Source organism: Hyperolius riggenbachi, chromosome 9 (genome assembly GCF_040937935.1).
Source record: "Hyperolius riggenbachi isolate aHypRig1 chromosome 9, aHypRig1.pri, whole genome shotgun sequence".
In the NCBI taxonomy this organism is placed as follows: domain Eukaryota; kingdom Metazoa; phylum Chordata; class Amphibia; order Anura; family Hyperoliidae; genus Hyperolius; species Hyperolius riggenbachi.
Window position 1 is genome coordinate 230111956 of NC_090654.1, and position 144179 is coordinate 230256134.

A 144179-nucleotide genomic window follows, 5' to 3' on the forward strand; every position below is an offset into this window, starting at 1 on the left:
TCTTTTTCCCGTGTTTTGGCTTACATTGCAGTTAACACTGCCTGCATCATGGCCACAACTATTTTTCACCGGGACTACCTCACTCTGAATCCTCCGGCTCCCCCCACCAAATTGCCTAATCTTTTGTTTGGAAAAAAAAAACACGTTAGGATGCTGTTGGTCAGGGGGCGGCTGGTGATAGTGGGCCTAGGGTGGTAAAAAGTACAAATCCGGCCCTGCATGCAATGGAAACTGTTCCATTGCTGTGCAATAATTACAGTTTGGCCATGGAGCGATGCGACTATGTAGCCGCATCCCACCGCGTACAATGGCAACGGGCCCTTAGTAGATGCAGCACACTGTTGGCGAAGGGAGTGTGATTGAGGATAAATGCATTCGGGGACAAGCATGTGCAGTAATCATATTTGGGGGGGGGGGGGGGGTGGAGGGGCAGGGGGGCCCAACAAAAACTTTGCTATGGGGCCTTATGATTTCTAGCTACGCCCCTGGTCCCAGCCTGTCCCCACCAGCAGCCTCTCTGCACTGCCAGTATTATTGCTGCACCCAGCTGTGGAGGATGGGGGTGCCGTACATACCACTGAGAAAGATGCCAAACCCTGTCCATGAATATATAATTGTCACATTATGGCATTCAAAAGAGCAGTTTTTGCATCATTTACCAGCCCATAATCTACTCCTGGAAATCTATTTACATAACATCCATTCTAACTCGTGTCATTTCTCCTACCAGCCGCTAGGGGAGCTCCGGACTGTAGCTGGCATTACTGACTGGACAGCCGCTCTTGTTCCTGTATGTTTGACGGTGGCTGTGGCAGCTGAGACGGCTCCTGGCGAAAGGCCGCACTTGACTTCTGTCTCTGCCGCTACATCTGCAGGACGTAGGAGTGTCAGGATGACGGCATGGCAGGTAATGTGGTGGGCCGCTCGTGTACCGCTGAGGATGGCTCCTGCAGTGACACGTGACCACGGCCCTTCTTCTATGCTTGTGCTAATAGGAAAATATATCCCTAGTCCCAGTCTGTATCTACCAGCAGCCTCTGCGCTTACTGTATTCTTGCTGGACACAGCTGTGGAGGATAGAGGTGAGGCAGTACATGCAGGTGGCAAATGTGATAGGGCTCTACAGTGCCATTTCTCTTACCAGCCGCTAGGGGGAGCTCCGGGTTGTAGCTGGTATTACTGAGCCGCTCTGTTCCACTTCTTGTTCCTGGATGGTTTGCCGGTGGGTGCGTTGCCGAGATGGCTCCTGGCTGTCGGGAGACGGAGTGAAATGCGCACGTCTGTCTCCGCAGCAGGAAGGTGGGTGCCAGCCAGGCTGACGCACGTGTGCAGGTGGGCGCTCGTGTACCGTTGAGGATGGATCGTGCAATCAGCATAACCACGGCCTTATTGCTATTACTAATATGAGTATGAAGCCCTAGTTCCTGCCCGTCACCACCAGTAGTCTCACTGCACTTATCGTATTATTGCTGAAGGAACATCTACGTGGAGATGAGGAATTACATGCAACTTGGACATTTTAAGGAGCTTGTGCTGTGTATGGCTGTGTTTGCTGCTGTGCTGTACTGTGCAGTGTGGCCTGATGTGCTGTGTATGCTGCGGTACTCTGTATGGCTGTGTATGCTGAGTAATTAATAAATATATATATATATATATATATATATATATATATATATATATATATATATAATATTCATTCATATATTCCTTTCCACATGTAGCTGAGTTCAATGCCTTACTACTGCTCTTTGCTTGTGCTTGGCATGGAGATTGTACAAGAGCTCCCTCCCCCACACACGAAACTGTATTTTGACGGGTAGCTCCACTGCGTGTCAAATGGGACATGCATGGTGTTACTAAACGCTCAGCCATTCGGCTGCATGTAATCGCAGTTAAAGGGCGCTTTGTGGTCGGGAGGCTGAAATGACCGCCAAGAGAAATAGTTCAGTCACCTATAGAAATTAGGTTGAAGGGTCAGTTCACACGGTCTTCTACCTGAGTCTCATTTAGCTGATGCGGAATGCTTTTCTGCAACTGAGCAGAACGACGGGAGCACAGGTGTATGTTGTCACCTCTAGAGCACCCCAGGGGGACATGGAAGTGCTGAATTTAGCCGATCATGCAGCAGCCAAGACAATATTACAGGATCTATTGCGGCGTTTTTTTTTCTTTGTTTTCTATTTCCTTTTGGGTAGGGAGAGCTTAAAGGATACGTCCAGGCACAAAACAAATCAAAAATCCACTTACCTGGAGCTTCCTCCAGCCCCTGGCAGCCGCCCTGTGCTCTTGCCACAGCTCTTGTGGCTCCCGGTCTCCTCCGCTGCAGATGCCGACCTCGCCAGGTTGGCTTTCCGGGTTGGCTCCTTGTGCGCTCCACCGCATGGGTCACGTGGTAGCACTGACGTCATCAGGACTGGACTGCGCAGGCGCAGTAGTTCTGCCTGGACGTATCCTTTTAAGGCCATGTTCACAGTGGCTATTGCATTCCGTGTGACAGCAGGAACACAACAGATCTGGGCAATGGCGCTGTATGTTATGCTCACAGTGTATCCGGTACAGTGACTCATACAGCCATCCTCTTCAGTGCAGTACCTACTAGCACACATTCTTCACAATAGCTGCCATGATGTCATCCTGGCACTAATCCTCCCTTCAGACGTATATAAGCACTGCAAAATCGCTTTTGCAAAGTGATTTTGCAGTGCTTTGTGGGACCGACAACGATTGAAAATAAAAACGTTATTATACTCCACTAGGTGTCTTCTGTCCGTAGCCCCGCCCCCTAAATGAAGAGGTCACAGGTGCTTCTCTGAATGGTCCTAGAGAAACTCCTATAACCATTAGGGGGCGGGGCAATGGACAGAAGTCAGATACCTGGTAAGTATAATAAAGTTTTATTTAAAAAAACACGTGACTTGCTAATCAGAAGCGCTGTACTTTTTACTGTACCTCGCTTCTAAGCATCTGGGAATCATGATCCCAATCGCACTAGGAATCGCTGCGCACAGCGCTGCAGCAATTCTTGGCGGGTTCCAGGCCTAAAGCCAGGACCTCTCCATAGAGAATTATTGCACACAAGATGCTGCTCAGCTGGGAGTGCTTGCCTGTAAAGAGAAGGCTTGTCACACTGTCACCTACAATGATGAAATGTATGTTTGTCTGCACAAGCTGTAGCCTCTGCCACTCGCAGGGAACTGCCTTTCTATATTGCAGTGACGATTCCCAGGGACATCAGTGTGAAGATGACACTGGAGCAGTTCCAGAAGCAGAAGGCTGCTATACAGGACTTCCTGTACTCATTCCTTTCTCCAGGCCAATCACAAGGTGACTATACTACATGCATCGAGTACCTGATAGACTGAGTACATCTGCCTGATCTCTCTGTTATAGTAACACTGCCTATAAAAATACCGACTGCAGAGCCAGTGCTTGTCTAGAGACAAGACTGGGCAGTTGCCCTAGAGCTGGATGACGGCCCCACTCATGCATGCTAATAGCGCTACCTCCTGTGTCCTGTCTACATCCCCGAACACCGGCACCTGTTCTCTGTGACCCGGCGGCATGTCAGGTGAGTAGTTACATGCCTGTGGGATGGAAAGACACAGGAGGCATTGTGCTGGCCAGACAGGCTACGCTACACACCAAGTACCCTGCAGCAACCCGGCCTAAGGGGAGACTAGAGGGCTGTCAATTGGCTCTGTGGCTCCATACTATCTTTGGGGGGACGACAATGACACAAAGGGCTTACCTAATGCTACATTTGAAGGGGGGGATGATTGTGGGTCAGGGTGGCTCCATGGTAATTTATGCCCAGGGACCTCCAGCTCTGATTGACTGACTTAGTTGTAATACCAATGCTGATAAAAAGAGTGGCACTCGCTGTACACAGGGAAAAGGGTGCCCAAGCCTCAGGGGATCCTCACACCATCAGATCCAATCCATGCAAGAAAGAGTGTTGGAGGCTGGCACTTCCAAAAATAGAAAAGCTCTTTATTGAAGCATTAAAAACAGTGGTAATACAGCGACAGCCCGCTGTTTCAGGTCTTAGCCTTTCTTCAAGCCGTTTCAACCACAAGTGAGATCACACATACATGCAACATATATAGTGTCATCCCACCCACATATCCAATCAATTCAAATCTCCCACAGCCAATCATATTACCTGAGCTCTCCGGCGGACCTGAGTGGAGACTACATAGCCAACATGCAAAATATCCTAAAGAAAAACTGCCTCGGAGTGTGTCAGCGCGCAACGCCGACAGGAAACCACTTCCGCATTCCTATTCGCTACTGCCGGATCAGGTGACTAAAGAGCGGCACGCATCACCACGTTCACGCTGCCCGGAGTCTACCCGTGGCTCTGCGCATACTCAGTGCGTGTAGAGCAATGCGACATAGTCAGTTCGCCGCCCACAAGGGCGTACCTTAATGACGTCGCATGTCAACAATACAGCCGCTCACAATAGCGGCAGGGTAAAGTATCCATAGCAGCGCGTCCCTGGCAACGCATGCACACAATAGAGCAATAAATTAAACAACACTTACCCAATCCGCAGCAGCGAAAATAAGTTAGCCATTTCTCCACCCAAAATTCTCCCAGCTGAGGCAATATGAAAGCTCTGTAATAAAGAGCAACATTGAAACATCAGAACAGGCAGCATATCAAGGCAAATTAAATACAAAACCCCAAATCATATTCTCTATTGAGCCCACCCTCCCCCAACACACCTAATTTCTTGATCCACCCCGCCTTTCTTCTGAGTAATTCCTTAAGTCTACTATGCCTTCCCCTCCATGTAACGGGTACCCCATCAATAATTTGTACCTTTAGTTGAGAGACATTATGGTGCATGCTAGTAAAATGAGCTGAAACCGCCTGTTTCATATCACCATTCCTAATAGCACTTTTATGGGAACAGCACTTTTATGGGAACTAGATAGGATTATCTCCACCCCTGACTCTTTACAGAAACGACAAGAGGCTATGGAATATAAATTTAGACAGAGAGGCTACCCACAACAAATTATACAGCAAGGACCACGTCCTAAAAGAAAATCCAACAAACAGTTCCGACTCCCTTTTGTTTCCACTTTTAATACCAGCAGTAATGATGTTGGGAAAAGTATCAGACGTCATTGGCACCTTTTGAGTAATGGATTTCCCAATATCCCTGAGTTTAGATATCCCCCCTTTTTTCTTATAAAAAGGCCCCCACGATTAGGGACAAGGTGTTCTATCATATATCAGATTCTGGTGAGTCTGGTAGGAGGATGGGGACATTTCCCTGCTTGAGTTGCCACCTTTGTGGACACATCACAAAAGGACCAGAATTCACACATCCCTCTAAAGGTATTAAGTTTAAGATTAAAGATTTATATACTTGTGAGTCAAGCTATGTGGTGTACTATTTGAAGTGCCCATGTGGCTTGGGTTACATAGGTATGACTACTCAAAAGATCAGAGATAGGATCTGTTCCCATAAAAGTGCTATTAGGAATGGTGATCTGAAACAGGTGGTTTCAGCTCATTTTACTAGCATGCACCATAATGTCTCTCAACTAAAGGTACAAATTATTGATGGGGTACCCGTTACATGGAGGGGAAGGCATAGTAGACTTAAGGAATTACTCAGAAGAGAGGCGGGGTGGATCAAGAAATTGGGTGTGTTGGGGGAGGGTGGGCTCAATAGAGAATATGATTTGGGGTTTTGTATTTAATTTGCCTTGATATGCTGCCTGTTCTGATGTTTCAATGTTCCTCTTTATTACAGAGCTTTCATATTGCCTCAGCTGGGAGAATTTTGGGTGGAGAAATGGCTAACTTATTTTCGCTGCTGCGGATTGGGTAAGTGTTGTTTAATTTATTGCGTGCATGCGTTGCCAGGGACGCGCTGCTATGGATACTTTACCCTGCCGCTATTGTGAGCGGCTGTATTGTTGACATGCGACGTCATTAAGGTACGCCCTTGTGGGCGGCGAACTGACTATGTCGCATTGCTCTACACGCACTGAGTATGCGCAGAGTCACGGGTAGACTCCGGGCAGCGTGAACGTGGTGATGCGTGCCGCTCTTTAGTCACCTGATCCGGCAGTAGCGAATAGGAATGCGGAAGTGGTTTTCTGTCGGCGTTGTGCGCTGACACACTCCGAGGCAGTTTTTCTTTAGGATATTTTGCATGTTGGCTATGTAGTCTCCACTCAGGTCCGCCGGAGAGCTCAGGTAATATGATTGGCTGTGGGAGATTTGAATTGATTGGATATGTGGGTGGGATGACACTATACATGTTGCATGTATGTGTGATCTCACTTGTGGTTGAAACGGCTTGAAGAAAGGCTAAGACCTGAAACAGCGGGCTGTCGCTGTATTACCACTGTTTTTAATGCTTCAATAAAGAGCTTTTCTATTTTTGGAAGTGCCAGCCTCCAACACTCTTTCTTAGTTGTAATACCAGTTAGGTAGAAGGTTTGGAAGTGGCATACCTTGCCGTTTGAAGTTGGGTGCATATCCCAGTACAATGAGCAAAAATCCAAGACTAGTTAGCACACCATTGGTAAATTGCAGAAGTTATGTTGACGCATGCATTGAGGAATAAATACTTCTGCAATTTACCAATGGTGTACTAAACACTTTTAAACTTTTGCTAGTTGTAATAACAAGTCTTCTGTTAGATTTAGAGTCCTTTCACACTGAATCCATTCCGTCGCACCAGACATATTTCTACGGTATGCACATAATAGGTGTGGTGGAGCCCGTCAGTCATGTGCACATTTGCAGTGAAGCATACTTTCATTGTATTATATGATCGCATCACACTTTTCTGCAACTTGCATAGTGTGAAAGGATCCCAATTCCCCTGGAGCAAGTACACATAATGGGAAACGTCGGGATACCTCATCAGCAGACTTGTTCCAGTTGAGGCTGGGAACAACACTAGGCGTTGCTTGAAAGGTTGCATTTTGCTGCATATGCATTTGTGCTTTTCATGTGTATTTGCGTTTCGCACAAGCAGTTTTCTGGTGTAACGCATATAAATCACAAATGCATTTAGGATGTTGTTTTTTTTCTCAGCGTTTTATGCAAATGTGTAGTAAGTGGAAATACATCAAACTTGTTTTTGTTTGTCCGTCTCTGTCCTTCTTGTGCCCTCCTCTATGCCCCTTTGTGTCTCCCTTGTGTCCTCCTCTATGCCCCTTTGTGTCTCCCTTGTGTCCTCCTCTATGCCCCTTTGTGTCTCTGTGTACTCCCATTTGTCCCCTGTGTCGTCCTCTGCATTGGCACAGTACAGGGAGTCCCAGACATTGCGGCGGGTTGGAGGTTCACATTGGCAGGCGTTCACAAGTCAGGAACTCCCTGCATTTAGACTATAAGGTGCAGTGATTTTTTCCCCCATTTTTGGGGGGAGAAAAGTGAGTCTTATAGTCCAAAAAAATACAGTAATTCCAATTGTAGCCAATTACAGGAGAGGCAGCAGGGGGCATATGTGAAGTAAGAGAAAAGAGATAGCCCTGGAGCACACACCACTATTAATTGTAGCATCAGGGAGTCAACCAGCATACACCCAGTTCCACAGGGGATGTACAGTCAATTGCAAAGAATACAAAAGCTGGGCCTATGTGACAGGGGCCTGTGTGCTGAAACATTGTGCTGTTTGTGGCTATGTTAGCACTAATAAATTGAGCTAGAATTGCAAAATCCACTTGGAGATCCAGCTTTTGTATTCTTTGCAAGCGACATATGTGAAGTAATCAACTGAAAATGATCACAAGTCACTGTTTTACTTGTATCCTTTATGACGATGTGGCCATTCCCTCTTCCCCTTTCTAGATACACAAGAAGAGAGCGAACAGTCAGATGACAGTGAAGCTCTGTGTCTGTCCATTCAGATGACCAGTGAAGGTCGGCGTCTGTCTATCTGGGATGTGCATCCACGACTTTCCTCTCTAGTTACAGTCATGTCTAGGAGAACTCATGGAGAAAGCATGTAATTTGATCAAGTTGATAGATTTGCAGGGCTCTGATCACATCCTGCTTTTAGCACATGATCACAACAAGCAAATCAGATACTATATCACCTGACCAAACTGATTACATGCTTCTCCATGAGCTCTCCTAGAAATGCCCATCACTACTCCGGTCTTTAAAATCTCTTATAATATGAAATGATTCAATAAACTAGATGCTAACAAGCTGCAGATCTGTGTGTTGTGGTATCTTAAAGCGGACTGGAACTCAGAACTTCTTTTCTGCTCTAAAAGATAAGCAACAGCATAATAACTTTTAAAGTTAATTCATTTCTGTGTTAGTTTACAGAACTCCTGCAATAACTCTGAAGTGTGTCTACTTCCTGCTTTTATAGAAGTGAAAAGGTGAGAGATCAAATTACACTTGTGATAACTTACAGATGAGGGGGAATAAGATGGGCTCTTCTCTCTAAAAACACAAATGGTGCATTTCTCTGTTTTCCATGTGTCCTGTGCAAGCGTTCAGGCCCTTTTTAAATGCAGGGGAAAAAGATAAAGATAAAAAAAATAAGCCCAGTCCAGATAAAAACATATATAGATCCCAGAGACGCAAAACTTCAGCCCCCCCCCCCCCCCCCCCCCTTCAAAGTACAATGGACAGGCCCCATTCTGCTTGTTTATTAGAAATGGTCGTTCAACATCTCTCAGCAGTAAAATCATACACGGCTCAGAATCTAGATCAAAATAAAACGAAGTAAAATTATTAAAAACACAATTCTATTTTTAAACCTATAAATTGTCCAGTAAAAAGTGCTTTAAGAAATAGAAGTATCAACACTGTTCATTCTCTGTCCTCAAATTCAAAATTAAGACCCTTTAGAATTAAAATAAGACACCAAACTTCTTTTCCCAGAAAATGTTAACACTTTTGTGGCTGAAGAGTCCACCAGATGGGGAGCACTTATATACTGTACAAGAGGCGGGTGTTCTCATGCACTTTTGATAAGACCAATCGGACGGTTAAGTTCTTGATGCGGGCAATTTCCTCAACAGTGTGCAGAGCCAGCCCTAGGTGGGCAAATTTACACACGCTTTTTGGTACCTGCAAGACGGGGGGGGGGGGAGGAAATAAAAACCTAAATCAAAAAATGGGTATTACTTGATTTATAAAGAATATAAGCAACAGAACCATTGATCACTTCCATATTGTTGATACATAGAGTAGAGCATACACCACTCACACCTGCACAGACAACCAGATGCTCCGCCCCTCAGTGTGAAAACACCCATAATGCCTAGCAGGTAATTCCTTCTGCTGGGCTGATGATACCTTAACCTCTCTGGCGGTAAGCCCGAGCTAGTTCTCCATGCTGTCCTCCGAGGTTCTGAATCACTCTGCAGTAAGATCACTGACAGTGATCTCACCAGAGTTACAGCTCTACCCGGAGGACGGAGGAAAAATTGCAGCACTGGAGCCCAGGGAGGTAAGCGAGTGCTGGGGCTGCTGCAGGCATTCTGGCAGCATACTTTTTCTTCCTAATTTTAGGGTAAAAACATGCTGAAAAGACCCTAAAATCCACAAATTATACCGCCAGGGAGGTTAAAATGTTTTGCTGTTTGGAACAGCCCAGATGAAGGTATTAAATGGCAGACAGACAGCACTGAGCCACACAGCAGCAGCCCCACCTGTTCAGACAATCAAAGGACAACTGAAGCAACAGGAATATGGAGTCTGCCATATTTATTTCCTTGTGAGCAATACCAGTTTCCTGGCTATCCTGCTTGATCCTCTGCCTCTAACACTTTTAACCATAGACCCTAAACAAGCATGCAGCAGATCAGGTGTCTGATGTCTTGTCTTGCGATGTCTTCTCTTGTGATGTCTTTCCTTGTGATGTCTTGTCTTGCATTGTCTTGTCTTGTGATGTCTTCTCGTGTCTTGCGATTTCTTTTCTTGCAATGTCTTGTCTTGTGGTGTCTTGTCTTTCGATATTTTGCAATGTCTTGTCTTGCGATGTCTTTTCATGCAATGTCTTGTCTTGCAATGTCTTCTTATGTCTTGCAATGTCTATTCAGTGTTCTCCCCAGGCTCTTTTAGCCGGGTGCTTCACCCGGCTAGATTTGGTGACCACCCGGCTGTCATCGGCTCATCCCTTCACCTCCTCCTATGCTGTAAGCAGAGTTGCCCTGCATTTTCATCTCGCCCCACCCGGCTACTTTTTCATGCCACCCGGCTACTATTTCATGCCACCCGGCTGGAAAAAAATTCTGGGGAGAACACTGCTATTCTTGCAATGTCTTGTCTCTTGATGTCTTGTCTTGCGATGTCTTTACTTGCAATGTCTTGTCTTGCGATTTCTTTTCTTGTGAGGTCTTGTCTCTCGATGTCTTGACTTGCAATGTCTTGTCTTGCGATGTCTTGGCTTTTGATGTCTTGCCTTACGATGTCTTTTCTTGCGATGTCTTTTCTCTCAATGTCTTGTCTTGCGATGTTATGTCTTGCGATGTCTTTTCTTGCGATGCTTCTCATGTCTTGCAGTGTCTTTTCTTGCAATGTCTTGTCTTGCAATGTCTTCTCATGTCTTGCGACGTCTTTTCTTGCGATGTCTTGTCTCTCGATTTCTTGTCTCTCGATTTCTTGTCTCTCAATGTCTTGTCTTGCGATGGCTTGTCTTGCGATGTCTTCTCTTGCGATGTCTTGTCTCTCGATGTCTTCTCTTGTGATGCCTTGTCTGGTGATGTCTTTTCTTGCAATATCTTGTCTTGCGATGTCTTCTTATGTCTTGCGACATCTTTTCTTGCGATGTCTTGTCTCTCGATGTCTTGACTTGTGATGTATTTTCTTGCAATGTCTTGTGACGTCTTTTGTTGCGATGTCTTGTCTCTCAATGTCTTGTCTTGCAATGTCTTTACTTGCAATGTCTTGTTTTGCGATGTCTTCTCATGTCTGGCAATGTCATTTCTTGCGATGTCTTCCCTCTAGATGTCTTGTCTCTAGATGTCTTGACTTGCAATGTCTTGTCTTGCGATGTCTTGTCTTGCGATGTCTTCCCTTTTGATGTTTTGCCTTGCAATGTCTTTTCTTGCAATGTCTTGCCTCTCGATGTCTTGCCTCTCGATGTCTTGCCTCTCGATGTCTTGCCTCTCGATGTCTTGCCTCTCGATGTCTTGCCTCTCGATGTCTTGTCTCTTGATGTCTTGCCTCTCGTGCTCTTGTCTTGCGATGTTTTGTCTTGCGTCTCGATGTCTTGCCTCTCGATGTCTTGTCTTACCTCTCTATGTCTTGCCTCTCGATGTCTTGTCTTGTCTTGTCTTGCGATGTCTTGCCTCTCGATGTCTTGCCTCTCGAAGTCTTGCCTCTCGATGTCTTGTCTTGCGATTTCTTGCCTCTCGATGTCTTGTCTTGCGATGTGTTGCCTCTCGAAGTCTTGCCTCTCAATGTCTTGTCTCACGATGTCTTGTCTCTCAAATCTTACCTCTCGATGTATTGTCTCGCGATGTCTTGCCTCTCGAAGACTTGTCTCGCGTTGTCTTGCCTTGCGAAGTCTTGCCTCTCTATGTCTTGTCTCGCGATGTGTTGCCTCTCGATGTGTTGCCTCTCGATGTGTTGCCTCTCGATGTCTTGCCTCACGATGTCTTGCCTCTCGATGTCTTGTCTTGCGATGTCTTGTCTTGCCTCTTGATGTCTTGCCTCTCGATGTCTTGTCTTGCGATGTCTTGTCTTGCGATGTCTTGCCTCTTGATATCTTGCCTCTCAATGTTTTGCCTCCCGATGTCTTGTCTCGCGATGTCTTGCCTTGCGATGTGTTGCCTTTCGAAGTCTGGCCTGTCGATGTCTTGTCTCACGATGTCTTGTCTTTTGAAGTCTTGCCTCTCGATGTCTTGCCACTCGGTCTTGCCTCTCTATGTCTTGTCTTGCCTCTCGACGTCTTGCCTCTCGGTGTCCTGTCTCTTGATGACTTAATTCTCAATGTCTTGCCTCTCGAAGTCTTGCCTCTCGAAGTCTTGCCTCTCGAAGTCTTGCCTCTCGATGTCTTGCCTCTCGAAGTCTTGCCTCTCGAAGTCTTGCCTCTCGAAGTCTTGCCTCTCGAAGTCTTGCCTCTCGAAGTCTTGCCTCTCGAAGTCTTGCCTCTCGATGTCTTGCCTCTCGATGTCTTGCCTCTCGATGTCTTGCCTCTCGATGTCTTGCCTCTCGATGTCTTGCCTCTCGATGTCTTGCCTCTCGATGTCTTGCCTCTCGATGTCTTGCCTCTCGATGTCTTGCCTCTCGATGTCTTGCCTCTCGATGTCTTGTCTTGCCTCGCTTGCCTCTCGATGTCTCGCCTCTCGATGTCTTGCCTCTCGATGTCTTGTCTTGCGCTGTCTTGCCTCTCGATGTCTTGTTTCTCGATGTCTTGTCTTGCGATGTCTTGCCTCTCGAAGTCTTGCCTCTCGATGTCTTGTCTCACGATGTCTTCTCTCACGATGTCTTGCCTCTCGATGTCTTGTCTCATGATGTCTTGCCTCTCGAAGTCTTGCCTCTCGAAGTCTTGTCTTGCCTCGCGATGTCTTCTCTTGCGATGTCTTGCCTCTCGCTGTCTTACCTGTCGATGTCTTGCCTGTCGATGTCTTGTCTCTCGACGTCTGGTCTTGCCTCTCGATGTCTTGTCTTGCCTCTCGATGTCTTGTTTCTCGATGTCTTGCCTCTCGAAGTCTTGCCTCTCGAAGTCTTGCCTCTCGATGTCTTGTCTCACGATGTCTTCTCTCACGATGTCTTGCCTCTCGATGTCTTGTCTCATGATGTCTTGCCTCTCGAAGTCTTGCCTCTCGCTGTCTTTGTCTGTCGATGTCTTGCCTCTCGAAGTCTTGCCTCTCGATGTCTTGACTTGCCTCTCGATGTCTTATCTTGCGATGTCTTGCCTCTCGATGTCTTGCCTCTCGAAGTCTTGCCTCTTGATGTCTTGTCTCTCGATGTCTTGTCTTGCCTCGCCTCTCGATGTCTTGCCTCTCGATGTCTTGCCTCTCGATGTCTTGCCTCTCGATATCTCGCCTCTCGATGTCTTGCCTCTCGATGTCTTGCCTCTCGAAGTCTTGCCTCTCGAAGTCTTGTCTTGCCTCGCGATGTCTTCTCTTGCGATGTCTTGCCTCTCGCTGTCTTACCTGTCGATGTCTTGCCTGTCGATGTCTTGTCTCTCGACGTCTGGTCTTGCCTCTCGATGTCTTGTCTTGCGCTGTCTTGCCTCTCGATGTCTTGTTTCTCGATGTCTTGTCTTGCGATGTCTTGCCTCTCGAAGTCTTGCCTCTCGATGTCTTGTCTCACGATGTCTTCTCTCACGATGTCTTGCCTCTCGATGTCTTGTCTCATGATGTCTTGCCTCTCGAAGTCTTGCCTCTCGCTGTCTTTGTCTGTCGATGTCTTGCCTCTCGAAGTCTTGCCTCTCGATGTCTTGACTTGCCTCTCGATGTCTTATCTTGCGATGTCTTGCCTCTCGATGTCTTGCCTCTCGAAGTCTTGCCTCTTGATGTCTTGTCTCTCGATGTCTTGTCTTGCCTCGCCTCTCGATGTCTTGCCTCTCGATGTCTTGCTTCTCGATATCTCGCCTCTCGATGTCTTGCCTCTCGATGTCTTGCCTCTCGATGTCTTGCCTCTCGAAGTCTTGCCTCTCGAAGTCTTGTCTTGCCTCGCGATGTCTTCTCTTGCGATGTCTTGCCTCTCGCTGTCTTACCTGTCAATGTCTTGCCTGTCGATGTCTTGTCTCTCGACGTCTTGTCTTGCCTCTCGACGTCTTGCCTCTCGGTGTCCTGTCTCACGGTGTCTTGTCTCTCGATGTCTTGTCTAGCGATGTTTTGCCTCTCGATGTCTTGTCTTGCGATGTCTTACCTCTCTATGTCTTGCTTCGCGATGTCTTACCTCTCTATGTCTTGCTTCGCGATGTCTTACCTCTCTATGTCTTGCTTTGCGATGTCTTGCCCCGCGATGTCTTGCCTCTTGATGTCCTGCCTCTCAATGTCTTGTCTTGCGACGTCTTGCCTCTCGATGTCTTGTCTTGCGATGTCTTGTCTCACGATGTCTTGGCTCTCGATGTCTTGGCTCGCAATGTCTTGCCTCTTGAAGTCTTTCCTCTTGAAGTCTTTCCTCTCGAAGTCTTGCCTCTCGAAGTCTTGACTCTCGATGTCTTGACTCATGATGTCTTGTCTTGCCTCGCTTGCCTCTCGAAGTCTTGCCTCTCGATATCTCGCCTCTTGATGTCTTTTCTTGCGCTGTCTTGACTCTCGATGTCTTGCCTCTCGATGTCTTGACTCTCGATGTCTTGTCTTGCCTCGCTTGCCTCTCGATGTCTTGCCTCTCGATGTCTTGCCTCGCGATGTCTTGCCTGTCGATGTCTTGTCTTGCGATGTCTTGCCTCTCAATGTTTTGCCTCTCGATGTCTTGCCTATCGATGTATTGCCTCTCGATGTCTTGCCTCGCGATGTCTTGTCTGTTGATGTCTTGTCTGTCGATGTCTTGCCTCTCGATGTCTTGCCTCTCGATGTCTTGTTTGTCGATGTCTTGCCTCTCGAAATCTTGCCTCTCGATGTCTTGACTCTTGATGTCTTGACCCTCGATGTCTTGTCTTGCGCTGTCTTGCCTCTCGATGTCTTGTTTCTCGATGTCTTGTCTTGCGATGTCTTGCCTCTCGAAGTCTTGCCTCTCGATGTCTTGTCTCACGATGTCTTGTCTCACGATGTCTTGTCTCACGATGTCTTGCCTCTTGATGTCTTGTCTCACGATGTCTTGCCTCTCGCTGTCTTGCCTCTCGATGTCTTGCCTCTCGATGTCTTGTCTTGCCTCTCGAAGTCTTGCCTCTCGAAGTCTTGCCTCTCGAAGTCTTGCCTCTCTATGTCTTGTCTCACGATGTCTTGCCTCTCGATGTCTTGCCTCTCGATGTCTTGCCTCTCGATGTCTTGCCTCTCGATGTCTTGCCTCTCGATGTCTTGCCTCTCGATGTCTTGCCTCATGATGTCTTGCCTCATGATGTCTTGCCTCTCGAAGTCTTGCCTCTCGCTGTCTTGTCTGTCGATGTCTTGCCTCTTGAAGTCTTGCCTCTCGATGTCTTGTCTTGCGATGTCTTGACTCTCGATGTCTTGTCTTGCCTCGCTTGCCTCTCGAAGTCTTGTCTCTCGATATCTCGCCTCTTGATGTCTTGCCTCTCGATGTCTTGCCTCTCGAAGTCTTGCCTCTCGAATTCTTGCCTCTCGAAGTCTTGCCTCTCGAAGTCTTGCCTCTCGAAGTCTTGCCTGTCGATGTCTTGCCTGTCGATGTCTTGCCTGTCGATGTCTTGCCTGTCGATGTCTTGCCTGTCGATGTCTTGCCTGTCGATGTCTTGCCTGTCGATGTCTTGCCTGTCGATGTCTTGCCTGTCGATGTCTTGCCTGTCGATGTCTTGCCTGTCGATGTCTTGTCTTGCCTCTCGAAGTCTTGCCTCTCGAAGTCTTGCCTGTCGATGTCTTGCCTGTCGATGTCTTGCCTGTCGATGTCTTGCCTGTCGATGTCTTGCCTGTCGATGTCTTGCCTGTCGATGTCTTGTCTCTCGATGTCTGGTCTTGCCTCTCGATGTCTTGTCTTGCCTCTCGATGTCTTGTCTTGTCTCTCGATGTCTTGCCTCTCGATGTCTTGCCTCTTGATGTCCTGCCTCTCAATGTCTTGTCTTGCGACGTCTTGCCTCTCGATGTCTTGTCTTGCCTCTCGATGTCTTGTCTCACGATGTCTTGGCTCTCGAAGTCTTTCCTCTCGAAGTCTTTCCTCTCGAAGTCTTTCCTCTCGAAGTCTTTCCTCTCGAAGTCTTTCCTCTCGAAGTCTTGCCTCTCGAAGTCTTGCCTCTCGAAGTCTTGCCTCTCGAAGTCTTGCCTCTCGAAGTCTTGCCTCTCGAAGTCTTGCCTCTTGAAGTCTTGACTCTTGATGTCTTGACTCTCGATGTCTTGTCTTGCCTTGCTTGCCTCTCGATTACTCGCCTCTTGATGTCTTTTTTTGCGCTGTCTTGCCTCTCGATGTCTTGCCTCTCGAAGTCTTGCCTCTCGAATTCTTGCCTCTCGAATTCTTGCCTCTCGAATTCTTGCCTCTCGAAGTCTTGCCTGTTGATGTCTTGCCTCTCGATGTCTTGTCTTGCCTCTTGATGTCTTGCCTCTCGATGTCTTGTCTTGCCTCTTGTTGTCTTGTCTTGCGATGTCTTGCCTCTCGATGTCTTGTCTCTTGGTGTGTTGCCTCTCGAAGTCTTGCCTCTCGAAATCTTGCCTCTCGAAATCTTGCCTCTCGAAGTCTTGCCTCTCGAAGTCTTGCCTCTCGAAGTCTTGCCTCTCGAAGTCTTGCCTCTCGAAGTCTTGCCTCTCGAAGTCTTGCCTCTCGAAGTCTTGCCTCTCGAAGTCTTGCCTCTCGAAGTCTTGCCTCTCGAAGTCTTGCCTCTCGAAGTCTTGCCTCGCGATGTCTTGCCTCGCGATGTCTTGCCTCGCGATGTCTTGCCTCGCGATGTCTTGCCTCGCGATGTCTTGCCTCGCGATGTCTTCTCTTGCGATGTCTTGCCTGTGGATGTCTTGCCCCTCGATGTCTTGTCTTGCCTCTCGACATCTTGTCTCTCGATGTCTTGCGATGTCTTGCCTCTCAAAGTCTTGCCTCTCGCTGTCTTGCCTGTCGATGTCTTGCCTGTCGATGTCTTGCCTGTCGATGTCTTGTCTCTCGATGTCTTGTCTCTCGACGTCTGGTCTTGCCTCTCGATGTCTTGTCTTGCTTCTCGATGTCTTGCCCCTCGATGTCTTGTCTAGCGATGTTTTGCCTCTCGATGTCTTGTCTTGCGATGTCTTGCCTCTCGATGTCTTGTCTTGCGAAGTCTTGCCTCTCGAAGTCTTGACTCTCGATGTCTTGACTCTTGATGTCTTGTCTTGCCTCGCTTGCCTTTCGAAGTCTTGCCTCTCGATATCTCGCCTCTTGATGTCTTTTCTTGCGCTGTCTTGACTCTCGATGTCTTGCCTCTCGATGTCTTGCCTCTCGATGTCTTGCCTCTTGATGTCTTGACTCTCGATGTCTTGCCTGTTGATGTCTTGCCTCTCGAAGTCTTGCCTCTCGAAGTCTTGCCTGTTGATGTCTTGCCTCTCGATGTCTTGCCTCTCGATGTCTTGCATCGCGATGTCTTGCCTCTCGATGTCTTGCCTCTCGATGTCTTGCCTCGCGATGTCTTGCCTGTCGATGTCTTGTCTTGCGATGTCTTGCCTCTCGATGTCTTGCCTCTCGAAGTTTTGCCTCTCGATGTCTTGTCTCTCGATGTCTTGTCTCACGATGTCTTGTCTCACGATGTCTTGTCTCACGATGTCTTGTCTCACGATGTCTTGTCTCACGATGTCTTGTCTCTCGATGTCTTGCCTCTCGATGTCTTGCCTCATGATGTCTTGCCTCTCGAAGTCTTGCCTCTCGCTGTCTTGTCTGTCGATGTCTTGCCTCTCGAAGTCTTGCCTCTCGATGTCTTGTCTTGCCTCTCGATGTCTTGTCTTGCGATGTCTTATCTTGCGATGTCTTGCCTCTCGAAGTCTTGCCTCTCGAAGTCTTGCCTCTCGAAGTCTTGCCTCTCGAAGTCTTGCCTCTCGAAGTCTTGCCTCTCGAAGTCTTGCCTCTCGAAGTCTTGCCTCTCGAAGTCTTGCCTCTCGAAGTCTTGCCTCTCGAAGTCTTGCCTCTCGAAGTCTTGCCTCTCGAAGTCTTGCCTCTCGAAGTCTTGCCTCTCGAAGTCTTGCCTCTCGAAGTCTTGCCTCTCGAAGTCTTGCCTCTCGAAGTCTTGCCTCTCGAAGTCTTGCCTCTCGATGTCTTGCCTCTCGATGTCTTGTCTTGCCTCGCAATGTCTTGCCTTGCCTCTCGAAGTCTTGCCTCTCGAAGTCTTGCCTCTCGAAGTCTTGCCTCTCGATGTCTTGACTCTCGATGTCTTGCCTCTCGAAGTCTTGCCTCTCGAATTTTTGCCTCTCGAATTCTTGCCTCTCGAAGTCTTGCCTGTTGATGTCTTGCCTGTCGATGTCTTGTCTCTCGATGTCTTGTCTCTCGACGTCTGGTCTTGCCTCTCGATGTCTTGTCTTGCCTCTCTACGTCTTGCCTCTCGATGTCTTGTCTTGTCTCTCGATGTCTTGCCTAGCGATGTCTTGCCTCTCGATGTCTTGTCTTGCGATGTCTTGCCTCTCTGTCTTGTTTCGCGATGTCTTGCCTCTCGATGTCTTGCCTCTTGATGTCCTGCCTCTCAATGTCTTGTCTTGCGACGTCTTGCCTCTCGATGTCTTGTCTTGCCTCTCGATGTCTTGTCTCACGATGTCTTGGCTCTCGATGTCTTGCCTCTCGAAGTCTTGCCTCTCGAAGTCTTGCCTCTCGAAGTCTTGCCTCTCGAAGTCTTTCCTCTCGAAGTCTTTCCTCTCGAAGTCTTTCCTCTCGAAGTCTTGCCTCTCGAAGTCTTGCCTCTTGAAGTCTTGACTCTCGATGTCTTGTCTTGCCTCGCTTGCCTCTCAAAGTCTTGCCTCTCGATATCTTGCCTCTCGATGTCTTGTTTGTCGATGTCTTGCCTCTCGAAGTCTTGCCTCTCGAAGTCTTGCCTCTCGAAGTCTTGCCTCTCGAAGTCTTGCCTCTCGAAGTCTTGCCTCTCGAAGTCTTGCCTCTCGAAGTCTTGCCTCTCGAAGTCTTGCCTCTCGAAGTCTTGCCTCTCGAAGTCTTGCCTCTCGAAGTCTTGCCTCTCGAAGTCTTGCCTCTCGATGTCTTGCCTCTCGATGTCTTGTCTTGCCTCGCGATGTCTTGCCTCTCGCTGTCTTGCCTGTGGATGTCTTGTCTTTCGATGTCTTGGCTCTCGATGTCTGGTCTTGCCCCTCGATGTCTTGTCTTGCCTCTCGACATCTTGTCTCTCGATGTCTTGCTTCTCGATGTCTGGCCTCTCGATGTCTTGCCTCTCGATGTCTTGTCTTGCGACGTCTTGCCTCTCGATGTCTTGCCTTGCGATGTCTTGCCTTGCGATGTCTTGCCTCTCGATGTCTTGTCTCTCGATGTCTTGTCTCACGATGTCTTGCCTCTCGATGTCTTGTCTCACGATGTCTTGCCTCTCGCTGTCTTGTCTCCTTGCTGTCTTGTCTCTCGATGTCTTGTTTTGCCTCGCGATGTCTTGTCTGTGGATGTCTTGCCTCTTGATTTCTTGTCTTGCCTCTCGATGTCTTGTCTCTCGATGTCTTGCGATGTCTTGCCTCTCGATGTCTTGTCTTGCCTCTCGATGTCTTGTCTGTCGATGTCTTGTCTTGCCTCACGATGTCTTGCATCGCGATGTCTTGCATCGCGATGTCTTGCCTCGCGATGTCTTGCCTCGCGATGTCTTGCCTCGCGATGTCTTGTCTCTCGATGTCTTGCCTCTCGATGTCTTGCCTCTCGATATCTTGCCTCTCGATGTCTTGTCTGTCGATGTCTTGCCTCTCGAAGTCTTGCCTCTCGAAGTCTTGCCTCTCGATGTCTTCTGTTGCCTCTCGATGTCTTGCCTCTCGATGTCTTGTCTTGCCTCTTGATGTCTTGCCTCTCGATGTCTTGTCTTGCGACGTCTTGCCTCTCGATGTCTTGTCTTGCGATGTCTTGCCTCTCGATGTCTTGTCTCTCGATGTCTTGTCTCACGATGTCTTGCCTCTCGAAGTCTTGCCTCTCGCTGTCTTGTCTCCTTGCTGTCTTGCCTGTCGATGTCTTGCCTCTCGATGTCTTGTCTGTCGATGTCTTGTCTTGCCTCGCGATGTCTTGTCTGTCGATGTCTTGCCTCTCGATGTCTTGTCTTGCCTCTCGATGTCTTGTCTTGCCTCTCGATGTCTTGTCTTGCCTCTCGATGTCTTGTCTTGCCTCTCGATGTCTTGTCTTGCCTCTCGATGTCTTGCCTCTCGATGTCTTGCGATGTCTTGCCTCTCGATGTCTTGTCTGTCCTTGTCTTGCCTCACGATGTCTTGCCTCTCGATGTCTTGCCTCTCGATGTCTTGCCTCTCGATGTCTTGTCTGTCGATGTATTGTCTGTCGATGTCTTGCCACTCGATAACTTGCCTCTCAATGTCCTGCCTCTCAATGTCTTGCCTCTCGATGTCTTGCCTCTCGATGACTTGCCTCTCGATGTCTTCTCTGGCCTCTCAATGTCTTGCCTCTCAATGTCTTGTCTTGCCTCTTAATGTCTTGCCTCTCGATGTCTTGCCTCTCGATGTCTTGTCTTGCGATGTCTTGCCTCTCGATATCTTGCCTCGCGATGTCTTGCCTCGCGATGTCTTGCCTCGCGATGTCTTGCCTCGCGATGTCTTGCTTTTCGATGTCTTGCCTCTCGATGTCTTGTCTTGCCTCTCGATGTCTTGTCTTGCCTCTCGATGTCTTGTCTTGCCTCTCGATGTCTTCCCTTGCCTCTCGACGTCTTGCCTCTCGGTGTCTTGTCTCTCGATGTCTTGCCTCGCGATGTCTCATCTCTCGATGTCTTGACTCTTGATGTCTTGTCTTGCCTCGCGACGTCTTGCCTCGCGACGTCTTGTCTTGCCTCTCGACGTCTTGTCCTGTGATGTCTTGTCTCTCGATGTCTTGTCTTGCAATGTCTTGTCTTGCAATGTCTTTTCTTGCAATGTCTTTTCTTGCAATTTCTTGTCTTGCGATGTCTTCTTATGTCTCACGACATCTTTTCTTGTGATGTCTTGTCTCTCGATGATTTTTTTGTCTTGCGATATTTTGTCTTGTGATGTCTTTTCTTGCAATGTCTTGTCTCTCGATGTCTTGTCTTGCGATATTTTGTCTTGCGATGTCTTTTCTTGCAATGTCTTTTTTTGCGATGTCTTGTCTCGCGGTGTCTTGTCTTGCGATGTTGTGTCTTGCGATGTTGTGTCTTGCGATGTTATGTCTTGCGATGTTATGTCTTGCGATGTCTTGATGTCACAAGTTAGCGGAAATTGATTTTATTGGTTTTTTTTCACAAAGTTTCATTTTCCACTAACTTGTGACAAAAAATAAATCTTCTATGAACTCATCATACACCTAACAGAATACCTTGGGGTGTCGTGTTTCTAAAATGGGGTCACTTGTGGGGTTCCTATACTGCCCTGGCATTTTAGGGGCCCAAAACCGTGAGGCGTAGTCTGGAAACCAAATGTCTGAAAATAACTGTTCAGGGGTATAAGCATCTGCAAATTTTGATGTTAGGTGGTCTATGAGGGGCCGAATTTTTTGGAACCGGTCATAAGCAGGGTGGCCTCCTAGATGACAGGTTGTATTGGCACTGAAGTGCAGGAAGCGCAGGATGCTCTCAAATTGTGACCTGGACATGGCAGCAGAGAACATGGGCATGTGATGTATTGGGTGCGTAGACCAATAAGACCGCAATACATTCTTTTTCACTAGCCCCATGTTAAGGAGAAGGCCCCAAAAAATGTTACGTTCGGAAACTTGAAGTGGTTTCCACCAAAAAGGCTGGGCATGGTAGCTTCTCGGATTGGCGGTTGCGTATTGTGTGGCATAACGATTGGTCTCAGCCACAATTAAGTTGTAGAGACCAGCAGTGATCAGGAAAGAAAAATTCGGGCACTGCGGTGGGGCGGGTGAGGGTTTGGCCGAGTGATCAGAAGCCCGTAGGGTGCAGATTAGGACCTGATCTGATGGATAGGAGTGCTAGGGGGTGACAGGTGGTGACAGGAGGTGATTGATGAGTGTCTCAGGGAGTGATTAGAGGGGAGAATAGATGCAATCAATGCACTGGGGAGGTGATCAGAAGGGAGTCTGAGGGGGATCTGAGGGTTTGGCCGAGTGATCAGGAGCCAACACGGGGCAAATTAGGGCCTGATCTGATGGATAGGAGTGCTAGGGGGTGACAGGAGGTGATTGATGGGTGTCTCAGGGGGTGAATAGAGGGGAGAATAGATGCAATCAATGCACTGGGGAGGTGATTGGAAGGGGGTCTGAGGGTTTGGCCGAGTGATCAGGTGCCCACACGGGGCAAATTAGGGCCTGATCTGATGGGTAGGTGTGCTAGGGGGTGACAGGAGGTGATTGATGGGTGTCTCAGGGTGTGATTAGAGGGGGAATAGATGCAAGCAATGCACTGGGGAGGTGATCGGGGGGGGGGGGGTCTGAGGGTGTTGGCGGGTGATTGGGCGTCTGCAAGGGGCAGATGAGGGTCTGATCTGATGGGTAGCAGTGACAGGGGGTGATTGATGGGTGATCAGAGGGTGATTAGAGGGGAGAAAAGATGTAAATAATGCACTTAAGAGGTGATCAGGAGGGGGTCTGAGGCGATCTGAGGGTGTGGGTGGGTGTTCGGGTGCCCGCAGGGGGCAGATTAGGGTCTAATCTGATGGGAAGCAGTGACAGGGGGTGACGGGGTGATTGATAGGTGATCAGGGTGTGATTAGAGGGGAGAATAGATGCAAGCAATGCACTGGCGAGGGGGGGGGGTGGGGTCTGAGGGCGATCTGAGGGTGTGGGCGGGTAATTGGGTGCCCGCAAGGGGCAGATTAGGGTCTGATCTGATGGGAAGCAGTGACAGGGGGTGATTGATGGGTGATTAGAGGGGAGAAAAGGGAGAAAAGATGTAAATAATGCACTTAAGAGGTGATCTGAGGGTGGGTCTGCGGGCGATCTGAGGGTGTGGGTGGTTGATCAGGTGCCCACAAGGGTCAGGTTAGGATCTGATCTGATGGGTGGCAGTGACAGGTGGTGATAGGGGGTGATTGATGGGTGATTGATGGTGATTGACAGGTGATTACAGGGGATGATAGATGTATACAGTACACCGGGGAGGGGGGGGTCTGGGGAGGATCTAAGGGTGTGGGGCTGGAGGTGATCAGGAGTCCCCAGGGGGCAGTTTAGGACCAGATCTAAAATATAGCGTTGACATATAGTGACAGGGGGTGATTGATGGGTGATTAGGGGGGTGATTGGGTGCAAACTGTGGTCTGTGGGGGTGATCAGAGGGGGTCTGAGGGGTGCTGTGGGCGATCAGGGGGCAGGAAAAGTGTGCTGTTGTGCTTACTAGGGGGGCTGCCTCCTGCTCTGGTGGTCCCTCGATCACTGTGACCACCAGGGCAGGAGGCAGCCTGTATAATACACTTTGTATACATTACATAGCATATGATACGCTTACTATGAGGCAGATCAGGGGTTAACAAACCCGCCGGCGCTGCTAATTGGCCGGCGGGTTGACGTCGTGGGTGGGCGGAGCCTAATGCCGGCGGATGCGCGCGATCCCCGGCAATTCAGTCCCCCAGGTACCGTCGCCCATGGGCGTTACTCGGTACTTGGTGTGCCACTTTGCCGACGCCCATAGGTAGTGGGCGGTCGACAAGTGGTTAACATGATGACATTTCCTATTGCTAGATCTACCTCGCCAAATATTCAAACTTGTTTTTATTAATATGAAATGTTAAAGGACAAGCCTGCCATATTTTTTTTTTTTTTTTTTACACTATACCAGTTGCATCCTGCTGATCTTTCATTGCATCAGTAGTGTCTGAATCTCACACCTGAAACAAACGTAGTCACACTTAAAGGACTTCCGAGGCGACAGTTAAAATCTATGGTTAGTCACCTTTGGCTTCTTCCAGACCCTAGGAGCCGTTTCAGTCCCTCGCCACAGCCCCGTCCTCTTCGATGTCCCACTTGGCGCTCGTAATGATTGAGACCCATCAGTGGGGTCGGCTATTCATCCACGTCATCTGACGCATACTGTGCATGCGCACAACTACTGCCCAGTACGTGCCAGATGATGTGGGCACGAATGCCTGCGCAGAAGAGCTGACCCCGCCGGTGGGTTGCGATCATTATGGACGGCCAGCAGGACACCGAGGAGGACTGGGGCAGCGGCGTGGGACTGAAACGGATGCTAAGGGCTGGAAGAAGCCCCAGGTGAGTAACCATAGATTTTCACTGTCACCTCGGCAGTCTTTTAAAGTGATCCTGAAGCATATTTAAAATAATAAAAAAAAAATCAGATACTTTACTAAGGAGTGGGATGGCTCTGGGCTCTATAGGGTCTTCCTGTACTTCTGTACCTCCCATGGTCCCCTTGTTTCTGTGCTGTCTTCCCTGTTAGCTGACTCCAACCAATGGGTTGGAGACTGCTCTCCTCCACCATGGGAGGCTTTGGAAGTCTTCAGGAGCCCAAGTGTATAGGTAAGGTATAGTTGCCCCCCAGTATAGGTAGCCAGTTTAGTTTCCCTAGTTTAGTTAGTATAGTTGCCCTAGTATAGGTAGTATAGTTGCCCTCAGTGCCTGCTCCCCCTACGGCCGCTGCTTGTGTTACCTTATGAGCTGGCGGTCGCTTCCTCTTTTATATTCCCAGGTCGGCCCCTCTCCGCTATGCTCCATCTTCTTTTACAGCAGCACGTCCTGCGGCTGCTGTGAAGAGGAAGACAGCAGGACAGTGGTTCCCATGGTAACGGCGATTTACATTGTCGCTCCAGGAAGCCGCTATCCTGCTTCCTTCCTCCTCACAGCAACCGCGGGACGCGCTGCTGTGAAAGAAGATGGAGGAGAGGGGCTGACCAGAGATTATAAAAGAGGAAAGGGCCGCCAGCTCATAAGGCAACACAAACGGTGGGGGGAGGGGTGCGAGAGGCCAGACCCGCGAACCAGCAGAAAACAGCCCACGGACCAGCAGTAGGCCACCGGACCAGGAGTTGGTGACCCCTGCTCTATAGGGAACATCTTATCTGCATGCTTGTTCAGGCTCTGTGGCTAAAGGCGGCCATACATCTGCCGATTTTATTATATGGGATGAAAATCTGTGCCGCACCAAGCATGCCCGATTGCTGATTTGGCAGATTTTGGGCTAATATCAGTCGAATGTATTGATAAGACATGCTGGGAAATCTCAGGCCGACATGGCTGATCATGTGCATGGTGGTAATGGCATGTCATATCGGGACGATCACGACAGAACACCTGGCCGCAGTCCCTATATGAGTGGTCTACCTATATGGGTGGTCATCTCTGACTACCTATACTGAGTGGGCTGCTTCTGGCTACCTATACAGGGAGTCCTCTTTACTTACCTTTACTTACCTACTTCTTCCTGTAGTCTTTTAGGTCCCTTACCATCCTCCCTGTTCAGCACCACTATGTTATTGTCACTCCATGCACTGTCGCAGCCGTGGTCGCCTCCTCAATCATGCTCATGTACCCAGGAGCATGTTCCTCCTGCACAGTTTAGAAAACTTGCAACTTAGGGCCTGTTTCCACTGTGAAGTGATGCGAGTGCGGCTACCTCGCCGCATCTCATCGCTTCCACTTGCAGCCGCATCTCATCGCTTCCACTTGCAGTCGCTCGCATGCATCCTCCCGCCGTCTCCTCTAGTCACTTCCTTCTACCGCTACGGTAGAAGGAAGTGACTAGAGGAGACAGGCGGGAGGATGCATGCGAGCGTGGGAGAATCAGCAGCATGTTGCAGATTCTCGGATCGCTCCGCATAACCAACATGCAATCGGCCGGATTTGTGGGAAGGCAGCCAAGGCCGGTTCCTAGGGCGGAAAAGTTCAAAGGGCGCATTGCAAACTGTCTGCGTACCGGATCCACGCACATCGCCAATTGCCGAAACAAAGTGATCCACCTGCCTGTGGTGACTGCAGTGTCGCGGTCAGCAGCAAAAGACCTATCTCCGGCTTCTCCACCCCAGTTCCTGCCTGACAGCCCGCCGGTGGATTATGGGGACAGAGTGTGCAGCGCGATTTGGCTGGTGCTGCTGCTCACACTTGGGTGACTCGGGGGCGCAGCTGCTGGAGGCTCATGGTACAGTCTACAGAGCAGCTCCAGGAATTCCAGGATGGAGGAGGACAAGAACGGGGGCGGATAGACAGGAGGCAACTGCACGGCAGAGGAGATTGTCAGACCAGGAAAGGCTCCCCCGGGACTGTCAGCTCCATGCATAGAAACAGGTTGCGTGAGTGACAGCTGGGGGAGGGGGCAATGGGTGGATTGCAAGGCTCGGCATGCATTGAGAGAGCACCTAAAACTCTAAATGTGCCAGCATAACATTCACCTAAAGCACTGCAAGTCAGGTACAAGCTATGTTGACACTTGTTGTGCATTACAAACTGGCTATTCTGGCACTTGTAGTTCCTCACACGTGAGCACATACAGGCTATACTTGCACTTGTAGTTCATCACATACAGGCTATATTGGCACTTGTTGTTTATCACATACAGGCTATACTTGCACTTGTAGTTCATCACATACAGGCTATATTGGCACTTGTTGTTTATCACATACAGGCTATACTGGCTCTTGTAGTGCAACTTGCATTTTAAGTGCAAGTATAGTCTGTTTGTGATGCACTACAAGTGCCAGTATAGCCTGTGTGTGATGCACAACAAGTGCCAGTATAGCCTGTGTGTGATGCACTACAAGTACCAGTATAACCTGTGTGTGATGCACTACAAGTGCCAGCATAGCCTGTGTGTGGCACTACAAGTACCAGTATAACCTGTGTGTGATGCACTGCAAGTGCCAGCATAGCCTGTGTTTGAGGCACTACAAATGCCAGCTTAGCCTGTACCTGCGGTGATTAATTACTGGATCTGATCTACTTTAGGTATGGTGAGCAGACGTCCGGGACATGTCCTGGATTTAGGCAATGTCCTCTGGGAAGTTTCCCACCACCCAAATCCAGAAGCTGTATGGCGGCTCCTATTGTCCCCCAAAGTGTGTAGGCAGGTGACCGGGTGCTACAACTAACACATACAGGACTGCGCTCCAACTGTCAGGCCAAACCACTTCCTCCCTCTTGGTAATGTCAGGGAGGAACAAGCGACAAAGTCACATGATGACGTGCACACCTGCACTCTGTCCTACAGTTCTTTGGTACCACAACTCCCCTCCTGTAGGCAGTCACATGGCTGTGTGACATCAAATATAGGAAGCCATCCACTGCTAGGCAGGTGCGATGGCGGCAGATTTGACTCCAAATCACAACAGGTTCCTGATATATTTCTCTGGCCACTTTGCTAGTACTGAGTTTGACACCTGTTTGCCTTCAGAACTTCCTTTTTCTTCATGGCATTTCTCTGAAATTTTGATTCACATTAATTGACATGATAGCATCACACAGTTTTTGCGGAGTTATGATTTGTATGTACATCCATCATGCAAATTTCCCATTCCACCATATCATGGGGGAAACGCTGCTTTCTTATGTGTTGGGGTAACGTTGTCTAACTATCTTTAGGGCTCGTTCAAACTAGAGGTGTTTTTTGGATTTTTTTAAGCACTGGTGATTTGTACAAATCGCCCTAAAAGCGCTTACACCATACTTTCCAATGAGATAGTTCTCATTGGGGCGTTCCATTTGCTTTTCGCTGACTAAAGCGCTGCATGGACCATTTTCAGGGTGATTTGCCCTGAATGGAAGGTACAGGAAAAACGCAAAATGCTCACAAAATCGCTTTGTGCAGCGATTGTGTTCACGTTTTTAAGAATAATTACTTTGTATTTATTCTATTCCGGATCAAAGAGTTCACTTCCTGACTTGCGTCAGGGAGTAAATTAAAGAAACGCTCTGGAAAACTGCTTACAAAAACGCTTAGAAAAAAACCCAGCATACAGAAATTGCCAGGAATAAAAAAAAAAATGCGTCCAAAAGCGCCCAATGCTAACGGACACCCTATCGGAACGCAATGGGAACGAGGGCTCAGGGTCTCTTTTTCCCGTGTTTTGGCTTACATTGCAGTTAACACTGCCTGCATCATGGCCACAACTATTTTTCACCGGGACTACCTCACTCTGAATCCTCCCGCTCCCCCCACCAAATTGCCTAATCTTTTGTTTGGAAAAAAAAAAACACGTTAGGATGCTGTTGGTCAGGGGGCGGCTGGTGATAGTGGGCCTAGGGTGGTAAAAAGTACAAATCCGGCCCTGCATGCAATGGAAACTGTTCCATTGCTGTGCAATAATTACAGTTTGGCCATGGAGCGATGCGACTATGTAGCCGCATCCCACCGCGTACAATGGCAACGGGCCCTTAGTAGATGCAGCACACTGTTGGCGAAGGGAGTGTGATTGAGGATAAATGCATTCGGGGACAAGCATGTGCAGTAATCATATTTTTTTTTTGGGGGGGAGGGGCAGGGGGCCCCAACAAAAACTTTGCTATGGGGCCTTATGATTTCTAGCTACGCCCCTGGTCCCAGCCTGTCCCCACCAGCAGCCTCTCTGCACTGCCAGTATTATTGCTGCACCCAGCTGTGGAGGATAGGGGTGCCGTACATACCACTGAGAAAGATGCCAAACCCTGTCCATGAATATATAATTGTCACATTATGGCATTCAAAAGAGCAGTTTTTGCATCATTTACCAGCCCATAATCTACTCCTGGAAATCTATTTACATAACATCCATTCTAACTCGTGTCATTTCTCCTACCAGCCGCTAGGGGAGCTCCGGACTGTAGCTGGCATTACTGACTGGACAGCCGCTCTTGTTCCTGTATGTTTGACGGTGGCTGTGGCAGCTGAGACGGCTCCTGGCGAAAGGCCGCACTTGACTTCTGTCTCTGCCGCTACATCTGCAGGACGTAGGAGTGTCAGGATGACGGCATGGCAGGTAATGTGGTGGGCCGCTCGTGTACCGCTGAGGATGGCTCCTGCAGTGACACGTGACCACGGCCCTTCTTCTATGCTTGTGCTAATAGGAAAATATATCCCTAGTCCCAGTCTGTATCTACCAGCAGCCTCTGCGCTTACTGTATTCTTGCTGGACACAGCTGTGGAGGATAGAGGTGAGGCAGTACATGCAGGTGGCAAATGTGACAGGGCTCTACAGTGCCATTTCTCTTACCAGCCGCTAGGGGGAGCTCCGGGTTGTAGCTGGTGTTACTGAGCTGCTCTGTTCCACTTCTTGTTCCTGGATGGTTTGCCGGTGGGTGGCGTTGCCGAGATGGCTCCTGGCTGTCGGGAGACGGAGTGAAATGCGCACGTCTGTCTCCGCAGCAGGAAGGTGGGTGCCAGCCAGGCTGACGCACGTGTGCAGGTGGGCGCTCGTGTACCGTTGAGGATGGATCGTGCAATCAGCATAACCACGGCCTTATTGCTATTACTAATATGAGTATGAAGCCCTAGTTCCTGCCCGTCACCACCAGTAGTCTCACTGCACTTATTGTATTATTGCTGAAGGAACATCTACGTGGAGATGAGGAATTACATGCAACTTGGACATTTTAAGGAGCTTGTGCTGTGTATGGCTGTGTTTGCTGCTGTGCTGTACTGTGCAGTGTGGCCTGATGTGCTGTGTATGCTGCGGTACTCTGTATGGCTGTGTATGCTGAGTAATTAATAAATATATATATATATATATATATATATATATATATAATATTCATTCATATATTCATTTCCACATGTAGCTGAGTTCAATGCCTTACTACTGCTCTTTGCTTGTGCTTGGCATGGAGATTGTACAAGAGCTCCCTCCCCCACACACGAAACTGTATTTTGACGGGTAGCTCCACTGCGTGTCAAATGGGACATGCATGGTGTTACTAAACGCTCAGCTATTCGGCTGCATGTAATCGCAGTTAAAAAGCGCTTTGTGGTCGGGAGGCTGAAATGACCGCCAAGAGAAATAGTTCAGTCACCTATAGAAATTAGGTTGAAGGGTCAGTTCACACGGTCTTCTACCTGAGTCTCATTTAGCTGATGCGGAATGCTTTTCTGCAACTGAGCAGAACGACGGGAGCACAGGTGTATGTTGTCACCTCTAGAGCACCCCAGGGGGACATGGAAGTGCTGAATGTAGCCGATCATGCAGCAGCCAAGACAATATTACAGGATCTATTGCGGCGTTTACACAAATGATGCATAAAGTCAAAATCATAATTTAAAAAAAACAAACCGCTTCCTTGCACTTGAATGGGCAGCGTGGGAACACCAAAAGCTGCATTTAGAAACACTTAATACATTTTTCAATCACTTTATACATTTATTGCATCACTTTTATTCAGGGCTGTGGAGTCGGAGTCGTGGAGTCGGGCAATTTTGGGTGCCTGGAGTCGGAGTCGGGAAAAAATGCACCGACTCTGACTCCTAATTAATTTGTAACTGTAATTAAAATAGAAAATATGATAAAATGTTCTATTTCTCAGATAATAGTCATTAAAAATAATGTATATATACAGTAAAAGCTGTGCTTAGTCCACAAAAATGAAATAAACCAATCAAAATTAGTTACTTGTGCTGCTTCAATAAAGCAGTCCCTGTATTTTTAAGGTCAGATATACATATCTGATTGTGACTGTATATATGATGTGTACACAGGAATCTCTTATATATACTAAATAACATCTATGCTGTAAGAATAAAGCCTGATGTGTAGCTGTGTCACTAATAGAGATGGTCAATGAGATGGAAATAATTCTGGTGGTGGAGGAGGACAACGAGGGACTGATTATCCTGAAGGCGGCTGGAGGAAGCCCCAGGTATGTATAAAACTTTAATTTCATCTGTCTCAGGTTTACTTTGTTACACAGTAGTACTATACTCTGCATATGCACTCCCCACAGAGCTGCAGGGAATCCACTGAGAATGCTGTGCACATTGAACACAGAGGTGTTGTCTGTCACCCAGAATTTCCTCATTTCCCTGCAGAGTACCTGCACATCATTCTTACATGTACCCACACTTACATTGCCTAGGGCCTGATAGATGTTCTTTGTTCCGGTTTGTACCTTTTACAAGTACTCTTACCAAGGACTAGTTTTAGTCTAAAGGGAATAAATATAGTAGTCTACATATCCTTCTCACTTCAGTTGTCTTGTAAAATTCCTAAGCGTTGGCAGTTAAGAGACAAATTTCATGTTACATACTTTTAATCAACAAAATTGTAATATGCAAATTAGAGGAGTCGGAGTCGGTGGAATCCTAAACTGAGGAGTCTGAGTCGGAGTCGGTGGATTTTTGGACCGACTCCACAACCCTGCTTTTATTGTTAAGCACACTTCAGGTGCTCCATTTTTTTTTTTTTTTTTAAATATACTTTTTTTTTCTTTGTTTTCTATTTCCCTTTGGGTAGGGAGAGCTTAAAGGATACGTCCAGGCACAAAACAAATCAAAAATCCACTTACCTGGAGCTTTCTCCAGCCCCTGGCAGCCGCCCTGTGCTCTTGCCACAGCTCTTGTGGCTCCCGGTCTCCTCCGCTGCAGATGCCGACCTCGCCAGGTTGGCTTTCCGGGTTGGCTCCTTGTGCGCTCCACCGCATGGGTCACGTGGTAGCACTGACGTCATCAGGACTGGACTGCGCAGGCGCAGTAGTTCTGCCTGGACGTATCCTTTTAAGGCCATGTTCACAGTGGCTATTGCATTCCGTGTGACAGCAGGAACACAACAGATCTGGGCAATGGCGCTGTATGTTATGCTCACAGTGTATCCGGTACAGTGACTCATACAGCCATCCTCTTCAGTGCAGTACCTACTAGCACACATTCTTCACAATAGCTGCCATGATGTCATCCTGGCACTAATCCTCCCTTCAGACGTATCGGCCCGCCCAGACTGCGGCCTTTTGCTCTGCATCTCCAATAAACAGGAGCCGTCTCAGCTGCCACACCCACCAGCAAAACATCCAGCAACAAGAAGTGAACAAGTGCATCCGGTACAGTGAAAAGTATGCTTCACTCTTACTGTTAATGCACGTGTTAAGTGGTAACACACTACCAAGCAGAAACTCTCCTGCTGCACTGTGAACTTTACATAGGTGGTGAATGGAAAGCGGCTGTTAGGCCTTTGCACTCTACATGCGACTCTTTTTTTTTTTTTTTTTTGTATACGTTCCGATTTTTGATTCTGATTAAAAAACGTAGCAGCATTTTTAATCAAAATCAAAAATCGGATCGCATAAAAAATCGGAATCGCATGTGGTGTGTAAGAGACCTTGAACTGCAAGGCACCACTTTGAGCGTGGTCTAAAGGCAAGGCAACAGTCACTTACCTGTGCCTGTTGAGGGCAGGGAGCTATCATGGTGATTGAGCTTTATAACCTTATTCATCTAAGAAGTGATCATGCACTAACCGAGTGAAGGTAGGGAAAACAAAATTAGACACTGTATCCGTGAGGACAGTCCCTATATATGTACAACAACGGTATAAGTCGCTCTAATATAAAAGACTATTTAGTCAGACCAGAGTGCCCTTTTAGGCAACTCTAAATGTGGAGAGATACATGTCTGTATGCGTTATGAATTTAGTGGAGGTCTTTGCTTATCCCCCACTCTGACACTTAGTCTGAGTGGTGTAGCTATTCCACTAGAGATTGCTCTCACACAAGAAAGATAGAGAACAGTTGTATTACCAGTGCGCAGTCAGTGTCTCAATGTACACTATACATGCATGGTATGGGTACACATGCAACTGTTCGCTAATAGTAGCTGAGGTAAATAAGAGGTGCTATATTACAAAGTGCTTGCATATGGAGTTTCTTGACATGTTTCACCTAACGGCTTTATCAAAGAAGTGCTATACATATATACAAATGCAAAGAAATACACCCCCCACCACCAAAAAGTCCCCCAGCAACAAAGCCCCAGTCAGAGCTGCAGCACCCTGTCTGGTGCACACCTAAATACTGTGAGGATCAATGCTCCGCCCACAGGGCGGGTATCTTACATATATGCTGTATACAGATTTCGTGGCGTTCCTGTATCGAGCAATGGTGGACTGGGTAGTGGCGAGAGTACGCCTCCTATTAGGAGGCGTGCGTCACATCCGGCCCCGCCATCACGGCCGTTGCCAAGGACGCCGTCGCGCGTAGCAGTCTCATGTCTCCGCCCTTAGGCTGCGCGCGGCGAGTGTGCTCACCATGGCGACCAGGGACGCATACCATCCGCCATATGGATGGCTGCCAGAGAAGCGTCCGCCCGTGCAATGTGAGCGCGCGTCTGCCCCAATGTTACAGTGTGTCCTCCCCTGTGCGCCGCGACAAAACAGGGCAGAGGCTGCAGATGCACTTGGCAACATGGATGCATACGAATGTATGGTGAGGGAGCAATAAAGTTATGCCTGACATTAGACATATCATACTGTCCAAATCAAATAGATAAGGTGATACCTTGTTCCTATATGTGATTAATTGGTTAGTCTCCTAGGGCATATAACCCTGCCCCCCTATTTGTATTTGATAGGGGAATCTGATCCCAGATAGTTGCATCAATCATTTGTATTGTGATTTATTATTTTATTGTATCCTATCTCCAGATGATTGTACTAAAATCAATAATATACAAGTGTGCCATGTATCACGCCCTGATTGATGTGTGTCCTAAACAAATCAAATGGTACATTCTTTTGTTTATAAACAGAGATGTGAAGGCGTTCGGACGTGGCTGATGACAGAGATTAACCACTTCAGTCAGTATTATGGACACGTATCTGGCCAGGAGGCCCAACTATTCACATGAGCACATTAGTCTTTTGCTCATTATTATAGTTATCTAAAGGTCTATCATATGTGCCCACATCAAGATTCAACGCTTTTGAATAGGTGAAAGACATTAATTTGTTTGCACGCAAATTAGCCCTTATTAAACTATTTGAGTCGAAGGACGCCAAAGATAGAAAAAGCATGAAGGGTGAGAAGGAAGCCTTGGAAGATCTACTTAGAGAGAATGACATAGGCACAGTAGAAATGGCACCACCCAGTTGCCAAAAGAAAAAAAGTTTGTTCTGTCCCTCCCTGACACAATACTCACAGATTAGCACCTTTGTAGAAATGGTCACACGGGCACTGAGACAACTTGAGGTTGACACATATCACCAACCGATCCATGACAACCTTGACCATACAGAGAGACAGGCCCTTGAAGCTCTTAGAAAAAAAACGACCAAATAGTGATTAACCAGCTGAGCGGTCTGGACGAGCTCAGCTCATCCAACACCGCCAGCGGCTGCCGCTCAGGCCCTGCTGGGCCGATTTTGATGAAATAAAAAGCAGCACACGCAGCCGGCACTTTGCCAGCCGCGTGTGCTGCCTGATCGCCGCCGCTCTGCGGCGATTCGCCGCGAGCAGCGGCGAAAGAGGGCCCCCCTAGCCGCCTGAGCCCTGCGCAGCCGGAACAAAAAGTTCCGGCCAGCGCTAAGGGCTGGATCGGAGGCGGCTGACGTCGATGACGTCACTCCGCTCGTCGCTATGGCGACGATATAAGCAAAACAAGGAAGGCCGCTCATTGCGGCCTTCCTTGTTTATTCTGGGCGCCGGAGGCGATCGGAAGATCGCCTCCGGAGCGCCCTCTAGTGGGCTTTCTGAAATAGTTTTTTTTTTATTTAAAAAAAACCCTCCCGCAGCCACCCTGGCGATTTAATCAGAACGCCAGGGTGGTTAAACCTGCTGATAAAGGGGGAAATATAGTGGTAATGGACGTTTCACTATATGAAAATATGTGTATGGAATTGTTGGGGGACCAACAACAATATAAACGTTTACCTAATAATCCCCTCATGGACCATCAGAAAGAACTACAGGGGCTACTCAAAAGCAGATTTGAGAATGGAGGACTAGACTCAGATGACTATGAACGTCTCAAGAAGTCCACAGAACACCCAGTAATAGCAGTATTTTATGCCCTCCCAAAAATTCACAAGGAAAGATCCCCACCACCGGGGAGACCTATTGTATCAGGGAGACAAAGCCTGACTGACGCGAGTAGTCAATATGTAGACACATTTCTCCGACCATTTGTTGAGACTTTACCCTCATATTTGAAAGACACTAAAGATGTCCTGACGAAACTGCAAGATTTAGTGGTAAAACCAGATACTCTACTAGCCAGTATCGATGTAGAGGCTCTATATAGTAATATCCAACATGACCTAGGCATCAAAGCCGTACAACACTTTTTGTCAACGAGAGGTATTCACATGAAAGAACATAACCTCACCATCATGAGTTTACTTTCATTCATCCTTACCCACAACATCTTCTGGTTTGGGGGTCGGACCTACCACCAGCTCAGGGGCAGTGCAATGGGGACGGCTTGTGCCCCCTCCTATGCTAATCTGTTCCTGGGCTGGTGGGAGGACACTGTGGTCTTTGTTGAAGACCTCGAATTCTACACAGCACACATAGCTTATTGGGGAAGGTTCATGAATGACATTGTGATACTGTGGGAGGGACCCCGTGAACTGTTCATAGATTTTGTGTCCATACTGAATAACAATCAAATTGGTATGAGATTCACTTATGAAGTGAGTGACACACATATTAATTTCTTGGATCTCACTATAAGAAAGGACAGTGAGGGCAGGATTGGAACATGTATATTTCGTAAACCCACTGCAACAAATTCACTGTTGAAATGGGACAGTTCCCACCCCAGGTCATTAAGGACAAGCATCCCGATAGGCCAGTTTCTCCGGGCCCGCAGAAACTGCTCGAGTGATGAGACATTTGAACAAGAGTGTGCGGTGCTGACCAATAGATTCAGACAGAGGATTCCCAGATAACGTGATAGAGAAGGCATATAGACGGGCAAAGGGTACACCCAGACAACAAACTTTGGAGAACACCTCCAAGACAACAACCAATGATAGGGACACCAATATGACACAACGGACACCACCTCGATTGGTTGGTACATTCACGGAACACTCCCATAGTGTATTCGAAATAGTAAAACACTACTGGCCTATACTTATCAAAGATAAGGACCTCTCCAGGATCTTACCCTCACATCCCTCCGTTACATATAGGAGAGCCTCTAATTTAAAGAGACACTGAAGCGAGACTAAATCTCGCTTCAGGTCTTATATATATAGCAGGGGCACGTGTGCCCCTGCTAAAACGCCGCTATCCTGCGGCTTAACGGGGGTCCCTTCACCCCCAACCCACCCCCCTGCAAATGTTGGTCGCTGGAGATATCCTTCCTGGAGGCAGGGCTAACGGCTGCAGCCCTGCCTTGCGCATCGCCGCCTCTCCCCCGCCCCTCTCAGTGAAGGAAGACTGAGAGGGGCGGGGGAGAGGCGGAGATACGCGTCTGACAGACGCGCATGGGGCAGGGCTGCGGCGGTTAGCCCTGCCCCAACCAGGAAGCGCTCCCCCGCTGCACGGAGGGGGTTTGGGGGGACAGGGACCCCCGTTAAGCTGCGCTATAGCGGCGTTTTAGCAGGGGCATGCATGCCCCTGCTAGCTATGAGGTCTGAAGCGAGATCTATTCTCGCTTCAGACTCTCTTTAACCTCCTTAGCGGTAACCCCGTGCTGGACACGGGGTAAGCCGCCGGAGGGTGCCGCTCAGGCCCTGCTGGGCCGATTTTCATAATTTTTTTTTTGCTGGACGCAGCTAGCACTTTGCTAGCTGCGCCAGCACTCTGATCGCCGCCGGCCCCCGCCCGATCGCCGCTATTTGCTGCGGCGCGCGCCCCCCCCCCCCCCCAGACCCCAGCGCTGCCTGGCCAATCAGTGCCAGGCAGCGCCGAGGGGTGGCCCGGGACTCCCAATGACGTCCCGACGTCAGTGACGACGGTGACGTCATCCCGCCCCGTCGCCAGGGCGACGGGGGAAGCCCTCCAGGAAATCCCGTTCTATGAACGGGATTTCCTGATCGGAGATCGCCGAAGGCGATCGAAGCGGGCGGGGGGATGCCGCTCAGCAGTGGCTATCATGTAGCGAGCCCTCGGCTCGCTACATGATTAAAAAAAAAAATTTTTTTTAAAAAACTGCTGCGCTCCCTCCTGGCGGTATTTTTCATACCGCCAAGGAGGTTAAGAGACATCCTAGTTCATAGTGCGTTCTCCAAAACACCTGTGCATACTACTACATGGCTACCAACCAAACCCAATGGTTCGTTCCACTGTGGGAGATGCAAAGCATGGAAATACATGCCGACAACAAAGAATTTTATAGCCCCACATAATGGAAGATCATTTGAGATCCGGTCATTCATAACATGTGACACAAAGGCGGTAGTATACGCTGCCAGTTGTAAATGTGATTTACTGTACGTGGGCAAGACAACGAGAGCACTCAAAGAAAGAGTGCTTGAGCACATAGGTGATATTAAACATAAAAACGATACAGCCATAGCGAGGCACATGAACCTTGTGCACCCCCAATCAAGATTTGATATCCGTTTTTGGGGGGTTCAACACTGGAGAAAAAGTCTGAGAGGAGGGAACTTGGATAGGAAATTGACACAAATTGAGTCACAGTGGATATATCGATTAAACTCAATAGCACCAAATGGGCTAAATGAGGACTTCAATTTGGCATGTTTTTTATAAAGCCGTGTGCAACCTTGTGTAACTGTCTATAAAAATGAGCAAAAGACTAATGTGCTCATGTGAATAGTTGGGCCTCCTGGCCAGATACGTGTCCATAATACTGACTGAAGTGGTTAATCTCTGTCATCAGCCACGTCCGAACGCCTTCACATCTCTGTTTATAAACATAAAGAATGTACCATTTGATTTGTTTAGGACACACATCAATCAGGGCGTGATACATGGCACACTTGTATATTATTGATTTTAGTACAATCATCTGGAGATAGGATACAATAAAATAATAAATCACAATACAAATGATTGATGCAACTATCTGGGATCAGATTCCCCTATCAAATACAAATAGGGGGGCAGGGTTATATGCCCTAGGAGACTAACCAATTAATCACATATAGGAACAAGGTATCACCTTATCTATTTGATTTGGACAGTATGATATGTCTAATGTCAGGCATAACTTTATTGCTCCCTCACCATACATTCGTATGCATCCATGTTGCCAAGTGCATCTGCAGCCTCTGCCCTGTTTTGTCGCGGCGCACAGGGGAGGACGCACTGTAACATTGGGGCAGACGCGCGCTCACATTGCACGGGCGGACGCTTCTCTGGCAGCCATCTATATGGTGGATGGTATGCGTCCCTGGTCGCCATGGTGAGCACACTCGCCGCGCACAGCCTAAGGGCGGAGACATGAGACTGCTACGCGCGACGGCGTCCTTGGCAACGGCCGTGATGGCGGGGCCGGATGTGACGCACGCCTCCTAATAGGAGGCGTACTCTCGCCACTACCCAGTCCACCATTAGACGCCGGAGCGCTCGACACAGGGCCTGCCACTGGGAGCCATCATATGTGCAGCTCGATACAGGAACGCCACGAAATCTGTATACAGCATATATGTAAGATACCCGCCCTGTGGGCGGAGCATTGATCCTCACAGTATTTAGGTGTGCACCAGACAGGGTGCTGCAGCTCTGACTGGGGCTTTGTTTCTGGGGGACTTTTTGGTGGTGGGGGGTGTATTTCTTTGCATTTGTATATATGTATAGCACTTCTTTGATAAAGCCGTTAGGTGAAACATGTCAAGAAACTCCATATGCAAGCACTTTGTAATATAGCACCTCTTATTTACCTCAGCTACTATTAGCGAACAGTTGCATGTGTACCCATACCATGCATGTATAGTGTACATTGAGACACTGACTGCGCACTGGTAATACAACTGTTCTCTATCTTTCTTGTGTGAGAGCAATCTCTAGTGGAATAGCTACACCACTCAGACTAAGTGTCAGAGTGGGGGATAAGCAAAGACCTCCACTAAATTCATAACGCATACAGACATGTATCTCTCCACATTTAGAGTTGCCTAAAAGGGCACTCTGGTCTGACTAAATAGTCTTTTATATTAGAGCGACTTATACCGTTGTTGTACATATATAGGGACTGTCCTCACGGATACAGTGTCTAATTTTCATAGACTGGAAAAATTACTCCTTTGTGCAGGAGAAAAGTAATAAGATAAATTGTTACTGTTTTTCGCTATTTCAAATTACAGACTTGGATGACTATGACTTTTAAGCTACAGATAAGGGGGTTGATTCATTATTCTTTATCGCGCTGTTCAGAGCGAGCTAATTGTTACACTTGCACACTACGCATGCAGCTAACAGCGTACCGTGTGCTCTTCAAGTACACCTGACCTGGTTCTCTCCCTCCGATATTTTTGGTGACCCAGAACTCATTGGGGTGTGTAAGGGACTACAATGGTCCTAAAAGCCCCCTTACTAAGATGTTAAGAAAAACAAAAGTTTGCTTTCCTAAAACAGAAAGAATTTGCGATAATTCAGGTTGGAGTGAGCTCGAGATGTCTCCCAGGCACCACTGCTGATTATATGCAAATTAACCATTGTACCCTTAGAAGCTAAACACACCTCCAGAACCGCTGGAATGCAATGATGTGTCAGCTTGTTAATATGTACAGAGCCATAATAATCCAACATGCATACAGACTGTTTCGGATTGTTTGATCCTCATCAGTGCATGGCATGGATTAATTTGGCTCTATGGAGTAGGGCTTGTAAATCCGAGAGGCACAGACTAACCAGCAAGCTCATGGTGACCCAGAACTCATTGGGGTGTGTAAGGGACTACAATGGTCCTAAAAGCCCCCTTACTAAGATGTTAAGAAAAACAAAAGTTTGCTTTCCTAAAACAGAAAAAAATTATCGCAAATTCTTTCTGTTTTAGGAAAGCAAACTTTTGTTTTTCTTAACATCTTAGTAAGGGGGCTTTTAGGACCATTGTAGTCCCTTACACACCCCAATGAGTTCTGGGTCACCATGAGCTTGCTGGTTAGTCTGTGCCTCTCGGATTTACAAGCCCTACTCCATAGAGCCAAATTAATCCATGCCATGCACTGATGAGGATCAAACAATCCGAAACAGTCTGTATGCATGTTGGATTATTATGGCTCTGTACATATTAACAAGCTGACACATCATTGCATTCCAGCGGTTCTGGAGGTGTGTTTAGCTTCTAAGGGTACAATGGTTAATTTGCATATATTCAGCAGTGGTGCCTGGGAGACATCTCGAGCTCACTCCAACCTGAATTATCGCAAATTCTTTGTTTTATGAAAGCAAACTTTTGTTTTTCCGATATTTTTAATATAGTTTTATTACTGGTGCTGTGCGGCTAGCACCATCCTCCCCCTCCTGTGTCCCCTGTAGTCCCCGTTCTGCATAGGTTGTAATCTTGGACTGAGGCAGAACGTCGATTATGTGGGGGGAGGTAGTTGCAGTTCTTCCTCCCCCTCTGCTCGTCCATAATTCATCCCCCTCCAGTCACCACTATATGTCCCCTTATGATTTACTGCACACAGCGTGCAGGGGAGCTGTGTGCGATCTTGTGGTATTTGAGTTAGCACATGACCATGCACAGCGCAGCTCCCCTGCTGTGTGCAGTACATCACAAGGGGAACTATAGTGGCGAGTGGAGGGGGCAGGACTAAGGACGGCAGAGGGGAGTAAGAGCTGTCACTTCCTCCCCCCACATACAATTCTGGTAGCTGGAGGGGGAGGATGGTGCGGTGTGCTGGTCACACAGCACCAGTACCAAAACATTAAAAGTATCGCGCAGCAGGTCAGGGGTACTTTAAATAGGACCTCCATGCAAAAATTAAAAATCAGTCAGCGCTGCTGTAATGAAAAGTTATATTTACCTCCGGAGTCTCGTCCCACGAAGCCGCCCTGAAGTCCCTGCATCACTCCACTTCTGCCACTTGGCCTCTTTCTCCTGTGAGAAAAAATGCCAAGCTATTTACTGCAGTACATAGCTCGGCGGTTTTTCTCGGACGAGAGAGGGAGGCAGGGCCAAGAGGCGGAAGCATAGTGATGTGTGGACTTCAAGGCGGCTGACTGATTTTTATTTTCTGCATGGAGGTCCTCTTTAAGGTTGCCCTCAAAGTTGCATTTGACTTCTATAATAAGTAAAAATGTACTTTAACATGATGACATTTCCTATTGCTAGATCTACCTTGCCAAATATTCAAACTTTTTTTTTATTATTATGAAATGTTAAAGGACAAGGCTGCCATATTTTTCTTTTTAAACTATACCAGTTGCATCCTGCTGATCTTTCATTGCATCAGTAGTGTCTGAATCTCACACCTGAAACAAACGTAGTCACACTTAAAGGACTTCCGAGGCGACAGTTAAAATCTATGGTTAGTCACCTTTGGCTTCTTCCAGCCCCTAGGAGCCGTTTCAGTCCCTCGCCACAGCCCTGTCCTCTTCGACGTCCCGCTTGGCGCCCGTGATGATCGAGACCCATCAGTGGGGTCGGCTATTCATCCACGTCATCTGACGCGTACTGTGCATGCGCACAACTACTGCACAGTACGTGCCAGATGATGTGGGCACGAATGCCTGAGCAGAAGAGCTGACCCCGCCGGGTAGGTCACGATCATTATGGCTGGCCAGCAGGACATCGAGGAGGTCTGGGACAGCGGCGAGGGACTGCAACGGATGCTAGGGGCTGGAACAAGCCCCAGGTGATTAACCATTGATTTTCAATGTCATCTCGGCAGTCTTTTAAAGTGATCCTGAAGCATATTTAAAATAATAATAATAAAAATCAGATACTTTGCTAAGGAGAGGGAAGGCTCTGGGCTCTATAGGGTCTTCCTGTACCTCAGTACCTCCCATGGTCCCCTTGTTTCTGTGCCGTCTCCCCTGTTAGCTGTCTCCAACCAATGGGTTGGAGACTGCTCTCCTCTGCCATGGGAGGCTTCGGAAGCCTTCAGGTGTGCAAGTGCCCCCTGTATAGGGTATCTAGGTATGGTTGCCCCCCAGTATAGGTAGCCAGTTTAGTTGCCCCAGTTTAGCTAGTATAGTTGCCCCAGTATAGGTAATATAGTTACCCTTAGTGCCTGCTCCCCCCATGGCCACCACTTGTGTTACCTTATGAGCTGGCGGTCGTTCCTCTTTTATATTCCTAGGTCGGCCCCTCTCCTCTGCTCCTTTATCTTCTTTAAAAGCAGCACGTCCTGTGGCTGCTGTGAAGAGGAAGACAGCAGGTCAGTGGTTCCCATGGTAACGGCGATTTACATTGCCGCTACAGGAAGCCGCTGTCCTGCTTCCCTCCTCCTTACAGCAAGCGCGGGACGCGCTGCTGTGAAAGAAGATGGAGGAGAGGGGCTGACCGGGAAATATAAAAGAGGAAAAGGCCTCCAGCTCATAAGGCAACATAAACGGTGGGGGGAGGGGTGCGAGAGGCCAGACCGGCGAACCAGCAGAAAACAGCCCACGGACCGACAGTGGGCTCCCGGACCTGGAGTTGGGGACGCCTGCTCTATAGGACCCAGAGCCTTCCCTCTTCTTAGGTAAGTCTCTGTTTCTTTTTCTTTAAATATGGTTCAGGTTTTCTTTAAGGCTTCTTGCACGCAGGGACGTTACAGGCGCACGTTAGTGCAGCCTGTAACGCTCCCCCAACGCACAGCAATGTAACACAAGTGGGCTGTTCACACTGCCCACGTTGCGTTACATTGTAACGCAGCAAAGTGCTGCATGCTGTGTGTTCTACGCGGCTAAGCCGCGTTAGACTGTTTGCGCATGCTCAGTCATGTTGGGGAGGAGGGGAGAGCGGCCGGGCACATGGCTAATTAATATTCACTGCACTCAGTGACGTGCAGTGTTTACTTCCTGGAGCGGCCGCTTTGTGCGGCGATTGGCCGGGCTGGACCACGTGATGCCGCATGCGTCCAAGAGTACGCATCATGGCATCACGGACGCCAGAGTGAGCTGCACAACGTGGCTCACTCTGACGTCCACATCAGAGAGCACCAGGCGTTGTGTTAGGGGCACGTTATGTGCCCTATAACGTCCCCTAAACGCAACGTCCTGGTGTGTGACTAGCCTAAGTCTTACAACTTATCTGCACGCTTGTTCAGGCTCTATGGCTAAAGGCGGCCATACATCTGCTGATTTTTATTATACGGGATGAAAATCTGTGCCGATTGATGATTTAGCAGATTTTGGGCCAATATCAGTCGAATGTATTGTAGGCCACCGGACCAGGAGTTGGTGACCCCTGCTCTATAGGGAACATCTTATCTGCATGCTTGTTCAGGCTCTGTGGCTAAAGGCGGCCATACATCTGCCGATTTTATTATATGGGATGAAAATCTGTGCCGCACCAAGCATGCCCGATTGCTGATTTGGCAGATTTTGGGCTAATATCAGTCGAATGTATTGATAAGACATGCTGGGAAATCTCAGGCTGACATGGCTGATCATGTGCTTGGTGGTAATAGCATGTCATATCGGGACGACGACGACAGAACCCCTGGTCGCTGTCCCTCCAAATGTAAATGTGTCTCCCGTGCATTAAAATACTTTACCCGTCCACTGTCACTGCTAGATTCCCGGTATATAGCATTTGGAGCCACATGCGGCATGTGCTACACGCCGATTCCCAAAAGATGTCACACTGAATTCGATCGGGGATCGGCCTGCAGTGTATGGAGAGTGTATCAGAGAGAGATCTGTCTCTAAAGGTGCGTACACACATGCGACTATAGTCGTTTGTAACGATCGTTCCCCGATCTTTACCAACGACGATCGTTACAAAAAACGAACCAACGACTATTAAGGCAAACGACGAACGAGGCAAATCGCTACAAAACAAAGTTCTGTCTTGGCGGATTTTTACCACCGACGATCGTTAGCAAAAGTGGTACATCGTTGGAAACGATCGTTCGTACCAGGCTGGACATGCGTACTTCACTTTTTCTCCAAGGAACTTTACAATTTTATGCGCAGGCGCATTAGGTGCTTTTACGTGGTATAACGTTCGTTCTAACGATGTGATCGTTACACACTTTATAGAACTAACTTTACTTCGGTCGTTCTTTCGTCAATTAAAAGTTCGTTCGTCGTCCTCAACGAACGATCGTTGTCGCATGTGTGTACGTAGCATTAGTCGATCTATCAATACATCGCAGACCATCAGCAGGACAGCCATGCAATATGCATTGTTTAAAAGACAGCAAGCAATGGGCAGCGCTCACAGGCTGCAAGTGAAGTGAAAGCTCCAGAGATATGCCCAGCCCCTTGGGGCTAAATACACACCTTGAATACAAATCCGATGCAAATTATGTGCTAACACTAATCTAAATTCTAAAATTTGAATGCAAGCTGACACCCCAGGAGGCAGCTAGCCTGAAGTATACTTACATTTTGTACAGCAGAAGGAAATGGCAGCGCTTCCAAACAGACGCTGCACCTGAATTGACTACCTGCACAAGTATGCAGAGCTTGAATAACGGGCAGATTACACACCTTGCATTTAAAACAGGTACAGTGAAGCCCCCTGCGTTAGCTTCAGCATAAGTTGTGCACAAATTATCCCTAATAGACTCTCCTACGGCGGTGACGTGCCCCCACAGGAGAGAAACTAACCACTAATCTAGCAGTGAAACATGTCAAAAAGTGAAGCATGTTCAAACAGTGAAAATTGTCCAAAAAAAAAAAAGCTCTGCATACTTGTGCAGGTAGTCAATTAGGGTGCAGCGTCTGTTTGGAAGCGATGCCATTTCCTTCTGCTGTACAACATGCATTGTTTAAAAGGAAATTAATATCCCTCTCATTTCAGATGTCTTTTAAGGTGCAACAATAGCTTAACCCTCTGGGCCATACAATTATATCGCCCAGGAGGGGGCGCAGCACTATTTTTTAAAATTTTTTATTTTTTAAATCCATGTAGCGAGCCCTGGGCTCGCTACATGATAGCCGCAGCGCAGCGGCATTCCCCCACCCACTCCGATCGCCTTCGGCGATCAGAGTAAGCAGGAAATCCCGTTCAGAACGGGATTTCCTGCTGGGCTTCCCCGGTCGCCATGGCGACGGGGCGGGATGACGTCACGGACGTCATGGACGTCGTGACGTCAGAAAGAGTTCCGATCCACCCCTCAGCGCTGCCTGCAAATCGGCCCACCAGGGCCTGAGAACTCCTCCTGCGCGACATACCCCGAGCTCTGCTCAGGATTATCGCCCAGGAGGTTAACCAGGCCACAGAATGGGACCACCAGGTGGTGAAGCATGTTGCATGGTTTCAGCAGGTGTGTAAGAATACAGCGCAGGTGCTTCCAGTGGGTGGGTAAGTATAAATCGCAGGTGCTTACATTTGGTTAGATCAATCTACAGCATGTAGTTAGTGTGTGAATTAGTTTGCAGCATGTGTATTTACAGCACAGGGATATGTGTACAATACATGTGGTTACAGTGTGCTGGTAAATGTACAGTGCAAACGTTTACCATGGCTGTGGAGTCGGAGTCATTTTTGGGTACATGTAGTCGTGAAAAAATGCACCGACTCCTAATAAATGTAAAATATAAAGAAAAAGGACGAAAATCTGTTCGCAGATGTTCTTATAATCGTTGGTAAATTGTCAGTGATTAAACAAGTTCTGTAAAATGGACCACGTGCTTTAAAGATCCAGAGGACAACAAGGTACTTGCCTTTTTTAATGTAAACCTGTAAAGAAAAAGTCTCTAGGGGGTACTTACCTTGGGAGGGGGAAGCCTCTGGATTCTAAACAGGCTTCCCCCGTCCTGCTCAGCATCCCCAATCCAGCGTTGGCACCCCACAATGGCCTCAATTCTGGTAGCTATGTGAGGTAAATATTTTTTTTTGTAGGTAAAATACCTCCTTTTTTGTTTTTCTTTGCAATTCTAAAATATTTTTCTCAATTTCTGAACATGAGGTAAAACATGAGGTAAACGCAGCGGTAAGCATGCAGTAAATAAATAGTAGTCTTGTCTTCCATAAGTTCCAGATTTTTTTTTTTTTTTTTTTTTTTTTAGGGGGAAGGTGTATTTGATTATGTAGCAACCTATGAAAAGTATATTTATAGGCATCCCCTATAAAAAAAATCCAGTAAATATTTTGGAGTTTTATTTCTAGTATTCTTTTCTATTACACAGCCTGAATAGGAACAACACTAAGGCCCAGTGCACACCGAGCGGTTTTTGAGCGATCCGCCGGCCGCATCCGCCTATAAAAACGCTTGTCTAATGTATTGCAATGGGATGGTGCACACCGGCGGTTTGCGGTTTTTGCCAAGCGCGTTTGCGGATTTCGGAAGCGTTTCGTCCTCAATGTAAAGTATAGGAAAAACGCAAACCGCTCTGAAAAACGCTACTTCAGAGCGGTTTGCCAGGCATTTTTGTTACAGTAGCTGTTCAGTAACAGCTTTTACTGTAACAATATGTGTAATCTGCTACACAAAAACGCACCCAAAACCGCTAGGTATGTTTAGAAAACCTCTCTAAACATACCTAGAATCGCTCTGAAATCAGCTCCCAAAACCGCTAGCGTATTGCGGATCTGCTAGCGGTTTTGGTGTGCACTGGGCCTTAAACAGCAATAGGAACCCCACTAAAAACTGCAAAATGCATACAAATTGACTTTACCTCCAGGTACAGGCAGGTCTTAAACTGATTGGTAACTCATGTGCTGAAATGCCCCCTAATTTCCATGAGAATAGCTATTTTCTGTAACATTAATGCAGATTAACTCACGAATTACCTCATAATATACCGCAGTAGGTAAAACATGACTAAAACCTACCAGAATTGCTAAATGTCATTACCTCATGAGGTAAATTACCTCACATGAGGTAATTTGTTTGATAACCCTACCCGAATTTAGGCCAAACTGTCAAGACCTATAACAAGCCTGTGACACGACTTGCACAAGCGCATTGGCGTCTTTTCCCGCCGGAGCCCGACTGGTCTGCTCTACGATGCAGGTGCAGACATCTGGCGTCTGTAGAGCAGACCTGATCAGGCTCGGTCGTTTCTGCTGGAGGTCGAACGGAACTCCTCAAGTGCGCGTGAGCAAGGCGCGTCACAGGCTTGTTATTGGTTTTGAGCTCGTGCGTCGGCGGATTTTCGTGGGGTGCCAGCACTTGGATGGGGGGGGGGGGGGGGTGCTGCGGACAAGGGAAGCCTCTTTAGGATACTGAGGTATCCTCCTTGCATTTTTTTCACTACAGGTTTACTTTAAAGTTAATAACTATGGCAGCCTTCATATCTGACTCACTACAGAATCATTGTAAAGGGGCCCATACACTTACACGATTTACTGCCGATATACAGCAGATTCGATCACTGTGATCGAAACTGCTGTGAAATCGTTGCACAAACGCTGACAGAACGATCGATTTCTGTCCGAAATCGATCATTCCCATCGATCTGTCCACGCGGAAGATTTCGCTCGATCGTCGGCTGGTCGGGAGTGCGTCGATAGCGGCGTTCGAATGTCTGACGACCCACGCTAGCGGCAATATATAATGTATAAATACATTACCTGTTCTGCCGGCGCTTGTCCTCGCCGTCCCTTCTCCGCTTTGGGCTCCGGCTAGCTTAACTTCCTGTCGGGGGAAGTTTAAATAGTAGAGCGCCCTCTACTGTTTAAACTTCCCCGACAGGAAGTAAAGTGAAGCTGGAGCCCAGAGCGGAGAAGAGACAGCGGAGACCGGGGGACTCGTGCCCGCCGGACCAGGTAATGTATGCATGGGGGGGGGGGGGCAGCGGCAGCTCCACAGATTGTGAATCGGTTTCCTAGTGAAATCTATTCAAAATCTGTTTGCAGTGTGGGCAGCCAATAGATCCCTCTTTGATCAGATTTGATCACAGAGGGATCTATCTGCTGGTCGATCTGGTGGCAATCGACCAGTGTATGGCAGCCTTAAGAAACTTTTCCTTTGGTAAGATTGGACAGGATTGCACAATCAGTTATGTGGTGTATGGCCAGCTTAAAAGATTACCAGCCTGGCAACTGGAAAAATGTACATAAAAGGGATTAAAGACGTCAGTCTCCATACTCTTCCTATTTAGGTGCCCTTTAAGACAACTGTAACGAGAGGGGTATGGAGGCTGCCATATTTATTTCCTTTTAAATAATACCAGTTGCCTGGTTATTCTGCTGATCCTTTGCCTCTAATACGTTAAGCTATAGACTCTGAACAAGCGTGCAGCAGGTGTTTATGATATTATTGTCAGATCTAACAAGATTAAAGCGGACCCAAACCAAACATTTTTTTAATTCAAAATATTTCGTTGCACCACTCTGACACATACAAATATAAATAAACACTCCTTCAAGCCTATGAGCATTTCAGTGCATGCTTTTCACCCTCCTCTTTTCATAACTAGAGTTATACAGGTGGCAGCCATTAGCAATTCCTCCTTTGCTGGACACCATCTACTCCACCAGTTTGCCGGATTTGCCGGCAATATGAAAGGAAGGGAGGGGTTTCTCCAATAAATGTAAAATATTTGATATTTGTCATCACGCAGCTGAAAAAAGGCTGCTATTTATTATAATTTAGAAAATAGATTTTATTTCTGAAATCTTGTATTTTTAGTTTGGGTCCACTTTAAGTACATGCTTGTTTCTCATGTTATTCAAACACTACTACAGCCAAATAGATCAACAGGTCTGCCAGGCAACTGGTATTGTTTAAAATGAAATAAATATGGCGTCCTCCATATTCTTTTCACTTCAGTTGTCCTTTAAAAACCTAGGAACAGCGTCTCTAACTTAGGGTGACAAAACTGTACAGGAGTAGTGCAGTACCGTGTAACACCATGGGCTGTCAGTATAGCCTAAATATAAAATAAAATCAACGGGTAAAAAGCAGAGTAGCATACGAACAACTTGAGAAGGTGTATGGCTCATGATTTATGACGTGAAGTGGATAACCTGATAGAAATTCATTTTAGACTTCCCTTTTTTTTATTGCTCTTTAATATATTTTATTAGAGCATTTTGCTTAACCTCCTTAGCGGTAACCCCGTGTGTGACACGGGGTAAGCCGCCGGAGGGTGCCGCTCAAGCCCTGCTGGGCCGATTTTCATGATTTTTTTTTTTTTGCTGGACGCAGCTAGCACTTTGCTAGCTGCGCCAGCACCCCGATCGCCGCCGCCGCGCGCCCTATCGCCGCTATCCGGTGTGCTGCCTGGCACTGATTGGCCAGGCAGCGACAAGGGGTGGATCGGGTCTCGGCCGCTGCCTGGCACTGATTGGCCAGGCAGCGACAAGGGGTGGATCGGGTCTCCCAATGACGTCCCGACGTCGCTGACGTCATCCCGCCCCGTCGCCATGGCGACGGGGGAAGCCCTCCAGGAAATCCCGTTCTTTGAACGGGATTTCCTGATCGCCTATCGCCGGAGGCGATCGGCGGGGCTGGGGGGATGCCGCTGAGCAGCGGCTATCATGTAGCGAGCCCTGGGCGATCGGGTATTTCCGCCTATTCAGACCCAACGGCGATCGGGTATTTCCGCCTATTTCGTAGCCGAGAGCCGCCCACAGCGCCTGCGCAGGAGCCGAGACGGTACATATTTACATCGCCGCTGTTCGGAGGGCTGCAGCGAGACCCCCGAGGGACGGAGGACGGCGTGGGAAGCCTCATTAGGACCCAGAGGCTTCCCCCTCCCGAGGTGAGTACCCCCCAGGGGAACTTTTTGATGTTACAGGTTTTCTTTTCAGATTTTACAAAATGCATTACATGTACATATTATTTCATATACAGTGTGGGTGGACATACAGTCTTTATTAATGGTATGGATGTAAGGATTGTGTTCAGCTCCTCAGGGTATGCAACACGACTGTGGGCTCTCAGTCACGTTCCTGATATGACTCTGTTTGCCTCATAGAATATGAATGGACACCTTAAAGTCTGTAAAATTGGTCACATTTTGGAAAATGCTGCAATAACCACATTTATGTATTTCTATATTTAAAGCACACCTGAGCCGGCTTAAACGCCTCAAGGCCACTGCTGCTGACGAGGATCCTCTGACAATTCATGGCAATGCTCCTCGTGAACGAGTGCACCCACACTGTGCGAGTATGCAGGTAAGCGTAGTACATGGAGCAGCGTACATATAAAATTGTCACAACTCTGGGTGGCACATTTAATTTGTGCACAGGCCGGCAGCTGAATGACCGTTTTTTGTTTTTTTTTAATTTGTGCTCCGGCAATCATTGGCTCCCAAATTATTTATTTACTGAGCACGACTATAGCCATAATTCTCATTACGGCCTATGGTGGCACCCAAACAATGGGCACATCGCTGCGCCAAAATGAATGGAGCATGCCCTCTCCCAATAGCCTCACTTCTAATATGTGTATAAAATCTTTCATGCAAAATGTTGTCACAAACCTCAGTGTGGCTCTCGAGCGTTCTATGTGACTTGGGAGTGGTACAGAGGTTTGTGACAACTCAGCACACATGGCTGCAGTGAAGGTGATGCCAAACCCAATCCAGTGCCTGGGCAGGCAAAATGCTCCTCTGCGCTACTTTCCATGTGGGGAGGGGGAGTCTGGGGTGTTATGACAGCTGCACTGTTGAGGTGGAGAGGCAGGGCAGTCATATTACTAGTCATAGAGAGCGCTCCGATGGTGCATTACCACAAATATATGTTTTAAGCACACAACAATATATGCACTTACAATATATAAAATAATACTGCGCCTTGCATAGCCCGTCAGTTGGTCGCCTCAGTACATTCCAGCCTGGCCAGGGCTGGAGGTGTGGATGGAATCACACAGGAGCGTCCTTCTGCGGGGAGCGGTGCGCAGTGACTGCTGTCTGACGTCACTACCGGTTTCGGCGTAAGTCCACGCCTTCCTCAGGTGACGTTACGCTCAGACAGACCTCTATACATAGTTTCCCTCATGTGGCAACTGTTACCACGGGGCGGGACTAAAATTGAATAAACTTTATTGTAACAAGTTAAAAAGCTGACAACCTCCGCTATAATACGATCTATTGTCAGTTTCCGTATGGATACGGTTTTTGTCATTTAAAAGGCAGACAACCTCCGCAATTATGCGGAATACTGCCCGATGTCGTACGAATACGGCTAAAAAGGCTAACCACCTTCGCAATTTTTGCCATATAAAAAGAAAGGGGCTGGCAACCTCCGCAATTATGCTGAATACTGCCAGATGCCGCACAGATGCGGCCAATTTAAAAGGATGACAACCTCCGCAACTGCACAAAATACTGACAGATGCCGCATAGAAAAGGCTCTGCCATTTGGGAGGCTGACAACCTCCGCAAACACACGGGATACTGCTAAATAAAAGAGCTGACCACCTCCGATGTTATGCGGACTGTTATCAGATTCCGTATAGGTATTAATAAAAAATAGAGAATAAAAATTAAAAATGAAAATAAGAATTGCTAGCATCAACAGAAATTAATAAAATTAAAGCTATTATTCTTATATATCTTGTTGGCCCAATCTCTAACCTCTATGTTTATTCAGCCGGTTTATTACCTTTTACATGGCTATATACGCCTCGAGGTCCAGCTTCACCAAATCTAAGAATGAGACCTTACTGCAGTCAATCATTTGTGTGCAGGAAAACTTGAGGGCTAAAATCAGTCCAGCCACATATGGATGAACTGGAGAGATACACTAGACTTGATCTAGACTGATTCTCACACTAAGAGTTAGTTGGGACCATAAATCTAAAAAGGGTCATTGTACATATAAAAAAACACGTTCAGAACCTTTTTGTCCAACTAGTTGTGCCATTGCCATACTAATACATAACGCTCATTTGGCACTGGGAATAGTATTCTTTGGATCTGACTAATTACCATTTAAAAAAGAGATTAAGGCTACATGGTGGTTAGATGAATAATTGAGCTATATAAACATTCTAAAATTTCTAAAAAAAGTGTGCCTAGACTGTCTGATATTTGGTCTAAAATGTTCTATCAATTTTGTACCCCTAAATGAAGGCCTTCAATAAATAGTGGATCAGACCTTACTGCAGCCAAAACTCTATTATTCCCAATAAAGAACGTGTCTTAGAGGATCATTTGTTCGATGGCCTTTGGGATGTCAGATATCATCAAATACGAAATAAGTATGCCCATTTCTTCTCTCAGCGTGTTCATAATATCATCTGTACCCATAGTTCATAAGCCAACCTCTATCTTCACTTTTTTCATAACGATCCCAAATTGGTCAATAAAATGGACTTTTTACGGCCAAACTGCTTTGGGGGGGGAGGGGGGTTTGTTTCTAAGTTATAAAGCTTAGGACCTCCAAGTCTTCATTTAGACCTCTGGGAGTTAATGTGTTAAGACGGTAGATCCAATAAACTTCCCTTTCACACAATCTTTTGTATCTTAGACCTGTGGGAAGTGAATCTACTATGTGTTCTAAACCAGTGATGGTTAAAGTTTCAGGGTCACTTTGATGACATTGTTGAAAGTGACGTGGTACACTATGTTTGTCAGATTTGGCCAAGATGTTACATTTGTGCTCCCCCAGCCTGGTTCTTAGTTCAGGGGTAGTCCTACCTACATATCGTTTGTTGCAACCGCATTGTAACATGTATATGATAAATTTTGTTGCACAATTGGTAAATTGCTTCAAAGGTATCGGAGGCCCATCTTGATTTGGGATGCTTTTGAGTCTGTGTTGCATGAATTGGCAACAACCACATCTATTTGATCCGCATCTAAAGTTTCCTGTTATGTTACTTCTCAACCAGGTGGTGGGTTCTTGTCTGTCTACTTTGCTTGGTGCGATTACGTCTGACCATCCGTTTAAATCTAATCTTGTACTATACACCAGGTACATTGATGATGTCTTGTTGATCTGGGAAGGGACAGAAGAGAGATTCCGGGACTTTGTGACTTATTGTAACAACAATAATTTTGGGCTGGAGTTCACTCATGTGATTCATAAAACAGAATTAGTATTTTTAGATCTTGAACTCTTTGTGGATAGAGAGCAGAGGATACAAACTAGGACACATTTTAAGCCCACGGCGGGCAATTCGTATCTTCATGCAGATAGCTGCCACCATCCAGGATGGAAAAATAACATCCCGAGGAGTCAATTCTGCAGATTGAGAAGGAATTGCTCCCAAGATTCGGACTATCAAAAACAATCAAATATCCTGAGAACAAAATTTAAAGAAAAAGGTTATAGAGACGATCATATTGAAAAAGCAATACTGGAATACCAAAATAAAAAAGATGAAGCACCTGATCCTAACAGTATAAGTAAGGACAATGACTGTATAGGAAATATAAATAGAAACAAAAATAAAGATAATGATACTAATAAAGCCACAAACCACAAGAGTGGCCCTACTTTTATTACAAAATATACCCAAAAGTCAAGAGAGATCCAAAGTATCATCAAAAGGAATTGGCCCATTCTTTTACAGGACCCTATAATGAAAAATCTGTTACCAGAGAAGCCTAATATTATCCACAAGAAGGGAAAATCGTTAAAAAATGTAATCGCACCAAGCAAAGTAGACAGACAAGAACCCACCACCTGGTTGAGAAGTAACATAACAGGAAACTTTAGATGCGGATCAAATAGATGTGGTTGTTGCCAATTCATGCAACACAGACTCAAAAGCATCCCAAATCAAGATGGGCCTCCGATACCTTTGAAGCAATTTACCAATTGTGCAACAAAATTTATCATATACATGTTACAATGCGGTTGCAACAAACGATATGTAGGTAGGACTACCCCTGAACTAAGAACCAGGCTGGGGGAGCACAAATGTAACATCTTGGCCAAATCTGACAAACATAGTGTACCACGTCACTTTCAACAATGTCATCAAAGTGACCCTGAAACTTTAACCATCACTGGTTTAGAACACATAGTAGATTCTCTTCCCACAGGTCTAAGATACAAAAGATTGTGTGAAAGGGAAGTTTATTGGATCTACCGTCTTAACACATTAACTCCCAGAGGTCTAAATGAAGACTTGGAGGTCCTAAGCTTTATAACTTAGAAACAAACCCCCCTCCCCCCCCCCTCCTCATTTCCTTCCCCCAATTCCAATCCCTTGCCGGCATCTATCCAACCCCCCCCCCCCCCTTTCTTTTTTCCCCTCAGTACCTCATTACATTTGAGGTAATATCAGTATTAATAACAAGTGTCAGCAAGTAAGGCCTTACTGGTAATGACAATTTTATTATCCCTCTTTAGTCGTTGCCGTTGACAAAAGGGTCAGTAGTCACACCTGACAGGTATATATGGAGCCTGAGTAATGAGCAGGCCTGAAGCAGTTTGGCCGTAAAAAGTCCATTTTATTGACCAATTTGGGATCGTTATGAAAAAAGTGAAGATAGAGGTTGGCTTATGAACTATGGGTACAGATGATATTATGAACACGCTGAGAGAAGAAATGGGCATACTTATTTCGTATTTGATGATATCTGACATCCCAAAGGCCATCGAACCAATGATCCTCTAAGACACGTTCTTTATTGGGAATAATAGAGTTTTGGCTGCAGTAAGGTCTGATCCACTATTTATTGAAGGCCTTCATTTAGGGGTACAAAATTGATAGAACATTTTAGACCAAATATCAGACAGTCTAGGCACACTTTTTTAGAAATTTTAGAATGTTTATATAGCTCAATTATTCATCTAACCACCATGTAGCCTTAATCTCTTTTTTAAATGGTAATTAGTTAGATCCAAAGAATACTATTCCCAGTGCCAAATGAGCGTTATGTATTAGTATGGCAATGGCACAACTAGTTGGACAAAAAGGTTCTGAACGTGTTTTTTTATATGTACAATGACCCTTTTTAGATTTATGGTCCCAACTAACTCTTAGGGCTCGTTTCCACTAGGGCGAATCCGCATGCGGGCACTGCATGCGGATTCGCATAGCTAATGTTAGTGGATGGGGCTGTTTCCACCTTTGCGGCGTGCGGGAGCGATTTGGCAGCGGGCCAAATCTGCACGGCGGGACCCACAGTTTTCGTCTGCGTCGGGAATCCGTGCGAATCGCCGCTAATGTATTTAATAGTAAAAACGCATGCGTTTGGTACATGCGTTTTTACCCGCGATTTCGCGTGCGATTTCGCACCCTTCCCAATGTAATTTAGTCCTGGCAGTGTCATGGTTAATTTCGCATGGCACCCTGCCATGCGAAATCGCACGCGAAATCGCGGGTAAAACGCATGCGGAAACGCACCCGCATGCGTTTTTACAAGCGTCGGAATGCCGGCGAAATCGCGTCGCACTAGTGGAAACGGGCCCTTAGTGTGAGAATCAGTCTAGATCAAGTCTAGTGTATCTCTCCAGTTCATCCATATGTGGCTGGACTGATTTTAGCCCTCAAGTTTTCCTGCACACAAATGATTGACTGCAGTAAGGTCTCATTCTTAGATTTGGTGAAGCTGGACCTCGAGGCGTATATAGCCATGTAAAAGGTAATAAACCTGCTGAATAAACATAGAGGTTAGAGATTGGGCCAACAAGATATATAAGAATAATAGCTTTAATTTTATTAATTTCTGTTGATGCTAGCAATTCTTATTTTCATTTTTAATTTTTATTCTCTATTTTTTATTAATACCTATACGGAATCTGATAACAGTCTGCATAACATCGGAGGTGGTCAGCTCTTTTATTTAGCAGTATCCCGTGTGTTTGCGGAGGTTGTCAGCCTCCCAAATGGCAGAGCCGTTTCTATGCGGCATCTGTCAGTATTTTGTGCAGTTGCGGAGGTTGTCATCCTTTTAAATTGGCCGCATCTGTGCGGCATCTGGCAGTATTCAGCATAATTGCGGAGGTTGCCAGCCCCTTTCTTTTTATATGGCAAAAATTGCGAAGGTGGTTAGCCTTTTTAGCCGTATTCGTACGACATCGGGCAGTATTCCGCATAATTGCGGAGGTTGTCTGCCTTTTAAATGACAAAAAACGTATCCATACGGAAACTGACAATAGCCCGTATTATAGCGGAGGTTGTCAGCTTTTTAACTTGTTACAATAAAGTTTATTCAATTTTAGTCCCGCCCCGTGGTAACAGTTGCCACATGAGGGAAACTATGTATAGAGGTCTGTCTGAGCGTAACGTCACCTGAGGAAGGCGTGGACTTACGCCGAAACCGGTAGTGATGTCAGACAGCAGTCACTGCGCACCGCTCCCCGCAGAAGGACGCTCCTGTGTGATTCCATCCACACCTCCAGCCCTGGCCAGTCTGGAATGTACTGAGGCGACCAACTGACGGGCTATGCAAGGCGCAGTATTATTTTATATATTGTAAGTGCATATATTGTTGTGTGCTTAAAACATATATTTGTGGTAATGCACCATCGGAGCGCTCTGTCTCCCCTTACCCTTCTGTTTTTACCAGTGACTGGCCCCATCCAGCACAAGAGAGCTGCACCGAGGGTACATTTAAAGGGCCAATACTGTACTGTTGAGCGCAAGTGTAAAAAAACTTTTGCTTGTGATATTACTGGTCATGCATGTTAAAGGATCAATGGCCCATAAGCAATTACTTTTCTCTCTTAGATCATTTTCATATTGTCTTTAAAACAACCTTTAGACATTTTGGAATTGTAAAAGTATCTAAAAGTCGCTGAAAAAGTACTATCAAAATTATTTTCTGTATTTTCTTGCTTGCTGGTGGTTTAAAAAGCATTATATGACAAGGTGCGAAAATATCACCTAGGAGAAAACTCGGGAGAAAAAGTAGATTGCATAAGGCCTAATATCACAAAAAAAATTAAAATACCTGTGTACACATACCTATAAGAAGTACATTTCTCATAGAGAAAAATGCACCATAAATTACTTTTTCGTCCAACCCTCCAGGACAGTGACATTGAGATTTGGGCTCCGCCCCCCAGAAACAGGAAACACCCAGCGTGAGCTCTATAAATCTGTTCCCAGGTATCCACACCTCAGTTGTGTGTTTCCTTCCCTGGGAACATGAGCTCTGTAAAGGGAGCTAGCTGGTCAGCAGCCTGGGAGTGCTGAGGCTGGTAATAGTTCCCTGAGGGAGCCTGCTTCACTACCCTGGAGGGTTGGAATATTGTTGCAGCAGAAAGCTCCTTACCTGCTTAAACAGGTTTTTCCCCTCTAGCAGCCACCTGAGCGGCTGTGCGTGCTAGAGGGAGGACAACGCGGAGCAGCCCTGACGGAGGTCCTGGACGCAGCGGTGGGGGAATATCGGCTCTGCACGGAGGAAGGATGGCTTTGCCCCCAGTCTAGCGGTACTTCCGCCGACGAGTGACTTCACTTCCGCATTTTGCGCGGCTGCAAAACAGCGTTGTGTGCGTTCCTTGTGGCACTTAGCGTTTGGCCTTTGCCGAGGATGGACGCACGAAAACTTCAGGATCAGGTAAGCCGGCGGAGATCTTGTGGGGAGCCGCGTTTGATCACGGTCTGACTGGTCGCCGCACTGGTCTGAGGTTTGATTATGCTGCTCAGATGTATTTAGTCAGCATATGAATGACAGTGGCTAGATCAAGGATATTTGCTGAAGCTGTCTTTTTGTGGTGGCACATTGTTGTTTAAAACCAGTTAAACATGGATAACTGCACTGATCTTAAGTTTAATTAATAGATCAGAAAAAGCATGTTAGACTACTTGGTGATTTGATTACTTAAATGGAGCAAGATGTTTGTTACCAGTTTAAGTATTGTAAAAGTCCTGATAGTTCAGAAAAGCATTTGTTCACATGTGACTGATTGGTTTGGTGCAGCTCAATGCATAAGTAATTGTTGCATAGCTACCTGAATGAATGTTAACTACGTGGTGCATTCATTGTGGGGAGTGAGCTGGTTACTGGGTCAGCTGCATATAATGTTGGATGTTTTCCTTCTAAGTTTGCAGGAGGGATTTATTGGTGCAGTATCACCAAATATATTAATTTAAAAAAAAAAAAAAAAAAAAATTTTTTTTCCTCTCTCTCTCCCCTGCAATACTTTTTAGCAGCTGTATGCATCTACATTCTGTCTAGATGAGCTACACTTGAGTTGATATGCATCCTAAATTATCTGTCTGATTGCTGTACTAAAGCAGGCCATACACTGGCTCGATTCACGGCCGTTTCGACAGCAGATCCGATCCTGGGATCGGATCTGCTGCCAATCGCTTGCGCTAAACGCACCCGCCGATCCGATTCCCTCCCGAAATCGGATCGGACCGTCGATCGCGCCGTGCGGGAAATTACCCTCGATCGCCCGGCGGTAGGAGCGCGTCGCTTGCGGCGTACGATTCGGGCCCGATCCGAGCATGTATACATTACCTGAAGCTGGCTCCGGGGTCCTCTTCTCCTCGCTGCACCGCATTTCCGCATGTCCCAGTGTACGCTTATACTTCCTGTGTCACTCCGGTGACCAGGAAGTTGAAATAGAGGGCGCTCTATTTGAACTTCCTGGTCACGGAGTAACACAGGAAGCGCCGGGATGGAGCAAGAACAGCGGTGCGGTGCAGTGCGGAGAAGATGCCCGGGAGCCAGCCTCAGGTAATGTATACGGGGGGGGGGGGGACAGGCGGCAGGAGCAGCTGAACAGATTGTGATCGGTTTCAGGCTGAAATCGATTCACAATCTGTTTGCAGTAAAGGCAGCCATACGATCCCTATCTGATCAGATTCGATCAGATAGGGATCTGTCAGCTGGTCGATCTAATGGCACATCGACCAGTGTATGGCCACCTTTAAGCTTATTTTACAGATAATGATATTCCTTTTTTTGGTAAACAGCTCACTATATACACAGAGTATATATGAATAAACATCACATCTGTTCAGGAGAGGATTTATGTGATTAATTACAGGCTTTAATGAATTATAGTAATTAATCTCATGGTATTATTCTCTTCATATGTTTTTCAGGAGACTTCGGACTTATCCGATAGCTCTAACAGGTCCAGGAGTTGCCTTGTCTGTAAGGTTGTTTTGCCAACTAGCTGGACAAAAGCATCTTGCCAAGGATGTATTACAAAGTTAATTAATGAAGAGAATACTGCCTCCTGCAAAGAGTTTGACTACCATGAGGCATGAAATGGTAGAGACATTTAGAGCATTCAGGGAAAATCTGCCTACAGGGTCAGCTCCTGTGGTACCTCCTGTGGCAGTTATTCCCAAGGAGAATCCTAAGCCAAGAAAAGCTCTTGTAAAAACTACAAGACGTTTAATTTCTTCAGATGAAGAAGAAGAGGAAATACAGGATGTTCTTCCTGGAGGACAGGTTAACAGGGATTTATCACAGGATGATATGTCAGATCAAAGTGATACGGATGAGAAACTTGTGTTTTCAAGATTCAGATTTCCGGTGGAAGAGACTGATGAATTAGTGCGGGCTATTCACACTACCTTGAATATTAATCAGACCACTCCCGCTCCTGTGTCCATACATGATAAATTATATTCTGGTATGGATCCCACACCACATTTAAATTTTCCTGTACATCCCTCAACAAAAAACCTAATTAATACGCAATGGAAATACCCAGAGAAAAAACTTTTTATTTCCAGAGGGTTTAGAAAGCGATTCCCCTTTTCAGAAGAAGATGCAAAACTATGGGAAGGTTGTCCCAAGTTAGACGCAGCGTTCAGTCTAATGAATAGGGAGAATGAACTTGCTTTTGAGGATTTGGGTTTCCTTAAAGACCCAGCAGACAAGAAAATTGATTTGTCACTTAAAAAAGCTTATACAGCAGCAGTAACTAACTTTAAGCCTGCTGCAGCCACCACCTGTGTCTCTAGGACCACTTTATTATGGATAGAGAGGGTGGAAGAATTAGTCAAAACTGATGCTCCTAAAAAGGACATTTTAGAAGCTCTGAGTGTTGTTAAGAAATCTAATAATTATGTTACTGATGCTTCAACAGAGTCACTAAGAGTTACAGCAAAGACAACAGCACTAGTTAATAATGCCCGCAGAAATCTGTGGCTCAAGACATGGGACGGTAGGCAATCGTCCAAGGCATGTAATCTACCCTTTACGGGGGATCTGTTATTTGGCCCTCAGCTCCAAGAAGTCTTGGAGAAGACGGCAAGCAGGAAATTATCATTTCCGAAGAAAAAGAAATTCAAGCCGAATAGGCCCTTTTTTCGCCGCAATAACCAGGCGAGAGATAAAGGGGTCCAAAAAAGGACTTGGCCAATTAATAAGGAAGGGCCTAGGAGGACTCCGCTGCATAAGCCAGCGGAGCCCCAAAGCAAGCACCAGTGACGCCAGGCTGAAAGTAGGGGGCAGGTTATCTCGCTTTTATCCAGAGTGGAGAAAGATAACCTCGAATCAATTCATTTTAGACCTAATAAAAGACGGGTACAAGATAAGATTCATAAAAAAGCCCCCGGTGAGATTTGTAAAGACTTTAATGCCGAAAGACAGAGAAGCCAGGATGGCATTACAGGAATTACTATGAGACATGATGGACAGAAATGTCATAAAAGAGGTACCACCTCAGGAAAGAAACCGAGGGTTCTATTCTCGAATTTTTCTGATCAAAAAGCCAACCGGAAAATTCAGAATGATTCTGAACTTAAAACCACTAAACCCCTTTATTGTATACGAAAAGTTCAGAATGGAAACTGTGTATACGATGAGGAACTTACTGAATGCAGACGTGTTTATGGTGAACATAGATCTGACAGACGCTTATTGGCACATCCCAATCAGAAGGGAGTCTCAAAAGTACCTAAGATTCAGTGTACAAGGAGACGGTGGAGTGCTGCATTATCAATTCTCGTGCCTTCCTTTCGGAATATCTTCAGCACCAAGAGTGTTTACGAAAGTAATGGCAGAGGTGGTAGGAAATCTTCATCTCCAGAACATTATAATAATCCCTTATCTGGACGACCTATTAGTTCTAGCAGACAATGCGGTACTGCTTCAAAGAGATCTGAAGAGGGTGTTAGGTCAGTTAGAAACCCTGGGTTGGTTAGTAAATTACCAAAAGTCACATCTGGATCCATCCCAGGTGATCAAATTTTTGGGGTTCATAATAAATTCACCCCTTCAAAGACTGTTCTTGCCAAAGGACAAGGTGACAAAAGTGCAGTCGACAATAGTCAGCCTTCTAGAGGCAGACGCCATCTCAGTACGGCAGTGCATGAGTATAGTGGGTCTTCTAACCTCAACAGCACCAGCAGTAGATTGGGCAATGGCTCACGTAAGAGTTCTCCAGAACTGGCTACTGGAAAACTGGAACAGAAATCAGGGCGATTTAGAAAGCGTGTTATCAATACCAACCTGGGTAAAGTAATCACTGCCGTGGTGGATGGATATAAAAAATCTTCAGTTAGGAAGACTATGGCGGTCTCCTCCAACAAAGATTATAACAACAGACGCAAGTTTGATGGGTTGGGGAGCCCATGTGGACGGACTATACCTGCAAGGGTCATGGACAGACCCAGTAAGGGGAGAGTCATCCAACTTCAGAGAAATGAAGGCAGTTCATATGGCCCTATTACAAGCATCAGAGTGTCTAAAGGGGCATCATCTTCAGGTTCGTTCAGACAACATAACAGTAGTAGCCTATCTGAACAAACAAGGAGGGACAAGGTCCAGAAAACTCCTAGAAGTGTCACTGAAGATCTTAGATTGGGCAGAGCTGAATCTGCTATCGTTAACAGCAGTCCATCTGAAAGGGACATTAAATCGAATGGCCGACCTTCTAAGCAGACAAAGACTGTCAAATTCCGAGCTGAGGCTCAACCCGGAAGTATTCAGAATGATAACGGCCAGATGGGGGTGGCCCGAAATAGACCTTTTTGCCAATCAGACGAACTCTCAGTGCAGAAGGTTTTTCTCTCTAGATCCGAAAGGAGCATGTGCAATAGATGCGTTGGCCCAAGATTGGATCTTCAGCAAAGCATATGCCTTTCCACCAATCCCCTTGATTCCTCTTGTATTACAGAAGTTGAAACTGTCCAGAATGACTCTGATATTAATAGCACCAGATTGGCCAAAACGATCATGGTACCCGTTGTTACTAAAAATGCTGAAAAAAGATCCTTTACTCCTCCCTCAGGAGGAATTACTTTTAGATCAAGAGGAACACAGATGGGTACATGTTCCAAATCTGCATCTAAAAGCGTGGTTTCTGAAAGGGATGTTCTGAAGTCCAAGGGCCTGTCAGACAGAGTGATCAAGACGGTTCTGAATAGCAGAAAGAAAGTAACCAGATCGATCTATTCTAAGTATTGGAAGACTTTTTTAGACTGGAAAAAGAGAAATAAAGTTAAAGACAATAAATTACCGACAATTCTTGAGTTCCTGCAAGATGGTATTGAGAGGGGTTTGGCCTTAAGTACAATTAAGGTACAAGTAGCAGCAATTTCTGTTTTCGTTGATAAGAAATTAGCCTTAGATCCCCTGGTGATCAGATTTATGAAATCAGTAGAAAGATTAAGGCCAATAGTTAAGAAATCATGTCCTAGGTGGGACCTATCTTTAGTTCTCAATGTACTTATGGAAGAGCCATTCGAACCTCTAGAAGAAATTTCGTTAAGGAATCTTACAATTAAAACCATATTCTTAGTAGCGATTACCTCTGCAAAAAGAGTAAGCGAATTAGAGGCACTAAGCAGTGATGAACAATTCTGTTCTATATTTGAAGACCGAGTGATATTGAAGACGGTAACTGATTTTTTTACCAAAAGTATCATCAGTGTCTAATAGGGGGCAAGAGATAATATTGCCTACCTTCTGCAATAAAGCAGTTCATCCAAAAGAGAAGCAGTGGCACAAGCTGGATGTAAGGAGGTGCTTACTAATATACTTAAAAAGAGTGAAGCAACTCAGGAAAACAGACAGGTTATTTGTTAATTTCACTGGAAATAAAGTGGGAGAAAAAATGACCAAAGCTTCGATAGCAAGATGGCTCAAGGTTTGTATTGAGGAAGCTTACAAATTGAGGCAGTTGGAGTCACCTAAAGAGATCACAGCACACTCTACTAGAGCTATGGCAACCTCCTGGGCCTATAGAGCTGGGGCATCGGCATCGGAGATCTGCCGGGCAGCAACATGGAGGAGTGTCAACACGTTCGTCAGACATTACCGTCTAGATCTGATGACAGCAGGAGAACAGTCCTTCGGGAGGAAAGTTCTACAGGCTGTGGTCCCGCCCTAAGGTGGGTGATTCCTTGTTTATCATCTCAATGTCACTGTCCTGGAGGGTTGGACGAAAAAAACAGGATTACGACCTGGTAATTCTATACTAGCTATACTGGGGCACTATACTAAGGGCACTATACTAGCTATACTGGGGCGCTACCTACCCATACTGGGCGCTATACTACCCATACTGGGGCACTATACTACCCATACTGGGGCACTATACTACCCATACTGGGGCACTATACTGCCCATACTGGGGCACTATACTACCCATACTGGGGCACTATACTACCCATACTGGGGCACTATACTACCCATACTGGGGCACTATACTACCCATACTAGGGCACTATACTACCCGTACTGGGGCACTACCTACCCATACTGGGGCACTATACTAGCTATACTGGGGCACTATACTAGCTATACTGGGGCACTACACTAGCTATACTGGGGCACTATACTAGCTATACTGGGCACTTTACTAGCTATACTGGGGCACTACTTACCCATACTGGGCACTATACTAGCTATACTGGCCACTATACTAGCTATACTGCGGCGCTACCTACCCATACTAGCTATACCGGGCACTATACTAGCTATACCGGGCACTATACTAGCTATACCGGGCACTATACTAGCTATACCGGGCACTATACTATACTAGCTATACCGGGCACTATACTAGCTATTCCGGCCACTATACTAGCTATACTGGGGCGCTACCTACCCATACTGGGCACTATACTGGCCACTATACTGGGGCGCTATACTGGGGTAACTAAACTCCGTATACTGGGGCAACTATGCTAGCTATGCCGCCACACCCCAGCCCTCAAACCCCCCTCCCCCCCCTTAACCCGCTGCGCACGACACTGTCCAATAGGACACCACCCCCAAATGCATACGCGTATTTTAAATTTTACACATTTTTGTGATTGTGGTGCTTTAAGGTGGGAGATTTGCTGACTAACCTTCTTTGCCTTATTGTTTTAATGCAGAATAAGGGTTCAGATTTCTCTGCTTTAACCTCCTTGCCGGTTATCCTGAGCTCAGCTCGGGGTAACCTGCGCAGGATGATTTTTCAGGCCCCGCTGGGCCAATTTGCATAATTTTTTTCCCTACACGCAGCTAGCACTTTGCTAGCTGCGTGCAGTACGCGATCGCCGACGCTACCCGCCGTGAGCCCTGGGCTCGCTACATGATTTGAAAACAAAAAAAAAAGTGCTGCGCTGCCTCCTTGCCGGCGGGAATTAGACCGGCAAGGAGGTTAATACACACCTGAGATCCTCCCAAATGAGACAAGCAGAGCTAGAAAATTACGGGCATTAATATGAAGATTTTAGTCCTGTGTTCTTGAGGGCTCGATTCCTATCCTGTTGCCAATCTCTGTTTGGGTACCTGTTGCTGATCTCTTCTTCTCTGACTACCTTTTCTGTTGCAGATCCTCAGCTTGTCTGACCTGCTCAGTTGTAAGATCCTCTGCAAGTGGTCAGCATGCTGGCACAAAATTCTTTATTCATTAAATATAATAAAATGCTGTTATGTTTCAAGATAAGCAACAAGTTCAGGTTAACAGATGAAAAAGAAAAAACACCTTGACTGGAATTTCAAGACTGGACATATGTATGACATCATCATATCACAATGAAGACAAAGCAGTCATTCAACAATCGCCTTTTATTGAACATGTACTATCAGAGTATAATAAAACTGGGCAGAAAAATAAGCATTGCTTTGTGAATGTCTTCAATATCATCTTATTATTATTATTATTACAACAACAACATACTTAAAGGGAACCTTAACTGAATGGGGGGTAAAGAGTTTCACTTACCTGGGGCTATTACCAGCCCCCTGCAGCAGTCCTGTGCCATCGGAGCCGCTCTGGAATCCTCCGGTCCCCCGCTGTCATTTAGTTTCGTTTTTGACGACTCACCAGTCGGCCGCCCGCCATGCGTATTATTGGATGCATTCCCTACTGCAACTAGCGCTGTTGCGGTGAGGAATGCGGCAACGCGTATCTTTGTAAGCGTTGCGGTCCGCAACAGCGCTAATTGCAGTAGGGAATGCGTCCAATAATACGCATGGCGGGCGGCCGACTTGTGAGTCGTCAAAAACGAAACTAAATGACAGCGGGGGACCGGAGGATTCCAGAGCGGCTCCGAGGGCACAGGACTGCTGCAGGGGGCTGGTAATAGCCCCAGGTAAGTGAAACTCTTTGCCCCCCGCCGTTCAGTTAAGGTTCCCTTTAATGTGAACCTTAACTGTGTTAAAGATAACCTTAAGTAAAAAAAAAAAAAAAAAGAGATGAACTCACCTGGGGCTTCCCTCAGCCCCCTGCAGCCGATCGGTGCCCTCGCAGCTCCGCTCCGATGCCTCTGGACCTGCCGGCGATGACTTCCGGTTTCGCCGTCACCGGCCGACAGGCATGGGAACGCAAGTGATTGTTCGCGTTCCCAGCCTGTATATCGCCCCCTATGCTGCTATTGCGGCTCCTTAGCAGCATAGCAGCATAGGGGGCGATATACAGGCTGGGAACGCGAACAATCACTCGCTTTCCCATGCCTGTCGGCCGGTGACGGCGAAACCGGAAGTCGTCGCCGGCGGGTCCAGAGGCATCGGAGCGGAGCTGCGAGGGCATTGATCGGCTGCAGGGGGCTGAGGGAAGCCCCAGGTGAGTTCATCTCATTTTTTTTTTTTTTTTATGGCTTTAGGTTCACTTTAAAGAAACAATAGTTTCACTTACTTGGGGCTTCCCCAAGCCCTCTGAAGCCGTCCTGTGCTCTCGCAGCTCCTCGACTATCCTTTTATTTTCAGCCCCTGGCCACACGCTTCCTTGTAAGCGTTACAAAGTACTGGTCACTTTAGGATTGTACCTTATAGCCAATAATGTAAGAAAAGCTAGAGTTTTTCACTTAAAAAGGTACTCTCCACTCAGATGTGAAGATCCCATTTTAAATGGAACCAGAAGTTAAGGTGCGTACACACATCTGATTTTTCCAAACGACCGGTCGTTCAGACCGATCGTTTGGACTTCAAATCGGGCGTGTGTACAAATGGTCGTTGAGCTGATAACGCTGGTTTTGACTGATCCGCTTGGCGGATCAGTCAAATACAGTCTTATCAGCTGAACAATCGTTTGTACACACGCCCGATTTGAGGTCCAAACGACTGGTCGTTCAGATGTCCAAACGAGTGGTGGTTTGGAAACATTAGATGTGTGTATGTACCTTTAGAGATATAGGGAGGCTGCCTCCAATACTTTCAGCCATAGACAAGCAATGCAGATTGGATGTTTCTGACAAAATATCTCACAAGATTAGCTGCATGTTTGTTTCAGGTGGATGATTCAGATACTGCTGACCAGAAAGACCAGCAGGGCTGCCAGACAACTGGTATTGTTTAAAAGGAAATAAATATGGCAGCCTCCATATGTCTCTCACCTCAGTCAGGATCCGTTTAAAAGGGACTGTTACGTGAAATAAATCTTGCCAGTTTAGCTTACCTGGGGCCTCTTTAGTTCCTGCTCAAGCAGAAAACGCTTCTGTGCGATGGACGAGGCGCGAGGCCTAGGCATGTAGCTTACTGAGGGGCAGAGCAGCTGAATGGAGCAGCATGGAATGATGGCAAGGGACCAGTAGGACTTCAGTGGGATCAAAGAAGCCCCAAGTAAGCAACTGGCCACATTGCTTTCACTTAACCTCTTCAGGACCACAGTGCTAAAGACCCAGGCTGTTTTTGTTTAATTGTCCACTGCAGCTTTAAGGCCAAGCTGCAGGGCTGCACAAGTGATTTCTCCCCCCTCCTTTTTCCCCCACCAACAGAGCTCTCTGTTGGTGGGGTCTGATTCCCCCCCCCCCCCCCCCCGTGTTTAATTTCTTTTTTATATAAATATTTGTTCTTTATTTATTTTTTTTATTACTTTACTAATTTCTTTTCTTTTATTTTTTTTAAACCCTCCCTCCCCCCAGCCGGCCAGTCCTAGCGATCGGCTGTCATAGGCTTCTGCCTATGAGAGCCAATCGCTCTCAGCGTGTCACACGGCTGTCCCCAGTACAGGGCTGCTGATGATCGCAGCACTGTAGTAACAAAAGACAGCGGTTTTACAGTCTAACAGTCTCCCGTGCGGCAATCGCCGCTTGGAGACTGAAGCCCCCCCCCCGAGCAGGAGATGCACGCGCAGCCTGCGTGCGATCTGCAAACTGCAGTCCCAGGATTTGACGCCAATTGGCATTAGGCGGTCCTGGGCTGCCGTCCGCCTCGACCACGCCCATTGGAGACGGGTGGTCGAATAGTAGTTAAAGGACAACTGAAGTGAGAGGTAAACAGAGGCTGCTATTTTTATTTCTTTTTGAGCAATACCAGTTGCCCTGCTGATCCTCTGCCTCTAATACAGCGATGGCTAACCTTGGCACTCCAGCTGTGGTGGAACTACAAGTCCCATGAGTCTTTGCAATACTCTGACAGCTCTAAGCATAACTCGGGGAGGGAGAGGCATGATGAGATTTGTAGTTTTGTCACAGCTGGAATGCCAAGGTTAGCCATTGCTGCTAATACAATTAACTATAGACTCTGAACAAGCATGCAGCAATTTCAGGTGTTTCTGACATTGTCAGATCTGACAAGATTAGCTGCATGCTAGTTTCTGTTGTAATTCAGATACTATTGCATCCAAATAGATCAGCAGGACTGCCAGGCAACTAGTACTGTGTAAAAGGAAATATGGCAGCCTTCATATTCTCACTTCAGTTGTCCTTTAAAATGTCCAAATTACATGCGCATGCGCGGTACTTGAAAGACTAAACAGCACATGCGCAGGACCCTTACGGTGACTGGCGTGATGACACGCTGAGTGCCTGGCCGGGACGCGCATGCACAACTTCATCCGAAGTCGGTATGTTTACGGAGGCAGAAGCGGGACCACGGAGGGGTCACAGAGGACACTAAGGGACCTTGCAGACTGCGAGGGGGGGGGGGGGGGGCTGAAAGAAGTCCCCGGTAAGTCCAGATCTCTTTTTTTTTTTTTTTTTTTTTTTATCCCCTTTGCTCAGGGTCCTTTTAAGTTAATTAAATATGCCTGTTAGAGAACAGGCACTAGGCGACCCCAGGATGCACGACTGCATTGCCCGCCAGCCCCCTGGCCCCGTCCTCTTCCTGTCCCAACGGCTACACGTGCGCAGTAGTCAAAACACAGGGACAGGAGGATGATGCAGGGACACATGGGGTTTGATTATATAGGATAATATTAAACTGTCACAGTAGCAGTTTAAAATCCACACTTTTAAAGGGAACCTGAAGTGAGTAAAATTATTTAAAATAAACCCATGACGTAGCTGCAAATGAATATTACCTCACCGTCAGTTCCTCTCACTGGCTCACCATTTTCTTCTTACAGTGATCCCTTTTAGTTTTGACAATATTTTGTCAGAACTGAAATATACCAGTTGTTGTCAGTTATATATCAGCAGCTGTCAGTTACAATTGAATGTGCAAGGTAATGTCCATGGTTCCCTATGCCTCAAGTGAGTGATATTACAGTCTACTAGGGACGGTTGCTGCAACAGCTGTTGCCGGGGATTGAACAAGTTAATCGCCTGGAGACAGCTCTGATTAGCAACAGTTGCTTGCGCGCGCCTCATACACATGGAGGGCCTGTTGCCGCAACATGCGCGCGCCATGTGTTTCCAGCAACAGTTGTAGCCCGTGTGTATGGGCCTTAACAGTGTGCTGACCAGGAAGCTGTTATGGGGTAATGGCCGTTTTTAAAATGGAGGACAGAGAATTCCATTGATCACAGTAGACAAACGGGACGGAGGAGAGAAAAAAGAGATTGAGAAGTAGACTACACAGGAGGTAAGTATGACCTGTTTATGGTTATTTTTACTTTTTATTTTCAGTTCAGGTTCTCTTTAAGATGTGAAACAAATCAGAAGTAATGCTTGTTCAGGGTCTATGGCTAAAAGTATTAGAGGCAGAAGATCAACAGGGAAGCCAGGCAACCAGTATTTCTCAAAAGGAAGTAAATATGGCAGCCTCTAGATCTTTCACTACAGTTGTCTTTTAAAGGCAGCTTGAAAGAATAAATGGAGACTATAATCAGAGAAAAAGCATGTGTGCATCAACCAAGTGAACCTGACAAGGCAGAAGATCAACAGGGGAGCCAGGCAACTAGTATTTCTTAAAAGGAAGTAAATATGGCAGCCTCTAGATCTTTTGCTACAGTTGTCCCTTAAAGGCAGCTTGAAAGAGTAAATGGACACCCTGGAGCCGACAGAACCCTTTAACTGATACGGCCCAATCAGTGGCATAACTACAATTCACGGGGCCCCCCAGCAAAACATGATGCCCCCCCCCCGATGTTGACACCCCTTCCCTTGCACCACCTTGGTGATCTTTACAACCTGGGGGTCCATCCTACAATGGTCTTAAAACAAGTGTGGCCATTGATCCTTACACCCATGACAAGTGTAGCCACAAAAACACCTGATCTGAAGGATATTCAGGAAGGGAAGGTTAGTAGTTGGGGGGGGGGGGGGGGGGGGCACATCTCTGGCCTCCCTGAAGTTGCAGGGACTGCTCCCCTATAGTTACTTGGGCAGCCCAATGCTTAAAGTAAACCTGAGAGGTAACAAACACAAGAATTTATACTTATCTGGGGCTTCCTCCAGCCCCCTGTAGGCTGTGGGCTCTCTCTGTGTCGGTCAAGACTCGCCCGTTCCGCCACGGTAGTCAGGGACTGCTGTGCCTGTGTGGCCCCAGCAACGTGCCTACTTGGTTACGCTCCAATCGGCCAGGAACTTTCTGTGCCTGGGCAGTTAGTTAAGACTTATATCTGCGCAGGCACAGAACATTCTCGGTCACAGGAGCGTGACTAAGGAGGTGCATGCCAAGGGCTACACATGGACAGTAATTCATGCTGAATCGCTCTGAAACATGCTACATACAACAAGATTATAATTGCTGCGGGATCTTTCTTTCTCATAGAGAGTCACTGCACTAGCGCTTTACCAATCGCTGGTGATCAGCAAGCGCATCACAATCTCCCCCAGTGTGAACCAGACCATACAGGTAGATGGACTTTCTGGGCAGCATGTACTCCAAAGTACAGATGATGAAATAAAAAGCTGAAGGTAAACCTAAGACAATGATGGCACAAGGATTTATACTTACCTGGGGCTTCCTCCAGCCACCTGTAGTCCGCTCGCTCCATCCATGTCTGACCGGTCACTGTCGGAGTATGCGATCCAGACAGGTTGTGGGCCACGTGCATTCCCACACAACCCCCAATCGTGCTCCTGTGGGTGGGAGTGTCCTGCACAAGCACAGTTAGTCTTAATGAACTGCGTACACACACAGAACGCTTCCGACTACGGGAGCACAATAGGGGTGAAGCGGCTAGAACTACACATGCACAGTAGTCCCTGACTAACTCAGTCAGGGACATTACAGGGGCTGACACTGGTGTAACATAGGTGACTGGGAGATGGCAGGGGACCAGACTACAGCCATCTGGAGGAAGCCCCAGACAAGTATAAATTCCTCTGCTTTTATTGTCTCATATACACTTTAATTTGGAACTAGCTGCAAAAATAAAATAAATAAATAATAAAGTTTTATAGCATTTAGCATTAACCAAGCAGCTTGGGGTGACCCAAAACCACAAGGAAAGTATAGTGGACTAAAAGACCCGAAAAACCCTCCTACTAAAAAGCAATGTTTAGTGTGCTTTGTCTTCTTGAAACAGAAGGAATTTACAATAATTTAGAAGTAAACGTCTGTGGTTACCCATAATGCACCGTTACTGAGTATGCAAATTATCTATGTCCCTGAAGCCAGGCTTGCATCCAGAACCACTGGTGTGTAGCAAGGCAATAGCTTTACATTTTACAGAGCCACACCAACCCCCCTTGCAGACAGCCTGTTTCAGACTGGTGATGAACAAAAGTTGGTGTGGTGGTTCTGTAAAATTTAAAGCTATTGCTTTGCTAGATACCAGCTGTTCTGGATGCAAGCCTGGCTTCAGGGGCATAAAGAGATCATTTGCATATTCAGTTATGGTGCATTGTGGGTAACCATAGATGTTCCCCTAAAGCTGAATTATTGCAAATTCCTTCTGTTTCAAGAAGGCAAACTACACTAAGAATTTAGCATTTTCATTGACGATGGAAGTCCACTTTGTATTCTACCCTGGTTACAGAGACAGCTACTACTGTTCTCATCAGGTTTGACAGCAGACACGCCCCTTTTTAGGTAAGAAAGTGGCAGCTGCCTACAAATGCAGAATAGGCTGGAACAAACCAAAGGACCGCGCAGAGGGGTCGGGGCTACAAAACTTCTTTCAGGGATGCCACACCCCGTCCACAGGATTGTTATTGTAGCAGTCCCCGCCCCCACAACGCTTGTGCTGCGGAGCGATCACACCCCGAGCAGCAGTCAGTCAGTCAGTGTTCCGGCCGGGGGTCCGGGGACTGGAGCTGCTCCGAGTAGCGGTATGATGATGACTGGGACGGCTGTCTGTGGCAGGACATGAGGCTGCTCTGTGGAAATGGCCAACGTCAGGGTAGCGCTGCGGGTCCGACCGCTTAGCAAAAGGTAATAGTATGGTGTGAAAGCGTCTGTTCTGTATTGCTGCTATGGTGTTGCGCTGTGAGGAGATCGCGGCGCGCGTAATGCGTTTTCTGGAGTTTTCGTCGCAGACTTGTGCCACGCGTGTGCCTCGAATCTGTAGGTTGATGGTTCATGTATTGCAGATGTACCAGCAAAGAATAGCCTATCTGGCAGAGTGGGCGCACGTCTCTTGGTTGTCACTTGTCAGGAGAATGAAGAGGATTGTGGCAAACTGTGCAAGGAACATTAGACCAACTTGAGCAAAAGTGGAGTAGTTGTCATAGTAATTCTGAGCAATTGCTCCGTCCACTTCTGCAACATTTTTGCATCAGTTTTCCTTATGCTGGTTTTGATACATCTCCACCATTTTTTTGGAGAGAAACTTTTGACTTTGCTTAAATGTTTTGTACTTCAAGAACCAGAATTGGTAGGGAGATCATTTTAGCGCACGCTGTGCTGTGCAGGACCTGAGCGCTATAGCTATAATGGTATAGGTACATGACCAAGTATGCGTTGTCCTGCTGTAATTCAGGTGCTGGCAATAGCTGGACCCTAAATTATGCTAGAAGGGGTAGGGCTGTGGAGTTGCAGTCAGAGCAATTTTGGTACCTAGAGTTGGAGTCGGTAGTTTCATAAACTGAGGAGTCGGAAGATTTTTGTACAAAATCCACAGCCCTGGTAAGTATTGGACAAAGGAATCGGAGTCGAGGAGTAAGAGTGATTTGGGGCACCTGGAGTTGGAGGGTTTATAAACTGAGGAGTTGGAGTCACATGATTTTTGTACTGACTCCACAGCACTGACCAGGGAGGAGTATAGGTAATCAGTAGGGGGAATATGTATGTTATATTCCCCTACTTTGCCACACGCAGGGAGACCCATCTCTCGTCGACTTCTCCCCAGGCACGGCTGGGAGTGCAGAAATAAACTGACACTTACCTGGGGCTTCTATCAGCTTCTATCCCCTGTAGCTGTCATGTCCTCCGGCACCGGTCAATTATTCGTCTAACAAGACGAATAGTGCGCACTCCCGCGTCTCAGGGAGCTTAGTGTGCAGGCGCAGTACAAGGTTGCGTCTGCGCAGTAAGCTCCCGGTGATGGGAGCGGGCACGCGCGCAATGTGCTAGACGCGTAATTAGACCGGGAAGAGTGATTGGAGGACGTCGCGGGACATGACCGCTACAGGGGGCTGATAGAAGCCCCAGTTAAGTGTCAGTTTGTGTTTTATTTCAGCACTCCACAGAACCCCTTTAAAGGAGTCAGAATTGAGAAGTCTGAGCCATTTTAGGTACCTGGAGTCCGAGTCAGTGGTTTAATAAACGGAGGAGTCAAAGTTGGAGTCGGATGATTTTTGTTCGGACTCCACAGCCCTGCTTAGCTAATCCAATTCTAAGTGCAAGTTCAGCACCATCTAAGGCGCTAGTCTAGTTTAGAGGACCTAGCAGGAAACCTCATAGGGAACAGTTGTCCAATCACAGCACCCTCTACAACACAAAGCATTTTGGCTGAATAGTGTGGGTGTAGTTTATTACTGTATAACCTATCTGAAACCTAGCCGTTCAAGAGGGTTCTGTCCACCCTATCACATTACCATAATTTCCCTATGGAGTTTCCTGCTGGGTCACCTAAACAAGACCAATGCCTCCTCTAATTCCAGGTCTTGTAGAACAAAATACACACCATCTAATTTTAAAATCAGATCGATGGGTTGAATTGATAATTTGACAGGTCTCATCTGCTCCCGATTGAGAACGGGGCTGATTTTGTGCAGTACTGATCTGAAAATCGATCCCACTCTCTATCAGGAGCAGGTCAGACGTGTTGGTAATTAATGTTTCGACCCTTCAATCTGGTGGGAAATTGCATGGTGTGTACCAGACATTAGGTCAAATTTAACATCCTGTTAAGTCTGTAACGATTGTAGAAGATTTGTAAACTCTTCCCTTGATTCAGTTTCTTCATTATCTTGCTATATTGAATGTGTACTATATGTGCAGCATTTATTTTATGTATTTCTTTGCGTAATAAATAATTGCATGATAAGTGAAGCAGAGAAAGTGTTGTTTTTTTCATATCTGGCATTTGCATGAGATCATACACTAGATCTGCTGGTATCGCAAACTCTTATTGTAGCTTTGTGTGCTTGAAAGTTGCTAAGCGCCTGTGCTACAGCGTACAGTTACAGTAACCTATATAATCCTGCTTAACAATGCATTACAAGAAAGGAGGTTGTGTTTGCAACAAAAGAAGCATGGGATGTCCTGTGTCTGGTTATATTTATTTAGCACAGTTGTTTGGCTTAATCAGTAAACACCATATACTGTATACAATGGCTAAGTAACTATATTTTTATATGTTAAGCTGCTGCTCTGCTATTTTCCTGTAAAAGATAATAGATCTGGCACATGTCATATTGTAGAATGAGACATACATTTCCTGTTGTATTCCCAGTTCCCCTTGTCTAGGTTTTAAATTGCTGTGTGAGTGTGTAGAAACCACAGCAGAGCACTGGGTGCCTGGAACTACTTGGGAAATGCAAGGAGGGGAGCCTGGCCTCCATTATAGAGCAAACTAGCATATTTTGTTTACTTTGTAGTTTAGTATACTCTGAATCCCAGCTCTGGACTATTTATTTAGCTGATTCAAGAACAACAACAAAATATTGCCTAAATTATCCTACTAAATCCTATTGAAATTCTTTATTTATGAGAAGTGGCATTTTACTCAGAAGCATATTACAAGTACCATAATTTTTCATCTCTGTTGTCTGCCTATTGCTGGTAATATCTGCATGTCACTGAAGTGTGTCAATACTGGTAATATCTGCATGTCACTTGTGTCTGCCAATCGCTGGTAATATCTGCATGTCAATGATGTCAGCTAGTCGTCTGTGATATCTGCATGTCACGGTTGTCTGACAATCGCTGGTAATATGTGCATGTCATTGATGTCTCCCAATCGTAAGGACCGCACACCTGCAGATAGTTGATGCTGGTGCAGGATCCTAATGGCAGGTAATCCAAACAATCGAAAAGAGGGGTTCACACTCTCTTGATAAGGAACATTAGGATTTTATTCTTCCAGCACAGAAATCATGACAACATGTACCGTCATAGGCTGTGACAGTAGATGTTTTCATGATTAGTGTGCTGGAACAATAAGCTCTTAACAATGTTCCTTATCAAGACTTAAGGTTCATACACACCTACCAACTTTCTGCCCAACTAGTCTGTTAAGCCCCATTCACACGTTCACAGCTGTCTTTTATGCAGCACAATTGTCAAACAGCTTTTGTTGTGAAACAAGATGAAAACTAAAAAAAAGTATTTTTCTACTGTTCTAAAAGCTGATAAGACTGATAAGAAGTCAATCCAACAATTGGATTGACTTCTTATCAGTCCTATCAGCTGTTTGAACAATAGCAAAATACTTTTTTAGTTGTTTCAACTTGTTTCACAACAAACGTTGTATGGGGCTTAACAGACAAGTTTAGTAGATACCGTAGTTGGACAGATAGTTGGTAGGTGTGTCTGAACCTTGAGTGCGGATCCCTCTTTTCGATTTTACTGATGTTGGCCAGTCGCCGGTAATATCTGCATGCCACTGATGTCTGCCAATCGTCTGTAATGCTGGGGATACACGGTACGTTTCTGTACTGTGTATCGACCAGCTGATCCGGTCAGCTGATAATATTTAGCTGGCCCGATCATGCCGCTCGACCCGCACCCGCTCGATTCCCACCGGCGGACAATGGCAGGGAATCGAGCGGTGATAAGGAAGCGCCGGCGCGGACGAGCCGCTGGCTCGATCCGGCGCAATAAACGAGCCGTGTATGCCCGGCATAATATATGTATGTCTCTGATCTCTGCCAATTGCTGGTAGTATCTGCATGTCACTGATGTTGCCAAACTTGGTAATATCTGAGGTCACTGGTGTCTGCCAATTGCTGGTAATATCTGCATGTCACTGATATCTGCCTATCGTTTGGTGTAATATCTTCACGGCACTGATGTCTGCCAATTGCTGGTTTTTTCCAGGGCTGTGGAGTCGGAGTCAGAGAAATTTTGGGTACTTGGAGTCAGTCGTGAAAAAAATGCACCAACTGATAAAATGTTCTATTTCTCAGATAATCATCATCATAAATAACGCTTATATATACAGTGATAGCAGTGCTCAGTCCACAAACATGAAATGAACCATTAAAATACAAGATCCTTGTGGTGCTGCAATAAAGCAGTCACTGTATTTTTTTAAATCAGATATACATATCTGATTTTGACTGTACATCTGATGTGTACACAGGGATCTTTTAAATAAGTAACAACTCTTCTGTAAGAATAGATGGTGAATGAGATGCAAATTTTGCGTTTATGCACATTTTGTATGTAAATTTATGCACTCCCTTTGCTCATGAAATCATTTATTTTGATATATGGTTGAATTTAGGGTTGGTGGCTGCAAATTAAGTTTTATACATTAGTACTATACTTTACATATGCACTCACCGATAGTGGGTTGACAAGCAGGGCAGTTTCTAGGCTAAATTGCACCCAGGGCGAGGGTGTAAAAATCGCCACCCCCCACGTGGAAACATAGACGCAGTATAGGTTAGCCAGGTCTAGTTGCTCCCAGTATAGGTAGCCAGCTATAGGTGGCCCATATAGTTGCCTCCAGTATAGGTTAGATAGGTATGTGCTTGCAATATAGGTTAGATAGATAGGTACCCGCAGTATAGGTTGGATAGATAGGTGCTCTTGGTATAGGTTAGGTAGGTAGGTGCCCGCAGTTTCAACTCTCCTTCCGCCATCCCCACACGCATGCAGCCTTTTTCTTCCTGTTCGCGGCGCCCGTTGCATTGGTAAGAGTGCCCCCTGTGATGACATGCGGTTACATCATCACAGGGGGCGCTGTTACCAACACGATTGACACTTGGACAGGAAGAAGATAGAGGCTGCGTGCATGCAAGGACTGAGGAAGGCGTGTTTAAACTCCACTATGCCCTTTCCCCAAGCCGTTGCGACCGTCCTCCCTGACGCTTAATCCGGCGCCCCGGGCGGTCACACCATTTGCGTGCCCGTAGAAACGGGTCAGTTGACAAGTAGTAGGTAATGAATGACAGACAAGTAGGGTGTACAAAGCTCCAGTGGGTGCCAAGTTACAAAGGGTATTTGGTGTCAAGTTGCAGGTGGTGCTGAATAGTATAGGTGCCGTGTGTGTGTAGACTAGTACTGGGTATAATAAGGTTGCTAACTGGTACTGGATGCTAATTAATACTAGCTGCCATATGGTTGCTGGGTGAAAGACATTAGGTGGCACTGGTTGCAGTGTGGATACTAAGTGGTCTTGGGTACCATGTAAGTGTCAGGTGCACCCTAGTGGCTGCAGCTCTGGCGCTTTGAGTCTGCCAGGAGAAAAGTGCAATATAAATGTTCTGTGTCTTGTGTGCTAGTGGGTATTTTGTGGGTGGGTGGGTGCTAAGTGGTGCTACTGGATGCCATGTGGGTGCAGGGCATAAATGGGTACTGGGTGCCATGGTGGTGTGGGCCATGGGTAAGTAATGGGTGCAGGCTCTTGCATTTCTCTGGTGCTAGTGGATCGGTAATCCCCGGTGCTCATGGCAGAAGAGGCAGGGATACATTGAATGATGCCCTTGGCCTGCACTCAGCTGAGACAATCAGACACTCCAGATTGATCAGAGACTGGTCAGGGGACGTTGTACATGTTCTAGATTCCTGGCAGAGGCACCTCTTAACAGCCGCCTCAACTGTTAACAGTGTAGTGTTTGTAAAAGGCTTTAGGCTGGGTGTACACATAAAACAACGGGAAAGGGTGCGTTTTATGCACTGTTCATTTTTTTTTTTTTGTGGGTGCATTTTTAGTGGTTTTTTTCCGCATATGTTTTTTTCTAGCGTTTTTACACAATTGCAGTTCGCATATACAAAACACATGTGTTTGTTTTTTTTTTTATGCTTTTTCAATGCGTTTTTACATTGCGGTTTATGCAAATCACTTGGAAGACAACATGAAGCGGAAATACTTCACAAATCAATTTTTAATTGTTTTGAAAAAAAATGCATATGAAACGCAATACATTGTGTTCCCATTGACTTTCACTATGTGCGTTTTTGATGCATTTTTTTGCATAATATGCAACAAAACCAGCGTCCCTTTAGTGGCAAAAATGCAGCGTTTTCTGCAATGCTAGCATTTCTGCTAAGTGTGCACCTAGACTCAGTGTTTTAATACCTTGTTAACATACAGTAGTATAGTACAGGGCGCAAACTGTTTTGGAAGCTAATGTGTAATCTTCCCGTGTTTTGGACTCTGCATATCTATGCAGCTGGTCAACTCTGGTGCAGCCTGTATTTGGAAGCTCTGCCAATATCTCCTGTTATACTCAGTATTCTCCCCAGAAATTTTTTCCAGCCGGGTGGCATGAAAAAGTGGTCGGGTGGGAAACAGCGGAAGTGCTTCTCTGTGCAACTCTGCTTACAACATAGGAAGATGATGAGGAGGCGAGCCGATGACAGCCGGGTGCTCACCAAAAATTAGCCGGGTGCAGCACCCGGCTAAAATAGCCTGGGGAGAACACTGATACTGTAGTATTGACCGCTTTCAGTTTATAATTCTGGTGAACAGTCTGTGAGAATGGAGAATCACATCATTAATTCTTCTTCTCCTGTGTTTTTTTTTTTTTTTTTTTTTTTCTTCTGCAACTTCTTCAGGAAAATGTCTAAAGACTCATACACACCTCCGGTAACTGTTGCTGTTAAGCAGTTGTTAGGTCGACCGCTCTGAAAATGAGAGCTGTACAGACACCCTATTCAGGTATAGCCAAGCATATGCTGGCTTATTGGGGAGGTGGGTGATAAATAAGCAAGTGGTTTCTGGCCTGGTAGACTAAAGAGAAAAATGTGCTCCTTTGTTGTTGACCATTTAGCAATCTGGCAACAACTTCAGAGGTCAGCTGTACACACGCTAGATCAGGCTTTCTCAACCAGGGTTCCTAGGAACCCCAGGGTTCCTTGAGCACTCTGCAGGGGTTCCTTGGCATTTTACCCCATCGTGGGGGAAGTATAATAGAGCACACTATAATAGGTGGTACTCTAACAAGAAGCACTAAATTGGGGCTCAGGACACAGTGTAATGAGTGACAGTGTAATAGGGCATAGTGAAATAAACAGCTACACATACAGGATATTCTCAAAAAATTAGCATATTGTGATAAAGTTCATTATTTTCTGTAATGTACTGATAAACATTAGACTTTCATATATTTTAGATTCATTACACACAACTGAAGTAGTTCAAGCCTTTTATTGTTTTTAATATTGATGATTTTGGCATACAGCTCATAAAAAACCCAAATTTCCGATCTCAAAAAATTAGCATATTCATCCTACCAAATTAGCACATTCATCCGACCAATAAAAGAAAAGTGTTTTTAAAACAAAAAAAGTCAACCTTCAAATAATTATATGTAAGGAAAAGGTGGTATGTGCGCTCTTCTTCTCAAGACTCTAGCAGATACAATACAAGGTACATATACTTAAGTGTCAAACACTAGTTACTTCACACTGGCTAAATGGATCGCTGTACAAATGGGTGAGTATTGGCACCCTAAACAAGTTGTCGATTATAAGTATAGCGCTCTGTACATCAGCCAGACATAGGTCATAATACAATCCAAAACTCCTAATACATCAATACAGTCCACTTTCAAGTCCATCAATAAAGATCTCCATCCCAATAGTGCATATCACGCTCACCAGAAACGTTGGCTGATTGATTATGATCAGCATAAACAGCATGTAGTAGATAGCAGCTGATGATCCTCTCAGTGCTTTTCCGTGTATAGCTCAGGGAGAAAACGCTGACATAGCGTGATACTGTTTACATCAGACGGACAGACAGATATCCCTCCACCAACACTGCTGGTCACCAGTGCTAAGTTAACAGACACCACACACCCAGTGTGTACAACTAGTAGGTTAAAGGCTCACCAGATCTAGTGGCTGACCGTATGACAGATCAGCTTACAGCGCTTCTAATACACCTTCCTTGTTCCAGCACAGTCTTTCTCCTTAAAAACTCAAAACGGAATCGCAATAGTGTATTACCATTTATTAAAACAACTTAAAAGCAAGTAGTGCACTCACATTTCACCATAAAAATATGCGCATATCATAAACCTCATACGGACGTCCTCCTCATTGTCACGCTCGCGTCTCCACACAGCAATCCAAGCGTGGCCTAATCTACAACTTCAAATAATTATGTTCAGTTATGCACTCAATACTTGGTCGGGAATCCTTTTGCAGAAATGACTGCTTCAATGCGGCGTGGCATGGAGGCAATCAGCCTGTGGCACTGCTCAGGTGTTATGGAGGCCCAGGATGCTTCGATAGCGGCCTTAAGCTCATCCAGAGTGTTGGGTCTTGCGTCTCTCAACTTTCTCTTCACAATATCCCACAGATTCTCTATGGGGTTCAGGTCAGGAGAGTTGGCAGGCCAATTGAGCACAGTAATACCATGGTCAGTAAACCATTTACCAGTGGTTTGGGCACTGTGAGCAGGTGCCAGGTCGTGCTGAAAAATGAAATCTTCATCTCCATAAAGCTTTTCAGCAGATGGAAGCATGAACCCACTTTTGAACCAGAAACAGCAGCAGAAACGCCTGACCTGGGCTACAGAGAAGCAGCACTGGACTGTTGCTTAGTGGTCCAAAGTACTTTTTTCGGATGAAAACAACTTTTACATGTCATTTGGAAATCAAGGTGACAGAGTCTGGAGGAAGACTGGGGAGAGGGAATGCCAAAATGCCTGAAGTCCAGTGTGAAGTACCCACAGTCAGTGATGGTCTGGGGTGCCATGTCAGCTGCTGATGTTGGTCCACTGTGTTTTATCAAGGGCAGGGTCAATTCAGCTAGCTACCAGGAGATTTTGGAGTACTTCATGCTTCCATCTGCTGAAAAGCTTTATGGAGATGATTTCATTTTTCAGCACAACCTGGCACATGCTCACAGTGCCAAAACCACTGGTAAATGGTTTACTGACCATGGTATTACTGTGCTCAATTGGCCTGCCAACTCTCCTGACCTGAACCCCATAGAGAACCTGTGGCATATTGTGAAGAGAAAGTTGAGACGCAAGACCCAACACTCGGGATGAGCTTAAGGCCGCTATCGAAGCATCCTGGGCCTCCATAACACCTGAGCAGTGCCACATGCTGATTGCCTCCATGTCACGCCGCATTGAAGCAGTCATTTCTGCAAAAGGATTCCCTACCAAGTATTGAGTGCATAACTGAACATAATTATTTGAAGGTTGACTTTTTTTGTTTTAAAAACACTTTTCTTTTATTGGTCGGATGAAATATGCTAATTTTTTGAGATAGGAATTTTGGGTTTTCATGAGCTGTATGCCAAAATTATTAATATTAAAACAATAAAAGGCTTGAACTACTTCAGTTGTGTGTATTTGAATCTAAAATATATGAAAGTCTGTTTATCAGTACATTACAGAAAATAATGAACTTTATCACAATATGCTAATTTTTTGAGAAGATCCTGTACTTTTAAAGACCATACCTCCTGCAAAATAAATACAGGGGTTCCTCGAGATCAAAAAATTGTTTGCAGGGGTTCCTTGCGATCCAAAAATTATTTGCAGGGTTCCTCCAGGGTAGAAAGGTTGAGAAAGGCTGCGCTAGATCCTCAGCTAAGATATCTCAAAACAATTGTTTCATCATAGGATTGTCCAGTGTGTACAAGGCTTAAAGCAAAATTATAAACTTGCCTTAGTAGAGGAAAGAGTCTGGATGTTCAGGGCTTCCCGGGCCCTCCTGCTCAGGACCCTCTTCCTCTTTGTGGCTGTGCTCCCATACATGTACCAGCATGGCCATACTACACAGGTGGGAGTACAGTCCGCACATGTGCAGCAGCAAGAAACCCCTTGTGCACAGAGGAAAAAAGTGGTGCACGAGCAGCTTCGTGTTACCGTGCAGGCATGGAATTTACTAGTACAGACAGTGCAGTTGTGCTTGTACACGCATAGGAGCACAGCCACAAGAACTAATATGTTCAGAGGGGCCCTGGAGCTGGACCAAGATGGGCAGCAGGATGAGCTGGGAAGCCTCTGAATAATCCCCTCTACTAAGGTGAGTATCTAATCTTCTCTCCCTGCTTCAGGCACACTTTAAGAGATAACAGAGAAATAAAGGTATAAAGTTGCCCATACATTATTCGACTTGACAGCCGATCGACCTTCCGGTTCGTTAATTATGAGTGCCGCCAAAAACCTACCCGATCAACGATGCGACCTTGTGGGCCGAAATTTGTAGCATATATATTGATCCAACATGCTGGGAAATCTCAGGCCCATGCATAGGAAGGCACTTTTACACTAGGGGGCCAGCAACAGAGGTGGTTCATGTGGTGTCAAAAAGCCGTTTCCCAAGAGATCTAATGCTGAAATCAATCCGGAATCGGCCTGTGGTTTAGGGCAGCCAACAAATCTCTCTCCAATCAGATTCAATCAGGGACAGATCTGTCTCTTGGTCTTTTGGCTGCCAAAATTGCTAGATGTATGGCTACCTTAAAGGACCACTCCCATGAATCAATTAATTTTTAATCATCCAACAGTAGATATTTCTAGTATATAGGAGTCTTGCTGTGTGGTTTTTTTCAGTCAAATGGTTTGTCCCAGCACATACTGTCAATAACACTACAGAGCGGCTCAGGCTCTGCACTGTTATTGACAGTATGTGCTGCCCCCTGTCTTATCGCAGCTCAGTCATAACGCACTCGTCATCAGTGGCAGACCTGCAGGCGAAGCCAGTAAGAGCGTCTCATTGCGCAGCAAAGTCTGCGCTGACAGCTGCCTCCATCACAGCCTGCGGGATGCCTGAATGCGGGGGTCCTTCTGTTTAACGTTTATTGATGAGGGTAAACGCAAGCATTGTAATAGACAGTTGAGTTTGCTGGGACAAACCATTAGACTTTTTTTTTATTTTTTTTTATACACCCTGAAAAAAATCCCCCTGCTATGTCTGTCTACATACAAAAGTCCGTCAACGTTATGCAAGGGACTGACGGACTCAGATTTCAGAGACCTAATGTAAATTAAAGAGACATCACAAAATAAAAAAAAAAACCACAGCAAGACTCCTATATACTAGAAATATCTACTGTTGGATGATTAAAAATTGATTCGCGGGAGTGGTCCTTTAAGAATGTCTTCATTCATCTATATGCTGTACTTATAGGGAGTGCAGAATTATTAGGCAAATGAGTATTTTGACCACATCATCCTCTTTATGCATTTTGTCTTACTCCAAGCTGTATAGGCTCGAAAGCCTACTACCAATTAAGCATATTCGGTGATGTGCATCTCTGTAATGAGAAGGGGTGTGGTCTAATGACATCAACACCCTATATCAGGTGTGCATAATTAGGCAACTTCCTTTCCTTTGGCAAAATGGGTTCAAAAGAAGGACTTGACAGGCTCAGAAAAGTCAAAAATAGTGAGATATCTTGCAAAGGGATGCAGCGCTCTTAAACTATCAAAGCTTCTGAAGCGTGATCATCGAACAATCATGCGTTTCATTCAAAATAGTCAACAGGGTCGCAAGAAGCGTGTGGAAAAACCAAATCGCAAAATAACTGACCATGAACTGAGAAAAGTCAAGCGTGCAGCTGCCAAGATGCCACTTGCCACCAGTTTGGCCATATTTCAGAGCTGCAACATCACTGGAGTGCCCAAAAGCACAAGGTGTGCAATACTCAGAGACATGGCCAAGGTAAGAAAGGCTGAAAGACGACCACCACTGAACAAGACACACAAGCTGAAATGACAAAAAAAGGCCAAGAAATATCTCAAGACAGATTTTTCTAAGGTTTTATGGACTGATTAAATGAGAGTGAGTCTTGATGGGCCAGATGAATGGGCCCGTGGCTGGATTGGTAAAGGGCAGAGAGCTCCAGTCCAACTCAGACGCCAGCAAGGTGGAGGTGGAGTACTGGTTTGGGCTGGTATCATCAAAGATGAGCTTGTGGGGCCTTTTCGGGTTGAGGATGGAGTCAAGCTCAACTCCCAGTCCCACTGCCAGTTTCTGGAAGACACCTTCTTCAAGCAGTGGTACAGGAAGAAGTCTGCATCCTTCAAGAAAAACATGATTTTCATGCAGGACAATGCTCCATCACATGCGTCCAAGTACTCCACAGCGTGGCTGGCAAGAAAGGGTATAAAAGAAGAAAAACTAATGACATGGCCTCCTTGTTCACCTGATCTGAACCCCATTGAGAACCTGTGGTCCATCATAAAATGTGAGATTTAGAAGGAGGGAAAACCGTACACCTCTCTGAACAGTGTCTGGGAGGCTGTGGTTGCTGCTGCACGCAATGTTGATGGTGAACAGATCAAAACACTGACAGAATCCATGGATGGCAGGCTTTTGAATGTCCTTGCAAAGAAAGGTGGCTATATTGGTCACTGATTTGTTTTTGAATGTCAGAAATGTATATTTGTGAATGTTGAGATGTTATATTGGTTTCACTGGTAAAAATAAAGAATTGAAATGGGTATATATTTGTTTTTTGTTAAGTTGCCTAATAATTATGCACAGTAATAGTCACCTGCACACACAGATATCCCCCTAAAATAGCTAAAACTAAAAACTACTTTCAAAAATAATCAGCTTTGATATTAATGAGTTTTTTGGGTTCATTGAGAACATGGTTGTTGTTCAATAATAAAATTATTCCTCAAAAATACAACTTGCCTAATAATTCTGCACTCCCTGTATATGGAGAAGTTTGAATAACTCATTTAGAATTATCTTTGTGTATCCCATGCAAAATTACAGTTTTGTATCATGTGTTTTATGACTTCATAGCTTCACAAAGTCAGTTTTGTCTTCAGTAGCACCCTAGGGGGCATGTTGTCTCATGTCATGACCGAATCAAATCCCTTCATTCCAGTTCCTACTCTATCTCCAGATTTATTTGATGGCTGAATTTTTATCATGTGTTGCATAGTGCTATTTGGCTACTGTTATACAGTGCTGTTATTCATACCCTGGCAAATTTTGTCTCCCAAAAGATAAGAAGACCATGTACAAGAGGCATTATTGTGGGGAATACATTTCTCAGCTTTGATTTACATTTGAGTAAAAAGTGTCCAGTTCAAAATTATTCATACCCTTCGCAATAATCAATAGAAAAGCCTTTATTTGCTATTATAGCAATCAAACGCTTCCTATAATTGCAGACCATCTTTTTGCATGTCTCCACAGGTATTTTGCCCATTGGCATTTTGGTTGCAGTCTTCTGCAGTCGTTCACATCAAGCTCTTTTGGACTTCATTCCAAATATACCCTATATCTTATTTTGACATTTTGGGGCACCTCCTCCCACCATATATAGATTACCTCCCCTACTAGGGGTACCACCTGTGATAACTCAAGTGTTTTTTTTGTTGTTTTTTATTTTTTTTATGGATTGGGGGGGGGGGGGGGGGGGGGGGTATTTTGCTTGGGGTGCAACCCACCAGATCCAAAAGAAGACTTCATATCTGCATGGAGAGTGAATTCTCCACATGCTCAATATTGTGGTTGCCTAATAGCAAACCCGTGTTTGTGAGTCATATTTGTTTGATTAGTTGTCCCTATATCTAGAGAGAAATACTTCACCATACTGGCACTCCAGAGTTCTGTTTTCCCTTGGAGGTCAAAATCTGAATTTCATCCACCAGATACCACCCGCATTGTAATTTTTGTTTTGTTTTTCCGTTTTTTTCCCTTTGACAGTTTGTAGGCAGACATTAATAACATTTCTACCAAGCCTGTTCCACCATCTTTCTTCTGTATGAGAAGAATATACAGTGGCTTGCAAAAGTATTCGGCCCCCTTGAAGTTTTCCACATTTTGTCACATTACTGCCACAAATATGAATCAATGTTGTTGGAATTCCACGTGAAAGACCAATACAAAGTGGTGTACACGTGAGAAGTGGAACAAAAATCATACATGATTCCAAACATTTTTTACAAATAAATAACTGCAAAGTGGGGTGTGCGTAATTATTCAGCCACCTTAGGTCTGAGTGCAGCCAGTTGCCCATAGACATTGCCTGATGAGTGCTAATGACTAAATAGAGTGCAACTGTGTGTAATCTAACGTCAGTACAAATACAGCTGCTCTGTGACGGCCTCAGGGGTTGTCTAAGAGAATATTGGGAGTAACAACACCATGAAGTCCAAAGAACACACCAGACAGGCCAGAGATAAAGTTATTGGGAAATTTAAAGCAGGCTTGGGCTACAAAAAGATTTACAAAGCCCTGAACATCCCACAAAGCCTTGTTTAACTGATCATTCAGAAATGGAAGGAGTTTGGCACAACTGTAACCCTACCAAGACAAGGCCGTCCACCTAAACTCATAGGCCGAACAAGGAGAGTGCTGATCAGAAATGCAGTCAAGAGGCCCATGGAGACTGGATGAGCTGCAGAGATCTACAGCTCAGGTGGGATAATCTGTCCAAAGGACAACTATTAGTTGTGCACTGCACAAAGTTGGCCTTTATGGAAGAGTGGCAAGAAGAAAGCCATTGTGAACAGAAAAGCATAGGAAATCATGTTTGCAGTTTGCCACAAGCCATGTGGGGGACACATCAAACATGTGGAAGAAGGTGCTCTGGTCAGGTGAGACCAAAATGGAACTTTTGGGCCAAAATGCAAAATATGTGTGACGATAAAATAACACTGCACATCACTCAGAACACACCATCTCCACTGTCAAATATGGTGGTGGCAGCATCATGCTCTGGGGGTGCTTCTCTTCAGAAGGGACAGGGAGCTGGTCAGAATTGATGGGAAGATGTATGGAGCCAAATACAGGGCAATCTTGGAAGAAAACCTCTTGGAGTCTGCAAAAGACTTGAGACTGGGGCAGAGGTTCACCTTCCAGCAGGACAACGACCCTAAACATAAAGGCAGGGCGACAATGGAATGGTTTAAAACAAAACATATCTGTGTTAGAATGGCCCAGTCAAAGTCCAGATCTAAATCCAATCGAGAATCTGTGGCAAGATCTGAAAACTGCTGTTCACAAATGCTGTCCATCTAATCTGACTGAGCTGGAGCTGTTTTGCAAAGAAGAATGGGCAAGGATTTCAGTCTCTAGATGTGCAAAGCTGGTAGAGACATACCCCCAAAAGACTGGCAACTGTAATTGCAGCAAAAGGTGGTAATTCAAAGTATTGACTCAGGGGGCCGAATAATTACGCACACCCCACTTTGCAGTTATTTATTTGTAAAAAAAATGTTTGGAATGATGTATGAGCTTTGTTCCACTTCTCACGTGTACACCACTTTGTATTGGTTTTTCATGTGGAATTCCAATAAAATTGATTCATGTTTGTGGCAGTAATGTGACAAAATGAGAAAAACTTCAAGGGGGCCGAATACTTTTGCAAGCCCCTGTATAAGCAGCTTTTTCTGACTTTTCTTATGTTCCAAGTAATTGACACCTAGTTCTAGGTGTAGTCTATATACGGTAAAGTCAAAGGATCAGCATAACAGTAGACAGTTAGTATATATGAAGGGGAATAGAGATGACAGCATCCATATTCCTCTTACTTCATGTTTACTTTAAATTGGACCAAACATAAGTTCCTGCTGCTGCTGAAGTTGGAACCTGTTGTGGTTGCATTGAGGTTTCTACTGGTTTGAATTATATGGTCTCTACTGCATTTATTTGCATTTCTTACTTCACGCATTTTCAGCTTAAGCTCACAATTTAAGGAATGTGAAAACCTAGTGGTGTCACGTGATTTAAAAAGGATCTGGGCTGTATTATGTGTGACACCGGATGCATGAGTGAGCATCCTACACAATGAGCTTCTTCAGGAACTGTGCTCTCCGATTGTTAACCATTTCCCTCATTATGGGATTTCCAGATAGGATGAAATATAATGAACAGAAACATTAGACTGCATGGTAGTACATTGTGAGAGGAATGTAAATTGTATGAGGCTGTACTAACTGGCCATTTTACATTCATACGTTTTCAGGGCTGAGGAGATAAAAGATGACATAACTTCAGATTGTTTTGTTAATTCCAACTGTTTATTTCAGTTTCAGGAGTTTGCCATCACCGCTGCCATGTGTTTTGACTATGGGCTTTGCCAAGAGTAAGCTTCTGTTTAAGCTGCAAACCCCCCCCCCCCCCCCCCCCCTTGTAGTGTCTGAAATCCCTTGGCGTGCCCCTGGCCTGCTCTGTTGTGGTGCTTTCATTCTAGTGGAGTTGCAAGTTTAATCAAATGTGCATACGCACATGGTCGGTACAGCGCATGGGCTTACAGCTGCACAACTGTAGGGACCAGGATGACACCGAGGGACTTCAGATACTATGGAGGGCTAGAAGAAAGCCCAGGAAAGTAAAGATCAACCTTTTTCCCTTAAGAGAGGGATTGGATTCTGAATATTTTCTTTTAAATAAAGCTTATTTCTTGGCTGTCCTGCTGAGCCTTTGCCTCTTATACTTTTTTCCATAGACCCAGCACATGTGCACTGACTGAAGTGTCAAATACTACTGCAGCCAAAGAGGGCTGCAGGACAGCCAGGCAACTGGTATTGTTTAAAAGGAAATAGATATGGTAGCCACCATATACATTTCAATTCAAGCTGCCTTTCCGTAATTGTGATGTTATTGGTTATAATTTTCTAAGTCACTCATCTGGTATTTTTTCCACACTGGCACAAAGTGTTATACAGTAGGATTAACATTACAGCCAGTATTATGGTTGAACTTACAAAAGTATTTGTATTTTTTTAATTGTAATATTTTTTTGTTACTGAGATGGCCAACCAGAGGTGGGTTTTCCTTTGAAGACCCGCCCCATTGCTATATAAAAGAAGATGCTTGCAACTAATGCTGCAACCTTGGGGGCAGCATTTAGGTGGTACTGCTGCTTCCATATTGGATCACAAGCAGACTTCACAAAAGGAATGGTCGTTGAGATGTAAATGCTTCCGAGTTAAGGATTATGCAAATCTATGCAGCTTTAAAATAGACCTATTGAATTCTGGAAAGGTGAAAATGAACCAACCTAATTCCAATCTGCATACCTTTGCTCGCAGACATGTGCATAATCCTGCATTACCTCAGAATTATTGGCATCTGGTTGACCATCCCTAATCAAGTAGTAAAAAAAAGGAACATTCTTGTTTTTACTACGTGTAATTAATAATAAAATGCTGGAGAGACATTTCTGTGGAGAAGGGAAGTAGATAGAGGACTAAGAGACCCCCTGGAGAGACCATATTTTGGTAAAATAGAAGAATGTTCAAAAAGTAAACAGTGTAACCAATTGAGTCGGGCTAGGAGCTTGGGAAGGAAACTGTTACATCTAATATTGTTCCTGATCTAAACATAAACATTTGGGTTATGCAGTGACCATCCCTTATCTGTCTGTACAATACTGTAAAGGTGTCCATTAACGATACAGTCCGCCTGATGATCAATCGTTTCCGATCACCATGGTAATCGAACGGAAATAATTGGTCGTGCGCACTAACGTCTGAGATCCAGCTAACCAAGTTGATCATATTGATGGGATCGATCACCTCAATCTGATAGGATTGGTCCGTGAGTTTTTGGCCATCGGTGAGCATGGCCGATCGTTTCCGATTAATTACCGTGGAAACGATCGAGCATCTGAGGGTTTGTATCATTAATGGCCACCTTACTATACTGATTGATGCAGAGGAACCCAACTCGCTCACATTTTTGCTCCTCCACTGTGCAGGGGATTGCTGCAACATAGGCGATTGATTCACTTTCAGTCAATTTTGTGCAGGTTATAAATCTAAAGATTGGATATGGTAAGTCTCTGTGCAAGGTGGGGGATGGCTCTTAGTTGTGCAAGGCTTGCTCAATAAACTTTAGATGAAATATATTAAAATTTGATTTTGCCATGTAGGTTAGGGTAATTGCCCCCCTTCCCAAACAATGCCCTTAGTCTAAAGCCGCTTAGTCTAAAGTCACACATGCTAGAGCAGTGTTTCCCAAGTTCCCCAACCCTGTCCTCATGTCCTTAAGTACCACCAACAGTGCATGTTATGTCCAGTTCTGCTGAGGTACTACTAATCAAAGGACAGTCCTATAAGGTACTAGAGGTCAATAGTTGTAAGGTAAGGAAGCAATCCTAACAGTTACTGCTTGATGAGCCATGGAAAATGTCAGTGCTATATACATGCAGAATAATAAAAAGATGTTAAGCCCTTCTTGCCACATTACACTGCTGAGATGAATGGAAACCTGTGACTATTGTTTCTTTTTCTGTTGCAAGCTCTCTTCAGTGGAGAAAGCTAAGGAAGCTTGAAGGCTTTGCTTTTGTAGTCTGATGTGGTGATGGCTGTATTACCTTCTTGAGCTCTGTGACTTTTATGATTTGTTGTTTGTTCCTATGACAGCATTGTGGGTGTGGAGCTTTCAACAGACACGCGTTACCAAACTTTAAAGCAAGTTCAGCTTCTGAGCTCTGCTTGTTATCAAAATGGAGGAATAATAAGAAGGCAAACCATACTAATCATTGCTTTTAAGTAGGAGGACTCTTTGGTCTCTTTGTCCCCTATACTTTCCTAGTGGTTTTGGGTCACCCCCAGCTGCTTGGTTACTCTATAAACCTATAGATATAAGAAGTACATTTCCTCCAGAGTAAAATGAGCCATAAATTACTTTTCTCCTATGTTGCTGTCACTTACAGTAATTAGTAGAATTCTGACAGAACCGACAGATTTTGGACTAGCCCAGTGTTTTCTTCATTTTCAAAAGCACTTAGTGAATGGCAGTTGCTCTGTCCAACTGCCGAAAAAGTGTGCAGGGAGGCTGGCCAACATCGTTGTATAAATCTTTTCAGGGAGTGTCTTTAAAAAGAATAAAAGCCATGCTGAGAATCCCCTATGGAGAGATGGGCTAGCCCAAAACCTGTCGGTAATGTCAGATTTCTACTACCTACTGTAAGGGACAGCAATATAGGAGAGAAGTAATCTATGGCTCATGTTACTCAGGAAGAAATGTATTACTTATTTGTATGTGTTTACACATATTATAAATTTTAAGATTTTTGAGACAGTGGTAGCAATTTGTCAAGTTAAATTGTGGGGTTCAGTCGTGTTTTAAAGTGTATAGTGTTAGTTTTTATGCTTTTGCATAGAAGTGCCGTCTTTCTTTGTTCTTTCAAAGTGGTTTAACAGTATACATACAATCAAATCCTACATCTGTGATTCTACTCAGACTCCAGACATTGATTATTCTGCTTGAAATATATCTCATAGGCAGATCATTGTCTTCATTTTATTGCTTCAGCTTAATACGTAGGGGAAAGTGCTTTATTTGCTGCTAGTATGCTGCAGTGTGCTCCGAATGGCTGTTTTTATAATAGGGTTTAAAGCCAAGGTCAATTGGGGGGAAAAAATAAATACCATACTTACCTAAGGAGAGGGAAGGCTCCATTTCCTACACAGTCTTCATGTTCCTCTCATGGTCCCTTCATCCCAGCGCCGTCCAATCTGCTGCCGTGGGAGGCTTTAGACTTCTTCAGGAGCCCAAGTGTGCCTTAAAACAGGCAGCTCTGTACTGCACAAGCGCTCGAGCGAGCACGCTCCTGCGGGGCAGTATGGAGCCCACTTTGGTTGAATACTGCTAACGGGGGTGGCAGTGCTGGAATGAAGGGACCAGGAGAGGAGCAGGAAGGCTCTATAGGACCCAGAGTCTCCCCTCTCCATATGTATCTGTTCCCCCCCCCCCCAGTTTACAATTACTTTAAAGCACACCTGACCCAAGGTAAAGCTACCTAATGTAAGCAGAGGTACAGTATGTTCATGCTGGCCGGTGTAATGTCTGATTTGTGCTGCCCGGAAGCTTCCTTCCACACTGAGTAGCACGCATGCTCAGTGTGAAGTTAATAAAGCATCGTTCAATAGGAAATGTGGCCGCACAGTCTCCTACTGCGCATGCGGGCCAGCGCAAATCATCAGGCAGCGTAATCAGACACAACACCGGATGCTCATACCTCTGTGCATTGCCCACTCCTCTCCTCCTTCCGTTTCCCATAATTCCTCCTTGAAATTTTTTTTGGGCTAAACAACATCACAAGCGGAAAGTAAAGCATTTTTAAGAAGCGATTATGAAGATTGGGTGGAACATGGGGAAGAACGGACAATGCAGAGAAATATGTGGTTTCAGCATGAACATACTGTACCTCTGTGCTTACAAATGGTAGCTTTGCTTTATACTTTTTAAAGTAATTTTTGCTACTAGTATTGGTGGTTTTGTTTTCAATTTGTGATGTCGTATTTTGTAAGCAGAACTGGTTAAGCGTGACAGATGACCTCTGTGTGACACCAATAGGAATTACAACCGTGTGTAACAAATACCCATACGTGTAAAGGTACCCATACACTCGTCAGATTAGCAGCAGATAGATCATCAGATGGAATTCTTATCTATCTGATGTGTAAAAGGAACATTTTTTACTAGAATAGAATTCCAATAGATTTCAGTTTGAAATCTATTGAAAAACGATCTGATGGCATTTTTTTGCCATCAGATTTCCATTAGGGCCAATGCAAAATGATAAGCAATCTCAACAGATCGACCTAGATTTTCCACCCTGCCAGTTCGATGGAAATCCATCGAAATCGGCCGTCGATCGGTCAATTGGGCAACCGATTTGCAATCGATCGATTTTGATCGATCGGCCAGAAAATCGGCTGAGTGCATGGGCCCCTTTACTGTTTCTGCTAGGGCGCTTAATGAGAAAGTTGAGCTTATTTTATTTGGTAACTTAAGTGGTTCATCTTCTTAATTGAGTTGTTGCCTAAAGACAAGAGTATACATAACTTTATTTTAGAGGGGAATTTGGGACAAAAAAGTTAGAAAGCCTAACCCCATCTTTTTTAGGCTTGGTTTACAATGGCAGCTGATTAAAACGGATACGTTTATAATTTATCAGTTCATCTGTACTTTCTCTTTTAGTTTCTGTGCGTTTTTTCATCCACTTTTGTATGGGTTGGGCAAATGGACAAAAAAAAAATACATGCATTAATGCGTTGTAAAAAGGTTTCAGTTATAATGCATAGGTTTAAACGAAAGAGTAGAAAAACGTGGAAAATTCCTTCATGTGCTGCGCATTAGTTGTTCATTGTGTCACAGCTGATGGAAACTGATTCAGTGTAACTCAAATATATAGCATAAGTTTTATCATTTCACTAAAAAATGCTTGTAATTCTTGTACCTTTTTGTCAATAATCTAAACTGGCTACAAGCCACATACTCTAGCTATTCTTCTAGCCATTACCGCCCTAGTGTAGAAGTGTCCCCTGCTGCCCTCCTCTCTACAGTTGCACTCCTCCCTCGCCAAACACATTGATTTCCCTGCCTTTGCATAGCTACGGTAAATATTTTTTTGGAAAAAAAAAACTATAGTACAACATTGACCTGCACCCTCACGTATCCTATTTGACCTCACTTGGTTTAGTACAGATTGCAAGTGTAGCAGATCCCTTAAGCCCGGTCTACACCATACAATTTTTTTTTTGTCCGATTTGATTCAAATCGACATGTCCGATTGGATTCAAAACAATGGCAAATTGAATCGAATCCCGATCGGACATGTCACATTGAAACAAATCAGTGAATCGAATCGGACAAAAAAATTTATGGTGTAGATAGGGCTTTATGACATTATTCTGCTCTTGTATGCATGGCATTTTACGGGACACCTGGGCCAACAAAAAGGAGCCAAGAGCAAGCAACCAGAGGGCAAACAGAAGGAGAGGGTCACACAGGAGCTCACGTCATGAATAACCTTTAAAGCGGACCCAAACCAAACATTTTTTTTTTTTTATTCAAAATATTTAGTTGCACCACTCTGACACATACAAAGATAAATAAACACCCCTTCAAGCCTATGAGCATTTCAGTGCATGCTTTTCACCCTTCTCTTTTCATAACAAGAGTTATACAGGTGGCAGCCATTAGCAATTCCTCCTTTGTTGGACACCATCTACTCCACCAGTTTGCCGGATTGTGTCCTGGCAATATGAAAGGAAGGTAGGGGTTCCTCCAATAAATAATAGGTGCCAGTTCTATGGCTTTCATCCCGAATAAAAATGTATACTTTTCAAACATTTACGTGCTGATGCTTGTTTTAGGCCAGCATCTTCCCAGGCTGGAGGCCACGATTATAATCTTCCAGAGCTTGTACCTTTTTTAAAATGATCAGAAAAAAGAAGGGAACACTGAGAGCCCAATATAGTGTAGTATGTACAATAATGGGTAATGAGAGGTAGATAAATGAATATACTCACAAGCCAGGGTTACCGTATAGGTAACCACTGTATAGGCAGGTGAGGAGATTAGACCTGTCCCCACTCAGGATTAAGATGTCGCTCTCTGTAGATAGGGAGAAGAAGAGGAGAATTCGACCCCTCCACCAGGGGTGGATGCTGATATTGTAAGGAGAACAGAGACCCCAAAAGAATAGAATAAAATGTATTAAAGGGGCACTACAGCAAAAAACTGTAAAATTTAAAATATGTGCAAACATATACAAATAAGAAGTACATTTTTTTTCCAGTGTAAAATGAGCCATAAATTATTTTTCTCCTATGTTGCTGTCACTTACAGTAGGCAGTAGAAATCTGACAGAAGTGACAGGCTTTGGACTAGTCCATCTCTTCATGGGGGATTCTCAGCAAGGCTTTTATTCTTTTATAAAGATATTCCCTAAGAAGGTTTTAAACAATGATGCTGGCTAGCTTCCCTGTCCCTACACAGTTTTTTTTGGCAGTTGGACAGAGCAACTACCATTCATGAAGTACTTTTGAAAATAAATATATCCCTGAGAATCCCCTATAAAGAGATGGACTAGTCCAAAACCTGTCACTTCTGTCAGATTTCTACTACCCACTGTAAGTGACAGGCACATAGGAGAAAATTAATTTATGGCTCATTTTACTCTGGGAAAAAAATGTACTTCTTATTTGTTTGTGTTTGCACTTATTTTAAACTTTACAGTTTTTCACTGTAGTGCCCCTTTAAAAGCTTTAAAATTCCTCGGGAGGCAGTGGTGGACTCATCTCCCCGAAGTAGACATAATACCATCAATTTTCTGGGCTTGACTGTTGTACCCTTGTCTGTATGAGTGGAGGGGTGGGTATTTTTAAGGTGCGTGTCAGTTGTCCAATGGGGAAATGGGAAAATTGTTATGTAAGGAGTGGTGGGCGGTGTGCTGGGCGTGACTATTACACAATGGGGACTGATGGTTAAAGTTATGTAAGGAGTGGTGGGCGGGGTGTATAAGACGTGTCATCACTGAAGTAACCTATGGGCAATGTGCCTATGGTGGTGGCTGGATACTGCACTGCTTAAGGGCACCGCCTTTGACATGGGAGACCAGGGTTCGAATCTTGGATAGGATAGCATATGAAAAATAAATAAACAAGAAAATAGGAAACATATGGTATATGAAAAATATGAAAATAAGTTTTAAAATTAATTTAGATTAAAATATACAGTAATAACCTAGGGAAATAAAACAAGAAATTCAGTAAAAACAGTTTAAAATGTGCAGACCGGATAATTTAAATGCTAGTAGTGGGTTCTAAAATATTATGAAAAAAATATATAATAAAAAGATGCCTTTTATATAAATTTGAAAAAAAATCTCTCTCTCTCTCTCTCTCTCTCTCTCTCTCTCTCTCTCTCTCTCTCTCTCTCTCTCTCTCTCTCTCTCTCTCTCTCTCTCTCCTCTCTCTCTCTCTCTCTCTCTCACTCTCATCTCCTCTCTCTCTCTCTCTCTCTCTCTCTCTCTCTCTCTCTCTCTCTCTCTCTCTCTCTCTCTCTCTCTCTCTCTCTCTCTCATATTGTGATAAAGTTCATTATTTTTTGTAATGTACTGATAAACATTAGACTTTCATATATTTTAGATACAAATACACACAACTGAAGTAGTTCAAGCATTTTAATATTGATGATTTGGGCATACAGCTTATGAAAACCCAAAATTCCTATCTCAAAAAATTAGCATATTTCATCCGACCAATAAAAGAAAAGTGTTTTTAAAACAAAAAAAGTCAACCTTCAAATAATTATGTTCAGTTATGCTCTCAATACTTGGTCGGGAATCCTTTTGCAGAAATGACTGCTTCAATGCGGCGTGGCATGAAGGCAATCAGTCTGTGGTACTGCTCAGGTGTTATGGAGGCCCAGGATGCTTCGATAGCAGCCTTAAGCTCATCCAGAGTGTTGGGTCTTGCGTCTCTCAACTTTCTCTTCACAATATTCCACAGATTCTCTATGGGGTTCAGGTCAGGAGAGTTGGCAGGCCAATTGAGCACAGTAATACCATGGTCAGTAAACCATTTACCAGTGGTTTTGGCACTGTGAGCAGGTGCCAGGTCGTGCTGAAAAATGAAATCTTGATCTCCATAAAGCTTTTCAGCAGATGGAAGCATGAAGTGCTCCAAAATCTCCTGATAGCTAGCTGCATTGACCCTGCCCTTGATAAAACACAGTGGACCAACACCAGCAGCTGACATGGCACCCCAGACCATCACTGACTGTGGGTACTTGACACTGGACTTCAGGCATTTTGGCATTTCCCTCTCCCCAGTCTTCCTCCAGACTCTGGCACCTTGATTTCCGAATGACATGTAAAAGTTGCTTTCATCCGAAAAAAGTACTTTGGACCACTGAGCAACAGTCCAGTGCTGCTTCTCTGTAGCCCAAGTCAGGCGCTTCTGCCGCTGTTTCTGGTTCAAAAGTGGGTTCATGCTTCCATCTGCTGAAAAGCTTTATGGAGATGAAGATTTCCTTTTTCAGCATGACCTGGCACCTGCTCACAGTGCCAAAACCACTGGTAAATGGTTTACTGACCATGGTATTACTGTGCTCAATTGGCCTGCCAACTCTTCTGACCTGAACCCCATAGAGAATCTGTGGGATATTGTGAAGAGAAAGTTGAGAGACGCAAGACCTAACACTCTGGATGAGGTTAAGGCCGCTACTGAAGCATCCTGGGCCTCCATAACACCTGAGCAGTGCCACAGGCTGATTGCCTCCATGCCACGCCGCATTGAAGCAGTCATTTCAGCAAAAGGATTCCCCACCAAGTATTGAGTGCATAACTGAACATAATTATTTGAAGGCTGACTTTTTTTGTTTTAAAAACACTTTTCTTTTATTGGTCGGATGAAATATGCTAATTTTTTGAGATAGGAATTTTGGGTTTTCATGAGCTGTATGCCAAAATCATCAATATTAAAACAATAAAAGGCTTGGACTACTTCAGTTGTATGTATTTGAATCTAAAATATATGAAAGTCTAATGTTTATCAGTACATTACAGAAAATAATGAACTTTATCACAATATGCTAATTTTTTGAGAAGATCCTGTATATCTCTCTATCTCTCTATCTCTCTATCTATCTCTCTATCTATCTCTCTATCTATCTATCTATCTATCTATCTATCTATCTATATATATATATATATATATATCTCTATCTCTATCTCTATATCTATACATATAAAAAATAGATATAAAATGATCAGCAGAGCTACCCAGAATAAAGAAATTCTCTCTTGAGAATAATTTAGTAATTGTTGAAGACAAATCATGCACAGTACAGTTAGTTCTGGTAACTGTTTTCTAGGATTTACTTTCCACTGCAGGCCTTACTTACATTCCCATCCTTGAGTAGTTATTTTGCCTATACATTTTTTTTTTTTAATATAGAATTTTATTCATGAATATGAAATAGCACAGGTGTTACAATTCGTTTTTCTTCTTTCTCTCTTTTCTCTCGCTTTCTCTCTCTGGCCCATATGCAATTCACTTTTTCACCTGACTTTTCTTCTAAGTGATAATTTTACAACTTGCTAATAAAATGCTTTCTAAACCACCAGCAAGCAAAGAAATGCTAAAATTATTTTGAAAGTACCTACTTATTGGTACTTTTTCTATTGCAGAGTGTGAAAAAGTTATTTTAAATCATAGATGAAAAATTATCTCCTAAGAGAAAAAGTGAATTGTATATGGCCCTCTGTCTTGTCTTTCTCGCGTGTTCTTTCTCTCTCTCTCTCTCTCTCTCTCTCTCTCTCTCTCTCTCTCCACACTAGGCGCGGTTGCAGGACTGAGCCTGTGGTCTGTGATCCTGGCAATCGGTGATGCTGCTAAACCTGAACGCAAACAAAACCGTGCTGCCCTTTTGCAGCAAACGTTTTTGATCCGTTTGCGTGTTTTTTTTGTTTAGTTTTTTTTCCCCTCCCTCCAAAACGGATGGCTGCAGCCAGGACCCCAATAGGTGTCCCCCAGGTAGCCTGAGGGGGTAGCAGCCAGGATGCTACCCCCTCCAGCTATTTGTGGCAAAAGTGTAGCGAATGAGCGAGTGGGGAAGTTTACCTTACTTCCTCTGCTCGCCGTGACTTCCTGCAATGCCGCCCTCTAGTCACAGCGAGCAGAGGAAGTATAAGGTAATTGCTTCCCCGCTCGCTCTTGTACTTTTGCGGCACATAGCTGGAGGGGGAGCGGGGACAGGGGACTGTGCCCGCAGCCCCCCGTCCTTGCTGCTACCCCCTCAGGCTACCTGTGGGGACACCTATAGGGGGAAGGAGCAGGCAGTAGGCAGTGCGGATCTCCCTCCGTTTTGTGTGCAAAGGTCTCTGTGTAGACGGAGATGCGTTTTCGCATTGCCTGCCACTACCCCTCCGTATGTCAGGGATCGGTCCGGGTCCGTCAAGTCCCGACAAATCCGGACCCTGCGTTCAGTTTTTCAAAACAGTTCTACCGGAACACATACGCATTCGTTTTGAAAGTGAGTAAAGACTGTTGCTATTTTTAACATTAGTATCCATGGCTCCGGTCGTGGTCCGGGCCCCAAAACGGAGCCACGGATACGTTCCCGGACCTAGTGTGAACCTACCCTTACCCTCTCTTTCTTTCTCACTCACTCACCCCCTCTATCTTATTTATTTACGTATTTATTTTGTTCTTTCCTTCCTTATTTCTTTCGTTTTTTTTCTTTCCTTATTTCTTCCGTTCTTAATGTATGTTCTTTTTTTTTTTTCTTTCTTTCTTGTTCAGTTTCCATGTTTGTGTGTTACAGAATCTTATTTGTGTTTTCTCTATCCAGAAGGCAGGGCTAAGTCTCTGCAGGGCTCAGCATCTGCCTGTGCAAAGCGGGAGGGTTCATAAAATGCTGATTTGTACATCAACAATGTTCATAACTTTGAGGAAAGAACACTGCGAGACTGGAAGCAGTTCATCTCAAATCTTTGTGACCGTTACTTGGCCGGAAATACCAGCGATTTGAAGTAGTGTAGCCAGATGTTTCTCTGGATGGATTCCAGAAGAAATAAGTGTCTTGGTCCTGATTTACCCTTGCTGTCACTGAGAGCTAAAGACCAGCCAACATACTTCTGTTTATTTATCTTATGTTTTCTTTATTATGTTAAAAAGCTTTACTGATTTGTTTTCTATACAAAGTCTGTTATCTTATTCCTTTCCTGAATGATGAAAGAAGTACAGACCATGAGTTTCTGCTTTGATAACATTAACTACTGTTGAAATGTTATGAAGATAAGCAGAAGTTGCTTACTGCAGAAAACACTATTATAACCCATGTAAACCACATGCATTTAAAGGACCACTTTTCTGCACGCGCACATAAAGTGGTGTACACTGATCGACCAAAACATTAAAACCCCATGCTCGATATTATGTGCACACCGGCCTCAGATGAAGCTTGGCTTACACCCGCGAAACGGTCGTAAGGCCGTGCACCTATTGGTGCCCACAGCTGCCTCCCCCCCCTCACCCAGGTACAGCATGAACCAGTTATGCACAGACTTTGCTCACTTGCAATTGTCATGATCTTTTAATGCATTGTTTTTACACTGCACTGTTGTATTTTTGTACCAATGTTGCTACTATTAAACTATATAGTTTGACTTTTTCTGCCTCCTGGAGATTTTGCATAGACTTTGCGTTTTTTGTCTTGAGCACATAGTTTATACTGGGTGACACTATTGTTGTCATACACCTGTCCTGGGAGTCCTTCCCAGTTGTTCAATACAGCAAAGCCCAAGTGCCTACCAGCTCTCTTGCTAGAACTGCTTAATATTATGCTTGGCCCCCTGTACCAACAAAACTGCCTACACTTTTTGTGCTACAGACTGCACATGACTTCTGGGGGGTTTCATGTGGTATCTGGCACTAACACATTAGCAGGAGGTCCTTTTAAGCACTGCGAGGCTGGGTGTCCACGGATTGGACTCATTTTTCCAGTGCACTCAATAGAATCTCGATTAGATTGTAGTTTCTTCCATTTCTACAACACCACTTTGTGATGGTTCTATGGCCATTGTGAATGCTTTGGCAGGCGATGAGGGTCTGCTTGGGTACTCTGTATGTAGTTACTGCCTCATATGCAGGCGTTCTAGTGTCAGTCTCTCATGGCCAGGATTAAAGTGTACTTCCACCCCCTGTAGTTTGTCAACTCCCTCAATGTCTTTCTGGTCCTGTTATGTCTTCGGATACTGTTGACCCTTCCACCGATGGAGGAGACGTTACCCAGTAATGGAATCTAAGCGCCCACGGGCCTTCACCAACAAACCCCAAGGGGAAAGCTGGACTTAGCTGCCTAGTGTTCACCAAGTCACTACTGGGATAGTCTCAGCTGGTGGTTGGGAGAACAGTGCCACTGGAGTAATCCACTAAGGGTAAGTCCGATGAGGCAATCTGGGTCAGGGCAGGCAGCAAACAAGAGCAGAATCCAGTAACAATCCGAGTCAGGGCAGGCGGCAGGCAAGAGCAGAGTCCAATAGCAATCCGAGTCAGGGCAGGCGGCAGGCAAGAGCAGAGTCCAATAGCAATCCGGGTCAGGGCAGGCGGCAGGCAAGAGCAGAGTCCAATAGCAATCCGGGTCAGGGCAGGCAAGAGCAGAGTCCAATAGCAATCCGGGTCAGGGCAGGCGGCAAGCAAGAGCAGAGTCCAATAGCAATCCGGGTCAGGGCAGGAGAATCAGGATAGTCAAACAGGCTGGGTCACAACAGAAGATCAGACAGGAAATCAGGCTTGGTCAAGAGCGAACCGCTGAACACCAAACTAGCTGTCAGAACGAACAGCACTGAACGCAGGGAAGGGACCACCTTTTATAGGGGCAGGGCTGCATTTTGGCGCGCGATCTCGAACGCTGCACATGCGTACAAATGTCCGCCATAGTCCCGCGCATGCGTACGCGTGACCTGAAGCCATTCCGCATGGACGTACGCACGCCCCCGACCGTCGTAGCCAAACCACGGCGAGCAACGCGCGCACAGAGACCACCGGACGCCAGTGCGGGACTGAAGCCACACATGGAGGACGGAGCAGAGCCACGTGAGTATGACAGGTCCCTTCTGTTCCATGACTCAGTTCAGTTTTCAGACTACTGCCCATGTGCCCCGTGGCCAGGAGCATTCTGTGCATGTGCCATTTTTTTAAGACTGTTACTCCGGCCACAGGAGTGCAATGGAGGAGTTGCACAGGGCAGCACAGACCAAGCACAGTGGCCTGCAACCCATCTGGGTCGTGGACTTCACAGCTGACAGATTCCAGGGGGCTGGATAAAGCCCCAGGTAAGTAAAAATCCTTTTCTCTCATTCATCTCAGGTTTACTTCAGCAATTTAGTACTACAGTACTCTTCTGTGGTTTCACTATGCCTGTCAGTGATTCTTGAGCACCCATTACCCTTTTGCCAGTTCACCGGTTGTTCTTCATTGGATTAGTTTTGGTATGTACTAACTAATACATACCTGGAACAGTCCACTAGACCTGCCATTTGGGAGCCCAGTCATCTATCACAATACAGCCCATTTCACAATCGCTCAGATACCTTGACTTAATTAGTTGACCATTCATTTACTGCCAATATATCCCAACCCTTCACCAAACCCAACCCTTGACCAGTGCATTTGTGGTGGCATAATCTGTGTTATTTAGTTTTACTGGTTGTGATTTTAATGTGACTTAGTGTAAATGGAATAATATTACTTGGCTCTTCTCCCCTAAGTGATCAGTAGTTAGATTGGTTTCTTATTCAAGCCAGCTTTGCTTAACCACCTGTGGACCAGGCTAATTGAAACCTTTGCCCTATTTGGGACCTGTCATCCCTGCCAGGGTGTAGATTCCAATTAGCACATGCCACACGTTAGCTCACAGGGTCAGGAGGCAATGAAATTGACTCCTGACCGGCTCATTATGCTCTGCTGTCATAGAAATGGCAGGACGAGTAGGCTTCAGCGGCGACAGCGACGGGTCCGTGTGGCAAGATGTCGGTGAGCCCCATTTTTTGTACCAGCAGTCTCTGGTCCTTAAAGGACAACTGAAGTGAGAAGAATATGGAGGCTGCCATATTTATTTGATGTTAAACAATATCCGTTGCCTGGCAGCCCTGCTGATCTATTTGCAGTAGTGTCTGAATAACACCAGAAACAACCATGCAGCTAATCTTGTCAGATCTAACAATAATGTCAGAAACACCTGATTTGCATATTCTTGTTCATGGTCTTGGGCAGAGGATCAGCAGGATAGCATGGCAATTCACATTGCTTAAAAGAAAATGTGTCAGCCTCCATATCCCTCTCACTTCAGATGTCCTTTAACCTATTTTAGTTCCTGGACGTAGAAACTACGTCCAGGAACTATGCGCGCTCCCGCGGCCGATCACGCGCGTGCACACGCGCTCCCAGCCCGCGGTTTGTTAGCCAGGCAATCAGTGTATCGGGCTATGGTGCCCGATCACTGATTCCTCTCTCCCGCTAAAAAAGCGACAGCTTCTCTCGGAAGCTGCGCTTTTTCTGGCTGTTACCTCCCCCATGCGTCCCTCTAAGCGTATGTTACGCTTAGAGTGACGTCATGTAAACAAACTCATGGCCGCCATCTTGTGGCCAAAAAGTAAAACTACAACTAAGAGTAAAAAAAATAAAACTCAAGACACATTTACATTACAAAACTATTGTTTACATCCCACCCTCCCAAAAATACCCAAATAAAATGTTTAATATAAAAAAAAAACTTTACAATAAAAAAAAACCTGTAAATATTTACCTAAGGGTTTAAACTTTTTAAATATCAATGTAAAGATGAAATATTTCTATATATTTTTTTTTTATTTTAAACTTGTAAATAGTGATGGATGCAAAACGGAAAAAATGCACCTTTATTTCCAAATAAAATATTGTCGCCATAAATTGTGATAGGGACAATTTTAACGGTGTAATAACCGGGACATATGGCCAAATACAATACGTGAGTTTTAGTTATGGAGGAATGTATTATTTTAAAACTATAATGGCTGAAAACTGAGAAATAATGCATTTTTTTCAGTTTTTTTCTTATTCTTCCTGTTAAAATGCATTTACAGTAAAGTGGCTCTTAGCAAAATGTACCCCCCAAAGAAAGCCTAATTGGTGGAAAAAAACAAGATATAGATCAGTTCATTGTGATAAGTAGTGATAAAGTTATAGGCTAATGAATGGGAGGTAAACATTTCCCAAGTGAAAACGACGGAACGCGAATGGGTTAAGCTCCTCCCTTCTGTGTAATTGGAATTGGTTCGGAGATCCTTTGAGGTAGAAATTAACTATTAAGAGACAAGGGACCTTGTTCAATTCACTTATTCTCCTAAGTCTTCTCCTAGGTGATATTTTTACACCTTATCAATAAAATGCCTTTTAAAGTAAACCTGTAACAGAAAAAAGAGCACCTGGGGGTATGTTCCTTAGGAGGGGGAAGCCTCTCGATCCTAAAAAGGCTTTCCCTGTCCCCTCAGCAGTGGGGATCGAGAGCACTGGGATCCCGCAAAGAGCTTTTTGATGGCGCTTGTCAACCTGCGCGCATGCAGTATCGCATCTCCGCTTGGGCTCCAGCGGAAAAAGCCTGATTGGTTCCGCTCTTTTGCGCAGGCGCGAGCCATCTGTGCCTGCTCAGTAGAGCCGGCCCTATCGGACTCCGCTATTTCCACTGGAGCCCGAGCGGAGAGCCGCTACTGCGTCAGTTTTGTCAGTACTTTTTCACCTACTTTTTAGTACTTTTTCATTGATAGAGTGCTGAAAAGTTATTGTAAACAGACGATGGAAATGTATCTCCTGGGTGAAGAATTAAATGGAAGAAGGGCCCGATCCAAGTTTTCTCCTAGGTGCTGTTTTCACATTATAAATAAAATGCCTATTAAGCCACCAGCAAGCTAGACAATACTTGTGACAATATTTTGTACCTACCTTTTGGTACTTTTTCAATTGCAGATAGCAAAAGTTATTTTAAACAGAAGATGAAAAATAATCTCCCAAAAGTTAGGAGAAAAAGTGAATTGGATCGGCCCAAAGTGTCTAATGGAAGTGTAACATCTGCAGCTGCGGGCACGCCGGGTGCCTGCGCAGCCGCCTCTGGTCCCTGTTCAGAGGGGTTTTCCGTTCTGTCGGCGTCTAGCACGCCAAGGACGGAACTGTCATTTACACAGAGGGTTGCTCTATCACGCGGCCGTGCGCGTAGACAGGACCTTTATGCTGGAAGGAGGCGCGTCAGCTGACCCGCTGGTCGACTGACGTCAGAGGGGACTCACACCGCTCTGGATTGGTTGATTATTGGGGGGCGCGGCTGTGAGGCCTCCTCTGCTTCTTAAGCCTTCTCTGCTCACTCGCAACCTGTCTGCGGTTGCGAATACATACGTGTTAGCGCTCAGACCTGTGAAATCCCTGGTTTCCTACCAGATCAAAGCACACCGAATACTAGTCTATAGTATTCGGTGTGCTTTGATCTGGGAGGAAACCAGGGATTTCACACAAAACTAGGATTATTGTTATTACTGTATATTTCATACTCTGTGTATGACTCTGGCTATCTCTGACTCTGCTCTTGCTTATTGATTCTGTACCTCTGCCCATCTGATCTTCTTCTTTCTGAAACGCTGCCTGAATATTTACTACTCTCTTGCTTACTGGTTCTGTACTGTATCTGTCTCTCAGTAGCCGAACCCAGCCTGTCTGACCACTCTACTCACCAGTGAGCCCTTGCCACTGGTGAGGTGTTCTAACAGTTCCCACCAGCTCCTCTGGTGAGGTTCTGCCAAACTAGTCAGTAACTGTGTTCTAACAGTGCCCACCAGCTCCTCTGGTGAAGTTCTGCCAAACTAGCCAGTTACTGTGTTCTAATAGTTCCCACCAGCTCCTCTGGTGAGGTTCTATCTATCCTATACTGTGTTCTAATAGTGCCCACCAGCTCCTCTGGTGAGGCCTAGTTATTCTACTCTGTTACTGTTGCACCAAACACTATACACTATTGCATTATCCTGTTAGCTATACTTGCATTGTTGGTGATTCTGCAGATCACCATATAATCAGGTATAGTGTCTGTATTATTGGTGATTCTGCAGATCACACATAATCAGACATCTGTGTTGCTACATCGATCGTTACATAATTCTATTTTCAGAAGTTGAAAAAGGAAAATGGCAGTCCCTATGACACAGATACGACACATTCAACATGAAGGTTAGATAACCTTCTGCATAATTAAAACGATGTTCCTTATGTACTGTATATAGTGAGATGTGAGATCAAGTTAAGAAAAGTTTTAGTTCAGATTTTCTTTACTTTTTGGACTGTACCAGAGTAAGAAAGTTGGTGCCGGTCTCCACTCTTCTTCTTCTAGAATAAGAAAGTTCAAAATATTTTTCTACTGATGTTGCTAACAGCAGGACTCTAAAAGTTATCCCAGTGTAGGTTAGCTCTGAGCTCAGTGACTATTATAGCTCTGCCAAATAGAACAGGATATTTACAGTGATTCCCAGGAATTCCTTTCCTTCTGAGCTCCATCAGCTGTGTGGAATTATCTAGTATGGAATTAATTATGTGCTTTAATAACATGCCTTTGGAAAACTTTGCATACAGCTAGGAATCCCTGATTAGTGCAGAAGTGTGTGTGGCTCTCAGAGCTTCTGTTTAGTTAAAACCTGCTCTGTCTTTGGAGTTGAATGATCCAGAAAATCAGCATTTACCAGTAATAATCTCAGCTGCAAAGTGACTGTTAATGCACCTGCTTAGGCCTGTGAAAAAAAAACGTGTGTGTTGCAAAAATAAGGCAAGGAAAGAAGACAGGCAGCACCTTTAATGTCTTATTGGCTGTGGACCAGCTTACATGCGCAAGTTTTTATTAGGGGTTCCCAGTTCCTGGGCCCCCTTTGTAAGTTTTTGTTTTTATCTTGTTTTTTACGGTCTATACCGATTTTTGTTTTTACAATAAACGGTTTACACTTAAAGAGTTGCCCTTTTTTGTTGTGTTTATATATTGGCCTTCCTGGATACCATACCATATATCGGAGTGAGGGTGCGATGGAAGTTTCGATACAGATCTGCTCGAACTTCGTTAGGATTACCACTGAATGCGAGACATATACAACCTTATAATGTGGGTTGTTGGCAGCTGGTAAGCCCCTCTTACTCTTTTTCTGGTGATGGTTGGCCATGAGACCATGTGAGGTTGGAATATCACCATGGTGAAGTTTTAGTGACTGTATTTATACCTCTTTGATCTGCGCTGACTTCTTAATACTAATTTTTGTGGACTTTGGATGTTGTTTATTCTCAGCAGCGATCATATGTTCTATTTCCTTGGCGCTGATAAGCTGTTTGCTTGTAACGCCTGTGTAGATGTTCCATGATTAAAGCCAGGCTGATATTGATGGCATCCTCTATGGATCTGTTTGCTCTGTATGTAAATTGAAGTGGCTCTAGGAGGGTGTAGGTGGCCCCTTTCAAATGAGTGAGGACCAGTTTTTCAAAGATCTTCATGACAGTTGAAGTGAGGGCAACAGGTCTGTAGTTGTTGAGGTCCGTAATGCCAGTTTTTTGGGGGACTGGTATGATGGTCGACCTTTAAGGCAGGTGGGAACTTTACCCCATCAGGCATTTCTGGAATATGGAGGTGAGAACAGGGGCCAGCTGTCTGGCACAGGTTCTGAAGCTGGCAGAGGACACACCGTCCGGACCCGAGGCCTTCCTGGGATTCAGCTTTTGGAAATGCCTTAGTACGTCAGCCTCTTGGACTGCCACTGGCCCTGAGAGGCCGAGGTCCGTATCAGGACAGGAGGATGCGGGAGGCATGCTAGGTGTGGCCACCTGGACCACTGGATGATCGGGTTGGTGCTCAAACCTGTGATAGAATTCGTTGAGTTTTTCAGCTAGAGCAAGGCTCGGAGGCACATGTTGAGGTGGCTGTTTAAGGTTTGTGGCTACTCTGAGGCCTTTCCGGACTTCTCGTGAGTTGTTGGACCTAAGGCTGAGGCCCAGCTTGTAGGAGTAGTCTTTCTTAGCGCTAAGCTCTCGCTTGAGGGTGTACCTGGCTGTCATGAATTCCTCTGGTGTGCCGGTCTTGTGTGCAGCTTCCTTGATTTTACGGAGCCGGCGGAGCTTGCCATTGAACCAGCGCTTGTTGTTAGGGTAGACCTTTAAGTACTTTTTGGGGATGCACATCTCCTCACAGAAGCTAATATACCGTGCTTCCCTGAAAATAAGACACTGTCTTATATTGATTTTTGCTCCAAAAGATGTGCTAGGGCTTATTTTCAAGGGATGTCTTATTTTTGGGGGAAACACTGGTAGTTTTTCTATACAAAATGTATATACTGCATGCCATGCTGAAACACAAGCAGCATGCTCAGAGCTTGCGGTTTGCAGATATTGGCTCTCACTTACAAGAAACTGATTCTGTTGCTCATGTGGGTAAGAGTCTATTTCTTGCAGGCAGAGAACTGTGTCAAGCTCCCCAGAGCTATGATAGGATAAGCTGTGTGTCCTGGGAAAAGGTGAAGAGGTGAAGTGCTGCTGATGCTTATCACAACAGATCAGGAGGGCTGGTTCCAACAAAAACACAAATTTCCTGACACGTATACAGGACTGTAGAACTCACATTATACGGCTGCTCTCCTGTATCCAGGCTTTGTATTGAGCGTGACTTGCTGGTGTCATGTGGGCTGCTGCTAGGGCTTATTCTCAGGGGATGTCCTACTTTAGGGGAAACACGGTAGGAGGTGACGTTTTCAGTCCATTGCTCCAGGCAAGGTGCCTCCAGGGCCTTCCAGTCGGTACATTCGAAGCAGGCCTGTAGCTGCAGCTTAGCTTCATCGGTCCACTTCCTCACAGTCCTGATGACCGGCTTGGATGTCTTGAGGCGCCTTCTGTAGGATGGTATTGGGTGGATTAGGCAGTGGTCTGCGTTGCCTAGGGCAGCCCATCGTGTAGGTTTGTATGCATCCTTGAGGACTGTGTAGCAGTGGTCCAGGGTATTTTGGTTCCTGGTGGGGCAAGTAATGTTTGTATTGAGGCATCTCTTGGTGGAGGTTCACGTTGTTGAAGTCACCACAGATGATTAAGAGGGAATCTGGGAGAGACGGTTCTCATGCTGAGATGGTGTCACTTAGAGTATGCAAAGCAACCCTGATGTCGGAAATCAGGAGGTATGTATACACCAAACAGAACGTAGGAGGAGAACTTTCTTGGTGAATACTGGGGCCTACAGTTGGAGTAGGGGCTCGACATCCGGAGAGCAGTATTTACTCAGGATGGTCGTGTTAGTGCACCAAGCATCCTTAATGTAGAAGCAGATGCCTTCACCTCTCTCCGTTTGCCGGAGAGTGCGATGTCGCGGTCTGCCCGGAAGAGTTTGAAACCTGGAAGTTGAAGGGAGTTGTCCGGGATGGTGTCGTTCAGTCAGGTTTCAGTGAAGCACAGGACTGTGTTTGCTGCTGAGTAGTATAAGCAGCTCGTCTAGCTTGTTTTGGAGGGAGCAAACCTTTGCCAGGAGAATGGCTGGAATTGGTGAACGCAGGCCCTTCTTTTTGAGTCTCACTTGTACTCCTGCCCTGCACCCCCTGGGGCGGCGTTTCCTGCATGTCCACTTGTCATTGCTGATGAGTAACTCGATGTGGGCCCAGATTGCGTTGTGCAGCGGTTCATGAGTCGCTACACAGCAGGCCTCCCAGCGCAGGAGCTCTGCTCTGGTATAGGTGATGGTGTGCCTAGTTAACAGGGAGTGTGGCCACTTCAAAGCCATGGTGCCCAATGTGTCCATTTGAGGAGGGAGGGGACAGTGTGCATTGAGCGCCCATATAAGTAGAAACAAACAAAAAAAAGGCAGCAACAGTCAGGCAAGTGTTACAGAGAAGCGCATGCCGTGGGCGAAATCAGGTTGGCAATGCACCAGGGCAGATTGTTACCTTAAAGCAGTTGTAGCAATGAAGAAAGTGAGGAGCAGGCCCTGTAGCGTGCAGCAGCGGAAGCCGGTCAAGCAAGGAGCGCAGTTCAGGTGGGGGCAAGAAAGCTCAAAAGCTGAGGTGGGGGGGGGGGGGGGGGTTCGCAGAGTTGTAGACCAGAGTTAGTGCCCCAGTGGAGGCAGTGGGGTCGCTCAGGCTGCAGACCCCATGTCTGTCTGTTTAGGGGGGTCCCCTGTGCATGCTTGTCAGGCCTAAAATTATTAGAGATGCAGGATCAGGAAATAAGCCAGGCAACTGGTATTGTTAAAAAGGAAATAAATATGGCAGCCATCATAGCCCTCTCACCTCGGGGTCCCTTTAATTAACCCTCCCAATTAGTCCTTTATGAAGTGTGACTTCACTGACCAACAGAGAAGCTCAGGATAGGAGATCAGTTAGTTACTCTAATCCATGCATGTCAAACTTCGGCCCGTGGGCCAAATCTGGCCCTCAGAGCCATCAAATTTGGCCCTCAAGTGGCTTAACCAATTTGAATTGTGTTTGGCCCGCTCTAGATCACCAGGGAAGCTATATTGGAGGTGAAGACCGAGATTACCAGGGAAGCCTTATGGAGGAGGGAGGGAAAAAGCATTACACACCAGGGAACAGTATGGGGGGGGGGGGTCACTAGGCACCAGGGAACGGTATAGGGAAGGGAGGGGGCCACTAGTCACCAAGGAACTGTATAGGATAGGGATGACCTCTAAACACCAGGGAACTGTATAGAGGTGGGAGAAGGTCCACTAGATACTAGAACTATATAAGGGAGGGGGGGCTATTAGAAACCAGGGAACTTTTAAAGGAAGGTGGTTAAATAGACGTAGAAGTTGGCCCGCGACTTGGCCCCAATTTTTCAATTTCGGCCCACTTTGTATTTTGAGTTTAACACCCTTGCTCTAAACCAGGGGTCCCCAAACGTTTTGGGTTGAGGGCCGGGTCAACATACTTCAGACTGCTGGGGGGCCGGAGTGTACATAAAATGTAGAAGTCTTTGCGGGCCAGACAGTGAAGCATACCCAGGTGACAACCTGAAGTCCAATTGGACAGCAGTGTCATCTGATGTGGAATGTGATTGAAAACCAGCGAATTACTGCTTTCTGCCTTCCATGTGGATGGGTGGTGCCAGAACTGCTAATCCATATGTGGACCACCAATATTTAAAGATGTAGCTGCATATATAAGTAATACATTTTGTGTGGAGGGCCGGGGAAAAAAGCCTCAGGGGGCCACATTCGGCCCGCGGGCCTTAGTTTGAGGACCACTGCTCTAATCTATTCTTATTCATCACATCTATTCTCCTCTAGTGGAGGGGGCAGCAGAGAAGAGAAAGTGGGGCTTGGCTAATGCTAGGGGTTAGTTTAGGTAAGTGGCTGGGAAGGATTTGGGGTGTTAGAGGACCTCTAAAATCAGGTATTAGGGGAAATTCGGGCTCCTAATACTCAATACCCACTGCCTCACAGTTGTGCTTTTTCAGGTGCACGCGCGAGAACCTGTCTATTGATTTGCTTTCCAGGTATAATATATCCTTTTTTGCAGTGCCAGTCACCTTTCCTGTTAGAACATGTATGTTATGTATTGTTCTACTAAACTGGAAATTCACTTTTTGAATCTTTTTTTTTATTTTCTTTTAGGGAGAATGCAGACGGAGCAAGAATCATAGTGAATGTGGATGAGAAGATAGCAAGGATCCGGAACATAAAGGTAACCAGTAAACTTACCATTTGTCTACTACAACCAGTTTACATAAAAACTTACATGCAGGCAGTAGATTATTATCTACTTAAAGGACACCTAAATACCATATTTTTTCAGACTGTAAGACGCACCTAGGATTAGGAGACAAAAACCAGGGGAAAAAAAAATATATGCTAAACCTGGTGCTTTCATGGTGCAGGGGCATCTCATAGACATTTTTCCTCCAATTATTATGTGCTCCTTAGGCCTGTGGTCTCTGTGTCTTCCTCTGGTCCCAGTGTCCTCCTCTTGTTTCTCTGTAGTCCCCTGTGTCCTCCCCTGCCTCATGTGTGTGTTCTTTGCCCCATATGTGTGCCCTCTGCCCCGCTTCTCCCCCTCTGTTCTTTGCTGCAAAAATTTAACACACACGTAGATATGGGTGCCCGCTGCTCCAGTCAATTTGTGCTGAAGTAGCTTCACATAGAAAGGCAATTCCCCATGTGCTCTTCTGTTCTTTGCCGCTAATAATAACACTCAAATACTGTAGATATGGTGCCCGCTGCTCCAGTCAGTTTGTGTGGAAGCAGCCGCACTTAGAGAAGCAATGCAAGGCTTTACAGGATCGATCGACAAATAAGGCGGCGGGCGCTGCATAAGGTCCACCAATCACGTCTGCATACTGCTCTGCTCCCTTCTCTCATTGGATCTATGGTCCCGCCTTCAAGACCAGTGGTTCCAATGAGAGAAGGGAGCAGAGCAGTGTGCAGATGTGATTGGTGGACCTCCGCCTGATTCCTTGATCGCTCCTGTAAAGCCTTGCATTGCTTCTCTAAGTGTGGCTATTTCCTCACAACCTGACTGGAGCGGCGGGCACCGTATCTGTGTGAGTGTTCATTTTTTTTTTTTTGTACGACAAACTGGGAAACTGGGTGGAAGATGGACACACAAGGCATTGCCTCTCTAAGTGCAGCTACTTCCACACAACCTGATTGGAGCAGTGGACACCGTATCTATGTGTGTGTTATTTGCTGCAAAGAACAGAGGGGAACACAGGGCGGAGGACACTAAGGGCTGGATTCACACGGATGCTTTTGCGGCAATTCGGGAAGCAACGTTTTTTGGGATCTAATGCTGTCCCGTTCAAGTGAATGGGAGCATTTAGAGCTGGCTTTTGCAGACTTTCATAAAAACCTGGCGTTGCATCTCATCTCGAAAAGCAACGTGTTGCTTTCAGAGGTGGTAAACGTGGGGAAACCAGTGTAGGGACCCGAACCGCTAGGCCTGAAGGCTTCCCAAAAGCCTTCAAAAGCTAGTGTCTAAACCCTGCCGTTTGAGTGCAGCGCCGTGCAAAAGCTTGGCAAATGTCCGTGTGAACCAGCCCTTAGTGCATCTATTTCATCCTGGGTGACTTTAACAAGGCGAACCTACGTCAGGTGATGCCCCGCTACAAGCAGCACATAACCTGCCCCACCAGAAACGGTAACACCCTGGACCACTGTTACACAGTCCATAAGAGCGCATACAAGGCCACCCAAGGTGCCCCACTAGGAAACTCCGATCATAACACGATCCATCTGATCCCCACCTATAGGAGGCTCCTGGAGACCTCTAAGCCCACCGTCAAAACCATCAAAAAATGGACTGCAGAGGCTAAACTGGAACTTCAGGCTTGCTTTGATACCACTGACTGGTCAACCCTGGAGGCACCCTCCCTCGACGAATGGGCCGATAATGTCACCTCCTACATCAGCTTCTGTGAAGAAGCGTGTATTCCATCCAAGACTTTCAGGGTCTTCCCCAACAATAAGCCCTGGTTCAACGACAAGCTCCGCCGACTTCGGAAATGCAAGGAGGAAGCGCACAGGTCGGGCTCCCCCGAGAAATACAGAGAGGCCAGGTATGCCCTGAAGAGAGAACTGCGAGCAGCAAAGAGGGCCTACTCCGACAAACTGGGGCTCTACCTCCAATCAAACAATACTCGGGAGGTATGGAAGGGCATGAGAGCAGCCACGAACTTCAAACCCGTAGCTCAACCCGCGGCCCCCAGCCTCCGGCTGGCGGAGGAGCTAAATGAGTTCTACTGCAGGTTCGAGCGGAAATCAAACCAACATGAGGTCCAAACAGTGACGGCCAAGGTGACCCCTCTCTCGAGTGAACTCGGCGCCCCAGCTCCTATCGCTGTCCACGAACCAGAGGTACTCCAGCACCTCCGTAAGCTAAATCCCAGGAAGTCTTCTGGCCCAGATGGAGTGTAGTCGATCTGCCTGAGAACCTGTGCTGACCAGCTAGCCCCGGTGCTCACCTCCTTATTCGAGCGGTCATTATCGGACGTATTGTCCCCCCGTGTTTTAAGCGGTCCGTAATAGTACCAGTCCCCAAAAAACCCGGCAGCACTGAGCACAACAACTTTCGACCAGTGGCCCTAACCTCCAACGTTATGAAGCTCCTTGAACGGCTGGTCCTTTCCCACCTGAAGAAGCAAACGGACGCCCACCTCGACCAGCTCCAATTTGCTTATAGGGCAAATAGATCTGTGGAGGACGCCATCAACGCCAGCCTGGCATACATCACTGAGCACCTGGACAACCCTGCCTCCTATGCCAGGATCCTGTTCCTAGATTTCAGCTCAGCGTTCAACACGATCTGCCCAGACATCCTGCTCACAAATCTGACGCAGCTCGGAGTAGATCCCACCCTTCGAGCATGGATCATGGACTTCCTGACTAACAGAACGCAGCAGGTGAAACTTGGCAACTGCTACTCCAGCGTCAGAACCACCAACACAGGGGCTCCACAGGGCTGTGTATTGTCACCACTATTGTTCTCCCTATATACCAACAATTGCATATCATCCGCGGACTCTGTGAAAACCATCAAAGTTGCAGACGACACCACCATCATCGGCCTAATTGGCAGCTCCGGAGAGCATGAGTACGGCAGCGAAGTAGAGAGAATCTGCAACTGGTGCCGAGACAACAACCTAGTACTCAACGCTGCTAAAACCGTTGAACTAGTCGTGGACTTCAGGAAGAATCCTCCCCCCCTCCCACCTGTCCTCATTGAGGGTACCGAAGTCTCTAGGGTGACATCCGTGCGGTTCCTTGGCACAACTCTTTCCAACAACCTGAAGTAGGGGCAGAACACCACCAACATTCAGAAGAAATCTCAGCAGAGGTTATTCTTCTTGCGCCAACTAAAGAGGTTCGGCTTGCCCAGGAAGCTGCTGGCCAGCTTCTATACTGCCACCATAGAATCCATCCTCTGCTCCTCAATCATTGTATGGTACATGGGTGCAACGGCCAGTGAAAAATACAAACTACAGAGAGTCATAACTGATGCAGAGAGGATCATCGGGTCACCCCTACCATCACTTGATCTCCTCCACTCCGCTAGGATGATGAAGAGGGCCACTGTGATCTCCCGTGACCCCTCTCACCCAGGCAGACGCTACTTCAATCTCCTCCCATTGGGCCGCCGCTACAGGACTATACCATGCAAAACCTCCAGACGGAAGAACACCTTCTTCCCCCAAGCGGTTCGGCTGCTTAACTCCAACCTCCCCCCGTCAGGCCCGCCTTCTGACATGCCCTAGCGGGGCCTTCCATCCAGTTCTCACCGAAGCCCGCCCTGGTTCTCACTGCCCTGGGCACTATGGGGGCCACCATCATCATCAGTATTACTACTACTACTATTATTGTCATGACTATTATTAGTATTGAACTGTTCCTGAATGCCAGCAGGAACACTAACTGATGACCGTGGTCTGTCACTAACGTGGGTCAGACCCACACCATTACTGTAATTCCAACTGTTTGTGTTGTGTTGTACGTCTTGTCTCCCTATACTATGCCTATGCCATGTGTACCACAAATAATTCCGAGTACAGCTCCGCTGTACTTGGCGAAATAAATTCTGATTCTGATTCTGCACAACCTGACTGGAGCGGCGGGCACCCGTATCTTTGTGTTATTTGTGGAAAAGAACAGAGGGGGACACGCGGGGCAGAGGTCACACACATGTGAGCGGAGGAGGACACGGGGATCACAGGAGGGCACAGGGGGATCCATTCAAGGGCACATTCAGATTATAAGACGCACCGACTTTTCAACCCACTTTTGGGAGAGAAAAAGTGCTTCTTATAGTCCGAAAAATACAGTAGGCCTTTTCTCACCCTGAACAGTTAAAACAAGCCTGAAGTGAGATTATGAATTGTATGTGTTTACTAATTGTAAATAGAACATTTGTATATAGAACAGTCTCATATTTTTATTTTCAGTTTAAGGGCTTAATTATTAGGCCTGCATTTTAAACATCAGCCGTCTGATGTAAAATCTGCTTTGTTGAGCTATACAACAGAAATGTTGACCCTTTGAACTTTCTCAGTCAGATAAAACTGTTTTGCCATCTGTAAAAGGTACCCATACACTTGATGTTTTTTTTTTCTTTCATCAGTTTAGCGTCCTATTGAAAATGAGCCTGAATATATTGCTGCTGATACCTTGTGAAGGACAAAAATAAGTTAATGGGTATAAATGACAGTTGATGCATTTTCTTTTAGTACGTTGCTCATTGCAACAGCAGATAAAGATGCAATAATGCATATGTTCTTGGCATGACAAAAAAACGTTTTTAATGTTGTATTGTCTAATATGCTAACAGTTTTTCAGTGTCCCAGAATCTAAAATATACACACTTTTTCTCCCCAAAAGTGTGTGTGTGTGTTGGGGGGGGGGGAGGGGGGGGGTGCGTCTTATAGTCTGAATAATACATATTTGGACTGGTGCCAGGTGTCCTTGGTGTCACCCACAAATTATTATTATTATTATTATTATTATTTATTTTATTTATAAAGCGCCAACATATTACGAAATTACTTATATATTGTAGCATCTGCTGCCACCAGGTCCCCCTGTGTCCTCGTGTGTCCCCCTGTTTACATACACGCAGCCAGATGCATGAAGCTGCAGGCTTTGGGAAGACATTACCAATCAGGCGGGGGCTCTGCCCCAGACCCGCCAATCACTGCCGCCCACTACTCCCTTTCTTAACTTGAGCCCCGGTGGGACACCAGCTCTGTGATTGTGGCAGATCACCTCACTCTCTCAGGGGCAGTGACGTCTCATAGGTCAGTGCAGTGAATGGCCCCAATGATGGAGCCGCGGCACTGCCCGTGAGACAATCAGCTGATTGGTCGATGGCTTCCCAAAGCCTGTGGCTACTTGCTGCTGATCGGATCAGCATGCAACTGGCTGCAGGTATGGAGACAGGGACACGAGGTACAAGGAAGGCACAAGGGGGACATAATAATTGGGAGGGAAATAGGTCCATATGACCCCTGTACCATGGACACACCAGTTTAGTATTTTTATTTTCCCTGGTTACTGTCCTCTAAACCTTGGTGCGTCTTATAGTCTGAAAAATATGGCATGTACTGTTGACCTTTTTCATCTATTCCCTGCTCTCAGAAGCTGTTCTCAGCAAGGAAAAGTTTATGGCTTGTAATTCCTTATCAGTCAGGGTTACCTTTATAGTAGCCCGAGTCCCAACCTGAGAAAAACTTTCACTTGCATACCTAAATGTTAATGGCATAAAAAGCAACATAGCCTAGTCCCACAGTCACTTTCAGAAGGCTGTGCTCACCCACACTTTTGTAACAGCTCATGGCCCAGGCCTGGGTCAGTGGCCTTCCGAAAGTGATAGTGGGACCCTGGAGGGGATAAGGAGGAGAACCGCACAGACTTCTAGATTTCTAGGGTCTGGAAGAAGCCCCAAGTGAGTAAAAATTTTTTTTTTTTTATTAACTTCGGAACTACTTTGTCTGGTCTCTGAAAAAATAATCTGGACTTCGTGTTGAGTTACTGCAACGAACATGTCAGCAAGTCGAACATAATCCTAGGCTTAACATAGGATCCATCGACATGCCCATTGTAGTGTTTTCTGTGAAATGCACCATTTTCAGCCATAGTATGGAAGTAGTCTCAGAAGGCCCAACACCTGATATTTTTGCTTATTGCCTGCTAGGAACTCCGTATTAGGGATGTGTGAAGTTAAAAGTGACATTTTCCTAAATGCTTGTCTAAGCTAAATTAATGTTCAGCGCTGCGTAATATGTTGGCGCTTTATAAATACAATAAATAATAATAATAATAAGCAAAACTTCAATGTGATTCTGAGGTGAATTGGAAACCAACATAGAAATTTGCCCGTAGAGAAGTACTGTGAAGAATATGTAAACACAAGTATGTGTTCATCCTGGATGGATAGTAGAGGTAAAGAATCAAGCACTTTGTCATTCGGTAACACAACTAAATGACTTTTCATGACAGCCCCATGGTGTATATAAGGATCATAGTGATAGTAACAAAGGTAGAAATAGAAGAATTATACAAGTATGCAAGATATTTCAAATATTTAAACAAGTTGTACACAGTGGAAATTATTTAAGATAAGATTCAGAGTGTAACAAGTTTATGGCAAATGGGAAAAGCTGTTTTTCTGTTTGTGTGTATGTGGATTGATCTAAACCGTCTACCTGATGGTAGGAGCTGAAACCGCATGGTGGTGTATAGACAGCACAATGGCTTAGTGGTTAGCGCTCTCGCCTTGCAGCGCTGGGTCCCCGGTTGAAGTCTCTGCCAGGGTACAGAGTTTGTATGTTCTCCCCACGTCTGTGTGGGGTTTCTCCGGGTAATCCGGTTTCCGCACACCTCCCAAAAACGTACAGATAATTTAATTGTATTACTCCTAAATTGGTCCTAGATTACGATAGACATATGATTAGGATAAGGATTAGATTGTGAGCCCCTCTGAGGGACAGTTAGTGACAAGATAATATACTCCGTACAGTGCTACGGGACATGTTGGCACGTTATAAATACTAAATAATTATAATAAACAAGTTGCGTTTCCAGGGTGAGTGTTGTTCTTGATGATGTTTTTGGCCCTTCTCATATAGCGAGTCTTATACGAGAGTTTAAGCGATGGTAGTTCTGTGCTGAAAGAGTCTTGTTAGTGGAATACTAAATAAAAGAATGTTGTAGTGATTGTGGGGAGCATTTACGAGAGTATATACTAGGTGTTTAGTGTTCTTTGCAAGTAGTAAGTATTGTATTTTAAAAGACATTGCACATGTTAAATGGACCTTGAAAGGATCTAGATGTGGGGGGTGGAGGAGAGAGCACAATCAGATATGTTTGGCAAGCATTCCTGTGGGTTGTAAAAATAATGGTTATTTACAGTTAGCAAGATTTGTGGGGGGTTGGTTTTTATGGTGATGGAAGGATTTTTAGTTGATATTCAGGTTGATTTATAGATGCGTGTCGGGCATCCATAATATGCTGGCTTACGTGCAATATGAAATGTTTCCAGGAGAGAATGCTCAGCCATAGGGGGATACCACTATACGTTTCTTCAGCTTTGCAGCCTCCCTTGTCATTTCCTTGTAGACCGTTCCCCCCCCCCCCCCCCCCCCCCAGCTGTAAGGCTCCCTGCACACTGCATGCAATTCCGATTTTTAATCGGTACAGCATGCTGCTTTTTTTCCTGCGTTTTTCTGTTGATAGCGTTCAGGGAAAATCGGAATTGCAAATTGGAATCGGAATCGCAAATCGGATTTGCAGTGTGCAGGGAGCCTAACGCTTCTTTCACACTTTCCATTATCTTCGCATCACAATGCGATGCAATGATATTCCTGTCGGGTTATGACATTGATTGCATGGCAGGTCCCATCGGGGTAACACACAGCATGCAGTGTATGGGTTTACAGTGGCAGTGAGGCTTACTTTCATTGTATGGCCGCACCACAACGGTAGCGCGTGCTGGGACTTTTTACCTGCGTTGTGATTGCATAGCATCGCAATGCAATTTGCATAGTGTGAAAGGAGCCTTAGGCCTTGTTCACAAATCTTGACTTGTACAAATGTTCCCACATACCTTTTCTGGCACATAACATCAGGGCTGTGGAGTAGGAATTGGAGCGGAGTCGAGAAGTCAGAGCAATTTTGGGTACCTGGAGTCAGAGTTGGGGTCGGTTGTTTCATAAACTGAGGAGTCGGATGAATTTTGTACCAAATCCACAGCCCTGGTAAGTATTAGACTAAGGCAGTGGATCCCAACCGGTGTGCCACGACACATTCATGTGTTGTGGCAGCACCGGGTATGTGTCGCCCTGTTCCCCCGCTCTGCTTCCTCCCTGCTTGTCTGCTCTGTCCCCAGCACAGTGTATTGGAGCAGTGCTTCAAGAAAATGGCCGCCGACGTCAGCATTTGCGGACATCGTCAACCATCTTTTTGTAGCCCTACACTAACTACTACTGTGGGCGGAGGGCTGATCAGGCCCTTGTACTCATTGCCACTGCCTGGACTGCCACCGCCTCCGTGTGCATCAGGCACTCTCACACCTGCCGGCACAGGGGAAGTCCTCTCCATCGCTGCCTACCACATCTAGACTGCCACGATCGGGAGGATGCAGACCTGTAGGATCCCACGTGGGCAGCTACAACTCCGGACCAGGCCGCGGCCTGATCCGCGCTCCGTCTCCTACTCCACTTTGGCCACTGCATCAAGCCTGGGGATGCCCGCTGCCCAAAGCCAGTGGATGCCGGAACAGGAACAAGCGGGCCGCTCCATCGCCCCTGCTCCCTCTCCTGCGCCATCTCGGCCACTGTAAAGGCCCGCTCTCCTCTTCAGAGCTTTTGCACTGCTCGTGGCGGCTGCTGCCCTCAGTCTCCTGCCCATCTGCTGTGGCAGCCAACTGGAGCCTGCTGCCTGTGGTGGGCCCTGCATCAATACCTGGTCACAAGCTATTGGCAGCACAGTGCAGTCCCAGGATCCATTCTGCAGCCCTGCGCTCCTCCACCTGGTCTCCCTAGAGCATCAGACCCCCTTTGCCTGAAACCACATCTAACAAACGCAAGTTTTTTAAAGTGTAACTGTTGGGTATAAAATAAAAAATCAATTCTTTATTTTTATCTGGTAAACAAGTAATAGGGATGCTAACCAGGCAATCCAAAAGTTAAAATCGCGATTACTTTTCTTGTTTATAAAGGATCATTCCCCAGTTTACTTGGCTCTTATTTGGTACGTTGTCGCAAAAAGGAAGTTGCAGGGCATGCTGGGTTCTCTTTTTTTGCTTCTTTATTTTCCCTCAGACTTAACTAATGTGCAGAAGCAAAAAAAGGGCAACCCAGCATGCCCTGCAACTTCCTTTGTGCGGCAACATACCAAATAAGAGGTAAACTGGGGAATGATCATTTATAAAAAAAGAACAGTAATAGAGATTTTAACTTTTGGATTGCCTGATTAGCATCCTTATTACTTGTTTACCAGATAAAAAGAAAGAATTGATTTTTGATTTTATGCCCGACAGTTACACTTTAAGAAAGCAGACCTGAACTCAGAACATCCTCTCTGCTCTAAAATATACAAAACAGCACAACAACCTTTAAGAAAGCAGACCTGAACTGAGAATGTCCTCTCTGCTCTAAAAGATACACAACAGGATAATGACCTTCTGCATATTGCCCCTGCAGCAACCTTACTGTACCAGCTGCATCAGCAGCATATTATCCCTGCAGCTCATTGTGCAGCAGGAGCAGCAGCATTGTGTCCCTCCTCCCCCATTGTGCTGGCAGCAGCATATTATCCCTGCAGTTAATTATGCAACAGCAGCATTGTGCCCCTCCCCCATTGTGCTGGCAGCAGCATATTTTTTCTGAGCGCGCACCCCCCCCCCCCCCCCAATTTGCCAGCAGCATCCGCATATTGTCCCTGCAGACTCCCCCCCCCCCCCCCCCCTCCCCCTCAATTGTGGCAGCAGCAGTCACATTGTGGCTGCAGCCCTGCAAAGCTCTAAGCCTCATTTTCCAGTGATTTCATGATTATTATGCTTATTTTTCTATCATATGTGACGTGCCACGGATATCTGAATGTTTGGCATGATGTGACGTATCACGGTTATCTGAATGTTTGGCATGATGTGTCACGACCTGGAAAAGGTTGGGAACCACTGGACTAAGGAGTCGGAGTCTGAACCATTTTGGGTACCTGGAGTCGTAGCTGGAGTCAGTGGTTTCATAAACTGAGGACTTGGAGTTGGATGATTTTTGTACTGACTCCACAGCCCTGCATAGCATTGTGTGTTTGCGTTAAAATGTGCACCTCTGAAGCCCCACACAACACCTTTACATATAAAAATTCTGTGTGATGTCTGAAAAAAAACTGACAGAATGCACATTTTTCAAATGTGGAAATGTATTAGATATGAAGGAGTCCATACATTAACATAGCATAATCTTCCATTCATTCATCTATTTTTTTTTTTACACCACATTTTTTTAACCACACAGTTTTAGAGGATTTTTTTTTTTACCCATGGCAGTGGAGTTAGTACAGAAATCATCCAACTCTGAATCCTCAGTTTATGCAGATAAATTCTACCAAGTATTGTTATTGTTATATATGGTCTGGTCGATGAGATGGAAATACGGTAATTGTTAGACTAGACTGGCTTTTAAGGTTGGGAGTCAATAATGGCAAACTTTATATTTTTGTCAGTGCTGTTATCATTTAATTTGATTGCTAACTCCTATAGATCACTTGTTGTACTTGCATGTACCGATCGGTTCGCTTGAGGTCATGGTTCCAGCCCCAGGATTAGAAGCACTCAGGAAGCATTTAGAATAAGCACCCCAGGAGCTCCAGAGGCGTCTGTGTCCAGTTTTCAGGGTTTTTTTTTGTTACACAGTTGAGAACAGTGGAAAAAGTTTTATTCCTGCAAGAGCTGAAACTGGGTATGCTGCTGCTTTAGGGCCCTTATTGATTCTCGTTAAAAATATTGTTTGTCTTTTTTGCCTTCCAGACTGTTCGCTAACTCATCAATGTCTGGAAGCTGTTAGTTCCCAGCAGATAACATTAAATTGTAACCACATGTGGACTTTCTCTTTCCATGATCTGCCCAGTTCTATGTCCTTAGGGACGAGTGCATATCTGCCCTAAGGGTCTTGTTCAGGGATGTAAATATTTGCAGTAATACTACAAGGTAATGCCTTTCATTAAGTCATTGCTGCAAAATAGCAACATGGCTTGGGACTTTTATATGGCGTATATAACTTGTTCCTATGATTGCTGTTAGTTGTAAGAATGCAGTATTCTTTCTGTATTTAGGGAGTATATTCTGGTTGCCTGAACGATAAACCATTAATAAGCTCAGACACTATTTTTACTCCTGCAAAAGGTAGGTTCCTTTTCATCTTTATTTGCTTATACAAAAATACATACACACTCAGTCCCATGTACTGAGGATTGCAAAGATGTGTACATTTAGGAGACCAAGCAACTCTTAAAGGGACACTGTAGGGGGGTCGGGGGAAAATGAGTTGAACTTACCCGGGGCTTCTAATGGTCCCCCGCAGACATCCTGTGCCCGCACAGCCATTCACCAATGCTCCGGCCCCACCTCCGGTTCACTTCTGGAGTTTCAGACTTTTAAAACAAAATCTACTTACCTTGGGCTTCCTCCAGCCCCTGGCAGCCGTCCTGTGCTCTCGCCGCCGCTCCGCATCCATCCGGTGGCCCCCTTTGATGCAGATGCCGACCTCGCCAGGTTGGCAGCTACTGCACCTGGCGGTTCCTGCTTGCTGTTGCGCTGACGACATCTGGAGTTTTCTGCGCAAGCACAGTAGTTCTGCGGCTACGCAAAACACTCCAGATGACATTGCAGTAGATGCCCTGCATCGGAGGGGACTCAGGGCAACTGGCAGGATGCGGAGCTGCCGCGAAGGCACCGGACGGCTGTCAGGGGCGGGAGGAAACCCCAGGTAAGTAGATTATTTATTTTTTTCGTAAGTAGCTTGCATTTTTCCTTTAAGTGCTATTTATTAACAATTTGCTGTTTCTATCATGCTTACCTTGTTGTGTTTAAGGGGTTACCTATATTTATATAAATAATTGGGTATCTTTTTTGCTCTCCATAAATTAAAACATTTCCCTGGAATCATGAGTAAACTTTTTTGGGGAGGGGAAGGAATGTACCATAATTTGGATGAATGAGAACCTTCACAGAAATGTCACTTAAAGTTATTTATATTAAACTTATTATGTGATTTGCAGCAGTGGTCCTCCAAGTTTCACGTTATGTTGTCTACTTTAAACCAAGTCACAATTATTGAGTACCACCACATGTATCTGTACCTGACCAACTCTTGTGAAGACAGTATATCTCTGTTAAAGCAGCAGAGACAGCCATACTATGCCAGGAAAGAAAACACATACTGCCCCCCCCATCTCACCCCACAGCCATCAGAGCCAGGGTAGGCAAGAAAATTAATGCTATTGATCTATGCAGCTTTTTAATGTTACTAGCCGGATGAAATAAAGCCATTTTATATGATTAGACTATGCAAGTGCCAGCTTACTCTCTTCTAACCAATTGCTACCTGTTTTCTGTTTGAGCTTGAGCACGCATCATCTAATACTAAACTACCCTGCTTGCTATCTCTGCATGTTTGCAACTAACAACGCTATAACGCCATCATTACTGCAGTGCCTGTTCTGTCCTTCTACTTTGTACATAAAACACATACTGTATATTCTGGCGTATAAGACTACTTTTTAACCCTTGAAAATCTTTTGGAAAGTCAGGAGTCGTCTTATACGCCAGGTGTCATTGACGCACGGTGATAGGGCCTCTCTTGTTACCGACTCTCAGATCTCGCTGCTGAGGACTGCAGTGAAGCGGCGCAGGCGCACATGTGTGAGATCTGAGAGGCAGAGGAGGTGGTAAATAGGATACAAGCGTGCGCCAGAAGGGTGAAAGAACCATGTTTTATCGGCACAGCACAATCTTTTCTTCCATACCGCTCTGATAAACAGGAAGAGAGAGAGTGCTGACCAATCCACTTAGGCAGAGGGAGAGTTGACCAATCCAAGCAGTCTATATACTGTTATATTCTGGGTACCACATACAGTACAGCACTAGTACCTGTTCATACATAGCACCAGTATATGATGTTAGTTTTTATTTGGTGTGCGTTGGAAAAGGGGTAGTCTTATACGGCGAGTATATCCCAAACGCTGTAGTTTAACTGGGAAAGTTGGGGGGGGGGGGGGGTCATCTTATACGCCGGAATATACGGTATATAAGTAGATAACTACTTGTTCTACTTACATAACCTGTGTATTGTACTGTCCACGTTTTGATTTCAATAAATTTTATATAGCAAATGAAGAGAATTCTGTTCCTGGCATTTGCCATTTTGGTTCCCTCTGACTGAAGCCAATACTGATGTAATTTCCTCCCTTACACTTTTTTTTTCTTTTTTTCTCCTAAATCTTCTCTAGCTAGCTTGCTTTGTAAACGTGAGCTCCGCAAGATCAAATTTGTCACACTGAACTGCCCTCAGCCAATCAGTAAGGAGCAGGAATGTGGGAGGGATGATTACAAGCTTCCGTCTCGTTTGCAATGTACTTAATAGAGCCAGGCTGACAGATTATAATTTTAAATAGATTAGAGTGCTTGCAATGCAGGGTGAAGTTCCAGGCTGCATAATGAACACAGAGCAGTGGGTAAATGGAATTTGATTTTGTGGCTGACAATCTCTCTTTACGCACATACTTGAAATAAAACCAAATCATTTATACCCAATCTTTATTAAGAAAAGAGCAGGTATTTTTGTACACGGAATACCCTATTTTTATAATTATGATTGAGGAAAATAAAAGTGAAATATTTTATATTCTGAGTAGTACAAGGAAATTAAAGTAAACCTGGTACCAGATGGGTGGGTAAGATTTTGATATTTGTTGAAGCCGCTGGTTGTGTCTGGATGGAGCAGAGATTTCCTACATCCCCCTTCCGCCCATTGCTTCCACCCAGGACCCTCTTCTTCTTCCTTATGGCCATGCTTCCCTCTGTGTATGAGCAAATCCCTACTGGGCATGTGTGAATATGGGCCATGCATGCCTAGTAGAAAAAGCCAGGCATAAGTGGCTTTGTTCTGCAGGACATGCACAGCCACAGACCTATAAAGATGCGCTCGTACATGGATACAAAACAAGAAGGTATACGGTTACACCCCAGCTGTGTTCCAAGGCAGTGTTTGATTCTGGATGGCCAGTCCAAACAGTGAGTGGGAAATAGAAAAGACTTGCGCACACACAAGACATAGAACATTTATCTTGCGCTTTTCTCCCGGTGGACTTAGGGCGGCAGCCATTTAGGATGCGCTCTACGGGTGACCAGGATTGCCCAAAGACTCCATTCTGTTTTATGTAATGGGTTGAAACAGGATTCAAACATTGGTCAAAGGCTCAAATCCAACATCAAAAGCAACAGCCTTACCAGTACGCTATCCAGCTGAGAGGGTCTGCACGATGCCAAGCAAAAAAACTCTTTATTTATGGATGTATCCAATACTGTGACCACAATTACACATGGTTGACATGTTTTGGACCGACCTGGTTCATAGTCATTGCTGCTGTATTATGGCGTCTAATTATTATTATTTTGTATTTATATAGCGCCATCTTCTGCAGCACTGTACAGAGTATATAGTCTTGTCACTAACTGTCCCACAGAAGAGCTCACAATCTAATCCTTACCATAGTCTTGGTTTTATTATGCTTTAGGTAGTCTAGGGACATTTTTTGGCAGAAGCCAATTAATTTATACATATGTTTTTGGGATGTGGGAGGAAATAAGATGCCAGGAGGAAACCCACGCAGACATCGGGAGAAAATACAAACTCCCTCCGTGCAGATAGTGCCATGGAGACCCAGCACTGTATGTTAGAATGCGTCCCACAGGTCGCGTATTACAGCGGTGACACGCATACGATCCCCGGACTTCTGGTAAATTAGCCCCCCCATCCTGGGGTCACAGGTGCAGTAATTCAATCTTCATTAGAATTCCAAATTTGAGTACTTAAGTACTCGAAAGCCCATCCCTACTATAGAGCTGGGTGGGAATGTCTGAAGACTGGGAGGAGGGCGGGCAATGAATACAGAATCAGAAAGAGGAGAAGAAACAGAGTTAAATGTAAGGGGAGAAAATCTCCGAATTAGAGTAAATCCAAGATGACTAATTACAGGAACAGAATTCTCTTTATTTACTATATGAAATTCACTGAAATCAAAACATGGACAGTACAATACATCTGTTATGTAAGTAGAGCAAGTTTATCTACTTTATATATGTGTTTGTTTGTTTTTCTGAGATAGTATGATTGACAGCTCCTCTTTAAGGTTCTTTGCATCTACACATCACCTTGCAGGTTGCCCTCCCTCTACTACTGACTGTCTTGCTTTCTGGTCTGCTCTTTTCTGGTCTGCATCCATTCTGTGTAATGCTGCGTACACACTTGCGATAACGATCGTTCGTAAACACCAATTAACGATCGCTTGTCCGACAATTGCATAAAGTTCTTTCCGTCGCGATCAGAAGCGATCGTTAAGGAGAGTGAGGAAAGTGCAATCATTGTGCGAGCAAATTTTCCAACAAGTTGGATCCTATCGCGCGATCATCGCTGTTAAAGAAAGGTGTGTGTACAGCAATCGTGCGAGAACGATCCTTACAGAATGTAGTGCGCAACTGCGCATATAGCTGGAACCTACGTATTTCCGGTGTATTGTGTTTGGTAACGATCGTTCTGTGAGAATTTTGAAAAAAAAAAGAATCAATCTTGCTGTTAATCCACATGTTTTGTAAAACATTAATTACGTCATATCCGTGTGCGCACGCAACCATTCTTCACTGATCGTTCGTTTCTGCAATAACAATCGCTGCGCTACATTCTCAGTTGCCTAATTTGCATTTACTGCTCTGCTCGTCCAACTATCGTTCGTCGCGGAACTATCGTTCCTAACGAACGATTGTTATCGCAGGTGTGTACGTACCATAAGTGCTCTTGTTACATCAAATAAGTTGCAAGGCCCTAAAACATACCTGAAGTCAAAAGAATATGGAGGGTGACATATTTATTTCCTTTGAAATAGTAAACATTGAATGGCTGTCCTGCTGATCATCTGCCTCTAATAATTTGAGCCATAGACCCTGAACAAGCATGCAGATCAGGTGCTCTGGCTGAAGTGGTAATAGATTAGCTGCATGCTTGTTTCAAATACGTGATTTGGGATTCAGACGCTGTTGCAGCCAAGAGATCAGCAACACTGCCAGGCAACTGGTATAGGATAGCATGAATATATTGGAGGGGTATGGCTGTGCTAGTGAGACATAGCTAAATTTGTTTTAGGATATGCTTGGTGAAACTTGCCTTCTTAAAACAGAAGGAAATTTGCAATAATTCAGCTATAAGTGAACATTTGTGGTTACCCACAATGCACCTACTGAATATGCAAATTATCTATTTTCGCCCCTGTAACCCTGACAAGCATCCAGAACCACTGGTGTGTTGCAAGCCTTTGGAAATATAGAGAGGTGGGAGCATTGTTATGCTTGCTTCTTGGGTTGACTAGTGCTTCACTCCCTACATTTTTCAACTGAAAAGCATAAAAATCAGATGGTCAACTTTATTTTCGAGTATGTATGACATCTAACTCTATGTCGCCTTCTCTAATGTCTCCAACCCACTACCCTCTCTAGATTGTAAGCTTGCAAGGGCAGGAACCTCCTCCTAGTGTTTCTTATTCTGCTGTAATTTTCGCAATCCTTAGAGCCTGCCAGCAGGACACTGGAGAGCACCAGAGCTGTGGCGAGGGACCTAAATGACTTCTAGGGGCTTGAAGAAGCCCCGGGTTAGCAGAACTAGATTTAATATTTTGCCTCGGAAGTCCTTTAAGGAAAGCATTTGACTCTAATAGCATTTAAAAATCTACTCCTGTTTGCACTTGAATGTATACAATCTATGTAGCAAAGAAAGAAGCCAAGGTTCTAGTCACAGTGAAACTGCTGCCAGTTTTGCAGGTTGCTGAAATGCGTAACTTGTCACCTTGGTATATTTGATCTCCTATTGTTGAAGCAGTGAAGGGGTCTGTGGCCTCTCTAGCCGGCATGTAGAATTTCTGGCTTCTGAGCTGTTCTTGCCTTGAAATCTGATCATTTTGACTTTCCAGATTTGAAGTGTCTGTTCCAAAGTTTGGCTGCTTCATGTAGCTTTCATATGTGACTCTCCATTGAAGTCAGAAGCTGTTCTATTCATGTGCAACGTATTTCACATGCAGGTAGAAAATGTTGAACATGTGGATATGTGTTTCTAATGTGAAGAAATATAGCACTGAGGTACTTCCAACCTTTTTGGCATCTTAACCACTTAAGGACCAGGGGATTTTGCACTGATCGGTGCTGTGTGGGCTCTACAGCCCGCAGCACCGATCAGGAATGTGGCAGGGCGATCAGACTTCCCCCCCCCCCCCTTTTTTCCCCACTAGGGGGATGTCCTGCAGGGGGGGTCTGATCGCCGCCGGCTACTACTGATTTGCAGGGGGGGCTCCTCAAAGCCCCCCTCCGCAGCATTTTCCGGGCTCCCCGGCTTTCCCTCCCTCTACCTTTTTTTCTGAGCGGCACAGGACGGAGTTCCGTCCTGCGCCTGTTAGGATAGGCTTCTGCCTATCAGATGACGGCGATCCCCGGCCAATCAGAGGCCGGGGATCGCCGATCTACGTCACGGCGCTGCTGCGCAGCAGCGCCGTGTGATGTAAACAGCGGGGATTTCTTCCCCGGATGTTTACATTATGCGTGCGAGCCGCGATCGGCGGTTCGCACACTGTTCACGGAGGCAGTCTCCGTGAACTAGCATGGAAAGGCCTCCATGCTATACCACTAACGACCCGCCGATGCCTATCGGCGTTAGGCGGTCGTTAAGTGGTTAAAGCGGATCCGAGATGAAAAACTAACTAGAACAAGTAACTTGTCTATATATCTTATCTAAAGTTTAGATAGTTTACACAGCAAATCTAGCTGCAAACAGCTTTAATAGAAAATGATTATTTATTTCTGTGATACAATGACAGCAGCCATGTTGTTTGTAAACATTACACAGAGGCAGGCTTATCTGTATCTTGATCACTAAGCCTGTGAAAAAAACTAATCCCCCCTCCTCCCTCCTTCCCTCTGCCTCTGAAATCAATGGCTAGTAACCCCTCCTCCTCCGCCTGTCCAGACTGAGCTCCCATGAGCCCTTGCTACTGCCAAGGCTCTCTCAAAACATGTGGGTGTGGTTTATTTAGTTTATAGGGAATTAGAGTATTAAAACAAAAACAAAAAAGTATTTGGCTTGAGGAATGCCCTATAAACATTAGGAAAGGAACACAATTATGCAATGAGTAAAAGTTCACCTCAGATCCGATTTAAAGAGAATTTCCACCTTACTGAAAAGAGGACTAACTGAAATTGTTTAATTCCAAGATGAATAAAATTTGCATCTACTTAGAATTTTTAGTATTTAATTGGCTATCCCCACTGGGTAATGTTGAGGAATTGTAGTGAAAATAACATAATTAATAAAATTGCTTATTTTTTACAATATTAGTTTATAAATCATTATAGTCAGTGTTTGCCCATTGTAAAATCTTTCCCTGATTTACATTCTGAAATGTATCACTGGTGTTGACCTCTTTAGTTCTGCCAGGTGATCTGTACGGAATGGTCGTTACTGAGAGTTCTCTGCTTACAGGGAGATAATGCTGTTATTTCCCAGGATGCTACAAGGTTCACAGACAGCAAACTGTGGGAGAGGTTTCACCATAGTGAGACATAGTTTATGCTATATGTCCAAATCCAGAGTTGTCCAAAGGTAAATCATTTATCCACTTTTCATGATGTATGACGCGGCAAAGTTAGGTCCATAAAAATGTGGACAGAGACCACTTTTTTCTGAATGTTGGTTCTGTACATTACCACAATTAATTTGAGATGATACTTTAATCCAGTGGGGTAAACAAAACGATTGCTTAAAAATAGGAGGCAACTAAGGGATTTTTTTTTAACACAATCCTTCATCTCAGGGACCCAAAAGTCAATTGGACAATTGACTCAAAGGCTATTTCATGGGCAGGTGTGGACATTTCCTTCGTTATGTCATTATCAATTATTAAGCGGAACAAAAGACCTGGAGTTGATTTTAAATGTGGTGCTTGCATGTGGACAATTTTCCTGTGAACAGACCACATGCAGTCAAAGGAGCTCTCCATGCAGGCAAAATAAGCCACCCTTAATGTGAGAAAAATGAAAAAAACCCATCTGAGAAACTGCTACAATATTGTGTGGCAAAATCTACAGCTTAGTACATCCCGATTAAAATATTATGACTATCATGATTGCTAATACAAAAATTCATACAAACTTAGGCCTCTTGCACACTGCAAGTGATTCAGATTCAGATTCCGCTTTTTAGGCCCAGTGCACACCTAGCGGGTTTTGGAGCGATCCGCCGGCCGCATCCGCCTGTAAAAACGCTTGGCTAATGTAGTGCAATGGGATGGTGCACACCGGCGTTTTGAGGTTTTTGCCAAGCCGCAAACGCGCCTCCTGCTGCGCGTTTGCGGTTTGCTAAAAAACCTCAAACCGCCGGTGTGCACCACACATTGAAATACAATAGCCAAGCGTTTTCACTGGCTGATGCGGCTGGTGGATCGCATACAAAATCCGCTTGGTGTGCACCCGGCCAAATATCTGCTCTCTGCTCCCAAAACCGCTAGCATTTTGACGATCTGCTAGCGGTTTTGGTGTGCACTGGGCCTATATCAGTTTTTACATCCGATTCAGATTCCGATTTGCAGTGTGCAGGAAGCAAACTGCAAATCGGAATCTGAATAGGATGTAAAAACTGATTAAAAAGCGGAATCTGAATCGGAATCACTTGTAGTGTGCAAGAGGCCTAAAGCATAGATATCCTAATTAGCACTTGTTTCAGGGAAAGTTTGTTTTTTCTTTTGCTCTCGTGAAAGTATTTACATGTTGTATCCTTCGTGCTAATTTTAGTGCAGTAGGGCTAAACCTATTTACCATGGCATTGCCCTGCAACTAGCATGCAACACAATTGAGGAAGCAGCTGCTTCCTGGAGAGTTTTATGTCACAGCTGGTTTCCTTAGCTACAGAGTCCCTTTAAATGGTGTAGACTGTAGAAGGCCTTTTGGCATGGTGATTGAATTAACTCTGGATTGACCTGAGCTGAATGTGCGTTAATGCTGGAAGAAGCATTCGCTTCTCTGCAAAGCATCCTAATTACTAGTCCAAGTACAGCAACCTGATGAGTGAGTATAATCAGCTGTAGGAAGGAGCTAGCTTTACAGCAAATGATTCATTGTTCTCCTCTAATCTTAGCGAGCAAAGTTCATTTTAGCGCTTACATCAAACAATTTCTCTCATTTTACTTCTCAGGCAAAACCATGAGCAGTAATAACTTTTTTTTTGTTTTGTTTTGTTTAATCAAATGTTTAAACTCAAATAAAAATGTGTGTTTTAGGGCTTTTTTTTTCCACTAGTGATTGTGATCATGCTGCTATTGTGATTTCAAATGCACGCAAATATGGCATGATCCAAGTGTGTCACTCCGTGACTCTAAACTTGGGCACAAGTGCACAAGAAATGCAGCAGGAGCAATGCATTATTTTGAGCCTGCGAGCACCTGAGCACTAAGCCTATATGGCTAATAGCTGGAAGCATGGAGCCGTATGGTGAAGGGAGAGAGTCCACTAGACACCAGGCAACTGAACAGTATAGGGGAGGGAGGGGCCCACTAGACAGTAGGGAACTGAATATGGGAGGGAGAGAGGAACACTAGACACCAGGAAATTGAATAGAGGAGGGAGGGGGCCACTAGCCACCAGGAAACTGTATAAGGGAGGGAGGTGGCCACTAGCCACCAGGAAACTGTATAAGGGAGGGAGGTGGCCATTAGACACCAGGGAACTGTATAGGGGAGGGATGGGGCCACTAGACATCTGGGAACTGTATAGGGGAGGGAGAAGGGCCATGAGACTCCAGGGAACTGTATAAGGGAGGGGGGTGGCCATTAGACATAGAGGTTGGCCCGCGTCCCTGTTTTCAATTTCGTCCCACTGTGTATTAGTGTTTGACAACTCTGCACAAATGAAAATGTTCCCACACAATTTCCATAAGTGTAAGATGACCCAGTGTTTTACTGTCCGCAAGTGATTGGAATCTGATTGCAAGATGCTGCCAGTGGAAAACAGCCCTTATTGGTGCTGAAATAAATCCACACCCCATCACACCTCCCCCAGTTAGATCGCTGGGTTTGCGCTTTGTATTCCCATACTCCCAGCCATTCCTAAGTAATGGTGGATTTTTACTTTTCTATCTGGTTGGGTGCAATGATACCCTTCACATTGGTACATGGGTGAAATACAGGAGCAAAATGGCTATTTTCCACTAATCAATATCGTGATAACCGTAACTTGAGTATTACTACAGTATAAACATTATATGATACATCTGCTATGTACATGATCTGTGTTCTGGCAACTGAAGCCTGCATATGATATTTAGTGTAATTTTAACTTGTGGGAATGACTGTTGCATAGAAGTATTTGATGCCTAAAGAAACAGAGTATAGGCTGATTGTGGTGACAAGCTGCAGGCCTTGTGAGATAGGAAACAGACTGAAATGATCTTGGGTTTGCATTGCTCTGGATCTCAACAGTTTTAGCATGACAGAGATATACATTTTATCAAGCTGATAATTTGCAGGGCCAGAATCACTTGTATATCAGCAACAATGCATTGCACTTATACTGAATATCTAGCCAACAAAGACAGCTGAAATAGAGGGCTGTCACATGGACAAGTGGATAGAAAAGTTACATGGTGACATCACATCATTGCCTTACTGACTCACACTTCAGGCTGTGTCTTTTCAATTGCTTGGGGTTGCACCAGATTATTATACAGAGATGAAAAGATAAACCATGGCGGTAAGCCACAGCTGTAGCTGGGGACAGCCCTGTAACTGAGAGCGTAGGTCTGCTATAGCCATACTGCAGTAATAAGGGGAACAAAGCAGCTGTGTAATGGAAACATCTGGATAAGATTTAATATCTTGTGTAACTGTAACTCGTAGAATGCTGGGAAGGACTTTGATGCAGAATGGAGATCTTCATAATGAAGCAACATGCATCTGCACCCAGTATGAGGGGCGTTCTTCACTCTGTGACTTTTTTTTGCCTTTTGTTTAGTTTCCTTGTCTGTTTTCTGTTTTTCCAATAAAGTTTTCCTTTAAAGTGGACCTGAACTCTTGCACAGAACAGAAGGAAAAACGCAGAGAAACGCACCCTGTATGCATTTAGAGAGTTTAGCCAGTTTAATTCCCCCTCATTTATGTCTAACCACAAGTTGTAATTTGCCCTTTTCTGCGTCACATGACTGCCACAGCAGAGATGGCAGATAAGCTCATTTGAAAGCACAGGCTATTAACAAATATGTCTGCTTCCATGAAAGCAGAAAGTAGAAGCAGAGCAGATTTATTGTAGGATTTGAATCCGCTGTAACAAAGAATGGTTTTCTGTAACCCTTAAGGACCAGGGGTGGTTTGCCTGATCTGTGCTGCGTGGACTCTCCAGCCCGCAGCACAGATCAGGATAGAGCCAGGGCGACCAGACTTACCCCCTTTTTTCCTCACTAGGGGATGTCCTCCTGGGGGGGTCTGATCGCCGCCGGCTTGCTGCGCTTTGCGGGGGGGCTCTTCAAAGCCCCCCTCCGCAGCGTTTTCGACGCTCCGTCCCTCCCTCTCCCTCCCTCTCCCTCCCCCTGTGAGGGGCGCAGGACGGATATCCGTCCTGCGCATTGTAGGATAGGCTTCAGCCTATCATATGCCGGCGATCCCCGGCCAATTAGAGGTCGGGGATCGCCGATCTGCCTTACGGCGCTGCTGCGCAGCAGCGCCGTATGATGTAAACAGCGGGGATTTCTTCCCCGCGTGTTTACATTTTGCTGGCGAGCCGCGATCGACAGCTCTCCGGCTGTTCACGGAGACACCCTCCGTGAACTGACATGGAAAGGCCGCTCGATCGAGCGGCTGTTTCCATGGTAACCCACTTAAGACCTGCTGACGCCTATGGGCGTTAGCTGGTCCTTCAAAGGTTGTTATGCTGTTGTATATCATTTAGAGCAGAAAGGATGTTCAGAGTTCAGGTCCGCTTTAACAAGTGACTGAGTAAATTGTATTTCATGCTTATTGTCCTCTAGCACTAATGTCTGCCAAAAGCAGGGCATTACATCACTAGTCATGTGTAAAGCACACATAAACCTACAGTATAAGCATGTACAGATTTTGATTGTTATGGATACCCATTAATGCCAGCAGATGCTGTTGGACAATTAGAGCAATGGTCTTTCCTCTGGATTACTTTCATTTTTTTTCTTAGCTGGTTACTGTTGCTATATGGCTTAAAACAGTCCTAAACTACATTTTATAATGCATTGCTTCATTGCCCCTAAGCTATAAAGCCAAATGAAAGTTTTATTTTCCATGGTTTATACCTACACATTGGCTTCAGTTATTTTCCTCTCCTTTTGTTCCCAGTTCAGGATACCTCCATTTCATGCTGATATAAACGGGTGAGCTGTTAAGTTTCAGCCCTCCCACCTGTACATGTCCACCCAGGTATTAAGGAAGTCCCAGTGTGGCCCCCCTACGAATAGCTACATTCAAGTCTGAACATCACTGCAAATATGGGGGTAAGGTGAGGGTAGGGGCATGCCTCCAAAGCGCCAATGAGCTGTCCTGGGTCTGTTAGCCATGTCCCTATCAGCCACTCCCTTCATTTTGGGGATGTGGCTGGTAAACCCACAACAGCTCATTGGTGCTTTGGCTCTGCTGTCCTCACCATGCACAGTGGTGACATGAGCTTTGGGGAGGTTTCCTGGAGGCAGAGGGGGTTTCGAGTGTGACTGGCCTGTACCTTAAGGTGAGCGTTAATAGGTCGGCAGTTTGAGAATTTGAATAGTTAAATGCAAGTTCTCCATTAGGTCCGTGTGTGTTGCCTGATGATAAGCTGATCTAGTACTGATCATTTATTGGTTAATGTATTGCTGTCTTAATACTTTAAAAGGAAATGCATTGTATGTGTGAGAGATCGCGGAAAAGCCGCCGCGTGTGCTACTGAGGAGGCGGCTGGTTCCGCGTCCAACGCGGCGGTTTGCACGCGGCAGCGTGTGTCTGGTGTGGCTGGGTCTGTTAGTGCACACAGGCTTAGGAATACACGCGTGCGCGCTGAGAGGCAGAATTCTTATACTAGGCAGGGAGAGTCAGCTGACCACGCCGATCAGCTAACTCCTGAGCAGGATACTATTGGTTGAGCAATTAGGGGTGGTGCTGAGGAGCACTACTCCATATATAGTTTCTGCTGGCCAGTTGCAAGTTGTCTGCCGTTGCAATCACTACGTGGAAGCACTCAGACCTCAGTCAGATCCTACAGTGTGTTTGAACCAGATGGACCTGGGAATTCACAATTAGCCAGATTACTTGAACTGTTATTCTGTTTATGCTCAGACTAGTTCCAGGGTGTAGAGACCACGGACCTCGCACCCAGACTAGGGAATTTTATTTTCATCTGTGTTATTCTTCAGACTAGTTCCAGGGTGCTGAGACCACGGACCTCGCACCCAGACTAGGCATTGTTTGATATCTGTTATGACTTATTGCTTTTCTGACTACTCCTTTGTCTTCTGATTCGGTACCTCGCATATCTGATATTCCGTTGCCAGACCCTGCTTTGCCTTGGATACCGAATCAGCCTTCTGTCTTTGTACTTATCTGTCAGTGTGTTGCCGACCTGGCGAGCCCGACCTCGAGAGCTATCTCTCCTATTAAGAGATAGTCTCCAGACCAGATAGTGTCATCCACCTTCAGGTGTCACTCACTCTCTGGCCTTCCCTATCTTCAGCCTGATTCCACCCCTTGAGGAGTCTCAGGCTGCTGGAAGATTCCTGTGCTCTCAGAGCAGTGTCTCTTTACTGTCTATTATCACCTGCTCTGCAGGTGCATTACTCAAAGTACTACTGTTGCACCAAACACTCACATACCAAAAGGTGTCCAGAGGTTAGCAATATATCTGTATTATCGGTGATACTGCAGATCATCAATAATCAGGTATATATCTGCATTCTTGGTGATACTGCAGATCACCAATAATCAGATTCTCTCTGCGTGCTGACACCAATCGTTACAGTATGTGTACACTGTTAGGGATCCGGACACACTTGAGAAAGGAGATATTAACACCTCTCAAATTGTCGCTATGTGTGTTCCACTTCCCAGTAAAAGCATAAAATTACTTTGATGGGCCTTCTCTCCTAGTCAGTCAGAGTGGAGAGGGAACACCTGATCTGCACGCTCATTCTGGGTAACTCAGAGTATTAAAGGCAGAGGATAAGGCCCCGTTCACACTGCACGCGTTTCCAGCCGCGTTTTGGAAACGCGTGCAGGTGGCCGACACGCACGACATCAGACATTGCATAGAGTGCAATGTCTGATGTTCACACTGCATGCGTTCCGGACCTGTGCGGTCCGGGAACGCATGCTGCACGCATTTTTTTGTAAAAACGTGTGGCTGTCCCATTCACTTTTCAGTGATGGGATCAGCCACGCAACGCATACGAACGCGGATGGCGTGCGTTCGTACGCGTTGCGGTCCGCATGCGTTGCGGTCCGCGTTCTGCAGTCTGAACGGGGCCTAAATGTCAGGTGCTCTGATTTGCTTTTGACCACACCTTGTTTCAGGTGTGCGATTCAGATGCTACGGACGCTACAAAGATCAGCAGGAATGCCAGACAACTGACCTTGTTTAAATAGACATTTATTGGAGTCATTTTTTTTCTGCATCCGGAATCTGATGCAGAAAAATGCAATATGCCATGCGTCAGAAAAATTGCATTCACTCCCATGCATGCCTACAAGACTTCTCAAGAACTGCCCCCACCCTATGGAACTCCCTGTATAACAGTTTGCTACCTCTCTGTCTGTAACCCCTTGTTTACATTCTATTTATCCCTATTTATTGTCCAGCGCTGCGTAATATGTTGGTGCTTTATAAATATAATACATAATAATAATAATAGTGGCAACAGGCCCATAGGCATTTATCAGTCAGTATTTCTGCATTCAGAATCCATGTGTAGTGTGTGTAGTGGAAACATGCTGTGCTGTTCTGGGATACATTATGAATTTTGTTCTTTACAGCTCAAATGCACAATAAACAGCAATATTTTTTTAAGAAAGTCAAAATATGTTTTAATATTTCGTTGTGTGTGTTCCTGTTCACAGCTGGACTACAGAACAGATGGCTGTGGTGACACCAAAGAGCGACTGCTGGAGTTTGGCTTTGATTACTGCTATTGGTCTGTAGATCCCGAGGATCCGAAATATGCATCTCAGGAAGTGGTGAGTTCTCTTCTGCTCCTGATTTGTACAGATGGAAGAGGAAACCACCAGTATATACTTGTGCTTACTGAGAGCACTGACTCAGGAAATAAAACGCTCCTCTTTTCACTGAATGCTGGGATTTTTTGATTAACAGTTTGTTTTATTGTGGTGTTGGGTCTTAAAAAAGTCATGTGAATGTTATGTTCAATGGAAATACTATTACTTTAGGTTCTTTATTGTTGTACAGTAGAGTCCTGGTTATCAGCACAAATCGGAGGGGAGGAGGAGAGGGGACTGAATTTTTCACATTACACACAGGCAAGCTGATAGCATCTCCAGCCCTCAACCTGTGACAAACAGAACATGGCTGCCCTCATTGTATCACAGGAATAAATAATCATAAAATATTGAAGCTGTTTGCAGCTAGATTTGCCGTGTAAACTATCTAAAATTTAGAAACCTAACCCCCCCCCCCTTAAAAAATGAGTTTCACTTACCTGGGGCTTCTACCAGCCCCCTGCAGACATCCTGTGCCCTCTCAGTCACTCACGGCTCCTCCGGTCCCCCGCCACCAGCTAGTTTTTGTTTTTGCCGACTCGGAGTCGGCAGGCCCCAAGCGTACCTTTGCACTCGTCCCCGCTAGTGCAGGACGCTATCCTGGACCTCAACATGCATCTTTGTATGCGTTGCACCTGCCATTCCCTCTCATAGGCTGGAGGAGCTCCACTTCTACTATCGGCATAACCGTAAGGTATGCAGGACAACTCCATACCGCCCAACATTTTGAGTTAAAGGACCACTGTCGCGAAAATCTTAGAGACTTTTTCACAAAATTTTCAGCCTTATTTCTTTTATCCTATAAATGCCTATACCTGTTCTAATGTGGTCTGGATTACTGCAGCCCTTTCTAGTTATATACATCACTTTTTGGTTAGCGGGCATGTTTTTTGTTTGTAAACACTGCCTAAAACTGGCAATTAAAACCCAGGATCGCGGCGGAAATGGCAAAGGGGGACCCAGTAGATCACAGTGACTCGATTGGTATGTTTTTTGTTTTTTTTTTTACAAATCGGACAGTACAGGTTCTCTTTAAAATTTAAAATCTATGTACTGACATATACAGATAAGTAGGTTGCTTCCAGAGTAAAATGGGCCATAAATTACTGTTGTCCCGTGTTGCTATCACTTACAGTAAGTAGTAAGTAGTTACAAAAGCACTATCTTAGGGCCCTTTCACACCAGAGGGATTTTTTGGCGTTTTAACGCCACGGCCGAAGTTGGCGTTTTGCTAGGTAAAAGAAAGTCCATAGACTTTCATTTTACCTTTCACATCTAACTCGGCGTTTTGGAGCGTTGCGTTTCAACGCTCCCAGGAGCTTTTTCAGGGCTTAACAGCCGAAGTTGGCTGTTGGCGTTTCAATGATAGTCAATGGAAAACGCCAACTTCAGCCTTTTCAAAGCCTTTTCAAAGCGTTTTACAGCTATCTTGTTCACTTATTTTTATAGAAGAAAAAAAAAAGGACGTTTTCATATGGGCTGTAAAACTCTTTCAAAAGGCTTTGAAAACGCTATGTATTGGCGTTAAGCAAAAGGCTGACTTTCAGCCTTTTCTACCGCAGCCTCTAGTGTGAAAGAGCCCTTAGTGAATGGCAGTTGCTCCATCCAACTGTCAAAAAAAGTGTATGGTGAGCAGGGAGGCTGGCCTGCATCTTTGTATACATTTTTTTCAGCAGTGTCTTTATAGAGGCCATGCTAATAATTACCTATGGAGAGATGGACTAGCCCAAAACCTGTCGGTTCTGTCAGATTTCTTATACTTACTGTAAGCGACAGCCACATAGGAGAAACGTAATTTATGGCTCATTTTACTCTGGAAGAAACATACTTCTCATTTGTATGTGTTTACATATATTTTAAATTTTAAGATTTTTGCGATCGTTGTCCTTAGGAAAGAGGAACACTTAAGTCACATTCCACATCATGCCCCCGCTACACCCCTAGTCACACCCCTAGTCACGCATACCTTAAAGAAAACCTGTACTGAAAATAAAAGTCAAAATAAGCATACATAAGTCATACTTACCTTCCATATAGTCTACTCCTCAGTGTCTTTCTCCTGTCCCGCGTCCTATTTGTTCACTATGATCAAGGGAATTTTCCATCCTCCATTTTGAAAATAGCCATTACCCCATAACAGCTTTCTGGTCAGCACACAGTTAAACTGTAACATCGCCCACTTGAGCCATAGGGAAACATGAACATTAACTGGTACATCCGTTTTCCTCTCAGCTATAACTGACAGCAACTGATATTTTACTGACCGCAACTGATATATTTCAGATCTGACAAAATATTGTCAGAACTGGATGGGATTATTGTCAGAAGAAAATGGTCAGCTTCTGAGAGGAACTGATGGCAAGGCAACTCTGTAATGTTCACTTGAAGTTACCTCATGTGTTTATTTTAAATATTTTTACTCAGTACAGGTTCTCTTTAAGATTTCATAACAAAAAAGGTTGTTTTATAATGCAAACCACACTGGTCCTTTCTATCCTTATTCATTTTCATTTATGTTAACATTTGAAAATAAGAAATATATCAATTTAAAAGTTGGCAATAAAATGTTAAAATATGTTAAGTGGCTCTAAACTTTAACACACATTTCAGTAGAAAAATACATCTATTTAAGCAGCACGGTGGCATAATGGTTAGCGCTCTCACCTTGCATTGCTGGGTTTGAATCCCAGCCAGGGCACTATCCGCATTGGGGTTTGTATGTTCTCCGTGTCTGCATGGATTTCCTCTGGGCACTATGGTTTCCTCCCACATCCCCCAAAAAAACTACAAATAAGTTCATTTGCTTCCCCCTAAAATTGGCTCTAGACTGATACATACACTACATGATACACACATAGACATAGGACTATGGTAGGGATTAGATTGTGATCCCCTCTGAGGGACAGTTAAGTGACAAGATAATATATTCTGTACAGCGCTGTGGAAGATGTCAGCACTATATATATAAAAAATAATAATAGATCTGTACATGAGTCCTAAAAGAGGGACACATGAGGAAAAAAGGGATTTGGTTTACATAGAGAGACTGTCTCTCTGAAAAAGGGACAGTAGGGAGCTGTGCAAATACATCACATAATTCTCTATACTGGTCCAGTCTGCTGTACATGCAGATGCAGATTTGTAGTTTGCAGGAATCCTGGGTTTTCTTGTAACCTCAGTACACAGATCTGTAAACCCTTGTAAGCGATGTGCATTTTTTTAACTACATGCTTTCAGTGAATGATGATTTTGATTATTATTGCAGAGCTCAGATTAGGATTTTTATTCTTGTAATGTGAGAGCGATTGATCAGTTTACTTTTAACTTGTGGAAGTTTATGGAGTCTGGAGTCTCAAACAACCAGCTCAACATTCACGTTATCTTGCTGTCTTCTCTTACCAGGGCATAGATGGTCCTCTACATTTAAAAAGAACCAGAGGTGAGAGACACATGGAGGCTGCCATATTTATATCCTTTAAAACCATACCAGTTGCCTGGCAGTCCTACTGATCTTTCCGGTCAATAGTGCCTGAATAACACACCTGAGACAAGCATGCAGCTAATACTGACTGAATTTATCAGTAACATCGGATTGGCATGCTTTTTCAGAGTCTATGGCTAAAAGTATTAGAGGCAGAGGATCTTCAGGACAGCCAGACAATGTGTATTGTTTAAAAGAAAATAAATATGTCTACTTCCATAAGTGTCTCATTTCAGATTCCCTGTAACGGGAGTCTGAAGCGATTTTAAAAATAAAAAACAGATACTCCCCTAAGCTGACTAACCAGCAAGCTCAGCAAGCCCTAAGCTGAGGGACGGCTCTGGGTCCTATAGAGCAGAGTTCCCCAACCCTGTCCTCAAGGCCCACCAACAGTACATGTTTTGTAGGAAACCACACAGAATCACAGGTGGAGTAATTAGTGTTGCAGCAGAGCTGATTAACCTCTGTGGCTTTATACAAAACAGTACTGTTGGTGGGCCTTGAGGACAGGGTTGGGGAACACTGCAGTACTGCACTGCAACACTGCACTGCAACACTGCACTGTAGTACAGAGCCTTCCCATATTTGAAAAACCACTTCAGACTCACTTAAGAGCCATAAACATGATTCCTGTTCTAGACCCTTAAGGTCCGTACACACACCGGACTGCAGGCAACGACGGGTCTGTCGTCACCTCCCGCTGGGCGGGTTTTCAGCAGACGGTCCGGCGTGTGTACAGTCTGTCGGCGGACTGATACGGCTGTTTCTGAAACAGCCGTATCAGTCTGCAGACAGACTGTACACACGCCGGACTGTCGCTGGAACGCCCACCCAGCGGGAGGTGACGACAGACCCGCCGTTGCCTGCAGTCCGGTGTGTGTACGGACCTTATGCTGGAAATGTGTCATTTACTGCTCACCGTGCGTGAGAGACTTTGTTTTCAGTGTGTCTCTCTGTGTACATTTGGATAAAATCTCTCCATTTTTGTTTGTAGAATTGCAGAGCAGATTATGGAAGGTGATTTAACTGATATCACAATGTACCGACAACAAGGCAAGCTGGGGCTTGTTGTATGACCTCCTCCCTTGTCGCTCAACATAACTGCCCCATTGAAGTCCAGGCCAGGCTCTCAATTGTCCTGTGTTTGATTTGGTACATGAGAAGAGAACAGTAGACACATAATCATTGTTTAAACAAGGTTAACAAGTGAGCACCTCATAATTAACAATGAGCCTTGAAACTTTCAAAATAGAAATGCGGCCATATTTTTTTTCCTCCAGTTTTGGGAAGGGTTAGAACCTGTTTTCAATGGCATTTGTGCCCCTGGTTGTGGTATATTATCATACCTCCTGTCTCAGAAACTTTATGTGATCTTAAAGAGTAACTGTCGGGCATAAAATAAAAAATAAATTCTTTATTTTTATCTGGTAAACAAGTAATAAGGATGCTAACTATGCAATTCAAAAGTTAAAATCACTATTACTTTTCTTGTTGATAAATTATCATTCCCCAGTTAACCTGACTCTTATTTGGTACACAAAAAGGAAGTTACAGGGCATGCTGGGTTGTCCTTTTTTGCTCCTCTATTTCCCCGCAGACTTAACTAATGCAGCCTGATTGGCTGAAGCCTCTTTCCCTTCTGCTTGTCCCTCCCACACCTCTGTTCCTCTCTGATTGGCCAATATTTCTCATGCTGAGACCATGCACTTTCTATAGTGAAGGGGCGGGCAAATCAGGCAGAGGAGAGTAGGGCAGGAAAGGACATCAGAATGGCTTCAAAATAGCCACACTTAAAATAGGGAATGCTAAGAAGGGTTTTCTCTTTTTTTTACTTTAGAAAAATCACTAAAATAAAAACGTGGACAGTGCAATACACATGTTATGTAAGTAGAGCAAGTATTTATCTGCTTATATATGTTTTTTTTTCTGAGATAGTATAGCTGACAGCTCCTCTTTGAGATGCATACAGAGCCTGAACCTTGTACACATGCCAGACTGTTCCCGACCGAGGAGGCCAGATGGAGCCGCTTCTGCTGAAAATATAGCGTGTGCGCTGTGGCCTTTGGACAGCAATCACCCTGGCAGATTGACTTGGCTGAGCACTGACCAAAGGCATTGTTTACTTCTACCACTCTGTGATGCTCCTTATTCACTGCTCCATTGGACTTCCACCCACTACCCCCCCCCCCCCCCTTGAGGTGGCATGGTGTCTGTACAGCCTTGGCCCTTTGCTGTCGCCTGAGGGATCAAGTCCTGAACCCCCTCTAGTGACCGTCCTTGTACAAGTGTGTGAAGCTTTAGAGAACTGATCATTCCATTGTGTGTGGCAGTTTCAAGATCATTTACCACACATAAAGGCATATATGTCCTCACATTGGTGATTACTGCATTGTTATGGTCTTTCTCTTTTTCAGAGCAGCATTGAAAAAGCCTGCCTTGTTAAGAGGAACTAATATTTGAGAAGAAATTCAGTGGTGGAGGGTAATCTACTGAGGAGGAAAGTTATAGCTGTGCTGGGGAGCAGCAATTGCCTATTTTAGTATAAAGTGGAACGGATTTTGTTTTATTCCAGAATAGGACACAGATGCTGCAATGAGGGATTGTGAGTGGGGAGGAAGTGGGGGGGATTGTGACAATTAATAAAGAAAATTGTGTTCCCTGAATCAAGCTTATAGTCTACATGTGAGGAGCTCCAAGGGTTGGGCCAGCAAACACTTTGCATTAGCCTCATTTCAACACACATAAAATCAGCAGATATACCTAACCTCTCCAGCATAAACAGAGCTTTTGCAGTTACAGATATTCGTGCTTGTGGGGTAGCCCTAGAACTGGGGTCTAGTGTCCTGTTTAAAGGTGCCCATACACTCGTCAGATTGGCAGCAGATAGATAAGAAATGCATCTGATGATCTATCCGATGCGTTTTTAGAACATTTTTTACCAGGATAGAATTCCAATAGATTTCAGTTTGAAATCTATTGAAATTCGATCTAATGGCATTTTTTTGCCATCAGATTTCCATTAAGGCCAATGCAAACTGATAAGCAATCTCATCAGATCGACCTAAATTTTCCACCCCGCCAGTTCGATGGAAATCCATCGAAATCGGCCATCGATCGGTCGATTGGCCAACCGATTTGCAAACGATCAATCGATCGATCGGAATCGATCGGTCGGCCAGAAAATCGGCTGAGTGTATGGGACCCTTAAGTCCTTATGGTAACTGAGTGTGTTTTACAGAAACAACAAATACCTCCACAGTAGGACACATACCTGGATAGATAAGATATCGGAGTGAACCTGCCTGGAGTTGCTGCACTCTGGTCTGGAGAACATATTCCTTCCTAATAGCATGTGACAGCTGTGGAAACCACCATAGGAATCTTACATTTCACTCAATTAGGCAGGGTTCACAGTTATGAACCATTTCCCATCTAGACCTTGCTTTCCCTTTATGGACCAGAGCAGTTTTGACATTTTGGCTATGTCCCTATTTAATCCTATGTCCCTATTTAATCAGCAATAATGTTTTGATGCAGAATCAGAATCAGAATTTATTTCGCCAAGTACAACGGTGGGTTGTACCCGGAATTGGTTTTGGCGCATATATGCACCTATATATCTTTTTTTTTTTCCCATACATTTTTTGGCATACATGTCGCGCCGGACTATAAGACACACACCTAGGTTTAGGGGGCAAAACTCTAAATCTGGTAGGTCTTTATAGAGCAGGGCCATCTTATGGACCTTTTCCCCTCAAGCTGGCTATAAGCTACACTGCTACACTACATTAATTCCAGTTACATCACACTATACTAAGCCCTGCTATCCCACCAGCTAAGCTACACTACACTTACACTGCACTACACTACCGGTACACTACCCCCTACTCTCTGCTATGAATGTCATGAGTTGGCTCCGATACGCATGCGCTGTTTTATACTGTTAATAAATATTAGACTTTTAATCCACGGCCGGTGCAGCGGGATTCTTCTCTTCTACGACACCCTGCTCTCACCTGATCCTGCCACTGTTCCCCCTCTCTCCGGT

The 144179-nt window shown here is 45.4% G+C and overlaps 2 protein-coding genes across 9 annotated transcripts in view; both read left to right on the forward strand.

Annotated features, from left to right (window-relative positions):
• Positions 1–920: 920 nt before the first annotated feature.
• On the forward strand, positions 921–64332 carry LOC137533006 (uncharacterized). 7 transcript variants are annotated; one of them, XM_068254131.1, is made up of 5 exons: positions 921–1332; positions 8305–8367; positions 28336–28512; positions 49483–49595; positions 58384–59907. In XM_068254131.1, exons 3-5 carry the CDS (start codon positions 28506–28508, stop codon positions 58549–58551), a joined length of 288 nt encoding a protein of 95 aa, XP_068110232.1. In that variant the 5' UTR covers positions 921–1332; positions 8305–8367; positions 28336–28505; the 3' UTR covers positions 58552–59907. The 7 variants fall into 7 exon arrangements, 5 of the variants coding, with proteins under 5 accessions (XP_068110232.1, XP_068110233.1, XP_068110229.1 ...); XM_068254132.1 differs by lacking the exon at positions 58384–59907 and adding an exon at positions 56627–57231 and having other exon boundaries at positions 930–1332; XR_011024106.1 differs by lacking the exons at positions 921–1332; positions 8305–8367 and adding an exon at positions 64065–64332 and having other exon boundaries at positions 58384–62631.
• Positions 64333–71037: 6705 nt separating this feature from the next.
• The window catches only part of STARD9 (StAR related lipid transfer domain containing 9), a 255427-nt gene continuing 182285 nt past the window's right edge, over positions 71038–144179 (forward strand). For both annotated transcript variants that reach the window (XM_068254136.1, XM_068254138.1), the window contains exons 1-3: positions 71038–71215; positions 110218–110287; positions 136495–136611. In XM_068254136.1, coding sequence (XP_068110237.1) covers positions 71169–71215; positions 110218–110287; positions 136495–136611 — 234 coding nt within the window. In that variant the 5' untranslated portion in view covers positions 71038–71168. The remainder of the gene's footprint in view (positions 71216–110217; positions 110288–136494; positions 136612–144179) is intronic.

Excerpts from the sequence above, each read along its gene's own strand:
- LOC137533006 (XM_068254128.1), top strand. The coding sequence starts at position 59,918 with ATGAGACATGATGGACAGAAATGTCATAAAAGAGGTACCACCTCAGGA.